Source organism: Triturus cristatus, chromosome 8 (assembly GCF_964204655.1).
Source record: "Triturus cristatus chromosome 8, aTriCri1.1, whole genome shotgun sequence".
Taxonomy (NCBI): domain Eukaryota; kingdom Metazoa; phylum Chordata; class Amphibia; order Caudata; family Salamandridae; genus Triturus; species Triturus cristatus.
This window is the reverse complement of record NC_140591.1, coordinates 8824068-8968246: the sequence shown is the minus strand read 5'-3', so window position 1 is coordinate 8968246 and position 144179 is coordinate 8824068. Positions and strand designations below refer to the sequence as shown.

General features: G+C 51.5%; 1 protein-coding gene across 1 annotated transcript; it reads left to right on the top strand.

Moving 5' to 3' along the window:
• Window positions 1-29351: 29351 nt before the first annotated feature.
• On the top strand, window positions 29352-138013 carry LOC146799825 (uncharacterized). The gene is made up of 2 exons (XM_085624018.1): window positions 29352-29710; window positions 136007-138013. The coding sequence occupies exon 2, from the start codon at window positions 136170-136172 to the stop codon at window positions 137637-137639; it is 1470 nt and encodes a 489-aa protein (XP_085480144.1). The 5' UTR covers window positions 29352-29710; window positions 136007-136169; the 3' UTR covers window positions 137640-138013.
• Window positions 138014-144179: the final 6166 nt, after the last annotated feature.

The following is a 144179-nucleotide window of genomic DNA, read 5'->3' as shown; positions in this document are numbered from 1 at the left end:
ACCATCACACACAGCAGCGCCCCTTCCAAGCAGCTCCGCCATCACAGACACCAGTGCCCCTTCCAAGCAGCTCCACCATCACCGAAGGCACCACTGTCCCCTTCCAAGCAGCTCCACCATCACCGCCATCACTGTCCCCTTCTAGGCATCGCCACCGTCACCGAGGGAACCACTGTAAAGTGCGGGTCATTGCAGATGAATCCAAAGATCAGGAGGACAACGAAGGTGAGTTTCCAAATGAAGATTTGGTTCCCACTCAGCCTTTCACTGGACGCCGCTGCTCTCGCTGAAGTGCAGCTGCCCGATGAGGACTCAGCAGTTGTGGGCTTCGAGGGAGAGCAGAACCTCGAGCGATGCACCCTCAAACAGAAACATGTTTGGAGGTGCGCATGCCGAAGGTTTACAAGATAGAATATAGAACATATGCAGGTAATGTCATGAACACAAAGGAAACACAACATATGGAAAGGATTAGCTCTTTACATCATCTCCCTTTCCATAACATGAAAAAGACGCCCTGAAGTTAAGATGTATAAAAATATTTAAATCTTACAGGAATTGAACAATTACGAGACGATCTATGTGACTCTGAAAGTGTAGTGGAAGGAGGGGTGTGGGCAGCCTGAGCCATGGGGGCTGTTTGTTCGGGACTAGAGGAACTGTCAGAGGAAGTACCTAGGGGGAAATGTGAACAGTCTTAACCATGAGCTGGGGAACGCTTGAAGCAAGACTCCTGTTGGCTTCTTCAGGTAAAGTCTTAACAACAGCTCTTTCCTTCCACCACCCGTTTTTATCCAAGAAAATCCAACCTTTTGAGATTTTGATAATCTGGGTTGGCAAAGAAAATTTTGAGTCGCCTTTCTTGACCTTGATGGGATTTTGGAATAAAACCCAATCTGCAATTTGAAAATCATCTGTACCAGAAAAATAAGAGCCTTTATAATGTTTCTGTTGTACATTCTGTTTTGTAAGAACATTTTTCTTGAGAATGATTTTGTCTTGGCAAGATAAGCAGGAGTTATCATTTTTCTTGAGAAGTTCAATCCAATTATGACAAATGTGACCCTTTGGATCTCTTTTCTTGAGCAGTCTGAAGGGAGAGATGCCTGAGGCAGAATGAGGGCTGACAAGATATCACCATATTCTCTTCCTTAAAAAAGGTTCGACACGAAGATCGCAAGCTAGAGCTGACTGTACACCTTCTTTCAAAAACCTGCTCATTCTCTCAATCAGTCCATTTGAAGAAGGCGAAGATAAAGCAACTCTGAGGTGCTTAATATCACGCGCGTTAAAAGAGTCTTGCGTAGAAGAACAAAAATGTGAGCCATTGTCAGTGACAATTTCTTTGGGTGGCCCCTCCGAGTGAAATCTCTGTTGAGTAAATGTAGGACTGCGGTGGTATTGGGTGAGTTACAGAAATAAAAATCAACCCACTTGGAATGATAGTCAATGAGAGCGATGACGCAGCGTTTATCATTAGAAAGCAAAGTCAATCGCAAGTTTAAAGCGGGCTTCCTCAGGTACGGGCACAGGATGAAGTGGAAGTTTGCTGGTTTTGCAATGCTCATCAGAGAGTAAACGGGTGTCACATGTGTCAATCCATTCTGTGACATCTCTATCTCAACCAGGCCACCAAACATGTTCCTTTAATTTTCTTGAAGTAGCTCCTAGCCCTAAATGTCCTTCATGTGCGCTCTGAAAAAGTTTAATGCGAAGAGACGTAGGAGGAACACATCGATCACCACGCATAATGACATTTTTGACAATTGATAGGTCACCTGACACTTGAGCATAGGACTTCAATGGAGCAGGGAGTGAACGCTCTTTGGGCCGACCAGAAATGATCATGTTTTTGACGGCTTGGAGAATGTGATCATCATGGCGTGCTTGCAGCCAATCAGATTGTGAGAGGGTGGTGGGTGTTAGAGAAGAGTCATTAATGTATGCAACAACACATTCTATTTGATCAAATTTTGAGTCAGGAAGATTGTCCTTTAATGGTAGTCTAGAAAGACAATCTGCTCTGACACTGTGTCCGTTAGAAATATGTCGAATATTAAAAGTGTCTTCATGTAATCTGGAAAGGATACGCACTAATCTTGCGGAACGCTTGCCAGTGCGTTGCCACTGAGAAGATGCAAAAGAGGTTTGTGGTCACTTAACAAGATGAAATGAGAACCCCATATAAAACTTTTACATTTCTCCACGGCCCAAGAACAGGCAAGGGCCTCTCACTCTATAGCACTGTAATTCATCTCAGCACTAGGAAGAGACCTGGAAGCAAATCCTATGGTATGTTCTTTTACAGCAAACCACTGGAAAAGTACTGCACCTAAACCAAATTGACTGGCACCAACTGAAATAGAACATTGAACACCTGGAGCAAAAGAAGACAAAGCAGGAGCTTCAATAACTACTTTTTTGATGAGATTAATCGAAATATCCAGTTCTGAAGACTAGACAAATTTTACATTTAAAAAAAAATTGCGCAAAGATTGAACAATGTGTGAATAACCCTGAATAAATCTTGAATAATACTCAGTCATTCCTAAAAATGATTTTAAAGTGTCTTTATCTTTGGGAATTTGAACATTCGCGATGGCTTGGGTAAGCGAAAATTTAGGTTTGATACCAGTTGAGGAAATGGAGTGTCCTAAATAGTCAGCTTCTGTTTTGAAACATTTACATTTATCTTTGCCTAAAGTGATACCTGCATCTTTGAAACGTGTAAGAACCTCTTTCAAAGCGCTGGGGGTCCGCACCGTACATACGGGGGTGGGGGTACGCTCCGTACATACGGAGGGCTGGGGGTACGGGGTACGCTCCGTACATACGGGGGGCTGGGGGGTACGGGGGTATGCTCCGTACATACGGGGGGCTGGGGGGTACGCTCCGTACATACAGGGGGCTGGGGGGTACGGGGGTACGCTCCGTACATACGGGGGGCTGGGGGGTACGCTCCGTACATACGGGGGGCTGGGGGGTACGGGGGTACGCTCCGTACATACGGGGGGCGGGGGGGAGTACGGCGCGTACCGGGACCCCTAATCAGCTCGCATCGCTGCGTACTTAGCTTTTCCGGCACTTTTTAGGTGCCGTAAAAATTTTCCCATCCGGACTGCAGTCGGTGCGAATCGTAATTGCTGGTACGTAAAAACATGCCTAACTCCGTCCGGACGTCACGTCCGCGGTGTCCCGGATCACATTTGTATGTATTTTTCTGTCGGTTGGTCTTTTTTCCGATTCGTACGGAAATGGTGTTTCCGTACGAATCGTAATTGCATGTTTGTAAAGTTCTACAACCCGGTACGAGTCGGACGGAGAAAAAGCTCCGACCCACGGTTTGTACCGGGTTTTTCCAGGATCGTAATCGGCCCCCTAATGTTTGCTAACAAAAAATCCATACATTTTATAAAAACACTGGCCGCAGAGGCAAGACCAAATGGTAATCTTAAATATTTGAAGGCTCCAAAAGGAGCAATGAAAGTGGTTAGATGAGTAGATTGAGGGGACAGGGGAATGTGATGGTACGCACTGCAAAGGTCGAGTAAGGTGAAGTATGTTGAACCATTAATACCTGTGAGTAAGTCTTGTATCTTAGGGAGGGGATGACATTCAACAAGTATATTCTGATTGAGAGAGCGAAGATCAGCACAGAGGCGGATACTACAATCCTTTTTCCTCACAATCACAATGGGACTAACCCATTGGGATGAATCTGCGGGTTCAATGATACCTTCTGAGACCATTTTGTCTAATAAGGTTTTGAGATCTTCTCTCACGCTCAATGGGGTGGATCTGAGTTTATGTGTAACAGGTATTGCACCGGGTTTGAGTTTGATTAAATGTTCAATTTTTTTTAATTTGTCCTATTTTTGTACTAAAAACTTCAGGAAACTGTGAAATTATGTCATTACTAATTAATCCAAAATCCTCTGAAATAGACGAGATTTCGACGTCATTGAGTTGAACAGGATTCTCAGATCTGGGAATTAATTTTAGACCCATCTTGGCGAGATCTTGCCAACCAATGATGATTTTTCCTTTTATAGCGACATAAACTTCGGTATTGATGCACTTACCAAGACAAGTGATATCAGCAAAAAAGAAACCTAGCATATCTATATCTTTATCTCCATATGCTTTAGGAACAATGTCTAACTTGAGAGATATAGAAGAAGACCAATGGGTTTCAAACAAGGTGTCAGAAATAATAGTCACAGGAGCGCCAGAGTCTGCCATCATGTTAAGTAACTTATCACCAATTAGAACTTCACATGTTGGATCTTTGGCGCGGTCATGGTTAGCCAAATCCTCACAAGAATTAATTGATAAAAGAACCTTATCTGTAAGATTTGTTGGAATCAACTCCACAGTATTAATGTCAAGACTCTGTAACGATGAATCTAGAGAAGAAACATCAAGAGAAGCAACATTAACATCAGGATGTTGATGTCCAGGTGAGGAAATTGAACTAACTTGAACATATCGTTTGTTCCGGCAAACAGAGTTAAAATGTCCCATCTTATTACAATTTGTACATTTCTTACCAAGAGCAAAACAGATGGGACTATTTCCAAGACGTGACCTGGATCCACATCTATAACAAGCTGTGTTAGGTTTCCTTGGAAAAGATTTAGTAAATTTGTTTTTGATAACAATAGCATTAATTGTAGAATCATTTTGTATTAAATTGACAGGTGAAATATTTTCATTTGAAATACATCTTGAAGAGATTATGCTCCTCTCAATATACTTTGTCATGTCTATGACTTCCGATAAGGTAGGATCTCATTCTCTACAACTCAGAATACGTTCTTGAATTCTTTTATGAAAACAATTATAAACGAACTGATCCCAGATGGACATGTCAAGAGAAGCGCCAAAGTTGCAATCTGCTGCTTAATTCCTGAGTGCTGAAATAAATTCCTCAACAGTCTCATTGGGATCTTGTTTCCGTTTCATGAAATTAAAACGTTCTAGCATTACATTTGGTTGTTCCAAAAACTTCTTGTTAAGTCTCTGCACAGCATCCGTGTAAACGTTCCAACCATCACCATTGCCAGGAGGAGGAATTGAGTTTGGTAAGTTATCAAAAACTTGACGACCAGCACTTCCCAAATGACTATATAAAATTGCTAATTTACGTGTCGGTGAGTATTCTACAGCGTCAATGGCAATCAAATAGCTTTCAAAGCTGCGGTCCATATTTTCCAAGATTCATTAGGTTTACCATTAACTGGAAGGAAATGATTTAGAAGTACAATCTGTTGATTTGAGGCCATATTGAGTAATAATGCAGAATGTTTTAAGTAAGTCACTTGAAATTTATATAAAGTTGAAGGTCACTTCCAAAAAATAAAATAATGAATTTTTAGATGCCGCAAAAAGTACTTTTTATAAAAATAAATTCCTTTGATGGTTTAAATTGTTAAAAATTGATGACATACAGGTGAAGAGGCGATGGTGAAGCATAGCTGATTTCTCGATCGTATGTTGAAACAATCGTTTTTTGAGTTGAAAATGAAATAAAGATGGCCGCCGGAGCATGGCAACGTGATGACGTCACTTAAAAGCTGGAGAAAGAACAAGCCTTCTTGTCAAACACGTTGTTAGTACCTTAAAGATGGTGGCTTACGTTGTGTGATGACATCATCACGTTCTTGTCTGAGGAAGAAGACGATTGGATTCCGTTGCAGAAACTGACTTAAAACTCTGAAAATCAGCGATGAACGAAGTAAAGGTTGTGTTCTGTCCTGGAAAGCAGGAAACAGCAGCGTGGGGAAAGGTGATGAATTATAAGCAGAAGCAACAAATTTGAAGAGGATTCGTATGATGCAGAGGAACTCTCGAAAAGGATCCAATGCAGGAATCTCTCCAAAATGGGGAAATGCCGACCCGCTCGTCGCCAAATGTAAAGTGCGGGTAATTGCAGATGAATCCAAAGATCAGGACGAAAAGGAAGGTGAGTTTCCAAATGAAGATTTAGTTCATACTCAGCCTTTCACTGGAGTGCCGCTGCTCTCGTTGAAGTACAGCTGTCGAATGAGGATTCAACAGTTGTTGGCTTCAAATGAGAGCAGAACCTCGAGCGATGCGCCTTCAAACATAAACATGTTTGGAGGTGCGCATGCCGAAGGTTTATAAGATAGAATATAGAACATATGGAGGTAATGTAATGAACACAAAGGAAATACAACATATGTAATGGATTAGCTCTTTACAAACACTCTCCCCTTCTAAGCAGCTCCACCATCACTGACACCACTTTCCCCGTCTAGGCAGCTCTACCATCACCAACGGCAGCACTCTCCCCTTCTAGGCAGCTCCACCATCACCAACACCACTGTCCCCTTCCAAGCAGCTCAACCATCACAGACGGCACCACTGTTCCCTTCTAGATAGCTCCACCATCACCGACACCACTGTCCCCTTCTAGGCAGCTCCACCATCATCGAAGGCACCTCTGTCCCCTTCTAGGCAGTGCTACCTTCACCGACAACACCACTGTCCCCTTCTAGGCAGCTCCACCATCACCCACACCACTGTCCCCTTCTAGGCAGTGCTACCTTCACCGACAACACCACTGTCCCCTTCTAGGCAGCTTCACCTTCACGGATGACACAACTGTCTCCATCTACTCAGCTCCACCTTCACAAACACCACTGTCCTCTTCTAGGCAGCTTCACCTTCACGGATGACACAACTGTCTCCATCTACTCAGCTCCACCTTCACAAACACCACTGTCCTCTTCTAGGCAGCTTCACCTTCACGGACGACACAACTGTCCTCTTGTAGTCAGCTCTACCTTCACAGACACCACTGTCCCCTTCCTCTCAGCTCTACCTTATCTTATCTTGGATGCTGTCTCCAAAAGAGCAGCCCCTCTGACCTTGCTTGTCAGAACAATCAGCTTACTTTATTTTCCACGACTCCTGCTTTTGCCAATGCTTGTTTGCTCCTTTTGAGTCACCGACACCGCCGACAGTGAGAGCCTGCGTGGGACAGCTCGTGAATCGACTCCTGGACGTCGTCGACCTTCAGGGACTACGTGGCTGCAGAGACAAGCTACACTTCTTCACCTGTTTGCACCCGACATCGCCTGGTACCTACCTGGTGCCACGCCGGTCACTGGCTAGTGACTGTGAACACTGTCCCCTCTGCTTTCAGGTCTTCTACAACTCCAATCCACCCTTGGATTCACCGCATCTCTTCTGGACCGACCGCCTGCAGCATCTTTGTCACCAGGCTCCATTGAACAGATAGACGAAACCCGACGCACTTCGAGCCCTATGCACCCGCTTCCTGTGGGTGAGGTAAAGCTGGCACTCCGGTGCCCAAGTGTAGAGAAACATCTCTAGTGTCTGTGTTTTAAGTCTTAAGTTCGTAGTCCATCCAGAAGACCCTTCTAGCAGTAACTTTTGAACTTTTACGCACCCATTGAAAACCTATGGGAGCCCGCGTGTAACTTTCCTCACTGCACACGCGACCCGTGGACCTCCTGGTCACTAACTGAAGTTAGCTCCTTGTAGGCCCAGCAATTCTAGAGGCCCTAGGCCTTTTCCCTTTCCTGTTCGTGGTACTTATACCACTATTTTAGTATATGGTTTGATCGGCAACCAGGGCCTATCCATATAAAGTGCAACTTCTGTATTTTGTAATACTTTCTTGTTTAACGATTTGTGCTCCTGTGCTCATAAAGAGTCTAGGGGATACTTTGAGTAATAAATACATATATATTTTGAATATATATCTGTGTGATGTCCTTTCATTGGTATAAAGGGGGGTTACATATGGTAAAACAGCATGCTTAACACGCTTTAACGAGTTTAGCCTCAAAGACTGCTTAGCCTACGCTACCACTAGGGCAGCTAGTCCGAAAAGGTTGACTTACAACCACACCATAAGGGTTGCTTGGCATGGTACAAGGTGATCACTTTAACTAGTGAACAGCATATACCAGGCCAACTTCTCACACTGAGTGTAAGCAATTTGTGGACATTTTATAGCTATGCATCGCATACCTTTCAACTCCCATGTTGGGTTCCACAGGGCTCTTCACTTAGCCCCTCTTTTTCTAATCTATATGTCACCCCTCTGGCTCGGCTTATTAAATCATTTGGCTTTTCCATGGTGTCGTTCGCCAATGACACGCAGATTATTGTTTATGTCACAAACAATATTCAGGACACAGCTTCTGAGTTCCAAAGCTCAATGCAACAGGTTAGTCAGTGAATGTTGGAGAATTGTCTGAAGTTAAATTCAAGCAAAACCAAAGTCTTGGTCTTCGGAAGTAACACCTCATTGTGGTCCCCTGACTGGTGGCCTCAGGAACTCGGCTCGCTCCCTATTCCAGTGACAAAGGCAAACAACCTGGGATTTGTATGCGACGCAGCTTTGTCTTTTAAACATCAGGTAAATGCCATTACCTCGCCTATGTTTTTTACATTGAAAATTTTAAGGTAAATGTTTCCTTTTATACCTTTGGTCTTCAAAAACCGCTTGTTTCTGCACTCATCTTATCTAAGTTAGACTACTGTAGCGCTCTCTTTGGCGGTCTACCGAAGGGTCCTCTTAACAAACCACAGGTTCTACAGAATCTGGCGGCTCAACTCCTACTAGGGATGTCCAGACATAATTCAGCTAAACACGCTCTTAAATCCTCCCACTGGCTCCCTGTGGAGTAAAGGATCGACTTTAAAGACCTGTGTGTTGCCTTTAAAGCCCTCCACAATCACAGACCAGAATACCTGAAGCACCAGTTCCAATGGTATGTTCCACTAAGAAACCTCTCGTCATTGTCTCTAAAGCTGGTGGAGGTTCCTAGATTTTGGCTTGTAAACTGGAGGGGAAAAAGTTTTGTTACTAACACCTCTAGATTATAGAACTGTCTTCCAACCAATTTAAAATACTCCCCTGACTTGCTCTCTTTTGGGAAGAGCCTTAAGACCTGACTTTTGTTCTGTTAGTCCATCTTCTATAACGCGAGCATTGAGTGCCGCTAGTTTTTGGTGTTCACCCTTGTTTTTTCAGTGCCTAGATGCCTTCGGGTATTAGTTAGTTTGCGATTTTATAAATAAATAAATTCTGTCCCCCTTCTAGTCAGATATACCTTCACTGACAACACCACTGTCCCCTTCTGGTCAGCTCCGCAGTCCTACTTCTTGTCAGCTCTGCCTTATCTGACACCACTGTCCCCCTTCTACTCAGCTCTACCTTCACTGACAACAGCACTGTCAACTTCCAGCCAGCGGATCCCTGACCTAATATTGGAATTAACTATAGTAACCAGAAATATTGTGTCAAAAATATTGATTTAAAAATTGATAGATAGATAGATAGATAGATAGACAATATTTTTGCAAAGATATTTCTGCAAATCTATATTTCAAACTCAATATTTGTCGAAATACCCTAGCCAGCTCCACCTTTTCGGACGACACCATACTCTGCCTTTTAGCCTGCTCCCCCTTCACTGACGGTACCACTATCCCCCTTCTAGTCACCTCTACCTAAACTGACAACACTGTCCCCCTTCTAGTCAATTCTACATTATTTGGACACTACTGTCCCCCATCTCGTCACCTCCACTGTCCCTCTTCTAGTCAACTCTACCTTAGTAGTTACCACTGTCCTGCTTCTAGTCACCCCTAGCTTATTGGACAGCACTGTCCCATGCTCGTCAGCTCTACCTTATTAGACACCATCCACCCCTTCTAGCAGATACTTCTACCACACCATCACAAGCGCGACGCAGCTCCAGCAAGGCTCGGGGTGCCCTATGGCTAACATGCTGGGCCAATCCTTACGCCTGGTTCAAGCAGGCGCAGGGTTTTGACTAACCCTGGGCGTAGTTCGCGATGTAGCACTTTGCGAAGCTACGCAAAGTGCAGTTCGCACTACGCGAGCTACGCGTAGCACTTCGCAAACTGCGTAGTACCTTGTTCGCACGGTGCCAGATGTCGTTTTCAATGATTGCACAGTGCGGACAAGCAACCGGCACTGTGCAATCATTGAAAACGGCATCTTGCACAGTGCGAGCTGTAGTTTTCTGCTGCTCGAGTAGATTTTTACTCGAGCGGCAGCTTTCTCAACGCGAACTGGTAGTTTCTCATCGCAAGCGGTCGCGAGCATACACGACCACTCGCAATGAGAAACCTGACCTCCTCGCGTTGGGAATCTCGCCAGGAGGTTTATTTTCCATGCTCGCAATCGCCAACTTGATGTTGCTGATCGCGAACAAGGAAAAAGTCTCGCCGGGATGTCATTTTGCTTGCTCGCGGTCGCCAACTTGACGTTGAGGATCGTGAGCAAGCAAAAAATGACCGCAGCACTACGCAACACTACACTACGCGTGTTCGCAAAGTGCTACGTGCAGTTCGCGTAGTGCGAAGTAGCGCGAACTTCGCAAACTACGCGAGCGTAGCGTAGTGCTTTGCCCAGGCTTAGTTTTGACGCAGCATGGCCATAAAAGTGACTCAGTGAAATCTTGTAGATTTCACTGCGTCACTTTTACGAGGCGTACCTGCGAGGGAACGCCCACCCTGTGCTGGAACGCCCACATGAAACCTGACGCAGGTTTAATGTGGTGCAGGGGTTTACAACGTGACACATCTCCATAGATGCATCACGTTGTAAATACGGCGCAACATGGCACATGATTTACGCTGCCGCTGCGTCACAGAAGTGACGCAACGGCGGCGTAAATGTGTTGCCCAACAGGGCAGATTTACAAGCCCCTTGAGCCACTTTTGCGCCACTTTTCCCATGTTAAAAGTGATGCAAAAGTGGCGCAAGGGGCTTGTAAATCTGCCCCGTTTACTTTTAGTGTACAGACTGTCTTGATGAAACGGAGCCCCCTGTATCCATGCAGGGCAAAAGGCATTTTAAATAGAATCTGATGGATGTATATAGTTTTTAGGTCTCGCGACCTGCGTAGCACTGTGTAGCACTACGTAGCAGTGCTCGCGCCGGCGAGAGTCCTTTTGTCCGGGGTTCAGAAATGGACCCTGGAATCGCACACGCTTGTGCGTTTGTTTTCTGTTTTGGGGTCTGTAATTGGGCTTTGAGTGCGTGTTTTGTTTCAACAGAGCACGCAATAGGCCAAAGGCGGGCGCATTGCTCTCCCAAAGGAACTTGCTTAACAGCAATATTTGCATTTAACTCGCTTGGCTATCTCCATCAGCGACAGGCATAATTGGAGAAGCTTTGGTAATTTTAATTACTCGTTCATCTGTATGCAGTAAAAAAAAAAAGTCTCGCCATTGAGTAAGTGTACTTGGGCTTTTTTCTTGCAACTCTGCCTAGCGGGGGTTTCTGAACGGAGAGGATTAATCCCTCTGATCGAGACGCATATCACCACGATCATCCCTCCCCCTAGAAACAACACTCCTGATATTCTCAAACGTCCCTGGAGAAACCTGAATTTAGAGCACTTTCACCATCTTTTGATGAAGCACCACCCTCAACCCCCCAAGGAAGTCTCCCTTGGCTATGATAGCTTCTGTAAGTGGTTAGACCACTCACTAGATACTCTTATACCTGCCAGGTGGAGTAAGACCAGATCAAGTCCCTCCAGCCCTTGGTACGACGAATCCCTTAAGATGCTTACATCTTCTTGTAAAAAAGCGGAACGTGCATGGCGCAGAAACTATGATGCTGACCTTAAATCAGCCTATAGGACCTGCACCAGAACGTACCATCGGGCCATATGCACAGCCAGGGCAGCCTTTTACTCTCAGGAGATAAATAATAGTACGAATCCTACCAAGGTTATCTTTAGGGTGTGCAAGGACCTCACTAGTAAAAAGACCGCTACTACTTTTACAGCTTCCATGGCACATTGTGAGGATTTGGCCTCGTTCTTTGTTGAAAAGGTGGAGGCCATCTACAGGTCATTCTCTCAGCCCTCCATCAGTGAGAATACCAGCGCTCCATTGGCTTCCAAACTGTTACTTGCCATTCCAAGTCTCACTCAAGAGGAGTTCAAAGCTTTGACGATTAAAGTCAAATCCGGGTCACCGGATGACCCTATGAGACCCACTCAATTTCGGGAACTCGCCGAGTGTTGCTACCCGGCTATGCATAGTCTAATTGATCTCTCCTTTAGCAACGGCAATGTTCCCACTGCTTGGAAGCAGGCTACCATTATACCAATTCTTAAAAAACCTTCCCTTGACCCTACAAAATCAGAGCACTACCGACCCATCTCCCTTCTCCCTTGGATGGCTAAATTAGCCGAAGCTCACGCGAACCGTATTCTATCTTCTCACCTGCAGGAAGCTAACATACTGGACAATTCCCAGAATGGATTCCGAGCGGGCCACAGCACCGAGACTGCTCTCTTGGTTGTGGTGGAACATATTAGGAAAATGCTGGACCAGGGTCAGACGGCGGCACTAATCCTATTAGATCTTAGTGCCGCCTTTGACACGGTCTCCCATCAGATCCTTTTACAGCGTCTTGTGGAGGCAGGAGTTGGAGAGATGGCACTTGAATGGTTTCGCTCCTTTCTCACGGATCGAACCTTCAAAGTATCTTCACCGCCCTATGTCTCTGCCCCTCGCCCCATTCTCCAGGGTGTCCCGCAGGGTTCGGCTCTCAGCCCTACCCTATTTAATTTGTATGTTCAGCCGCTGGCGGAGGTAGCCCACAGTTTTGGTCTCACCATGGTGTCATACGCCGATGACACGCAGCTGGCGGTGGCACTCAATGGTGATTCCAATATGGATGCCTCTACCTTTCAGTCAGCTCTTAAGGCAGTGGCAGGTTGGATGGCGAAAAATCGACTCCAACTCAATGCCACCAAGACCGAGGTTATCATCTTTGGCAGGGAAAGTGGGCTATGGGGAGACCATTGGTGGCCATCTGAGTTGGGTCCTGTTCCCATTCCTGTAGCTGAAGTCAGAAATCTCGGGGTGTGGCTTGACGACAAACTCTCTTTCACTCCCCACACCAAACGTGTAGCTGGTATCTGTTTCGGTGCCCTGCAGTGCCTTCGGCCCATTTTCAAATTTTTTGATGCGGATACCAGACAGATCATAGTTCAAGCCCTGGTTCTCACCAGATTGGACTATGCCAGCTCTCTGTTCTTGGGCGTGAATCAGGCAGAACTAGCTCGCCTTCAGCGGGTTCAAAATGCGGCGGCCAGGATGCTGGTCGGCCTTCCTAAGTTTGTCTCTGCTCGTCGTACCATCCAAGATCTCCACTGGCTACCAGTAGGTCAAAGAATTAAGTTTAAAGCTCTTTGCTTAACTTTTAAAATTCTTAAGTTAGCCTCCCCTCCTATTCTCACCCAGACAATCCTTCACTATGCCCCTTCCAGAGCCCTCCGATCCGCAGGGTCTAATCTAGCCATTGTTCCACGCTTCAAAAAAGCAAGAATAGGTGGACGTTCTTTTTCGGTGCTGGCGGCAACTCTTTGGAACTCTTTGCCTGCCTCACTTCGTTCCATCCCAGACCTGCTCCCTTTCAGGAAGTCACTAAAAACCTTCCTATTTTCCACTGCTTAGTCTCTTTCCCTTCTGGTTATCTCTGTTGTGTTGTGTTTTATCATCTCCAAAAGCGCCGGGACGCCTCTTGGCTGCGGCATCTGTGCGCTATATAAAATAAAATAACATAACATAACATAACATAACAGATCCATGATAGCCTGAACTTCATAAAACTGAGATCCTGGCTGCCTGCGTGGGCTCCCTCACGAACACACGTGTATTGAAGCCATATTTGTTTGGATTCTTTAAAACAAGGTGTACATTTTTAGGGGGATGTGAAATTCTGGTCACACAGTGTACAGTAGCTCTGTGACCCCCTCCTTTTCTTATTACAGTCTATAAACTTCTATGACACACCGGTCTTCAAGCTTATCCATAGTGACTTTTTTTTTTCCTTCGTCAAATACATTTTTTTTTCTTTTGTGCTAATTTCTGTCCTGTCATCCAGGCTTAATGTCTACGCTGGGAAGTGGTAACTGACTCCTTTGTTACCCTGCCTCTTCTTTCACCACAGAAATGTGTTTTTAAGCAGCAACGGTAACGGTGATCAGTACAAAGGAATGTGATTGATGGATACACAATGGGATTGTTGCTGTGATCGTTTCCTTTACATTGGCTCCACTTGTGCTTCTCAGTTTACACTTGTTTATAAAGTACACTCCAACATGGCATTGACCCCCATAGCATCGTGGTGTAAATATTAAGCCTGGGCAAAGCACTACGCTACACTCGCGTAGTTTGCGAAGTTCGCGCTACTTCGCACTACGCGAATTGCATGTAGCACAGTGCGAACATGCGTAGCGTAGTGTTGCGTAGTGCTGCGGTCATTTTTTGCTTGCTCGCGGTCCTCAACGTCAAGTTGGCGACCGCGAGCAAGCAAAATGACATCCCGGCGAGACTTTTTCCTTGTTCGCGATCAGCAACATCAAGTTGGCGATCGCGAGCATGGAAAATAAACCTCCCGGCGAGATTCCCAACGCGAGGAGGTCAGGTTTCTCATTGCGAGTGGTCGCGACTGCTCGCGATGAGAAACTACCAGTTCGCGTTGAGAAAGCTGCCGCTCGAGTAAAAATCTACTCGAGCCGCAGAAAACTACAGCTCGCACTGTACAAGATGCCATTTTCAATGATTGCACAGTGCCGGTTGCTTGTCCGCACTGTGCAATCATTGAAAACGACATCTGGCACAGTGCGAACAAGGTACTACGCAGTTCGCGAAGTGCTACGCGTAGCTCGCGTAGTGCGAACTGCACTTTGCATAGCTTCGCGAAGTGCTACTTCGCGAGCTACGCCCAGGGTTAGTAAATATTGCTTACTTCATTAGTACGCGTTTTACCTACCTCACACGGTGCTAGTATAAGGACACCGTTTTCGATTGCTTGGCTGTCTTGCACAACCGAATGTATTCTGGGAGTTGCAGTTTTGAAGGGGAACGAACGAAACATTTAGCATAAGACCGCTGATGATCATAGACCCGTGATAGTAAAGCCCAGGGCTAGAAATGGGTTGACACACAGTTTAACAGCTCTTTAAGTTATGCATGGTAAAAAGAAAACAAGAAAACACTGTCTGCTGGGGTCTCGATGTTAGGAGCTAAGGGCATAACTCGTACACGTGGAATGGGGCAATGTAGGACCTGGGGTCTCCAGGCCCTATGGGGCGGTAACGTGACACGAGCGGTCGGGCCACCAAAGGTCTGTGTGTAAAGCAACCATACAACACGCACCTCACATGCGACGAGGAACACACACAATAAGTGACGCCACACTGTAGGAGTTATGTAAATACTCAAGTTTATCCAAGTAGATCACGTTAGATGCAGTTCATGAGGTAGCAGTACATTTCATATGTTGATAATACAATAGCTAGCGATGTACATATCAGTCAGGAGCTATAAAGGCTGTTTCTACCCCATATGCAATTCATGAAATGACAGTACGCCTGGGGCACAACTACCACTCACGTAGCTGCACACGCGCGTTGGGCGCGCTAACCGGTGACGACCTCAGAACTGTGGAAATTTAGCTTGCGAACTGAACATTATCTGCGCCACCTTGTCTCTCCCCAGCGCGACACACAAGAAAGCGCACGGCAGCCATTTTAGGCACCCTGGTCTCTCCCTGCTCATTGCCGATCGCCAGCGCGTCCCCCTGGCGCTGCAAGCATTCCCCCGAGCGCCGGCCACCCCCGCTCTCTCATACACGGGCCATAGACCCTCTCCTTCTGCGCGACCCTGCCATGGAACCACATCCCACGCCTGACCGACATCCCATACATGGTCATGCATCTCTTTGATAACCCCCTTCCTCTGCGCCCCATTGTCCGAACCGATCCCAGGCCATCACCTAGCCCTGCGGATGCAGTTTATTGCCCCTACTGTAAGGGAAACACCCCACATCAAAGGGATTACAGTAGATCAAGGCCCCCCACCCCCTGAGACCCGACCGGTCGCACACACCCCCGGGAATTGGCGGAATGTCCAGCTGTGTGATAGCCATCTCCTACTGTGGGTGGGGTGGGGACTTCCACTGTAGATATGTGTGGGAACGAGCTTGAAGTGGGGATTCTGAGGATGTACTTTCAAGTATCAAAGCGATCTCAAGAATGTGCCATGTATGATAAACCTGCAATAAAGTCATAAACCTGTGTATAAGAGGCCAGGCCTCAGAGATGCAGTTAGAGCACCTCGTGACGATACCTCGCTGTCTGATCTGATGTGTTCCACTCCGACGGAATAAAACTTTGTTTCCTGCCTTCCAGTCTCCGGCGCCTGCCTCTTTATTGGTTTAGCATCGAATGGTATAAGAGGCGATTACCGCCGGGCAATACTTGAAAGGTTATCGACTACGACTGCCGCTACCATTTAACAATTGGCGTCCCAAGCGTGGGGCCCATCAGCGACACGTGGATCCAGTGGGAGAGGTCCCGACGACAGAGTGAACGACTGCAACGATCGGGAGAGCTCCTGCCCGATAGACCCTCGTCTGGCAGCCGATCATCCGAACTTCACTGGTTCCGAGCAGACCTCTCTCGAGTGATCTACGGTCCTGACTGGGAACCATCAGGAGTGCCGCGGCAAATACGGAGAGTAGAGGACGATCGGGCGCTGGAGGCGGAAGACGAGAAACTGTCCACGCGGTCCGGGTAAGGTCGTGAAACACGACAAATTGCGAAACGATTGATTGATTGATTGAAAATACTAGTATTGCTTATTGATTGTTCTCTTTGAGATATTCGCTGTCTACAAACGGGGAGGAGTAGAAATACTCTCTCTCTCCCTTTGCAGATAGTGAAGGGTAGGTAACGCAGACTTTTGTCCCCATTGTAACCCGTCGTGCCTATTTTTATCTCCCCACTGATTGATTGTCCGAATATTGATTGTTTTGAAGGATAGTGCTCTTTGAGATATTCTCTGTTTGCAAATAACGTAGAATAGAAATATTCTGTCTAGTCTTTGCAAATAGTGAAGGGTAGGTAACGCAGACTTTTGTCCCCATTGTAACCCGTCGTGCCTATCTCTTTCTCACCATTGATTGATTGATTGTCCGAAAACTAGTTGTTCGATATTGGTTCTTTGGAGGTATTCTCTGCTTACAAATAACGAGGAATAGAGATATTCTATCTAGTCTCTGCAAGCAGTGAAAAGATAGGTAGTGCTGACTTTTGTCCCCGTTGTAACCCGTCATGCCTATCTTCTCCCCACTGATTGGTAGTTGGTTCTGCCCGGACCGCTTATTAGAGGTGGACCACCCGGCTCCACTGGAGGGCACCCCTAATAAGGACATGTTCACTAAATATGGACTAGTCGCCGTAGCTTATAGCAAGCTATGGCATAAATATACAAAGAAGGACCCCGAGAGTCAGTGGCCACTGATGGGATCCTTCGACGACCATAAAATAGAAATACTAGAAATAGCTCTGCGTAGTAATAAAACGACGCCTACTATGCTTGACAGTATCGGCATGTGGCGCAAAGAAGCAACACAACGGAAAAAGAGGGAAGAAGTAAAAGCAGAAAAGGAATAACGAAAGGCAGCTCACCTTGCCGCTAGAAAGTTAGAAGAAGAAATAAAGGAGAGAAGGGAAGCTAAACTAAGACAGGAGCCTGAAACATCAGGCCAGTACCCTGTTAGGACCCCCTCTATGCTCTACCCTGAGTTGTCTTCTAAGCAACGAACGAATGACGAATTGCTATTAGGTCCCCCGATCATTTACATGCCCCCTCCATACGCACCCTTCCAACCGGTAGTGCAACACCCACAACCCCCAAACACAAGCGAAAGCAGTACAGGGGCCTCGGTCCTCACGGCCTCCGCGCCGGCCGAGCCTCTTGTACTGAACACAACGTTGGCAATAACGTTGGATGACCCTGAGATGAGAAAGAAAGATCCCACCAGAATGAATCGACTAACAAAGGATGAACGAGCAGGAATCGACAAGATAGTAAGGACACTGGTGGAGCGAAAGGAAAGTGAGGAGTATATAACAGACGTGTATAACTCGTATGCCGACAACCGCAGACGACACTTTGTCGTACGACTTTGTTATCACGCCCTGAATACATATGAGGATAGGTACCACGATAAAGGTCCCGAAGGCTTAGCGGCCCTATATAGGAAGGTAGACATTGGGGAAGAAGGAGAGGGCGATGTGACGGACCTCTTCACTTGTACACTCGAGGTCTACCGGCACCTTAACGAGCACAGACAGACAACCAAAGCAGAAACCCCCATAGCGACTAAGCCCCAGGCAGGAAGGGCTGATACCATGATGCCCATCAAAGAGGCCGCCCCCTACTGGGTCCCCCCACGAGGTCAGGGAACACATGACGACATCAACCACCAAGATGCGAAGGGAAGGGTCGTATATAATTGGGTCTACCAGCCATGGGACCGACAAGACATTTTGACCTTTAGAAAAACCCTACCCGACTTAAGAAAGAACCCGACTGCCTTCTACACCGAACTAGGTACAGCCTTAGGTTCAACAATAATGACCTTAGCAGATATCGACTTGTTCTTCGGGTTATGTCTGCCGGCTGATGTGTGGAAGCAAATCCGGAAAGTTGACCACGCTGAGCCGTTCGGATATACTTGGGTACAACTTGATACCATAGACAAACAGCGAGAACCGGGACAGAAACCCCCGAAAGCCATATTGGAGCTCCCAGACAAGATTGTACAGAAGTTGAAGACTCTAATCCCAGAAAGAAAGGTAGACTGGTCGATAGTGACGGCTTGTCGCCAGAAACCCCAGGAGGATGTGTCTGAATACTTCTCTCGATTCGAGACCGTGTTTTCCGATTATAGTGGCCAGGACATGACCACCGCAACCGGACATCACCTCTTTGTCCAGAATTATGTGAAGGGTCTGTCACAAGAAGTCTCCCAGAAGCTACAGACCAGCGAGAGTAGTTGGGCAGCCTCCAAACCCGCAGCAATCCTCCAGATGGCCCAATACTACGAAAACCAAAAGAATGAGAACGATAGGGCGTCAGAGAGGAAGAAAAAGGAACTGAAGGAGAGGGTAATGATAGCACAGTTGCAAGGGGTGACCATAGGAAGGGAACCCCCAAAAGGGAATTACCAACCAACCGCCTCTAGAAAGCTACCCCCTAGAGACCATACACCTGCACCCTACAACGGACGGAGAGACTGAGATGGGAACCAATGTGCGTTCTGTAGAGGGTTCGGACACTGGAAATCCCAGTGCCCGGTCCTTCTGGAAATGAACAAAAATAGGGACCCCAGAGACACAGCATATGACCCCAGAAATAGAGGACAGGGACGAGGGTACACGAACGACGCCATCAACGACAGGCCAGGCAGACCAAACACCTTTGATCGCCCCCGACAAAACCAGTGTCAGCAGTCCGACTACGAAAGCACCCATGACTTCGCATAGGACCGCCAGGGGCAAGGGAGGGATCCAGTCGAACTCCGTGTTGACCAGCAAGGTCCTTACGTCACTGCTAAGGTCTTGGGCACAAAGTCTCCATTCCTGGTAGATACTGGGGCGACACGTAGTGCGTTATCTAAACGACTGATTCCTAGGGCACCCTTGTCTGGCTCACACGTAACCTCAATAGGCTTCGATGGAACGCCTTCCACTAACCCCTTATCAGCACCAATCTCCTTTGACTTAGAAGATAACGCCACTGACACGACCTTTCTGCTCTCCTCCAACACCCCCGATGTTATTATGGGACTCGATTTGCTAAAACATTTCCGAGCTACCATCAGATGTTCCCCAGACGGAGTTCGAGTCATCCTGCACGATAACCCAGATCTGTTCAGACCTTGTCACACACGACGTATGCTCTCTATAACTGATGCTAACCTGTCCCTACTCGACACGTTACCCTCACATCTATGGGCTAAAACCGACTCAGATGTAGGGCCCATGGTGATCGACCCAGTACACATAACCGTCCGACCGGACGCAGTGCTACCAAAGCTTCCACAGTATCGACTATCGCCCGAAGGTGAGAAGGCATTGGTGGAAATCATCCAGTCCCTAGTCAATGCAGGAGTAGTAGAAGAAGTAGTCAGTAATGTTTGCAACAGCCCTATCCTACCCATTGTAAAGAAGCAAGGCGAGGGAGATGAGAAAGCATACCGCTTCATTGTTGACTTACGAGAAGTTAACAAAGTAGTCATACCTCAGTACCCCGTGGTCTCAGACATCACCACCATCCTCACCCTAATTCCGTCCACTGCCACCACCTTTACTGTTATTGATCTCAAGAACGCATTCTTCTCCATCCCCATACACCCAGACAGCCGCTACCTGTTCGGCTTCACTTTGAAAGCCCGGTCGTACAGATTCTGTAGGGCACCCCAAGGCTACACTGAGAGTCCCAGCATTTATAGCCAAGCCCTCAAGAGACAACTAGATACAGTCCAATTACCCGATGGAGTGGTGTTAATACAGTACGTCGACGACATTCTTTTGGCGGCCGACACCACCCCACTTGCTGTCACGGCCACCCTTCACCTCCTCCACTTCCTCGCGGAGAACGGTCACAAGGTCTCCAGGAAGAAGTTACAGTTCTGCCAACCCCAAGTGACATACCTAGGCCACCTCCTATCCAAGGATGGGAGGAAACTTACCCCTGACCGAATTCAGACCATCCTAGAAACCCCTGTTCCCAAAACTCAGAAGCAAGTGCGGTCTCTAGTAGTCCTCACCTCCTTTTGTCGACAATGGTTGCCAAACTTCAGTCTTATTGTAAAACCTCTGCTTTCCCTGTTGGCTAAAGATGTCCCCTTCCCCCTCCCCTGGATACCCGAATGCCAATCCTCCTTCAAAGAATTACGAGACGCCCTCTGCTCGGCCCCAGTCCTAGGAACCCCAGACTACACTAAACCTTTCTCCCTCTACACCCACGAAAGGGAGGGATGCGCGTTGTCTGTCCTAACCAAGTCCATAGGCCCTAAACAACGCCCTTGTGCCTACTTCTCTGCCACTCTTGACCCTGTAGCCAGAGCATTGCCCGCCTGCCTTCGAGCAGTAGCCGCCGCTGCTGTCTCTATCTGGCAAAGTGAGGGGATCGTGCTCTCGAACCCCCTCACTGTATTGGTACCCCATGCGGTTGACACCCTCCTGAACCAGACCAAGACTCAACACCTGACTAGCGCACGACTGACTGGCTATGAACTAACTCTGCTTGCACCCCACATCACATTGAAACGATGCACCACTCTGAATCCAGCCACTCTACTACCTCTCCCTGACACTGACCCCAATGCGCCCCCCATACATGACTGCGTGACTCTCACCGACGAACAGACCAAGAGTAGGGTTGACCTTCGAGATACTGCCTTCCCGGACCCTGACGGAGAACTATGGGTGGATGGCTCATGCATCAAGCTCCCCGATGGCACCACTTCAGCTGCCTATGCAGTCACCACAGCCCGAACAGTTGTTGAGACAGCCCGCATCACACAGCGATCCGCACAGGCGGCTGAACTGATTGCTCTCACACGAGCATGCATCCTGGAAGCAGGGACAACCGCAAACATTTACACAGACAGCCAGTACGCCTTCGGGGTAGTTCACCACTTTGGACTCCTTTGGAAGGAGAGGGGATTCTTGACTTCCCATGGCACACCCATCCTGCATGGAGATCTAGTCTCTGCCCTGACCGAAGCAGTCCTCCTCCCCACACGGCTGGCTGTGATCAAATGCCAGGCACACAAGAAAGTGACAGACATTATAGGACAGGGAAATGCACTAGCTGACATTACTGCCCGAACCACAGCCGAGAATAGGTCCACGACCCGTATGTACGTAACCAGGTCACAAACTGAGAAATGGAAGGATGCTAGGGAAACGATTAGGGACATCCAATTAGCCAGCTCACCACACAAATTAACTGAATGGGCCCGGGTGGGATTGAAGGACGATGACGGTTGCTGGCGAACTAAAGACTCGAACAAATGGTTGCTACCTGACTCATACTTGATCCCCATGCTGACCATGGCACACTCCCCCGCACACATAGGGTCTGCTCCCATGATCGAACTCATCTCCAAAGTCTGGCACAACGACAAAATCTCAGACTCAGCCAAACGTCTGGTCCAACAATGCCTGGTCTGCCTCCAACACAACACTGGGAAAGGAACTGCTGTACCCCGGGGAGGGTTTGGGGTTCCCAATCACCCCTTTGAAGTCCTACAAATGGACTACGTCCAGTTAGAAAGGTGCCAAGGTTTGAAGTACGTACTTGTCGTTGTGTGTGCCTTCAGCAAGTGGGTGGAAGCCTACCCAATCCGCGACAACACCGCTATGACTACCGCAAAAGTACTACTGAAAGAATTCTTCCCCCGGTACGGCCTTTGTCGAATTTTGTGGCGCGACAACGGCCCCCACTTTGTAGCCGAGTTTATCCAACTCATCTTAAAGGGGCTGGGTGTAAAACAGAAATTCCATGCGGTCTTCCATCCCCAATCTGCAGGCTTGGTTGAGCGACATAATGCCACATTGAAGCTTAAGATAGCAAAAATAGTTGCCACCACAGGACTGAAATGGCCAGACGCTCTCCCGCTAGCATTGCTATCAATGCGTTCCACCCCCACCAAACACCACTTAACCCCCTACGAGGCCGTCTTCGGGCGGCCCATGAACCTTTGGACTGCACCGAAACCAACATCCATCCACGACGTCCCGGATGTCCTCATGTCTGACTATTTGTACAACCTAACTAAAACGTTGTCTGTTATCCATCAGCAGGTGCTGCAAGCCATTCCCGACGTTTCCAGAGGCCCCGGGCACGACATCCAACCGGGTGACTTTGTCTTAGTGCGTAACTTCCAGCGCACCAAGAGTCTGGAGCCCCGGTGGACGGGCCCCCTGCAAGTCCTGATCACCACCCGAACAGCTCTTCGAGTGGAGGGGAAGCGCAATTGGCTGCATGCACACCACTGCAAGAAGGTATCATTGACCCTTACGACCACGGACAACATCACCGCCCAAGAGGAACTACTGGACAAAGACCGACCATCCCTGAGCCACTGCCCGGATACAGAGACACTTGAATTAACGAAATATCCCGATCCCACTGTCCCATCCAAAGAAGGGTATAACCTACGACGAAAGGAGGGAACTTCGGCTAAGCAGACCACAAACTAAGTTGAAATCTCAAGAGCGGTTGTCTAGCCACCTCAAAGGCCACCAGGAGAGAAACTAAACAAAGTCTGTGGTTCTGCCCGCTACCAAGTCCCTTGAAGGTGATGGAAGCATCCGACATGAAGATGATGGAAGCAACCGGACGCCCAAAGATCCACTACAAAATCCCAAAGACTGACAAAATGCACAGCTCAAAGACTATTGCACTTTTCATTACCCTTCTCTTTTGCCTTCTCCTCATGGTCACCTTCTGGATCATGGAGGAGAGCGCACCCGCCCATAAGATATTGCTGACCACCGTTCCACCTACCACCATGAAAGAACACCATCTGATCTCACTTTCACCCCAAATCCGAGAAAGGCGTAAGGAGTTCTGGAATAACTCTTTTGTGCAGTTGCTCCACCAACACAATCTTGCCTCCAATGCCACTAATTGCTGGATCTGTGGATTGCTACCACATGCCACCGGACACTCTATCCCTTTCATCCCTTCACCTTTTTCGGTCCATGGTTCCTGCCTCGCCTGGCTAATCCTCCTGCAGGAAAGCTACAAGGACAATGCCACTTCCGACAAAACTGTGTCACACTTCTACCATGGGTTCTGGCTGAACAAAACTGGAAAAACTTCTGCCCCCTTCTGTCCTCTGAGATCAAACACTTCCTTTCACATGGACATCCCTGCCAAAGAACGAGTTGAAATGCAGGTGTTTAACAACCCAGCCAGACCCACCTTCTCTTACCTCCGGAAACGAACGGCCGCCACCCTAACAGTGGCCCTATCCGTCATCAACATCACTGGACTTGTGTGCCTCGAAGGCCTGGGGGCGCAGCTGGTGGGCCACAGCTCCTGCCTCATCACCCGAACATTGGACTCAGTTGATCCACCCTCCTTTGTTGCCTCCCCGAATATGTACTTCGTCTGTGGTACTAAGGCCTACACCTGGCTTCCGAAAGGTTGGGGAGGCACCTGCTACATCGCTTTTGTCCTTCCTCCGACATATGTGGCTCCAGCAAACCATCACCGACAGAAACGTGCCAAAGACATTGCGCAAGCCGACTCCACCGGAGCAAAGTTCATGGACGCAGTAAAAGGTCTTGTTCCACTCTGGGGTCCAATGGCAAACAGCCGTGCCATCCGCCACTTAACCCAGGCAGTCGAAACGGCGATGAACATTACGGCTGGCATCCTCGCCAACAACACCGCCGAGCTTCAGGCCGTCCGCCTGGTGGCTCTTCAGAACCGCCTCGTTCTAGATGTGGTTCTGGCTGATCGTGGAGGAGCATGCCGCATCATTGGGTCCAGCTGTTGTACCTAGGTACCGGATAACTCACCCTCAGTCTACAAAGCAATTGAACACCTCCACAGACTTTCCGCAGAGGTTCATCAGGAGCAAGAAGAATGGTCACTGGGAAGTTGGTTTTGGGACACTATTAGAAGTTGGGGATGGAGGCTGTTTTTATTTATCCTAATACCAATTGTGATACTATGTGGATGTTGCTTGGGGATTCAGTGTCTGCCACCTTTATGTTCGCTTTTTATGAACTGCATCTGCCCTAAGACTTTGAACTTTGAAGCGGAGTGAATGAAAGCTTTGTATGAGGTGGAAGTTCGTAGTATTATGGGGATAGATCCGAACTAAACAAGCTGGCGAGATATGTTAAAAGGGAGGACTGTGGAAATTTAGCTTGCAAACTGAACATTATCTGCGCCACCTTGTTTCTCCCCAGCGCGACACACAGGAAAGCGCACGGCAGCCATTTTAGGCACCCTGGTCTCTCCCTGCTCATTGCCGATCGCCAGCGCGTCCCCCTGGCGCTGCAAGCATCCCCCACGCGCCGGCCACCCCCGCTCTCTCATACACGGGCCATAAACCCTCTCCTTCTGCGCGACCCTGCCTTGGAACCACATCCCACGCCTGACCGGCATCCCATACATGGTCATGCATCTCTTTGATAACCCCCTTCCTCTGCGCCCCATTGTCCGAACCGATCCCAGGCCATCACCTAGCCCTGCGGATGCAGTTTATTGCCCCTACTGTAAGGGAAACACCCCACATCAAAGGGATTACAGTAGATCAAGGCCCCCCACCCCCTGAGACCCGACTGGTCGCACACACCCCCGGGAATTGGCGGAATGTCCAGCTGTGTGATAGCCATCTCCTACTGTGGGTGGGGTGGGGACTTCCACTGTAGATATGTGTGGGAACGAGCTCGAAGTGGGGATTCTGAGGATGTTCTTTCATGTATCAAAGCGATCTCAAAAATGTGCCATGTATGATAACTCTGCAATAAAGTCATAAACCTGTGTATAAGAGGCCAGGCCTTAGAGATGCAGTTAGAGCACCTCGTGACGATACCTCGCTGTCTGATCTGATGTGTTCCACTCCGACGCAATAAAACTTTGTTTCCTGCCTTCCAGTCTCCGGCGCCTGCCTCTTTATTGGTTTAGCATTGAATGGTATAAGAGGCGATTACCGCCGGGCAATACTTGAAAGGTTATCGACTACGACTGCCGCTACCATTTAACAAGAACGGGGCACCTAGCATGGAGAGCTACTCGTGATCTCTGGCACATAGCACTGTAATAGGGAATATAAATAACAGAGTGCTACTCGTAATCAATAGCGTTTAACACTTCAATATGGCACATGGATAATAGCGCGCTACTCGGAGACCAGCGCTGTGAGGATTGCCGAGTAGAGTGGCTGTTTGTTCCGGACTTTCAGTCGGACGTTATTTCAAGTAGTAATTGACCTGCATATTGGACCACATTAGTCGTTTCCAGTCAGCGATAGCGGGGAGGACTTCCTGCTGAAGGAAGGGTCGGCACCCGTTCGGGTACCTGTGGACCCGGATGACCCACACGTAGGAGCGTCCTTTGGACTACCCTACCACTTGTGTGTACATTCTTTGTATTAACCCTGTCCTGAGGAGGCCGAGGAATACATATGGCCGAAACGCAATTGCGTAGACCCGGTTTTGAAGGAGGAGTCCTTGAAAATAAGTACAGTGTGGATATTCACTGTTGAGTGTGCTGAGAAAGTCCGACAATAATTTGTTGAGTCGCAGCGCGCTCTGTGGACTTCCTTCCAGTGGTTCGTCCTGAAATTATTAGGAGGACACTAACAAAAATTATATGTTGGTTTAGGGGTTAACTTTTTTGTGTGTTTTTGTTTGTGACGTTCTGCACATGTCCAATTTATGTATATTTGTGTTGCTGTAATTTTGCTTTGTTGCTTCCATTAAGGTCCGTGGTCATTTCTGTTGCAGGAAAGTCCAAATATTTTGATAAAATCTGTCTAGATTAATAAACTAGATATAGAGTCAATTAGTGTGCTCTTGTCCCAAGTTATTCTCTTATCTTTTCCTTTTGTACCATTTTTGTTGCTTGCTCTCTACTCGGAATCAATAGCACGTAAGACTTTAAAGCAGGGCCTGTAAAAACAAAGCGCCACTCGTATTCAATGACTCTCAGTACTTTGGAACGGAGCATATAACATAAAGCGCCACTCGTAATCAATGACTCTCAGTACTTTGGAACGGAGCATATAACATAAAGCGCCACTCGTAATCAATGACTCTCAGTACTTGTGAGCGGAGCTTCCAGTGGGGAGCGCCACGGGACTTGAGGAGCAAGTCTCTGGGCTCCGGTGCAGTTCGTCGGGCACCGCGCTTCAGTACCGCTCGAGGGGGCACACGGAGAGGATCCCTTGACGGGGTCTCTTCCGTCGCGAAGACGGGGGGGGGAATCCCACAGAGAGGAATCCCGGCTAAGGGAGAGGTGTGGCTCCCAACCCGCAGGGGGCGCACCGGGGGCGATCTCAGCCTCCGGGCTTACCTCGATCTCGGCGTCAGCAGGCGTCCGCTCCCACGATGATGGGGGAACTCGGCCCCGGCCTCGCACACCTCCTCACGCAGCTGCGACGGCAGCGACGGGGCCCGGGCTTCTCCGCGGGCCTCGTGACACGGCAGGGCACTTCTCCAGGCCACGGCGGTGAGCGCGCTGGCTTCGTCGTCACAGGGGGGGCTCAAATTAAGGATGGGGTTCTGTGCTCAGCGGAGCACGCTGCCGGGGGTCCCAGACCAGGGCAGGAAGCGCAGGGGTCACAGCGCTAATACCTGGTCGATCCCCGGTGGTTCTCCAGTCAGCTTTGCATCAGGGTTCAGGGGTCAGTCTGGACACGCAGTCTCAGTGCTTGGTGAATAGGTTTTAGAGTTCAGTCTGGACACGCAGTCTCAGTGCTTGGTGAATAGGTTTTAGAGTTCAGTCTGGACACGCAGTCTCAGTGCTTGGCTTGTAAGTTTCTGTTCTTAGATGTCAGATAAGGTCTTGTTGGCGCAGATGTATCTGGCGCCCTTAAGGGGTTCTGTTACAGGGGGTTAGGAATGGAGAGGGCGACTAGATCCTTCCTATTCAGGCTGGGCAGAGAGTCTCTGGGTCCTCCTACTGCTGGGCAAGATCAGTGGGTTTCACAGGGTCCCTCACTCACTTAAGAGGCAGCACCTAAATCCTGTCACTCTCAGAGGCATAAGTCCCTGGCTAGGCCCTACCGCCTACACTCCTGGTGGATTCTTCCAGCTCTGCTTCACCCCAATGACCAACTCACCACAAAAGTTTCCCTCCCTCTCTTAAGTAGCCCTAGGTCAGGTGACCTCTGGCCAAGGCGGCAAAAGAAAAACCACACCTCCCTTCTAGAAGGTTCCAGCACATTCCAGGAGCTTCCCCACTCTAACTATGGGACAAAAAGGCGGGCTGGAGTCGCAACATTGTTGTGGGGTTCCAGCCAGCTCCTGGCAGCTAGGGTGCTACTATGAAAGACCACTCTGCAGTAGCAGGGGTCTGTGGCAGCCATCTTGGGAGAAGGGAGCACCTGCACCTTAACACTGATTGGCAATGAAAAGGCGCCCGGAGACCTAAGTCCAACACAAAAATGAGGGTGGAAAAAATGAGGCACGATACAAAAATGGAAGGGGAGACCACCCTAGGGCTGACAGGTCCAACAGGCAACATTCTACTTTGCGTTATTGCATATGTCAACGAATGCTGTTATTTTCCCTCTGTGGCCTGCTTATAAATGGACAGTGCCCGTTGTATATTTATTTTAAACCCCGTCTTTTGGTGGCATCGTTGACAACCCCGAGTAGACGTCCCTGAGTGCAGCTGAGGTCACCTAAGGGTTGTGGACCGTGAACAAGATGTTGTGCAGCCCACCACGCGCCATCCGGCGCTTCCATGAGTGCGTCACGTGACCGCGGACGGGCAGCTTTGCTTTCCGATTAGCTTTGCTTTCTAGGATTAGTCTCCAGCAACTATGTATGTTTATAGCCGTTCTTTGCTTTACTTCCCATTTAGGGCGCATTTCTCATCTTTATTTAAAGTGTATATTGCTGCCCGTCCTGCGACTTGGCAACTAACTACATTTTATTCCATATATTTGCTATCATCTCTTTGCATTTCTGTAAATTATAAATAGGTTGCTTTGCTTATAAGAAGTCTATTTATTATTGCAGATAGAAAAGAAACATTACTAACATACTCATTTTCAAAGCCAACAGCTCTAACTTTAATAATGCGAGACCTATTGCATTGCAAATGCTTGTTTCTTTATGCAATCAGTTTTTTGTGCCGCCCTGGGTGTGCTGCAAGGCGCCCCGCACTCTGATTGCTTCGCTTTTCCTTGAGCCTCATTCAGTTCACCTCGCCTCATAATGTGCCGCTCTGATGCCGCATAATTCCAGTCGGTGTCGCAGCAGTCGGTTGCACGTGAATGGTTTATCTTTGTACCACGTGCGCCGGAGCCCTCCGCGTCACTGCATGAATGGTGCCACCCCAGCCGCCCGCCCCAACTGGCCCGCAGATGCCCGCGCGCAGCTCTTTAAAGTCACTGAACCCTGCAGATTACCAGAACTCTTTGCCTCGTAAAAATTCCCCACATCCCAGCTCGGCGCTGGGCCTCCCAGCGCGCTCGTGTCACGGTCATTGGGAGCCACTTTTATTGGATTTGTGTGCGGGAGGGGTGGGGGCTCTTCGGAAAGCTGGGCCCTCCCCCGTGCGAACCTGTCCATCACCAGCTGGGATTAGCGGCGCTCAGGCCGGACCCAGGGGCACGCAGCCCCACCCTGAACCGTGTCACCAGGGCTCAGGGGTAATTATAGCCTCAAAAGAGAGGCAACGGGGGATGTGGACAGCTGGGGGCCCAGAAGAGAGGGCCCCCCCCCACCAGCATGAGGTCCGGGCCTAGCACACCAGGGGCTGTGGACAGATGTGGACCCAGAAGAGAGGGGTCCCCCTCCTGCATGAGGTCTGGCCCTAGCACACATGGGGCTGTGGACAGCAGGGGCCCCAGAAGAGAGGGGTCCCCTCCAGCATGAGGTCTGGCCCTAGCACACGAGGGGCTGTGGACAGCAGGAGCCCCAGAACAAAGGGCCCCCTCCAGCAAGAGGTACAAGCCAACCACACACCAGGGGCTGTGGACAGATGTGGACCCAGAAGAGAGGGCCCCCCCTCCAGCATGAGGTCCGGGCCTCCAACACCAGGGGCTGTGGACAGCAGGGGGCCCAGAACAAAGGGCCCCCTCCAGCAAGAGGTACAAGCCAACCACACACCAGGGCCTGTGGACAGCTGGGGGTCCAGAAGAGAGGGGCCCCCTCCAGCATGAGGTCTGGGCCTCCCACACAAGAGGCTGTGGACAGCAGGGGACCCAGAAGAGAGGGGTCCCAGGGCTTTAAGTGGGATGAAAAAACTAGTGGGGTCTCTCTAAGGGGTGTGATCAATTTAATTAAGGGTGTGGCTTAAAAACATGTGAGCTTAAAAAATTGTGCCTAGCAGAGTGTGCTGCCTGACTTGTATTTTGCAGTTTCTGTCATTGCATCCAGACATATGATACAACAAGTAACACCATACCTAAAACAAGGCAGGACTATTGGCTTTGTCAGTGGTTGTTAGAGCTAAATAAGCGGCAGCTATGGCTTGTATATAATATTGAAAAGGCTTCCACTTAAAGCCCTGGTGACACCACAACGATGCTGCTGCTTCTGAGTTTCAAAAAGAGAAGGGAAATCCAGAGAAGAAATGACTCCCTTTGAAGGGTTTCCCTTCCTCTACAAGGCTCACCTGGGATGACGTCATGTCATGCCGTAACTTTTCCACTAGTGAGAAGCGAGCAGCGCACATCGAGGTGCCGCTGTCACTGCAGTCCGGGAAAAAACGGACCGCCCGTGCCAGGGCACAAAACAGAGCGTTGATAGAGACCCGTTTCCAGACCCCCCTTAAAAAACTGCCGGTGCTCAGCCCCGGTGGGACCCGGCCCACTTAAAGCCCCGAGTGCCCCCCCCCCCCCTCCAGCATGAGGTCCGGGCCTCCCACACCCCTTCTCTTTCTTGAATTCCATCCCATCCTAATCTATCTGCCGCTTCTTTTTCTGAACTGTCCTCTGTTGCCATCAGGGTTAGCAGTAAAGCCTTTTTCCTATTTTCCCTGACATTTCTCACCATCTCTTTAGCTGTCCATCTTGCTTTTCCCTGCATGTCCTCTCTCTGCTCCTATCTCAGTGATCTGTGACCCCCCCTTATGCTCTCCTCTTCTTGATTATTGGCAATAGACCCCCTTCCCCCCTTTTTCGGTCTCAGCTGGACTGGGTATCTTAACTATAAAGGGCTTGACGCCCATCCATTTGTTATCATTCGTTGGCATCATTGTCACTCATCTTTGCTGACGCCTCATTGGCCAGTGCATGCCAGGCATCACTTCTTGTTTCTTCTGTGGAGCATGGACCAATCACGTTCGGTTCCTCTTAGTGTGCACCCACTGCGCGCGCTGTGATCGAGGCGCTATTCATTCTTCACCTCTATCTCTCTCTTGTCAGTGTTGATTCTCCCCCCTCCCCCCTCCCATCCACCCCTTCTCCACTTACTTTACAGAATTCAGCTAGCGTCGCCCCCGCAACCTCGCACCGTGTCTGTCCACACACTTCCTGCCATTCTTACGCCCCTTCACTGATCAGCAAACGTTGCCGTTTCCTTACCGTGTGCAGCTCGTGCGCCCGGCACGTGGCACAGCATAGCTATCATTGAACCTGTGTTCAAACATCCTGCCCCTTTGATGACGTGGCCCGTTTAATCTGTAAACAAAGGAGCTCCTTGTATGTTAATTTCTAAAGCTGCATGAATATTTTGAATCTTTTTCATCAGAACCACACATCTTATCACAAAGTCAAAAAATGCACTGAAAAATATTAACAGATTTGGTTGTCGAGAGCATCACAACAAATGTAACACAAGCATCTGAGCAGCTCTGGTGAACTGTGACTGCGGAAGGACAATTTAGAAAGGAGAGAGAGGGTGACACAGATGTGTGTGCACATCACGCAATGCAACACAATTTCACTCCACTCAACTCCACACAATGCCACATAACTTCACTATGCACCACTGCACTCCACTCCACTCAATGCCACACAATCCATTCCACTCCATGGCACACAATTCCACTCCACTCTATTCCACATACACAACTCCACTCCACTTCATGCCACTCCACTCTGCTCCATGCCACACCTTTCCACTCCACCAAATGTCACACAATTACACTCCATGCCACATACCACACAACTCCAATGCCCTCCACTCCACTCCACACACTGCCATACAATTCCACTCTACTCCATTCCACATAATGTCACACAATTCCACTCCACGCCACACAATGCTACTCAATTCTATACCAGAAAAAATTATTCCACTCCACACCACACAGTACCACATAGTTCTCCTCCACTCCATGCCACATAATGCCACATAACTCCACTCCATCACATATAGATCCACAAAAGTTGACTCCACTCCACCTCTCTCCACTCCACTCCACACAATGCTGCACAATTTTACTTCACGCCACGCCACACAATGCCACACAGTTCCACTGCCCTCCATATACTCAATTCCACTCCACATCATTCCATTGCACACAATTCAACTCTACTCTACTACACAACACAATGCCACTCAATTCCACTCCACTCCATGCCACAAATTGCCACACAATTCCACTCCACACAATGCCACAAAATCCTTCGCACACCACACAATTCCACTACACTCCAAACAATGTTACACAGTCGCACTCCACCACATACCACACAATTCCACTCCACACAATGCCACACAATTCCACATCACCCCACTCCACGCCACATAATGTCACACAGTTTCACTGCACACCACACAATGCACACCATTCCAATTCACTCCATTCTATGCCACACAAAATCCCACTCCACTGCATACCACACAATGCCACACAATTCCACTCCACTCTACACAATCCAGACAATTCAACTACACTTCACACAAAGCAACACAATTCTGCTCCACTCCACGCCAAACAATGCCACACAATTTCACCTTACTGTACACAAGCAAGACATTTCAATTACACTTTACACAATGCAATACAATTCCATCCCACTCTATTCCATACAATGCCACACAATTCCACTCCACTCAATTCCCCACAATAGCACACAATTCCATTCCGTTCTGTGCCATTCAATCTCACTCCATTCCACACAGTGCCACACCATCCCACTCCACTCTACTCAGTGCCACACAAATTCCACTTAACGCCACATATTTCCAGACAATTCCACTCCACCCCAAGCCACACGATGCAACACAATTACACTCCACTCCCCAGAATTACACTCCACTCTATTACACTCCACACAATGCCACAGAATTCCACTTCACACCAAGCCACACAATGCCACATAGTTCAACTCCACTCTATGACACACAATTCCACTTCACTCCACTCAAGTTCACTCCACACAACTCCACGCTACACAATGCTGTTGCACTCCACTCCATGCAATTACACCTCACACCAAAAATGCCACGCAATTCCTATCCACTCCACACAGTGCCACACACTTCCACTCCACTCCATGCCACACAATGCCACATAAATCCACTCCACTCCAAGTAATGTCACACAGTACCAAACACTTCCACTCCACAGCACACTATACTACATGATTCCACTTCACTCCACACAATGCTACACAATTCCACTCCACACAGTACCACACAATTCCATTCAACTCCACACAATACCACATAATTCCACTTCACTCAACACAATGTCACACAATTCCACTTAACTCCACCCACACCATGTCACACAATACCACACAATTCCATTCTACTCAACTACATGCCACTCCAGAACACTCAATGCCACACAATTCCCATCCACTGCACTCCATTCCACACAGTGCCACACAATTTCACTCAACTCAACTATACTCCACCCCACACACAAAGCCCCACAATTAAACTAGAATTCTGGGGAGATGAAGGTCAAACTGCTGTCGGTGCTATACCCGTCGTTTGAACGACAGTTCCTGACTTGTCTTCTCTATTTGAAGTTGTGTTGCTGGACCCTGGACAGCGGTATTCACCGCCTGCCTCGTGGGCAGAAAAGGCCGGTCAGTGTGGGCCTTGGTCAGCCTCTGGCTGCTTTGAAGTTGAATGCTGGGGCAAGTGCCGCATGAGGTGTAACCAGCGATTGCCGGGGTTGTCAAAGTTAGTGATTGCCCCTGTGTGTCTAGACATGTTACTAATTCACTTAGGAGAGAGTGATTTAGTGTAGCTTTCTGATCTCGGCTTACTAAAGTTCATGAAAGAAGATTTATGGTTGATTGCCAAGTCATGGTCATGGGCCCGCATGATTCCAGGCAGAGTTAGCGTTACGTCGGGTTTGGAGGGGCCGCATTGGCACACTGCAGGGGAGCGAGCCAGGCATAGGGCATTGGCACGCTGCAGGGGAGCGAGCCAGGCATAGGGCATTGGCACGCTGCAGTGGAGCGAGCCAGGCATAGGGCATTGGCACACTGCAGTGGAGCGAGCCAGGCATAGGGCATTGGCACGCTGCAGTGGAGCGAGCCAGGCATAGGGCATTGGCACGCTGCAGTGGAGCGAGCCAGGCATAGGGTCAGCTGAGAGATGAGACGCTTCTTGTGCCCTAAGAAGACTATTACAGTCTGAGAGCATCATGAGAAGAGCCTTTCACCAGCTAGACCGGACGGGGTCCATCTGTCCTTTCTGGGCAGTGAATATTACTGGGCGGGCACAAGGAAGCTTTTGGGTAGTTAGACAAAATATGAGTTTTAAATATTGAGTTACAGAAATATTGGAAAAAGAATACTGTGATGAAAAAGCATTGTGATGCAGAAATAGCGTTATCAAGAATATCGTTTTTTTTCAATTAATGATATTGGTGTAAAAAATATCGTTTTTTAATTATCTTTACGTGTTTTAGTTCATATATTCATTTTATGTGTTATTATTATTTGTATGATTGTTAATATTTTTAAATATATTTTGTTAATTTAAATGATTTGTAATTTTTTGCGGGTTGCTAGGTTTGTTGGGTATAGGGGGGAAGTGTGTAAAAGATGAATCAGCAGCGTAAAGCCTGAGGAGAAGGAACTGGGAAAGCTGTAAGGAGGAGTACTGTCCCTGACCTGGGGGATTGGCCTGCAGTGGTTGCCTTGCTGCTAAAGGAGAGGAGAAAGACTACAAAGAAACTTTGCTTCAACTTGTGCTTAAAGATCTCCAAGGGCTTGTGAGTGAGCTTGCCCCCTGAACGAAGTCCCAGGACCAGTGGACTTCATCCGCCTCGCAATCCGCTGCTAGAAACACTGTTTTTAGCATTTTCCAAGGCTGGGAGCTGTGTACTCCTCATACCGCCAATTCGTGTCCAGCAACGCACCGTACCCGCTTGTCTGCCTCAATCAACGTGTACTAAGATCCGTAGATCGCACCGTGACTGGCCGACTTCGCCGCGTACAAACGCTGCGCTTCATCGAGTCATCTTGGTGGGTACGACCCGCAACCTGCCACTGAAGTTCAAGGCTGCCGTTCGCATCGAAAGAGGGAGTACGCACCGTACGTATGCACGTACGCCCTGCATTGCAGCCAAAGACTGAAAGCCACTCCCACCGTACCGCTCGTACGCCACAACGAACAGCAAAGCACCGTACAACGTCTCGTCCCCTCAAGCAACGAGACTCAGGGCCCCAACAAGCCGTAAGCTCGCACCGCGAAAGGAGGACATCGCAGCATCCAACGCATTGCCTTCACAGCAGCGTCCGTGACGAACTCTCCAAAAAGCTAAGGTACTGTGTACGTTTCGCCCAGTAGGGTGTACGCTTCGCACCGGAGCATCCGCAGCACTTATAGACTCATTCTGTAGGCCAGTTCATCCCCGTACGGGCCAAACCAAGAAGAACGAAGCGCACAGAACTTTTAAAGCACGCTGTAACAAAGAACTGTTTATTGCTAATAGTACTGTGGCCCTTTTTATCGTTATTTGGTCTTATGCTAAGCCTGATATAAAATACGTATTTTTGATAATCCCAGTGTGGAGTCCATTTGTGGTGTTGTCACTGAGTTACTGTATGTGGTCACAAATGCTTAACCTATAAAGCTCTGAGATAAGCCTTGTCTGCTCGCGCCAAGCTACCTAGAGGGTGAGCAGGGGTTATTGTAGGAGTATAAACCCTTACCCTGACTAGAGGAGAGAGTACCTACCTGTGCCAACCAGAGATCCTCAATTCTAACAATTTCAAAAACTCAATAACTACGGAAGATTCAATAGAGCTTACCACTTTAATCTCTGGCCAGTGGAAGTACATATCCATACAAACAAGAACATATCAGTCACAAGATTTTATTTTGACCGGCCCCAAAATATCAATGGCCACCTCTGACCAAGGACCATCCGATTCTTCTCTCAGCACCATGGGTTGCGTTCTACATTTCAAAACTTTGTCACAAGCCACACATTTTAGGCAATTTCTAACTTCCCTTTCAATCCAGACATCCATGCCTGGCCACCAGTATGCTTCTCTCAATCTCTCCTTCGTCTTGACAATTCCCATGTGACTGGCATGTGCACATTTCAACAACCTATCCCATAAATTGTGGGATGGAATTAGTCTGCTGCCCCTCAAAAGAATACCGTCCACAAAAGTGAGCTCATCTTTGACCTGCCAATAACCCTTCATTTCTTGATCACATTATTTCTTTTCACACCACCACTCCAAAACAATAGTCATTACCTGGTTTAAATCTTCATCTTTCGCTAAAGTTCCTCTCCATTTATCCTCAGAGACAATACCATCACTAATGAGACATACATCCACACCTTCTTCAAAATCATCACCACCAAAGCAATCACACACTACTGATTCTTCATCAGCACTACCTAACCTAGACAAGCAATCTGCCAGAATATTGTTGGCACCTGGCAAATAGGAGACCACAAAATTAAACTCATGCAAGGCAACAACCCACTTTCGATGTGAGACAAAATCAATTCCTTTTTTTTCAAAGAGTTCCTTCAAAGGTTTATGATCCGTTAAGACCTCAAACATACTTCCCCAAAGAAATTTCAACAACTTGCGGAAGGCCCAATTGATGGCCAGTGCCTCCCTTTCCACAATAGAATAGTTGCATTCCACCCTTCTTAAGGGTCTGTGCATAAATAAGACAACCTTTTCGACTCCTTCTGATTTCTGAAACAAAACCACCCCTAAACCTTTAGAGCTGGCGTCTGTCATGAAGTAAGACTTTTTCTTTGCATCGAAACTGCTGAGATCTTGGGCTTTGCTGAGACACATCTTTAAATGTTGAAATTCGCCATCACAATCCTTAGACCATTCAAACTCACACCCTTTTTTTAAGAGGTCTCTTAAGTGACTAGTCACACTAGCGAAATTGGGGACAAATTTGTGGTAAAATTCCGCCATCTCTAGGAATTTCACAAGTTCTTCTTTGTTTAGAGGAGTCCAGAGTTTACAGATGGTCTCAATCAACGCAGATTTGGGCTTAATACCATTTGCAGACACTTGATGACCCAAATATTCAATTTCAGTTACATCAAATTTAAACTTGTCCGCATGTAGAGTCAAACCAGCATCACACATCTTTCTCAAAACTAAACTCAACCTCTGATCATGCTGTTTGGATTCCACACTGAGCACCAGAACATCATCTTGGTAAATTTTGACTCCTTCAACATACTCGAGAATGTGTTCCATAACTCTCTGGAACACTGAGGCCCCAGAGATGAGGCCATAAGGCATTCTTAAGAATTTAAAGGTGCCAAAGGGCGTAACAAAGGCAGTTAAATCTTGAGAAGATGGTTGTAGTTTTCCCTGATGGTAAGCCAAGAGAGCACAACATTTCACTGATGTTAGGCAGTGGATAGTGATCTACTACCACTGCTTTATTGGGCTCTCTTAGGTCCACACAAAGCCTGGCCTCCCCATTGGCCTTGTGAGCCATAACAATGGGTGAAAGCCATTCTGTTGCCTCAACCTCCTCTATAATACCATTGTCTTTCAGTTTGTCTAGTTCCATTCTCATACTGTCTTTCACTGTAAGTGGAACTCCCCGAACCTTAGCTACTTTCGAATAGAACCAGGTTTAATCTTAATGTGGGGCACGTAGTTTTTGAGACAACCAAGCTTTTTTTTAATACTTCAGGAAACTGACTGACTTAACTAACGGATGGTAGAGATCTGGTTTGATCCTGCATCCTACATGTGGAACCTTGAACTTCCTGTAGAGTTCGGATTTCTTGTAGCTGTTCAGTTTTGCCTCATCCCATTCTACCTTTTCTATTTCAGAGGCTTCAGATGTTGTTTTCTCTATGCTGTTTGGGCCAGGCATTACTCCAAACACAATGGATCTTCTTTCTTGACAAGCAAAAATTAAAGGTCTGTGGCTCAAGCTACTGGACTGTACTCACTGTGCAATGGTTAATAATCACTGCGCAGACACCACAAATGCAAATCCGTAATCCCACCGCTGCCACCAATGTTAGAATCGGGGGTCTCTGGTTGGCGCAGGTCTGCACTTGCGACAAGCAGGGACCCTCTCCTCTAAGTCAGGGCAAAGGATTTCTCTCAGCAGACAACCCCTGCTCACCCTCTAGGTAGTGTGGCACGAGCAGTCAGGCTAATCTCTAGAGCACATATGGTTAAGCACTTGCAATGTCCCACAATAATCACCAACCCACCACACAGAGGCACCAGACTGTATTTGTAAAAATAAAGCTCTTTATATAGATTCTTTAATCAGGCTTCAGTAACAGTCTTTAGACTTTAAACACGGTTCCAGTTACTTGTTATAATGTTCCAATTTGGTCTTAGGAGGCCACAGTTCTTCAGAATTCAAGGCTGGGTGCTGTCTGCACCTATCTGGGGTCTGTGCGCGTCGTAGCGCGCTTTGTACGCGTTGTACCGCTCTTGGTACGCATCGTACCGCTCTCGGTACGCGTCGTCGTACCACTCTTCGCGACGATCCCCACGATAGCTCACGCCTACCGCATGAGCAAACATACGGGGCCGACGATCCTGAAGGCAGTACGGGCCATACGGTTGGCCTACGATGATGCGTACAGTTCTCTGTAATGCACCCGTACGCTGCCTGTATGCTGGGGTCAGAACGCGCACAGTTCTCTACGCTGCAGCCGTACGCTGCAGGTACGCTGATGTTTTCGAAGCGCACAGTACCTTGTTTCTTCTTGGGGGTTCGAGGCGATGCCGCAGTCGTAGAGGGGGCGTCCCACGTCGCGGTGCGGTCCTCCTTCACAGAGGGCAGCGATGCGTTGTGGGGCGCCTCTTGACTCTGACGTCCGTCGCGATGCTGAGGAAGGCGGGGCGGCGGCTTGAGGTGAATCCAGCGGCGGGGCGCTGCCAACAGGGTATCATCCAGGAGAGGCGAACTGAGGTGTGGGCGATCTTTGCGGTGGGCTCTACGGCTCGGGGGCCACAGAGGCTCGTTGCTTGGACCGGACGGTCCTTTCTTGCGGTGCGAGCTCCGGCTCGAGGGGGCAGCAGTTTGCGATGCTCAGGCTAGGCCTTTACGGTGCTCACTGCGGCACAGTCATCCAGGGGTCACGTTGCTCGGCGGGATGAGGGTGCACAGGTTCTCAGAGTGCGGGACAGGTTCCCAGTCGTACTCAGGTCTCTGGAGTCAGTGCTGAAGGGGGAATTCACCAGCAGCAGTTCCCTTCTTCCAGGGAGGGGTAGCGCCCACTGTTCCTGGGGCGCAGTTCAGGAGGCAAGCTCACAAGCAAGCCCTTGGAGATTGTTTTAGATGCACAAGTGAAATAAAAGTCTTGCAGTCTTTTCTTCTTCTCTCCTTCTTGCAGCAAGGCACCCACCACAGGCCAGTCTCTCAGGCTAGAGACAGTACTCCTCCTTGTAGCTTTCCCAGGTCCTTCTCTTCAGGCAGAGTTTCTTCTTGGCGTCAACAGGATCTGATTTCTTAGGAGCAGGGCTCCTTCTTTTATACACAGTTTCTTTTGTTCTTTGTGGCCAGGGGGCCTGTGCCTGGCTCAGTCCGGTTTTGGAGCACTTTGTTGTGGTGACTCTGCTCTTTCCTTTCAGTGCACAGGGCAGAGACATCAGCCGCTCCACAGGGGGCGGAGCCAGCATTGTGGTGGCAGAGCACAACCCTATTCAGAGTCAAGGTGTACTCCTCCCACACATCCAGGTGTAATCTCTCTACCCACCACCTGGCAGCCAGCCTGTCTCCTGGAATTCCCCAGCCCTGCCCCTCACTGAAACTAATGCAAAAGCAACAATTGATGGACAGAATGCAGAACAATGTCATACATTCACCCCAGTACAGAGATCTGGGCCTAAATCCTTCGTTTTTTTGCTCACCATGCCATTCCAGTTTGAACCCAGCCATATGCAAATCAGTCTTGACCCTGTGCCCCATGGGAACAGTCCAGCCCGAACTGCCAAGCCAGGTCCTCCCTGGACTGGAAACAAGCATCCTAGGACCGGTTTCGGGCTTTCAGCCCTCGTCAGCCAGGATAGCTTGATTCCAGTGGCATGGAGAGCACGGGACTCACGTCTGAGCATACCCGTCCCACTCGGGGTGACAAATGCAAAAACAACAATTTTTGCATAGGTTGCTTGATTCCGGTCCAGTGAAGACATGGCTTGGCAGTTCGGGCTGGACTGTTCCCATGAGGCACAGGGTCAAGACTGATTTGCATATGGCCATGTCTAAACTGGGGTGGTGTAGTGGGCAAAAGAAAGATGGATTTAACCCAGATCTCTTGACTGGGGGAGAATGTCTGCATTGTCAGCATTCCGTCCATCAATTGTTTGTTGTAACGCTTCACTGAAACTAGGCAGCACACACACACAGCAGAGGCGGACTGAAATGGTTAGGCAAGTAAATACTAACTTTCTAAAAGTAGTATTTACAAACACAGGATATTAAAATAAACTTTACTAAAAGAAGTATTTTATTATTCTGAGTTCAGGCATACTAAACTTGACTCTCTACCATGCTCTCTGAGTCCGCTGGGATTATAGCGTGTAATAATTCCAGCAGCCCATTCTGGCCTATGGAGAGCAGGTAGCCTTCAATAGTGAAAAACGAAAATGGCTGCAATTCACTATTAGGACATGCCACACATATCAGGGCATGTCCTACCTTATGCTTACAATGCACCCTGCCCTTGGGCCTACCATAGGGGTGACTAATATGTAGTTAAGGGAAGGTTTAGGGACTGGCAAGTAGGTGCACTTGCGCAGTCAGCATGACAGTACCAGACTGCATGCAGGTTCTGCAATGGCAGACCTTAGACACATTTTACAAGGCTGCTTCTGTGGGTGGCACAACCAGTGCTGCAAGCCCACCAGCAGCATTTGTATTTACAAGCCCTGGCACTCCTGGTGCACTTTACTAGGGGCTGATGGTAAACCAAATAAGCCAAACATGGACACCAATCGATGTATACACTTTTCATAGGGAGCACTTGCACTGTGGCACTGATTGGCAGTGGCACAGTGCCCTGAGCAGCTAACACCAACAAAACACTGCCAGGTCTAACAAGGACCATATCGAGGAATACAGAAACACATGCATTCACAGGAACCCCATTCAGGCACGTAGAAACATGTGTGCACAAGGACCACATTCAGGCGTACATAAATATGTGTGCACAAGGAACATATTCAGGCATACATAAACACATGTGCACGAGGACCATGAACACAAGGACCACATCTAGACGTGCAAAAACACGTGTGCACAAGGACAACATACAGGCATGCAGAAACACATGTGCACAAGGACCAGGTCTAGGTATACTCAAACGTTTGTGCACAAGGACAGTATCGAGGCATGCACAGACATGCTTAGTCTCTCGTACACGCATGATCTGCCTCACACGGTCTCTTTCTCACACATACACGCACTGCTATCCAGACGCACAAACATCTTGATACCGACACACATGCACATACTCTCACCCTCTCACACCTAGCCTCCCTCGCACAAACACACAGACAACAAACATGCCCCAGGCACACGCATTCACCCTCGTCACACACAGTCCCTTGTGTGTGCGCACATGCAGACAGAGACAGACACACACAGAAACAGTGACAGAGAAGGCAAGACAGAAAAAAGTAATATAGCTAGCGAGAGTGACAGAAAGAAAACACACAGAGCCTGGGGCGGCCATGTGTACTGCTTGGAGCCGCTGGGCTGCGAGCCGAGGGGGAGGCTGGAAGAGCATCAGAGCCCCCCCCCCCCCTCCCCCCGCCCTCCCCCCCCCCCCCCGCTTTATGAACCTTTCTCCAAAGAGTGCCCCGTCAGCCAAGAGAAACACGACGTGCCAGCCGCCCTCTGCCACCTCCAAGGGAACATATTGACTCAGCTCGGACCCGCCGCATGTCTGGAAGATTCCTCCCGGGCTGGCAGCGTGTTGGGCCTGGCCCTCACCAGCCTCCGTCCATCAGCTGCAGACCACACAGCGCACTACAAGCTGCCGGGACTGGGCGATGGCAAACCAGGCACGGGTGCTGTGCAGGATACGAGCTCTGCTGTCAGCCTTCACCCACAGGCAGGGTCCTGTCCAGAGTGTGAAATGTGCCAGCCATGGGGGCGCGAGATCTAAGGTGCACCCAGGGTGGGGGTGAAGAGAGAGAGCCACGGGTGCTCCAGGTCTAAGGTGCACCCAGGGTGGGGGTGAAGAGTGCCAGCCACGGGTGCTCGAGGTCTAAGGTGCACCCAGGGTGGGGGTCACCCAGGGTGGGGGTGAAGAGTGCCAGCCACGGGTGCTCGAGGTCTAAGGTGCACCCAGGCTGTGGGTGAAGAGTGCCAGCCACGGGTGCTCCAGGTCTAAGGTGCACCCAGGGTGGGGGTGAAAAGAGCCAGCCAAGGGTGCTCCAGGTTTAAGGTGCACCCAGGGTGGGGGTGAAGAGTGCCAGCCACGGGTGCTCCAGGTTTAAGGTGCACCCAGGGTGGGGGTGAAGAGAGCCAGCCACGGGTGCTCCAGGTCTAAGGGACACCCAGGGTGGGGGTGAAAAGAGCCAGCCAAGGGTGCTCCAGGTTTAAGGTGCACCCAGGGTGGGGGTGAAGAGTACCAGCCACGGGTGCTCCAGGTTTAAGGTGCACCCAGGCTGTGGGTGAAGAGTGCCAGCCACGGGTGCTCGAGGTCTAAGGTGCACCTAGGGTGGGGGTGAAGAGTGCCAGCCACGGATGCTCGAGGTCTAAGGTGCACCCAGGGTGGGGGTGAAGAGTGCCAGCCACAGGTGCTCCAGGTTTAAGGTGCACCCAGGGTGGGGGTGAAGAGAGCCAGCCACGGGTGCTCGAGGACTAAGGTGCACCCTGGGTGGGGGTGAAGAGTGCCAGCCATGGGGGCGCGAGGTGTAAGGTGCACCCAGGGTGGGGGTGAAGAGTGCCAGCCACAGGTGCTCCAGGTCTAAGGTGCACCCAGGGTGGGGGATAAGAGTGCCAGCCATGGGGGCACAAGGTCTAAAGTGCACCCAGGGTGGGGGTGAAGAGAGCCAGCCACGGGTGCTCGAGGTCTAAGGTGCACCCAGGGTGGGGGTGAAGAGTGCCAGCCACGGGTGCTCCAGGTCTAAGGTGCACCCAGGGTGGTGGTGAAGAGTGCCAGCCACGGGTGCTCCAGGTCTAAGGTGCACCCTGGGTGGGGGTGAAGAGTGCCAGCCATGGGGGCGCGAGGTGTAAGGTGCACCCAGGGTGGGGGTGAAGAGTGCCAGCCACAGGTGCTCCAGGTCTAAGGTGCACCCAGGGTGGGGGATAAGAGTGCCAGCCATGGGGGCACAAGGTCTAAAGTGCACCCAGGGTGGGGGTGAAGAGAGCCAGCCACGGGTGCTCGAGGTCTAAGGTGCACCCAGGGTGGGGGTGAAGAGTGCCAGCCACGGGTGCTCCAGGTCTAAGGTGTACCCAGGGTGGGGGTGAAGAGAGACAGCCACGGGCGCTCCAGGTCTAAGGGCACCCAGGCTGTGGGTGAAGAGTGCCAGCCACGGGTGCTCGAGGTCTAAGGTGCACCTAGGGTGGGAGTGAAGAGTGCCAGCCACGGGTGCTCGAGGTCTAAGGTGCACCCAGGGTGGGGGTGAAGAGTGCCAGCCACAGGTGCTCCAGGTCTAAGGTGCACCCAGGGTGAGGGTGAAGAGTGCCAGCCACAGGTGCTCCAGGTCTAAGGTGCAACCAGGGTGGGGGTAAAGAGTGCCAACCACGGGTGCTCGAGGTCTAAGGTGCACCTAGGGTGGGAGTGAAGAGTGCCAGCCACGGGTGCTCAAGGTCTAAGGTGCACCCAGGGTGGGGGTGAAGAGTGCCAGCCACGGGTGCTCCAGGTTTAAGGTGCACCCAGGCTGTGGGTGAAGAGTGCCAGCCACGGGTGCTCGAGGTCTAAGGTGCACCCAGGGTGGGGGTGAAGAGTGCCAGCCACGGGTGCTCCAGGTCTAAGGTGCACCCAGAGTGGGGGAGACGAGAGCCAGCCACAGGTGCTCGAGGTCTAAGGTGCACCCAGGGTGGGGGTGAAGGGTGCCAGCCACGGGTGCTCCAGGTCTAAGGTGCACCCAGGGTGGGGGTGAAGAGAGCCAGCCAGGGGTGCTCCAGGTTGTTGGACTTGGCCCTTCTGGCAGGTTCACCCCTGAAACTTTTTGCTTTTTATTGTGACCTGGTGTTAGTGATTTTTGACTTCTGCGCACTTCACCACTGTGTCCCAGGGTAAAGTGCGTGCGTGTAGTGAGGTTGGCCTCCCCTCCCATAGGAATGCATGGGGGAATGTATGTGTCCCTGGTAGTTCCTGATGCGTGGGGAGTGCAGGTGCGAGTTTGGTATGTGCGGACTCGTGTGATGAAATGCTGCGCGATGATGTGTGCGGCGTCAATGTACCTAGTGTGGAAGTGCCACTTCTAGAAAGTTGGCATTTCTGTGTGGAGTGTGAGATGAGTGCCTTGTCTGGCGCTTGGCTGGCTGAGGTCATGTGATGGGCTAGGGAATCCCCAGTCAGGAGGAGTCACCCAGTGGTGAATGGGAAGATCAGCAGCCAGATGGGTGGGAGGAGTACACCTGGGACCTGAATAGGGCTGGGCTTTCCCCACACAATGCTGGCTCCTCCCCCTGTGGTGCAACTGATGACCCTGGCCTGTTCTGTGAATAGGGAGAGGGGCTGAGCAAAACAAAGTACTCAGGAACCAGTTGTGTCTGGTTCGCCCCTTCCCTGCACCTTGAAACAAAGGCAACCTGTGTATAAAAAGGGGCTTTGACCCCATGTAAAATGTTCTCACTTGTTCCTAACTTCGGGGGACACCCTGCCAGGAGGAACCGCCGCGGGACCCAACTGCTGCTTCCTGAGGGTCCCAGCGTGCTGGCCTGCCTGGCTGTGCTATGCTGGGGTCCCCCAGCCCAAGGACTTGCTGGGCTCTGCCCTTTCTCTAGGAGGGTGCTTCAGGGGGTGTTGGTAGCGCAGGGAAGCTGCCTGGGCCCCCCCTGCTCGGCTGCTCGAGCGGGAGCCTACCCCGCTTATTAGGGAATTGATATCCCTAGCGGGTGCCCACCCCGCCAGGGACCTTGCCGTTTTGTTTTATTTGCCTAAGCAGGTGCCTACCCCGCTTTATTTTTTTTTGGAGGGAGCCCACCCCTCATTGCCCCCAAAAACCGAAGGAATCTCTGCCGCAGCCTGAGCTCCAAATACACTGCCGCCGGCCCGGGAACCCCGGGAGCTCCTTGCCACGTCACCCTCAGCGTCATAGGGGAGCCGCGCTGTGATTGGAGAGCGCGCGGGGTGTTGCTTAGCAACAGGGGGCTCGCCGATCTGAGAGGCGGAAGTCCCGGGAGTGCGAGGCCGACGGACCGTCTCCTGCGATCAGCAAACTCCACGAGGACAAAGAAGGCACCGGAGCTCCGGGGTGCCGGGGGAAAGAAGAGAGAGAGTCAGCGCGATGCTGCTGCCCGGCCGAAGTGCGGCCGGCAACGGAGAGAGCTGAGACAACGCGGGAGTCCCAGGTGAGTGGGGCTCCCCGTGGTTGGTGACTCTGCCCCTGGTCTCCACAGCGGCGCCGCAGTTGCGGGCTGCTCCAACGGGGGCATTGCTATTCAAGAGTCCCCCGAGTGGGACTCCAACGTCGGGGGCAGTGTTCTCGAGCCCCCGACGTTGCCTGCAAGAGGGCCGCTCCAACGTTTGAGGGCATTATTAGTCCAGAGCCCATTGAGGTTCCAACATACGGGGGCATTCTTTTGGCGATAAGAGCGGCCCCGGAAGGCAGCGGGCTGCTCCAACGTTGTTCCGGGGGCATATTGGTGTTTTCGAGCCCACGAGGCTCCCACGCTGTTCTGGGCATTCCAGAGCCCAGAGAGGGCTCAAGAGGAACGCCGGTGCCAGGTACCTTCACAGATGCCCAGCACTTAGTGGGCAGCTGCAACGTTTAGGTGGTGCCCTGCACCCTGTGCGTGGCTGCATTCACAGCTAGCCCTGACTCTGCTGGACAAAGGGCGTTTGAGCCCCTGGGAGGCCAGGTTGGCCTAGGGGACAGGTCTAAGTGATCTGTGCGCTATTTGTCAATATTGCCTAATGTGATTTATGCAATGCTTTGTGTATCCCTCTAGATGTATTATTATACCTAGGAGGTTGTGTTACTGTTAGAAGGTGACCTCAGAGGAGCCCGGAGGGGACCCTGACTATCCTGAGACCAACCCTCGAGGTATCGTAGCCGGGCACTGGCGGGAGACTCCTCAGGGGAGGAATCTCGCATCTAGGATCGCACACTTGGCACCACACGACAAAGAGACGCCACACCGTGAGTTCTTACGAACAAATCTTTATCAAATCGGAGTCGTAGGATCTTTATGATCAGCAAGGCAAATATATACAAGTAGAGCACGGGCTCATAGAGTCTCGGTGGGGGGTAGGAGGTAGCGGGACAGTCTTTGGGGATATGGATCAAATGCAGGGGTGTACCCGGCGCACAGCTCACAATCCTCGAGCTGGGGGGTACGCTTGTCGTCGTCGGGGTCCGGCGGGACCAGGAGAGTCTGTGGGAGCCGCGAGTCACTCAGCAGGGCCCAAGCACAAGTTCGGAGGTCTCTTCATCTTTCGGGGAGCCGCGAGTCGCTCAGCAGGGCTCAAGCACAGGTTCGGAGGTCTTACGATCTTCAGAGAGCCGCGAGTCACTCAGCAGGCTCAAGCACAAGTTCGGAGGTCTTACGATCTTCAGGGAGCCGCGAGTCACTCAGCAGGGCTCAAGCACAAGTTCGGAGGTCTTACGATCTTCAGGGAGCCGCGAGTCACTCAGCAGGGCTCAGGTGTGTCCAAAGGCGAATCTGCCGGATAGTCCCAGAGCACCCCTTGTTATAGGTCGACTCCTCTTTGATGTCTGGAGTCTGTGCAGGCAGGGGTCGCTTGTCGGAGTTTCCTGCCATTGTCTTTTGATCCTTTCAGGGCCGGGTTGGGAGGAGTCCCAGACACCCAGCAGGCGTGGAGCCAGCCCTCGGGGAGGCCGGAGGGCCGATCGAAACCCACCTTCCCAGGGGAGCTCAGAGGTGCGATGGAAACTGCTCCTCCCTCTCTCATCCCAATGGGAGCGCGATGTCCTCCAGCCGGAGTGGCACCTCTAGGCCAGGGTCGCGCTGGGGCCGGGCGGCCATCTTGGTGCATGAAGTGGGCACGCGGGCCCGGTGTGGCCGAAAGGAGGAAGGCCACGGACGGGGAAGTCCGGGTCGAGTGTGTGTGTGTTCTGGGGGGAAGGATCGGCTAGGCCATGTGCTCGGGGGCTGCATGAGGTGCATGGGTCAGGATATGTGGTGCGGGGACAGGGATGGCCATGCCACGAGGCCGGGTCTAACACGCGTCCCCCCCAGCTGAAAGCCGGAGAGAACTACCCATCTCCTTGGGGGTTCTCTTCGCTGAGGCGGAAGAACCGAGAGAGGCCATCGGCATTGGCGTGGTCAGTACCAGGGCGATGTTCCACGGTGAAGTCCATCCCCTGGAGGGAGATTGACCACCGCAGTAGTTTGGGGTTTTCTCCTCGCATCTGCATGAGCCATCGCAAGGGGCGATGGTCGGTTTGGACTTTGAAATGGGTGCCGAACAGATAAGGGCGTAACTTCTTGAGGGCCCAGACTACGGCGAACGCCTCGCGCTCGATGGTGCTCCATCTCTGTTCTCTGGGCAACAGCCTTCGGCTGAGGAAGGCTACGGGCTGGTCTAGGCCTTGGTCATTCACCTGGGACAGGACGGCCCCAATCCCATGCTCGGAGGCGTCCGTTTGTACCACAAACTCCTTGGAGTAGTCGGGGGCCTGGAGGACGGGGGCAGTGCACATGGCCGCTTTCAGGGCATCGAACGCCTCTTGGCAGGCAGAGGTCCACTGCACTTTCTTGGGTTGTTTCTTGGACGTGAGTTCTGTGAGGGGACCGACCAGGCTGCCGTACCCTCGGATGAATCTCCGGTAGTAGCCCGTGAGGCCCAGAAAGGCTCGGACCTCTGTTTGGGTAGTGGGTGGTTCCCAGGCTAGGATGGCGTCGATCTTGGGCTGTAGAGGGGCGACCTGGCCGCTTCCGACCTGGTGCCCCAGGTAGACTACCGAACCTTGCCCAATCTGGCACTTGCTGGCTTTCACGGTGAGGCCTGCCTGGCGCAGGGCGGTTAGCACCCTCCGGAGGTGCTGGAGGTGCTCACTCCATTCGGAACTAAAAACTGCGATATCGTCTAGATAGGCAGCGCTGAACTGTTCCAGCCCGGCCAGGACTCTATTTACCAGTCGCTGAAAGGTGGCCGGGGCATTTTTCATCCCGAAGGGCATCACGCAAAAGCGATAGTGCCCATCCGGGGTGGAGAACGCGGACCGCTCCTTGGCTCCTTCTGTGAGCGCAATTTGCCAATAGCCGCAGGTAAGATCGAATGTGCTGAGGAACCGAGCAGCCCCGAGTCGGTCAATGAGCTCGTCGGCTCGGGGAATGGAGTGGGCATCGGCTCGGGTGACTTCATTGAGTCCCCGGTAGTCCACGCAGAAGCGGAGTTCTGGGGCGACACCGGGGGCAGCTGCTTTCGGGACCAGGACCACGGGGCTGGCCCAGGGACTGTCTGAGGGTTCGATCACCCCCAAGGTCAACATTTTCGAGACCTCAGCTTGAATGCAGGACCGGACACGATCAGGGACTCGGTAGGCTCGGTGTTTCACCGGTGGGCTGTCTCCGGTGTCCACGTCATGGACACACCAGTCGGTGACTTGGGGGACCAGAGAGAATAGGTCGGAAAACTGCCCTAGGAGCTGGCGGCAATCCTCACGTTGCTGGGAAGTGAGGGATGGGGAGAGGTTCACTCCCTCTACGGAGCCATCCTTCTCTTTGGTACGCAGGAGATCAGGGAGGGGATCCGACTCCTCTTCGGCCCCGTCATCGGTGGCCAGCAGGAGGCTCAGTTCCGTCCGCACAAAGTGAGGCTTGAGGCGGTTCACGTGAAGGACCCGGAGGGGGTCCCATGGTGACTTGACGTCCACCAAGTACGTGACCTGGCTCTTCCGCTCAATCACTTTGAAGGGCCCGGTCCATTTATCCTGGAGGGCGCAAGGTTTCACGGGGGCCATGACCCATACCTGCTGGCCCGGCTGGAACTCGACCAGAGTGGCATTCTGGTCGTACCAGTGCTTCATCTCTTCCTGGCTCGTCTCCAGGTTGGCCTCGGCCAGCTCTCGGAATCTCCTAGTCTGGTTCCGGAGGGTCAGGATGTATCGGAACACATCTCGTGGGGTGTTTCGGGGCGCCGCCTCCCACCCTTCCTTGACCAGGCTGAGGGCCCCCCGGACGGGGTGCCCATAGAGTAATTCAAACGGGCTGAACCCCAAGGATTTCTGGGGGACTTCCCGGTAGGCGAACAGGAGGCAGGGGAGCAGGACGTCCCACTTACGCCGGAGGGGCTCTTCCAGGCCCGCGATCATTCCCTTCAGAGTCCAGTTGAACCGCTCTACCAGGCCATTTCCTTGGGGGTGGTACGGGGTGGTGAACTTATAGGACACTCCACATTGTTGCCACAGGGACGTCATGTATTTGGAGATTAAGTTTGTACCGCGATCGCTCACGACCTCGCGGGGAAAACCCATACGGGAAAAGATTCCCATCAACGCCCGGCCCACCACGGGGGCTGTGACGGTGCGCAGAGGTATGGCCTCAGGGTATCGGGTGGCATGATCCACCAGGACGAGGATAAAGCGGTGACCTTGGGAGGTTGGGGGTCCAGGGGCCCCACGATGTCGATCCCGACCTGTTCAAAAGGGGTACTAACGACAGGGAAGGGTTGGAGGGGAGCCTTGCGCTTTCCTCCGCTCTTCCCACTAGCCTGGCACGTGGGACAGGACTTGCAGTGGGCTTCTACATCCGCTTTCATTCTGGGCCAATAGAAGTGAGTCACGAGGCGACTGTAGGTTTTGTCCTGGCCCAAGTGGCCTGCAAGGGGGACGTCGTGGGCCAAGCCCAGCAGGAGGCCTCGGAAGCGTAGGGGTACCACCAGCACCCGGGCGGATCCTAGCTCCACCGCCTTCTGCTCGCTATACAAAAGGTCATTCTCCCAATACACCCGGTGCGTTCCAGTTTGGTCGCCCGCGGCCTGGGCCTCTGGTTGTTGCCGGGGCCCGACCAGGGAAGGACAGGTAGCTTGCTCCCGGCAGAACTCCTCTCGGGAGGGGCCCCCCTCGTGGCGCCACTGGGCCAACTCGGGCAGATCGCCTAACTCGGTGACCGGTGCGGAGTCGGAAGGTGGGGGTTCGTCGCTGGCGACCGACCCTCCTTGTGAGGGGATGTGGGGCCCCTCGGCGGGGACCATCCTGTCTTCTGTGGTCGGGGCGTCTTTGACTTCCCCAAGGGGGGGCAGTCGGGCTGCCATAGATCGGGTGGTGGCGCACACCCACTCAGGGAGACCCATCATCCCTAGGTGGGTCTTGCGCTCGACTTGTTTCCAGGGGGAACTTTCCAGGTCGTTCCCCAGGAGACAGTCGACTGGCTGGGAGGTTCTCACTGCAACTTTCAGTTTACCGACCACCCCTCCCCATTCTAAAGGCACCAGGGCTACCTTACACAGACTTTCCGTATTGTCAGCGGAAATTACCGGGCAAAAGACGTTGGGGAGGACCTGGTCTTCGTGGACTAAATGACTGAGGACACCGGTGATGCTGGCCCCGGTGTCACGAAGGGCCTCTACTTGGTGGCCATTGATCGTTACGAGCTGCCCATATTTCTTCGTGTTGGAGGGCAGGAGGCTTCCAGGGACCATTTCTCCATTTCCTAAGGATACTAGGGCCATGGCGGCAGGTTCCCACTCTACGGTCTCCTCAACTTCCTCCCCCAGTGCTACATTGGCTATCTGTCTAGCGGGTGGTGCTGTCGGGGTGATGTGTGGGGCCATGGGGCATTCAGGGTCGTTGGCGTAATGCCCGGGCTTCTGACAACGGAAACAAGTGATGGTCACCCGGTGCCCCGTCTCACGGGTGGGCCGGATACAGCTGGTAGGGGCGCCGGGAAAGGCGGAGGTTGGGTTTTCGGGGGACTGGACTGGGACTCTCTCTGCCCTCCCTGGTTCCCCCCCTCTCTGACGGGGTGGTCCCTGACTGGCTCGGGGGTACTCTCCTACGGGGCCCCGGGAGACCCGGGTGTTGGTCCAGCGATCCGCCTCGACAGCCAGCTTTCTCGGATCCGTGAGCTTGCTGTCGAGCAGATGCTGGCGGAGTTCCACAAAGCAGTTCGCAGCCAGGTGTTCCCACAACATGAGGTTGGTTAGTTCTTCTAGGGTGGTTACCTTGCTGCCCTTGATCCACCCATCGAATGCACGGCTGAAGAAGTTTACATACTCCACCCAGGTGGTGCCCGGGATCTTCCTGCAGTCTCGGAACCGCTGGCGGTACATCTCCGGGGTGAGGCCGTACCTTGTGAGGAGGGCCTCTTTCATGTGGTTGTAGGAGGTCTGCATGGAGGTTGGTAGGTCGAGCAGGGTGTCTCTCCCTTCGCTCAGAAACCGTCCCCACAACCCGGCCCCCCAATCCTTCTGCGGGACCCGGTGGGAGGTCATGGCGACCTCGTATGCCCTGAACCACTGTTGGATGTCATCGTTTTTGTAATATTCTTTGACCACATCCTTGGGAATGTGGACCTTCTGCTCCGCCGGGGAGGCCGCCCCTCGGTTTCCCGGGGGCCGCGCTTCTTCGCTTTTTGCTTTTAGCTCGATTTCCTTCAAGCTGCGTTCGTGCTCCAGTTGAAGTCTCCTTCCTTCGTGTTCCCGTTGGAGTTTCTTCTCTTCTAGTTCTCCTTGTACTCGCATCTGTTCCACTGCTAGCTTTTTCTCGGCTAATTTCAACTCGCCCTCGATTTTAAGTTTGGCCAATTCGAGTTTGTGATGGCGACTTCTCTCTCTGTCTGCGAGTTCCTCCGGGGATAGGCCCCCGTCTGGTACGAAGCTTCGCACCTGGTTGCTGCTGCGTTCTCCTTGGGCGGCTCCAGCTTTGTCGTGGAGCTCCACCGCTCCTTCTGGGCGGGGGGCTCCAGAATCCACCCAAGCTTTCAGTGCCTTCTGCATATCTTCTTTGGTGTTGAGACCAGTGGTAGCGATTTTTAGTTCTTTGCAGAATTGCTTCAGTTCTCTGTGCGTGTACTCTTCCAGTTGTTCCGCCTGGAACGCGGTACTGGTGTCGTTTTCTGTGAGACTCAGGGCGTTTCCTTCTGCCATCTTTGTCGGTAGTGCGTCAGCCGTTCACGGTACGATCTCTAGATTATGGGCCCGAATCCCGTCGCTTGCCACCAATGTTAGAAGGCGGAGCCTGGAGGGGACCCTGACTATCCTGAGACCAACCCTCGAGGTATCGTAGCCGGGCACTGGCGGGAGACTCCTCAGGGGAGGAATCTCGTATCTAGGATTGCACACTTGGCTCCACACGACAAAGAGACGCCACACCGTGAGTTCTTACGAACAAATCTTTATCAAATCGGAGTCGTAGGATCTTTATGATCAGCAAGGCAAATATATACAAGTAGAGCACGGGCTCATAGAGTCTCGGGGGGGGGTAGGAGGTAGCGGGACAGTCTTTGGGGATATGGATCAAATGCAGGGGCGTACCCGGCGCACAGCTCACAATCCTCGAGCTGGGGGGTACGCTTGTCGTTGTCGGGGTCCGGCGGAACCAGGAGAGTCTGTGGGAGCCGCGAGTCACTCAGCAGGGCCCAAGTACAAGTTCGGAGGTCTTACGATCTTTCGGGGAGCCGCGAGTCGCTCAGCAGGGCTCAAGCACAGGTTCGGAGGTCGTACGATCTTCAGGGAGCCGCGAGTCACTCAGCAGGGCTCAAGCACAAGTTCGGTGTCTTACGAGCTTCAGGGAGCCGCGAGTCACTCAGCAGGGCTCAAGCACAAGTTCGGAGGTCTTACGATCTTCAGGGAGCCGCGAGTCACTCAGCAGGGCTCAGGTGTTTCCAAAGGCGAATCTGCCGGATAGTCCCAGAGCACCCCTTGTTATAGGTCGACTCCTCTTTGATGTCCGGAGTCTGTGCAGGCAGGGGTCTTGTCACCTGGGGGTCGCTTGTCGGTGTTTCCTGCCATTGTCTTTTGATCCTTTCAGGGCCGGGTTGGGAGGAGTCCCAGACACCCAGCAGGCGTGGAGCCAGCCCTCGGGGAGGCCGGAGGGCCGATCGAAACCCACCTTCCCAGGGGAGCTCAGAGGTGCGATGGAAACTGCTCCTCCCTCTCTCATCCCAATGGGAGTGCGATGTCCTCCCGCCGGAGTGGCGCCTATAGGCCAGGGTCGCGCTGGGCCGGGCGGCCATCAGGGTGCATGAAGTGGGCACGCGGGCTCGGTGTGGCCGAAAGGAGGAAGGCCACGGACGGGGAAGTCCGGGTCGTGTGTGTGTGTGTCCTGGTGGGTAGGATCGGCTAGGCCGTGTGCTCGGGGGCTGCATGAGGTGCATGGGTCAGGATATGTGGTGCGGGGACAGGGATGGCCATGCCACGAGGCCGGGTCTAACAGTTACCTAGTATAGTGATACTAGTGAGTTCATGGTTCCCTGCGTAATATTTTCCTAAGGTGGTTAGGGTTGCGTAGGTGGTACTTACCTGTTACCAGTGGTTACTGGTTGTGCGCTACATTTTCTAATTGGTGCTACAGTGATTATATGTGCTATGTTCTAAAGTGTTATTCCTACAAAGTGCTAATTCTACAACGTACTAGTTCTAAAAGTGCTTATTCCTGACAGTAGTCCATGAGGCCCTGTCCCATGTAGCTAATTCCCCTGTAAATTCTGCCCGTGCCAGTGGCACATCGTAAAGTGTGTATTTATTATCTAATGTGTTTGGTATAATACAAAGGCTATTTTTATATATAACCTTGTGTGGAGTTTCGTTTGTGGTGGGCCTTGGGTGTTGTTGCTGGGTGCGCGCGCAAACGCTTTACACATTGCCCCCGGGATAAGCCTGACTGCTCGTGCCAAGCTACCAAGGGGGTGAGCAGGGGTTATCTTTGGCGTGTAACTCCCCAGCCCTGACTAGAGTGGTGGTTTCTGCCTGGCTTTGGCGCAAACCCTAGCCAGCCAGAAATCCCATTTCTAACAGCGCTATGTTTACACGCGCCGTTCCTGGTGACCCCAATTGTTAAGATAATGGCATCATCTGATACTAATGTGAGGTTGAGTAATTGACCACTGAATGGTGTGGTGGCTAACATACGATAAAGATGGGTACGACGGGATATAAACAGTTACACCCAACAAGCAGATGATATTGACTTAGTTACGCTGTTCGCTCATTGACATCGATGTATATGTTTTGATATCATGATGTTTGCTCTTTAGATTAACACACCCGCAGCTATCAGGCGGCCAGTAATAGAGTGGACGAGTGCACTCTCACACAACAGATACCCACCAGTTTGAGGGGTAAAGGTATGCAAAAGGCGAGCGACCACGTGGTAAATATTCTTGTTTGTTACAGGCACCAGGTTTTAAAAGCACGATTTAATGCGATGGAGATGGCTGATTATGTGTTGTTGATTGTGTCTCCCTTAGGTGCTGATAAAAAGCAAACTAGTTTAATAAAAGGTGCAGTGTGGCCAGTCGACCCTAGCCCTGATGAAATTGCCGCAAGTTTTCTGAGGCAATGAAACATGTTGGTTTTTAAGTGAGCAAACACACAGCATGGAATAAATATTAGACAGCTAGTGTTGTTTAGCTCGGTTTTAATGTGGATTGACGAGGGTTCTGATCAGTCCCCGTCTCTCCTTTAAGGATTGATATTGTTTTGAGCTCGGATACACATACCGCAGCCTAGCATTCACACGCAGCACTACACGTTGTCTTTACTTTTAGTAGTTTTTAGGTCTCGCGAGCCAAAGGCTCGAAGAGACATTTTATATGTGGGATTTTCAAAGTGCTACCCACATTCTTTTGGCTGGCCTAAACCTTGAGTGCACGAGATCACATGCATGTGCACAGCTGCTCCTCTGCTCATTGCATTCCCCCCTCCCTTCTCACCCAGCCCTTTGATGCTCTGCTCGATTATTTTCACTTTTGCCGCTTTGATGTTTGATTGCAAACGCGATCCCTTCCGCTTGTTTTTTATTCTCTTGTGGTAAATAAAATTCCTTTACCGGGACTGAATTTGATACGGAAACATTATAAAATAGCTCAGTAAAATGAGAGGCAGAATCCGTGATATTAGAGTTTCGGAATGGGCTTTATTCCAGTGATCGATTATAATCGGATGCTCCAAGTTCCATCACCACGGGGGTTCAGGAAGTGAAGTACATACTTTATTGACAAGAAGTAACTTTTATAGTACATACATTACAATGAAGTGAATACAGTAGGCGTAACAATTGATAAGGAAATTGACGTTTTGTCTGCGTAACCGAAAATGGGTGTAATAATGAGTAAAAAGGAACATAATTGGTTATGATGTCATACATAGGTGGATCTATAAGATAATACCTGGCCTAGATGCGCGCGCAGCAGCATGACGTGGAATTGACGTGTAACTAGGGGGTGAAGGGGACTTGACATTTAGCTCTACATGTGGAGACAAAAAGTCTGGGGGGTCAAGTCAACCTAATCCCAAATCATATCTAACATCCTGTGTTTAAAGAACTATGTTATCCACAAAAGAAGGACTCTCGGACAGAATCTATTCTATACTGACTGTGCGTGCGTGTACAAGCGTCTAAGTGTCTACACTGAATGCGAGGGGGGTAGGAATATTCCATGGTAACAGGGCTATGAATTACTTGCATGAGGACAGAGAAGCCGGGCCTTTTGCTCGGTAACTGGAAGAATGTTTACTTAAACTACTAGGCAGGAATGCATCGGCTGAGGGGGAAGCAGATAATTCGAAGGTGAAATACAGTTCTTGGCAGAGAATAGGCTGATGTCAGGCTTCGGGAGCCGCGCAGAGAATGAGACAAAGTTCATGGTCACAGATGCAGGCTCAGACTGGAGCTTTCAGAGGCAGAAGGCAAGAGGAGTTTTGATGACAGAATCAGGGCCTACTTGCCTGGACTGTAAAATGGCATAAGTGAACCATACAAAGCCGGTGGCCTTTCATATTTAGAAATGGGATATCCGGCCTATTCATGGCGGATCTGACAGAGGACATGTTGACGGTGGACGCACATGCATTTGCGTCTTCATAACTGGAACTGGAGGGAACATACATGTACTTGTGACATGCACATAGAACCGTTGGGGTCCAAGATAGGGGACATAACTGACCAGAAAAATCCATATTTCCACATTCCCTCCTTGTCCCCTACTTGCCCTTCAAGAGATATCAATCTTCATCAATCCATTGATCTGTTCATATAGCATCATTTGTTCTTCTTTCTTCTTCCGTGACGAATGAAATCTTGGTGGTGGAATACATGATGTGGCACACAGACCACAGATCGCTGGTCCACATTGTAGACATAGACAGCAACTGAATAGTATGAGAAGGCCAATACCTAGGAAGGATAAAACTCTCCATCCCCAGGCTGATATCATATTCCAAAACCAACTGGACCAAGTCCAAGTGCCTGGGTTCTGGTGTATCTGGCTTACAATCTTATGAAGGCGAGTGATGGCTTTATATACAGATGGCGAATTTTCTGGTATGAATACGCAGCAGCTTGATCCGATGACCCTACAAGCTCCGCCCCTATCAGCCAGGATGACGTCAAGGACAAGACGATTTTGAAGCACAACAATCCGCATAGCAGACTGCTCTTCTGTTAAATTGCCTAAGGCGGAAATAGTCTCATTCACTACTGCTTCAAGGGTTCTAGTTAATCTACGTATCAGCTTACTATTAGTAACGGTACCTATGTAGGGAAAGATGCCTTTATTAAAATCTACATACTTGTCCCATGCTGTCTCAGTGTAATCGACAATGGGGAGATCTCTCCTCTCTCTATTGTGTACTAAATGAATATTTCTGTAATAATCAGGAGGAGCTAGGAAAACAGGTGGCAAAAGGAATGCAATGTAGCAGGTACCATCCCAATCTAGAGGTAAACGCATATATGCAGTCTGACCACATACAAAGTAGGAATGGCGAGAAGCTCTAAATGAAGATTTGCCTTGATCACTGAATTCTACTATAGTAGTGCATTTACTATGGCCCATATGTATGGAACCAACCTTTCTTACACACAATTCACCCTTCGCTGGGAATACTGACATGGTGGGTAAGACTAGTTCAATTTCGGATACGACATTTAGAATCATGAGATTAGGTGTAAAATTACCTAATCCATATACTTCATTTTCTAGATCAGTTCCTGTTCTTTTGGGGCGACCCTCCTTGTCAGGGTAGCAGACCTTGAGTAAAACTAGGTTCAGGTTTCCCCATACCCAATGATCTTGGTAAACTGCTGTGTCTGAGTCTATGGAATTGATTAAACTGAACCATGCTCCACAGGAGCCATTATGTGTAAATGGATGTGGAAAGAAAGGCAGGACTCCTTCATAATTCTGGTAGGGAGGGAGTCGGCCACACACCCAACAATTAGTGGCATTACTAGTCTGATGGGAATGATGTAACATACTAATGAAAGTGTTATTGCGCAGCGCAAGTCTATAAGACAATTCATGCGGAGGTAAGTCACTAAAAGAATGTTCAGCAGCAACATTATAAACATGTCTAGAAATAGGGTAATATATGTGCAACAACATACTTGTAATAATTATTAAAAGACTTAATAAAAACAAAATTAATAATGTCACTATGCAGTGGCTACGCAGTGATTTACAATACGCCTGTCGTTTCATCATTTTCCGGGTATTTTCTCTACTCAGGTCCAAGGGATACATGTCAGAGACAATTCAACCGCTTCACCTTGGAGAGGACTTAAACAATCAAATTGCTCGACTTGTTGGGCCTAAGCTTTAGTTTGTAAAGTTCGGTTTCAGTCTTTTCAACCAAAGGAAGTTTTGAATCAGTCTGTGAGGGAGTGCAGGGCACAATGTCTATATCCGAAGATAGTCCATGAAATTTCTTGATATGACTTGAATGAATCCAGCCCTTGCGGCCCTCGATCTTCACGGCTGTTCTTGTGGTCAGCAGGACCAACTTGGGTGCTTTCCACCTGGGCTCCAGCTGAGTCTTTCGGTCGAAATTCCTCACAAAGACCAGATCACCCGGAACAACGTCATGGGGTTTCACCTCAGTGTTGTCGGGAAAGGCTGCAGCTACCTGTGAACGACAAGATTGTAGTGCAGACATCAAGGAAGCCAAGTAATCTGTCAGCATATTACAGTCAACATCAGTTATTTTACGTGGTATAGGCGTCCCCCACATATTTGGTGGTCTACCGAAGATCACCTCATACGGGGATAGCCCTGTTCGAGAGTGTGCTACCATTCTCATGTAAAAGAGTGCAACGGGTAACGCTACTACCCAGTCGACACCTTTTTCTCTGCATATTTTGGACATTCTGATTTTCAGTATCTGGTTATGTCTTTCTACGAGACCTGCTGCCTCGGGGTGTCGGACACAGTGGAATTTCCACTGATAACCTAACAGAAGTGAAACGTGTTTCATTAATTCGGATGAGAACGGCTGGCCGTTATCTGAGTGAACAACACGTGGTAAACCGTATCGTGGGAAGAATTCTCGAACCAACTGTTTGGCAGTAGTCGGGGCAGTGTAATCTGAAACCGGGTACGCCTCTGTCCAACGGGACAGAGCGCAGACAACTACGAGAACATATTTGAATCCTCGACATCGTTCCATCTGGATGTAATCCATCTGTAGGACTTCAAAAGGGTGATTAGGAGGATGAAATCCACCCTGTTCTACGGGAACGCTTTTTCCTGGGTTAAACTGACAACAGATCATACAGGTACGGACCTTTTGTTTGGCTGCTGCTCGTAAATGTTTATTGAACCAAATGTGTTGAATGCTGTCTAGCATAGCTTTTTCTCCTAGATGTGCTGGACTATGTATAGTGTTAATTATAACTTGGACCATTGAATCAGGAAGGAACCATACAGACTTTTCCTTCATCATCCATCCTTGGTCCGTTTGAATCCCTCCTAATTCAGTCCATTTCTTTATTTCGTCTGGTGTAGCATGTGTCTGTATGTCAATTACGTCAAGAGTAGGATCTTTAACTGTCATACAATGTGTCGGTGTCGGGACTATTGTCTTTGTCATGTCGGGGGTTTGAGTTTGAGCAGTCTGTTTAGCTGTTCTGTCGGCTAGATCATTGCCTTGGGAAATGATATCAGTAACCTTCGTATGAGCCTTACATTTCATAATCGATATTGCAGTGGGTAGATGTATTGCATCTAATAAGGCATGAATGAGGGGTCCGTGCCGAATGTGGGCACCGTGGGAAGTTAAATAACCTCTCTCTCGCCACAGCACGCCGAAGTCATGTACAACTCCGAATGCATAACGTGAATCAGTGTATATGTTGACTTTTTTATTCGTGGCTTGAATACAGGCTTGTGTCAGAGCGATGAGCTCTGCGGCTTGAGCTGACAAAGTATTTATACGATTAGTTTCAATGACTTCAGTATCTGTGGTGACTGCGTAAGCGGCCACTAACTCTCCTGTACTTGTTCTCATACATGAACCATCTACATACAATGTTAGGTCTGGATCTGGCAATGGGACATCGGTTAAGTCTAGTCTGGGTTTTGTCGTTATTGTAATAACTTCAATACAGTCATGAGCTAATGGGTCTGTTCCGGTTACTGGCAAAAGTGTGGCAGGATTCAATGTGTTACAGCGTCTGATTTCTATATGTGGCTGAAACAATGTAAGTTCATATCCTGTAAGTCGCGCTATAGTCAAGTGTTGTGTTTGCGTTCTATTCACAAGAACCTCTACTGCGTGTGGTACTTGAACTGTCAATGGATGCCCTAACACTATAGCATCGCTTTGTCTGATTGCTAAAGCTGTCGCTGCCACTGATTTCAGGCATGCAGGCAAAGCCTGAGCTACGGGATCTAATGTACTAGAAAAATAAGCACATGGTTTGTGTGATCCTGCTTGTTCCTGTGTGAGTACTGACAAGGCAGTACCTTCGCGTTCTGTAACAAAGAGTGTAAACTGTTTTCTGTAACATGGCGTTGCTAAAACAGGTGCTTGACATAAGGCTTTCTTTAGGCTTTCAAAAGCTTGTGTATGTTCTTGAGTCCAAGGGAGAACAGTCGATGTGGCTGCCTCCTGTGTGGTTAACTGAATGAGTGGTTTTGCTAGAAATGCATATTGAGGGATCCACTGCCTGCAATATGACGTGAGGCCTATGAAAGCTCGTACTTCCTTTTGTGTCTTGGGTATTGGCATGTTAGCTATTAACTGAATGCGGTCGGGTGTAAGCTGCCTTCCCTCCTTGGACAGCGAGTGTCCAAGATAAACAACTCGCTGGACACAGAATTGCAGCTTAGAAGGGGACACCTTGTGCCCCTTTTCGGCTAGAAATTGTAAAACTGTCAGTGATGCTTTTTCACATTCCGGTTCGCTTCTCGCGGTGATCAGCAGATCATCGACGTATTGAAGCAGAGCGGTGTTAACTGGCATGTGGATACTGTCTAGTTCTCGTTTCAGTGCTTGGCTATAGATGCTGGGGCTCTCTGTAAATCCTTGAGGTGCGCGTGAGAATTTAAAGCTACGCCCATTTAAACTAAATCCGAACAAATATTGGCTTTCCGGATCTATTGGGACGCTGAAAAAGGCATTCTTGAGATCAATTACAGTAAAGAATGTTGCTTCAGAATCAATAGCTGTCAGTAATGATGAGATATCTGGGACCACAGGAAATTGTGGCACAATGCATTTGTTTAACTCGCGCAGATCAATAACCAATCGATATACTGGCGGGGCCGTGGGATCTGTTCGTTTAAGAATCGGAATTATCGGTGAATTACATACATTGGAGTCTGTTTCTACAACTACTCCTTGGGCAATGAGCTCGTCAATGATTTGTAGTAAAGCCACTACAGCATCTGGTGGTAACTTGTATTGTCGCATTCGTGGTAGCACCACTCCTGCCTTTAATGTGACTCGATATGGTGTAATATTCATGCAACCAACATCAGTAGGGCCTTGTGCCCATAGATGTGTAGGTAAAGTCTGCAGTCGGGGATCCATGTCTCTAGACACATAGTGACCTTTAAAATCACGTAAAAACAACCTTACACCTTCCGGAGAACAACATATTATGGCTCCTAGAGCTTTCAGGGTCTTTATTCCTAACAAGTTTTCTGGGCATGATTTAGTAAGCAATAAATCTGTAGTTCGGGTCAGAGGTCCTATCGTAAGTGGAAGAGGCTGCGATACTTCATTAACAATAGGTTTTCCTGAAAAACCAAGGGAAATATTCTGAGAGCCTGAGAGGGGTGCCCCTGGAACTTCACTACGTTTTATAGTTGTTCGACTTGCCCCTGTATCGAGTAAAAATTTCCTATCTTGGCCTAATAATTCACTATGTATATAAGGTCCTTCTTGATCTACAGGGATCTCGATAAGGGGTAAATCAACTTCCCTCTCTAGGCTAGTTCATGCGTAACGCTGATACTCAGGATATTCATACTGTGCAGTCTGATACATTTGTCGTGTTGTTGTCTGTGTGGCAGCAGCAGGCAACGGTGGTGCAGCTGGCACAAACTGTATTGGCTGTTGTGCGGCTGGCATGGCCTGGGCATGCTGCATAGCTCCTTGTTCATTCTGATCTTGTCTGAGTGGCCGTGATCTTTCTTGTGTTTTACCTATGGCGATATTATGTTTTAAAACTGGACAATCGTGTACGTAATGACCTGGCTTTTTACAATAATTGCATGTCCCTTTTACAGGTCCTGCTGAATCGGAATGTGTCATACTCTTTTTATGTCCTTCAGCTGGAACTGTCTGGGAAACTAGCATTTTCATTTTTGTGTCTTTCATGCGTCTGTGTTCATGTTCTTGTTCTTCTCTAATTCTATTGTGATGGTACTGTAACATTTGTAACATTTGTGATGGAGTGTTACCTTGCCAGGTACTCTCGAATTTTAATACTCTATTCTTCACTGGGGGCAGGGCATTTTCCACTAATTTTGTGACAAACAGATGTGGGTATGATTCGCTACTTGCTTTTATGCCACTATTTATACCAAAACATTTTTCAAATCGGGCATAGTAATCACTAGTGTCTTCATCTTGCTTCTGCTTACAGGCTGAAATCGTTCCCCAATCTTCCTTTTTCGTAGTTAATAAACGTGGCAGTACCTGTACTAATAAACCTGGTAATGCTTTAGTTTTATCCCCAAGTCCTGCTCCTGCAGTTCGGGCCTTTTCTTCCGCTTCTAGCACTGACCATTCTATCTTTTGGTCTCCTACCTCCCACTCTTTTTCCTTGAGTTTTTCATAAATGCCAGCAGGCTTCAACACCTTTAATATTGTCATAATGTCGGGATAGGTATACTCTCCCATGAGTAACATGTCTTTAATTTCTCGGTGAAAACCCGCTGGATCTTTGTCATGACTGGGTACCACTTTCTTCATTTGCAACAATTCTATTTTTGATATGGGCGTATATACAAATACGCGCCTAAACTCGTTGTCCTCGCCTTTTATTGGGTGCACTTCTCGTAAGGGATTCTGTCTATCCATGTGATACGTAGTTCTTTCCTTGACAGGCAATGAAACATGCTCTGAGCATACAAAAAGAATATACTGCTTTCTTGATTCTAGAATTTCTTTAATTAATTTAGTACCTGGACCTCTCCATTTATTCATAAGCAATTCAGTCAGTATGTCAGGTAAGGGACCAGGGTCCGAATGCTGACTCCGATATAGTATAATGAGTTGTTGAATCATATAGATCCCAGCTAACCTCTGTTCATCTGGGGTGAGATTCAAAAATGTGCGTACTACTGTGTCATCACTATATTTTCCGGGACTGTCCACCCAATGGACAGCTGACCTAGCTAAATCTTGTTCATCCATCGAATCGAGAAAATGATAACCCCTTCGTTCTCGGAGTAGCTTGTCGGCGGTTTGGAACGAACGCTCGTTAGACCTTATATTAATTATAGGTATTTGGAAATTCCTGTCATTATCTGGACATATCGGACGTATTGAGTCAGTATGACATCTAGTCTGATTCCTATTACAAGATCTTCCTCTACCTACATAGGCTATGGTGTCCGACTGTCCGGTGGGCAGTCCTGACCCTTCTTCCTCGCTTTGTTCGAACTCGTCTGCCTCTAATCTCTCTTCGTGTAGGCGTTCTGTTTCTTTACGGATCTTTCGGCACATGGCTATTATACAATTTTGCTTATCGTGTCTCCCTTCTGATATATTCTGGCTCCATCTTGTAAGAATTTGCATTGCTTCCGGGTCTACCCCCGGTCGGTCTACATTTCTGATTACACAGTTTATGAGGAAACGTAACAGTTCCCCCTGTATCTCTACTTTCTGGTATTCCATAGCTCTGTTAATACATTCTGGATCTCGCCCTGTTTGGACAAAATGGTATATATTATCTAGATGCGCAGTCATTCCTGGTAACTTCGCTAAATACACTGCGGCTCGTCTGATACGCAATGATGCCAGGATCATTTCGTCCTCTATACCGGGCACCGGGTCATATCTACAATCTACGAGAAGTTCTTTAAGTGCACGGGCACTTACGAATTTGGGTGTACGTGAATGCGCTGACTCTTGAAAAGTAAGTTTATTTATTCTAGGTGGCGTAGAAAAGATATTGGTAGCACCTCCCGTGGCCCCATCTGGGGTGTCGGGTGTGAAAGGATTCGTCGAACGTGACACAGCAACTATAGGTGTGGACACAGCTATAGAAGTACCTGTAGAAACAGATGCAGAAACAGATGTGCTTGCCGGAACTTGTGACTCGATTTGTTGCTGTAGGGATACGGGTGCTGGATCTTGGCGTTGGACCTCCCTGATATGCGGTCTATGTGGGGCGGAATTAGCATACTCGGGAGCTGCGTCATCTAAATATGAGGAAAGAAAAACATCTTCTGCGGTTCTAGGATGCCCCTTAGGATGTACCTTGATTGGGAATAATGGGGGTGGCAAGTCTTTCGGTATCTCTGGAGTGGCCTTAGGTAATCCTTCGGCTAGAAGGGGATACATGCCATTCATAAGGGCATTTCTTTGTCTGTCTACTTGTTCTGATTTCACTCGGATACCGTCCTCAATTAATAGATTTTCTCGAACTTTATTTGAACTTTCTTTACTCTTCTCTTCCTGTCTACGTGCTTTTTCTGTACGTCTATGAGATTCTTTACGCCATAACTCGACGGCGTCTTTCTGTGACTGTCTGACTTTCCTTTTCCATAACTCTTCCTCGACTTTCATGATGCACTCTGCATCCCAGGTCCCCGCTGCGGGCCATTTCTGACTTTCTGGTAATCCCTTGGTGTAGTCTACCCATAAATTAAGAAATAATATAGCGTCTAAGCCATGTTTGTGATACATGAAGTGCCCTGGAGTATCCCTAGGAGGAATAGGGACGGCTTCTTCGAGTACCCCTTTTCTAGTAGTGATCTGTCTCAATTTCGAAAAGAGCGGCATATTGACAACTGATCTGACACTTAATCTTGAACACACTTAATACGAAAGCACAATAATGAACAACCATTCATACCACAATATGCAGGACGTTTAACACATTAAACATAAAACATTAAACATTTTTAACCTTTAAAATAAACAACAATGATGATCGTCTGCATAACTAATCACCAAGCATAACTCTTGACACTAACTAGATACTTCGGAATACTTGATATACTGCTAAACAGTACAGATACACTGCTAAAACAGTGCAGACCGGATTTGTGTACCCAAACCCGTCTTGACCGGCACAACCTATGTGCACGTCAGAAATGCCTCCCCAGTAATGGTACTCACCGGGTAGCTTCGGAAACGGAAGGCCTCGGTAACTTGAACTTGAACCGGACTGGACTCGACTCGTCTCGTCGGAAACTGGGCTTGACTTCGAACTGGTGGGTCTCTATATACCTCGGATCTTGCTCTCTCAGCTCGGCTCTGGTCGGGATACTTCGCACTTCTCACCGCCTCGTCTGGGTGTTGATCGCAGTCTCAGTCGCCCCCGCTTGACCGGAGGGAGATACAGGAAATCCTGCTGGTACGCGTAATTGTCCGTCCCGCTGTGGCAGGAGACCGGGCCTGCAACTCACCGCCGGCGCGTGAGATGAGAAAGTGTCCCTGTTCGGGCGCCATCATGTGGTAAATAAAATTCCTTTACCGGGACTGAATTTGATACGGAAACATTATAAAATAGCTCAGTAAAATGAGAGGCAGAATCCGTGATATTAGAGTTTCGGAATGGGCTTTATTCCAGTGATCGATTATAATCGGATGCTCCAAGTTCCATCACCACGGGGGTTCAGGAAGTGAAGTACATACTTTATTGACAAGAAGTAACTTTTATAGTACATACATTACAATGAAGTGAATACAGTAGGCGTAACAATTGATAAGGAAATTGACGTTTTGTCTGCGTAACCGAAAATGGGTGTAATAATGAGTAAAAAGGAACATAATTGGTTATGATGTCATACATAGGTGGATCTATAAGATAATACCTGGCCTAGATGCGCGCGCAGCAGCATGACGTGGAATTGACGTGTAACTAGGGGGTGAAGGGGACTTGACATTTAGCTCTACATGTGGAGACAAAAAGTCTGGGGGGTCAAGTCAACCTAATCCCAAATCATATCTAACATCCTATGTTTAAAGAACTATGTTATCCACAAAAGAAGGACTCTCGGACAGAATCTATTCTATACTGACGGTGCGTGCGTGTACAAGCGTCTAAGTGTCTACACTGAATGCGAGGGGGGTAGGAATATTACATGGTAACAGGGCTATGAATTACTTGCATGAGGACAGAGAAGCCGGGCCTTTTGCTCGGTAACTGGAAGAATGTTTACTTAAACTACTAGGCAGGAATGCATCGGCTGAGGGGGAAGCAGATAATTCGAAGGTGAAATACAGTTCTTGGCAGAGAATAGGCTGATGTCAGGCTTCGGGAGCCGCGCAGAGAATGAGACAAAGTTCATGGTCACAGATGCAGGCTCAGACTGGAGCTTTCAGAGGCAGAAGGCAAGAGGAGTTTTGATGACAGAATCAGGGCCTACTTGCCTGGACTGTAAAATGGCATAAGTGAACCATACAAAGCCGGTGGCCTTTCATATTTAGAAATGGGATATCCGGCCTATTCATGGCGGATCTGACAGAGGACATGTTGACGGTGGACGCACATGCATTTGCGTCTTCATAACTGGAACTGGAGGGAACATACATGTACTTGTGACATGCACATAGAACCGTTGGGGTCCAAGATAGGGGACATAACTGACCAGAAAAATCCATATTTCCACACTCTGGACAAGCATGGTTCCTTTAAGACGTCCAGATGGCTTTAGGAGGGCGGACTATTTTATGGCTACTCATCATTATTACCTCGAACAAAACAAAAAGAAAACATGCTGCCCCTTAGGTGGGCTTTGTCATTTGTCAGCCTAGCGCCATTTCTGGTAAGGACAAGTTCGGGGCGAGTGGGGTACAGCTGCCTTCTTACTAAAGTTTGTGTCTCCCTAGTGGACACATGCTATGGGAAGGACGCTTTAATTTAAAGATTGCACCTACAAACGCCTACCAATATTGTACCGATTCTCGGAGATGCTTTCACGTAAGAGCAGATTTCCGAGCACGCTGACACCTGATATATGTGAGCAGCCTGTGTTTTTCAACATGTGCACCGGCGGGTTTACAGTACTAACATGCCGCTGCCTCTGCATGGGTGCCGCTGAGTGACACTGCTGTGACCTCTGCTGACGAAGAGTTTGTTGACAGTGACAGTGCATCCTGAAGCACTGATAATAGAAGGGAAAACAAACAACCGAGAGACCCTCTAGCACAGCGTGACCAGGTCACAGCAATAAAAGCCGGCACACCTTGCATTATAAAAAAATGGGGTGCTGCATTCCTGCACTGCCCCAGCTTTTCACTGCCTCTCCTTGTCCGTGTCTTTACGCCGGGCACATAAACAACCAGCCCGCGGGAGTGTCCCCAGACAGCTTGCAGGACACAAATCTCCTATTTCTTTGTTCGTGTGCTTGATTGTCATGTGGCACATTACGTAAACTTTGCACCAGTGCAAAAGAATTGCACATTGATTTTACACGATATTTGTTCCTTGCTTCACTCGGAATTAAACAAAGAGGTTTTCCTGCAATCATGTTTTTGGAAAGATGTTTGCATTGGGCCAAAAATGGAGTAAAGTGTTTTGCTCTATTTTTGTTACTTGTAAGATGGAAATGTGCAAACAGGAGGCTAGCCATCACTGGTGCAGACACAATTTTGACCCAGTCATTTCCAGATAACATAGACTGCAGGGGTGAAATGTAGCCATTTACACTTGCACCTTGTGAGACCGGCCTCGTGGCGTGGGCCCTCCCGACCAGCAAGTTACACGACAACCACGCCAAACCTCGTGGACACGGCCTTCCGGCTCCCGTGGACCAACATCCCGAGGGCCGATTAGATCCCCAACACGCATGCCTGGCCGAGGGAGAGCGAACCCCCCAACCCAGACCAAACAGAGAGGCGCCGACCCGGTCACACCTCTGGTCTCTTCCCCGAGGGAGGTTTCGATCGACCACCAGGCCCCCGGTGAGCGGGCACCTTGCCTGCTGGGCGTCTGGAGTCCCTCCCGGACACACCTGAACAGATCAAAGGGCCGAGCGCGGGGAAACCCCCACACACCGCCCCCAGGCACCAGACCCCTCTCTGCGAGGACTCCGGACTTCAAAGAGGAGGGGAAGTATAACAAGGGGTGCTGAAGGGACGGGAGGTAGAGAAGACCTGGACTGACGAGAGCCTGCGGACTTGGTTGCGGCTCGATCGCTCCCCGAACAGAAGAACGCTACCCGAACCCTGAACCATCTGAGCCCTGCTGACGCTGTCGCGGCTCCCCGAGCTCTGAACCATCTGAGCCCTGCTGACGCTGTCGCGGCTCCCCGAACCCTGAACCATCTGAGCCCTGCTGACGCTGTCGCGGCTCCCCGAGCTCTGAACCATCTGAGTCCTGCTGACGCTGTCGCGGCTCCCCGAACTCTGAACCATCTGAGCCCTGCTGACGCTGTCACGGCTCCCCGAACTCTGAACCATCTGAGCCCTGCTGACGCCGTCGCGGCTCCCTGAACTAAGAACCTCCGGTGCCTGCTGAGTGACTCGCGGCCCGCTCCTCCAAGAGAATCGGCAGAGACCGCCGAGAGAAGCAACGACCCCTCAGCTCGAGGATTGAGAGCTGGGCGCCGGATACCTCGCAGAGACACTGATTGAAAGACTGTCCCGCTACCCCTTACCCCTCATCACAAGATCGCTGCCGCTTGTGGCATTAATTCTGCACCTGCCTGCCGGATCATAAAGATCCCTGATAACCATCGATAAAAGTATATTCTCTTACAACGACTTACTGTGTGGTGTCCCTCTATCCGAAGAAGAGAGTAAGCGCAGCGTGTGCGATCCTAGGTACGAGACCCTTCCAGGAAGGGCCTCCCTGCTCTTGCTCGGCCTAGCTCTGGGAAAGGTGGGCCTCAGGGTGGTCAGGAACGCATTCCGTAGCCTCCCCAGGGGACGCCTTCCAACATTTGGTGGCAGGCGACGGGATCCGAGCCAACGCCTAGAGATCGTACAGTAGACGGGGTACGCACTACCAAGAAGAATGGAAGGAGAAACTTCCCTAGGTGCCGCAGGCACCAACCCAAGCACGGCATTCCAAAAGGACCAGTTAGAATATTATACGCACCGAGAACTGAAACAATTTTGCAAAGACTTTGGAATCGCTACCACCGGACTAAGCATGAAAGAGGACTTCCAGGGGGCATTAAAAACGTGGGTCGAGGCGGAAACTCCCCGGACACAAACGGAAGGAGAGCCTCCCAACGAACCACGAAGCAACCCGGGGAGGAACGGCGCCCCCGAGAGGGGCCTATCCCCAGAGGAACTAGCGGACCGAGAAAGAGATCGCCACCACGAACTAGAACTAGCAAAATTGAAAATCGAAGGAGAGCTAAAACTGGCTGAGAAAAAACTAGCGGTGGAACAGTTACGCCTACAAGGAGAACTAGAGGAAAAGAAACGACAGAGAGAGCACGACGAAAAAAAACTCCAACTAGAGCACGAACATAGCCTAAAAGAAATCGAGCTCAAGGCTAGCAAGGAGGGGGCCCAACCCTCGGGAACACAACCCATCTCCTCCACCGTGGAACCCAAGGTCCACATCCCCAAGGATGTGGTAAAAGAATACTATAAGAACGACGATATTCAGCAATGGTTCAAGGCCTACGAAGTCGCCATGACCTCCCACCGAGTCCCGCAGAAAGACTGGGGGGCTGGGCTGTGGGGCCGGTTCCTGAGCGAGGGAAGAGATACCCTGCTGGATCTGCCCTCCACCGTGATGAACTCCTATAGTCACATGAAAGAGGCTCTAGTAGCCAGATATGGGCTCACCCCTGAAATGTACCGGCAACGGTTTCGAGACTGTAAAAAGATACCCGGTACCACCTGGGTGGAGTACGTGAACTTCTACAGCCGGGCCTTGGACGGGTGGATCAAGGGCAGCAAGGTCTCCACCTTTGAGGAGCTGTTCGACCTAATCGCATGGGAACACTTGTCCGCTAATTGCTTCGTAGAGCTACGCCAGCACCTCCTGGACAGCAAGCTCACAGACCCTCGAAAACTGGCCGTCGAGGCTGACCGATGGGTGAACACCCGGGCCTCCCGGGGCCCCGTGGGAGACTACGGTCGCCACAGTCAGGGACCCCCCCGCCAGAGGGGCGGAGGGAATCAGGGCCGGCAACGGGAGCTCCCGGGGGGACCCCCGCTCAGCCCGCCCAGAGGACCATCTCCGCCTTTTCCAGCTCCACTTCCGGCCAGCACCGGGCCACCAGGGAGACCGGGGCCCCGAGTGAGGATCACCTGTTTTCGCTGCCAACAGACCGGACACTATGCCAGCGACCCTCAGTGTCCCCTGTACCAGCGGTCCACCACAACAACCCCGCCGGCTCGACAGATGGCCTCCGTAGCCCTGGGGGAAGAGATAGAAGACCACGAGGAATGGGAACCAGCCGCCATGGCATTGGTCTCCCTGGGGGACCGGGAGATGGTCCCCGGAACGTCCCTGCCCGCCAATACGAAGAAGTACCGACAGCAGGTGACGGTCAACGGTCACCACATCGAGGGCCTCCGGGACACAGGGGCGAGTGTCACGGCGGTTCATTGTCACCTGATCTCCGAAGATCAGATCCTGCCTGGCGCCTTTTGCCCCGTTATATCCTCAGACAATTCCGAGAGCCTCTGCCGGATGGCCCTAGTCCCCTTCGAATGGGGGGGGAGTCACCGGTAAGTTAAAGGTGGCGGTCCGAACCTCCCAGCCCGTGGACTGCCTCCTGGGCAACGACCTTGAAAACTCCCCGTGGGGACAAGTGGAACGAAGAGCCCACCTCGAGATGATGGGCCTACCCGAATGGGTATACGCCACCACGCGCTCAATGACTCTCAGGCCGCCTCCCTCCGAAGGGGAAGAGGCCCGGCCGCTGGACACCGCCACCACCCCCGAGATCCCGGATACACCACCAGAGGCCAACGACCCCCCTCTGGACGAGCCGACCGCTCCCGACGAAGGGTCAGTGCCTTCCGACCCCGAAACCCTGACCCACCTCGAGGGCTTGCCAGAACTGGCCCAGTGGCCCTGCGAAGGGGGCCCCTCCCGTGAAGAGTTCTGCCAAGAACAATCCACCTGCCTGTCCCTCATCGGACCCCGACAACAGGCCGAGGCCCAAGCAGCAGGCGACCAGACTAGCACCCACTGGATATACTGGGAGGACGGCCTCCTGTACAGCGATCAGAAGTCGGCCGAGTTGGGATCGGCCTGGGTACTGGTGGTACCCCTACGCTTCCGAAGTCTCCTCCTGGGCCTGGCCCATGATGTACCTTTGGCCGGACACTTAGGCCAAGATAAGACCTACCAACGACTCGTCACCCACTTCTATTGGCCCAAGATGCGAGCAAATGTGGAGGCCCACTGCAAGTCCTGCCCCACGTGCCAAGCCAGCGGAAAGAGTGGGGGCAAGCGCAAGGCTCCGCTACAACCCTTCCCCGTCGTCAGTACCCCTTTTGAGCGGGTAGGAATAGACATTGTGGGGCCCCTGGACCCCAAGACCGCCCAGGGCCACCGGTTCATCCTCGTCCTAGTGGATCATGCCACCCGTTACCCCGAAGCCATCCCTCTCCGCACCGTGACGCCCCCCGTGGTAGGCCGGGCCTTGATGGGGATCTTCTCCCGCATGGGGTTCCCCCGCGAAGTCGTGAGTGACCGCGGCACGAACTTTATCTCCCGATATATGAAGTCCCTCTGTCAGCAGTGCGGAGTATCGTACAAATTCACTACCCCGTACCACCCCCAAGGAAACGGACTAGTCGAGCGCTTTAACAAAACGCTGAAAGGGAGGATCATGGGCCTCGAGGAACCCCTACGCCGGAGGTGGGACGTCCTCCTCCCATGTCTCCTGTTCGCATACCGGGAGGTTCCCCAAAAATCCCTGGGATTCAGCCCATTCGAACTACTATATGGGCACCCCATCCGAGGACCCCTGAGCCTGGTCAAGGAGGGGTGGGAAACAACCCCCCGGGGGACCCCCCCCGGATGTGTTCCGATACATCTTGGCGCTCCGCAACCAGACCCGAAAATTCAGAGAACTCGCAGAAGCAAACCTCGAAGCCAGTCAGGAAGAAATGAAGCGCTGGTATGACCAGAATGCCACGCTGGTCGAGTTCCAGCCGGGCCAACAAGTCTGGGTCATGGCCTCGGTGAGACCCTGCGCTCTCCAAGATAAATGGACTGGGCCCTTCAAAGTGGTCGAGAGGAAGAGCCAAGTCACATATCTCATCGATATGCAGTCCCCGAGGAACCCCCTCCGGGTTCTCCACGTGAACCGCCTCAAACCTCACTTTGTACGGACCGAATTAAGTTTACTCCTGGCCACTGACGATGGGGCCGAAGAAGACACTGAGCCCCTCCCAGACCCCCTGGGGGCGAAAGAAACCGATGGATCCGTGGAGGGGGTGAGACTGTCAACCGCCCTCACAGCCCAACAGACCGACGACTGCCGCCGGCTACTAGGGCAGTTTGCGGATCTCTACTCCCTGACCCCCGGGGTCACCAACTGGTGTGTCCACGACGTGAACACCGGGGACAGCCCGCCAGTGAGACATCGGGCCTACCGTGTCCCTGATCGAGTCCGAACCTGCATCCAGACCGAGGTGGCAAAGATGTTAGCCCTCGGGGTGATCGAACCCTCCGACAGCCCCTGGGCCAGCCCGGTAGTCCTGGTTCCGAAAGCAACGACCCCGGGTGTTGCCCCCGAGCTGAGGTTTTGCGTGGACTACCGAGGCCTCAATGCGGTCAACCGAGCGGACGCTCACCCTATCCCCCGTGCCAACGAACTCATTGACCGCCGTGGGGCCGCTCGCTACCTCAGCACCTACGACCTGACCAGTGGGTACTGGCAGATTGCCCTCACCGAGGGAGCCAAGGAGTGCTCCGCCTTCTCCACCCCGGATGGGCACTACCGCTTTAGGGTGATGCCGTTCGGAATGAAAAATGCCCCGGCCACCTCCCAGCGGCTGGTGAACAGGGTCCTGTCTGGACTAGAGGGGTTCAGCGCAGCATACCTCGACGACATAGCGGTCTTCAGCTCCCAATGGGCCGAGCACCTCCAGCACCTCCGTCAAGTCCTGCTGGCTCTGCGCCGGGCCGGCCTCACCATCAAAGCTAGCAAATGTCAAATTGGGCACGGCTCCGTAACCTATCTGGGGCACCAGGTGGGAAGTGGGCAGGTCGCCCCCCTCCAGCCGAAGATCGACGCCATCTTGTCCTGGGAACCCCCTGCAACCCAAACGGAAGTCCGAGCCTTCCTGGGCCTCACCGGCTACTACCGAAGGTTTATTAAGAACTATGGCAGCATCGCAGGCCCTCTCACAGAACTAACCTCCAAGAAACACCCCAAGAAAGTACACTGGACTCCCTCCTGCCAGAAGGCGTTTGACACCCTAAAGGCCGCAATGTGCGCGGCTCCAGTGCTCAAAGCACCCGGATACCTCGCAGAGACACTGATTGAAAGACTGTCCCGCTACCCCTTACCCCTCATCACAAGATCGCTGCCGCTTGTGGCATTAATTCTGCACCTGCCTGCCGGATCATAAAGATCCCTGATAACCATCGATAAAAGTATATTCTCTTACAACGACTTACTGTGTGGTGTCCCTCTATCCGAAGAACAGAGTAAGCGCAGCGTGTGCGATCCTAGGTACGAGACCCTTCCAGGAAGGGCCATCCTGCTCTTGCTCGGCCTAGCTCTGGGAAAGGTGGGCCTCAGGGTGGTCAGGAACGCATTCCGTAGCCTCCCCGGGGGACGCCTTCCAACACACCTGGACACACGCTAACTGTATAATCTGTAATATCGGTGAAAAATTGAAACAGAACCATTAAACCAACATCACTGTAATTCGACCTAGGTTTTACGCCATATATTTTGCTTGTTATTATATGCATATTTCCACCAGGACAAAAAGCAAATGAAATAAATAGAATGTTCTCATTTTTTTGATTTTAAATAAAGAAGAAGATAAATGCATTTTGCTCCCATTTTGAACTGTAAAAGATGAGAAGATGTTTGAGGGAAAAACAGTTTGCATTATCTCAGATTGCATAAACTCCTATTTGTCTTAAGCAAAAAGATTTAATGAAATAACATTTGGAGTCAAATCTGCTTTTCTCCAGTCCCTGCTATACAAGAAGGAAAACGGTGTAAGTTGCTTGCCACACACTGCTGCACGCCGCACAATGCTACACGAAACACTGCTGCACGCCACACACTGCTGCACGCCACACACTGCTGCACGCCGCACACTGCCGCACGCCTCACACTGCTGCACGCCTGTTGGAAAGGCATTCGCCGGAGGGGGGTTCGATACACGTCTTGCCCACCCCTTTGACCCACCTCTCCCAAGTAGGCCGAACCAGGCGCGCACACCCTGAGCTTACACTACGAACAGAGTGACACCACACGTATTCTTTGTAGGACGATAGGTTCTTTTATCGAAGGTTTCAATGGATCTTTATGATCCAAGGTGCAAGTAGTACAGCAGCGGCACAAGATACTACAAATCGGTGGTAGGGGAATGGGGGTAGCGGGACAGTCTTTGAAGGTAGTGTCTCTGCGAAGTACCCTGCGGATAGCTCACAATCCTCGAGCTGGAGGGTGTCGTGTCTCTGGGCGATATCTTGCCAATTCGTCCTCGAGGGGAGCGCCGCGAGTCACTCAGCAGGCACAGAGAGTCGGATTTCGGGAGCCGCGATCTCGTCAGCAGGGCTCAGATGGTTCAATGGCGGGGGGCCGCGAGTCACTCAGCAGGCCCAGGTGGTTCGGAGTTCGGGAGCCGCGATCTCGTCAGCAGGGCTCAGATGGTTCAATGGCTGGGGGCCGCGAGTCACTCAGCAGGCCCAGGTGGTTCAGAGTTCGGGAGCCGCGACAGCGTCAGCAGGCTTCGATGGTTCCAGGTCTTCTCTGCCATTCGTTCCTCCGGCACCCCCTATTATACTCCCCTTGCCCTTTGAAGTCCGGAGTCCTCGCAGAGAGGGGCCTTTTGTGACTGAGGGGGTTCGGCGGGATTTCCTGCCGCTCGTTTCTTTGGTCTTTTCAGGTGGGTCTGGGAGGGGCCCCAGACGCTCGGCAGGCGAGGCGCCTGCTCCCCAGGGGCCTGGTGGCCGATCGAGTCCTCCCGGGGGAAGGCGATCCGAGGTGTGACTGGGCTGGCGCCTCCTGGTCTGGCTCGGGGGTTCCCGCTTCCTCGGTCGGACATGCGTGGTAGGGTGTCGAGTCTGTCGGGGACTCTGGCCGGCCCTCGGGTCTGTGTGGCTGGGGCGGCCGGAGTCGGAGATGCCGTGTCTTGGGGGTGGTTGCAGGTTGGCTGGATGATCGGGAGGGCATACGCCGTGAGGCCGGTCTCACACGCGTCCCCCCAGCTGAAAGGCGTGGAGAACTACCCATCCACTGGGGGGTTCTCCTCGCCAAAGCGGAAGAACCGGGACAGGCCGTCGGCGTTAGCATGATCCGTCCCGGGGCGATGCTCGACAGTGAAGTCCATCCCTTGGAGGGAGATTGACCATCGTAATAGCTTGGGGTTCTCTCCCCTCATCTGCATCAGCCACCGCAAGGGCCGGTGGTCCGTCTGTACTCGGAAGTGGGTTCCGAACAAGTAGGGCCGTAGTTTCTTGAGGGCCCAGACTACGGCGAAGGTCTCTCGTTCTATGGTACTCCAACGCTGTTCTCGAGGCAGCAGCCTTAGGCTGATGAAGGCTATGGGCTGATCTATGCCCTTGTCGTTGAACTGCGAGAGGACGGCCCCGATGCCGTGTTCGGATGCGTCGGTCTGGACCACAAACTCTTGGGAGTAGTCGGGGGCCTTGAGCACTGGGGCGGTGCACATGGCGGTTTTCAAGGCGTCGAACGCCTGTTGGCACGGGAGGGTCCACTGCACCTTCTTCGGGAGCTTTTTGGAGGTCAACTCCGTGAGAGGCCCTGCGAGGCTACCATAGTTTTTAATGAACCGCCGGTAGTATCCTGTGAGGCCCAGGAAGGCCCGGACTTCCGTCTGAGTGGTGGGGGGCTCCCAGGACTTGATGGCGTCGATCTTTGGTTGGAGGGGGGCGACCTGCCCGCTACCCACCTGATGCCCCAGGTAGACCACGGAGCCTTGCCCGAGCTGGCATTTGCTGGCCTTCACTGTTAGGCCGGCTTGGCGCAGGGCCAGCAGTACTTGCCGGAGGTGCTGGAGATGCTCGTGCCATTGAGAGCTGAATACTGCTATGTCGTCAAGGTACGCTGCGCTGAACTCCTCGAGTCTGGCCAGGACCTTGTTTACCAACCGCTGGAAAGTGGCCGGGGCATTTTTCATCCCGAACGGCATGACCCTGAAGCGGTAGTGTCCATCGGGGGTGGAGAAGGCGGAGCGTTCTTTTGCTCCCTCCGTGAGCGCAATCTTCCAGTAACCGCAGGTCAGGTCGAAGGTGCTGAGGAAACGTGCGGCCCCAAGGCGGTCGATGAGCTCGTCGGCGCGGGGAATAGGGTGAGCGTCCGCATTGAGCCCCCGGTAGTCCACACAGAATCTTAGTTCGGGGGCGACCCCAGGGGAAGCCGCTTTCGGGACCAGGACTACCGGGCTGGCCCAGGGGCTGTCGGAGGGTTCGATCACTCCAAGGGTTAACATCTTCTGTACTTCGGTCTTGATGCAGGTGCGGACCCGGTCAGGCACCCGGTAGGCTCGGTGTCTCACAGGTGGGCTGTCGCCGGTGTCCACGTCGTGGACACACCAGTCGGTGACCCTTGGGATGAGGGAGAAGAGGTCTGCGAATTGTCTGAGCAGCTGGCGACAATCGTCGGCCTGTTGGGGAGTGAGGGTGGTTGACAGTTTTACTCCCTCCACGGAACCATCCAGGTCTTTAGCGCACAGGGGGTCGGGCAGGGGTTCAGTGTCTTCTTCCGCCCCATCATCGGTGGCCAGTAGCAAACTCAACTCCGTTCTCACAAAGTGGGGCTTGAGACGATTCACGTGAAGGACCCGGAGGGGGTTCCGTGGGGACTGTACATCGATCAGGTACATGACCTGACTCTTCCGCTCGATCACCTTGAAGGGACCAGTCCATTTGTCCTGTAGGGCGCAGGGTTTCACCGGGGCCATGACCCAAACCTGCTGGCCCGGCTGGAACTCGACCAGAGTTGCGTTCTGGTCATACCAGCGCTTCATTTCTTCTTGGCTGGCCTCAAGGTTAGCCTCTGCGAGTTCTCTGAACTTCCGGGTCTGGTTGCGGAGCGCCAGGATGTAGCGGAACACATCAGGGGGGGTTCCCCGGGGGCTTGTCTCCCAGCCCTCTTTGACCAGGCTCAGGGGCCCCCGGACGGGGTGTCCGTATAGTAGTTCAAATGGGCTGAACCCCAGGGACTTTTGGGGAACTTCCCGGTACGCGAACAGGAGGCAAGGGAGGAGGACGTCCCATCTTCGGCGCAGGGGCTCCTCGAGGCCCAGGATCATCCCCTTCACGGTTCGGTTGAAGCGTTCCACCAGGCCGTTGCCCTGGGGGTGGTAGGGGGTCGTGAACTTATATGTTACTCCGCACTGCTGCCACAGGGACTTCATGTAGCGGGATATGAAGTTAGTGCCGCGATCACTCACAACCTCGCGAGGGAATCCGACACGGGAGAAGATCCCCATGAGAGCCCGGCCCACCACGGGAGCCGTCCCGGTGCGGAGGGTAATGGCCTCGGGGTAGCGGGTGGCATGGTCCACCAGGACGAGGATGAATCGGTGGCCCTGGGCGGTCTTCGGATCCAGGGGTCCCACGATGTCGATGCCGACTCGCTCGAATGGGGTACTCACAACGGGAAAGGGTTGTAATGGAGCTTTGCGCTTTCCGACACTTTTCCCACTGCCCTGGCACGTGAGGCAGGATTTACAGTGGACTTCTACATTTGCTCGCATCTTGGACCAATAGAAGTGGGTAACTAATCGCTGATATGTTTTGTCTTGGCCTAAGTGTCCTGCCAAGGGTACATCGTGGGCCAGGCCCAGGAGGAGGCTTCGGAAGCGCAGGGGTACCACCAGTACTCGGGCTGTGCCTAGCTCGGCTGACTTTTGTTCGCTGTATAGGAGGCCATTGTCCCAATAGACCCAGTGGGTTCCGGTCCGATCACCGGTGGTTTGGGCTTCGGCTTGTTGTCTGAGTCCCACGAGGGAAGGGCAGGTGGCCTGTTCCTGGCAGAACTCTTCACGGGAGGGCCCTCCCTCACAGCGCCACTGGGCCATCTCGGGCAGTTCCCCGAGCTCAGTCAGTGCCTCAGGGGCGGAAGGTTCCGTCCCTTCTCCCGGGTTAGTGTCTTCTCCTCCCTCCGAAGGAGGGTTGTCCGTTTCTGGTAGGGTGTCCCGGTTCTCGGGGACAGTGTTCGGGGGAGGGCCTCACCGCCCTCGGAGAGAGGCAATCGCGCGGTCATGGAGCGCGTGGTGGCGCAGACCCATTCGGGTAGGCCCATCATCTCGAGATGGGCTCTTCGCTCCACTTGCCCCCACGGGGAACTCTCAAGGTCGTTGCTCAGGAGGTAGTCTACGGGCTGTGATGTTCGGACGGCTACCTTCAATTCTCCGGAGACTCCTCCCCACTCGAAAGGCACCAGAGCCATCTGGCAGAGGCTCTCGGAATTGTCGGAGGATATGACCGGACAGAGGGCACCGGGTAGGATCTGGTCTTCAGAGATTAGGCTGCGGTGGACCCCGGTGACACTTGCCCCGGTATCGCGGAGGCCCTCGACTCGGTGGCCGTTGATGGTCACCTGCTGTCGGTACTTCTTCGTGTTGGCGGCAAGGGTGTCCCGGGGACCATTTCTCGATCACCAAGGGAGACCAGGGCCATGGCCGCTGGTTCCCACTCTTCGGAGTCCTCTATCTCTTCCCCTAGGGCCACGGAGGCCATCTGCCGGGCCGGGAGGTTGGTCGTTGCGGCTCGTTGATACTGGGGACACTGGGGGTCATTGGCGTAGTGTCCGGGCTGTTGGCAGCGGAAGCAGGTGATCCTGGTTCGTGGCCCTAGCCGCCCCGGGGCTCCGGTGCTGGCTGGGGACGGGGCTGGACCTGCCGCTGGTGGGCTGCTGGGAGGGCTGTGCGAGGGCCCCCCTGGGAAGTCTCTCGGTCGGCCGTGGTTTCCTCCGCCCCTCTGGCGGGGGGGTCCTTGACTGTGGCGACCGTAGTCTCCCACGGGGCCTCGGGTGGCCCGGGTGTTCACCCAACGGTCAGCCTCGGCGGCCAGCTTTCGAGGGTCGGTGAGTTTACTGTCCAGGAGATGTTGGCGCAGTTCTACAAAGCAATTGGCCGCTAAATGTTCCCAGGCGATCAGATCAAACAGCTCTTCGAAGGTGGAGACCTTTCTGCCCTTGATCCACCCGTCCAAGGCCCGGCTGTAAAAGTTCACGTATTCTACCCATGTGGTGCCCGGTATCTTTTTGCAATCTCGGAACCGTTGCCGGTACATCTCGGGGGTGAGTCCATACCGGCCCATGAGGGCTTCCTTCATGTGGCTGTAGGAGTTCATGACCGTGGAGGGCAGATCCAGCAGGGTATCTCTTCCTTCGCTTAAGAACCGGCCCCATAGGCCAGCCCCCCAATCCTTCTGCGGGACTCGGTGAGAGGTCATGGCGACTTCGTAGGCCTTAAACCACTGCTGGATATCGTCGTTTTTGTAATGCTCCTTTACCACATCCTTGGGGATGTGGACTTTGGCTTCCACGGTGGGAGCGGATGGTAGATTCCCGGAAGGTTGTGACTTTTCGCTTTTAGCCCTCAGCTCGATCTCTTTCAGGCTGCGTTCATGTTCCAGCTGGAGTTTCTTTTCGTCGTGCTCTCTTTGGCGTCTCTTTTCCTCGAGTTCCCCTTGCAGCCGTAACTGCTCGACGGCTAACTTTTTCTCGGCCAGTTTTATTTCTCCCTCGATTTTCAGCTTGGCCAGTTCAAGTTCGTGGTTGCGGCTTCTCTCTCGGTCTGCTAGTTCCTCGGGGGACAGGTTCCCCTCTGGCCCGTTGTTTCTCACCGGGATGCTTTGTGGTTCATGGGCGGAGTCTCCTTCCGTTTGGGTCGGGGGCGCCCCCGTCTCGACCCAGGTCTTCAATACTTTCTGGAAGTCTTCCTTTGTGCTTAATCCGGTGGTAGCGATTCCAAGGTCTTTGCAAAATTGTTTCAATTCTCTATGCGTATAATAGTCCAATTGATCCTCTCGGAACGGTGAGCTGATTTCGGTACCTGCGGCACCCAGGGAGGTTTCTCCTTCCATCTCTGTTTGGTAGTGCGTCAGTCGTTCACTGCACGCTCTCTTTCGGTGTCGGCTCGGATCCCGTCGTCTGCCACCAAATGTTGGAAAGGCGTTCGCCGGAGGGGGGTTCGATACACGTCTTGCCCACCCCTTTGACCCACCTCTCCCAAGTAGGCCGAACCAGGCGCGCACACCCTGAGCTTACACTACGAACAGAGTGACACCACACGTATTCTTTGTAGGACGATAGGTTCTTTTATCGAAGGTTTCAAGGGATCTTTATGATCCAAGGTGCAAGTAGTACAGCAGCGGCCCAAGATACAACAAATCGGTGGTAGGGGAATGGGGGTAGCGGGACAGTCTTTGAAGGTAGTGTCTCTGCGAAGTACCCTGCGGATAGCTCACAATCCTCGAGCTGGAGGGTGTCGTGTCTCTGGGCGATCTCTTGCCAATTCGTCCTCGAGGGGAGCGCCGCGAGTCACTCAGCAGGCACAGATAGTCGGAGTTCGGGAGCCGCGATCTCGTCAGCAGGGCTCAGATGGTTCAATGGCGGGGGGCCGCGAGTCACTCAGCAGGCCCAGGTGGTTCGGAGTTCGGGAGCCGCGATCTCGTCAGCAGGGCTCAGATGGTTCAATGGCTGGGGGCCGCGAGTCACTCAGCAGGTCCAGGTGGTTCGGAGTTCGGGAGCCGCGATCTCGTCAGCAGGGCTCAGATGGTTCAATGGCTGGGGGCGGCGAGTCACTCAGCAGGCCCAGGTGGTTCGGAGTTCGGGAGCCGCGATCTCGTCAGCAGGGCTCAGATGGTTCAATGGCTGGGGGCCGCGAGTCACTCAGCAGGCCCAGGTGGTTCGGAGTTCGGGAGCCGCGACAGCGTCAGCAGGCTTCGATGTTTCCAGGTCTTCTCTGCCATTCGTTCCTCCGGCACCCCCTATTATACTCCCCTTGCCCTTTGAAGTCCGGAGTCCTCGCAGAGAGGGGCCTTTTGTGACTGAGGGGGTTCGGCGGGATTTCCTGCCGCTCGTTTCTTTGGTCTTTTCAGGTGGGTCTGGGAGGGTCCCCAGACGCTCGGCAGGCGAGGCGCCTGCTCCCCAGGGGCCTGGTGGCCGATCGAGTCCTCCCGGGGGAAGGCGATCCGAGGTGTGACTGGGCTGGCGCCTCCTGGTCTGGCTCGGGGGTTCCCGCTCCCTCGGTCGGACATGCGTGGTAGGGTGTCGAGTCTGTCGGGGACTCTGGCCGGCCCTCGGGTCTGTGTGGCTGGGGCGGCCGGAGTCGGAGATGCCGTGTCTTGGGGGTGGTTGCAGGTTGGCTGGATGATCGGGAGGGCATACGCCGTGAGGCCGGTCTAACAACGCCTCACACTGCTGCACGCCTCACACCGCTGCACTCCTCACACTGCTGCAAGCCTCACACTGCTGCACGCCTCACACTGCTGCATGCATGCGCACACTGCTACATGCCGCATACTGCTGCACGCCACACACTGCTGCACGCCACACACTGCTGCATGCCGCTGCACGCCACACACTGCTGCACGCCACACACTCCTGCACGCCACACACTGCTGCATGCCACACACTGCCGCACACTGCTGCACGCCGCACACTGCTGCACGCCTCACACTGCTGCATGCCGCACACTGCTACACGCCGCACACTGCTGCACGCCACACACTGCTGCATGCTACACACTGTTGCATGCTGCTGCACACCACACACTGCTGCACACCACACACTGCTGCACGCCGCACACTGCTGCACGCCTCACACTGCTGCATGCCGCACAGTGCTGCACGCCTCACACTGCTGCATGCCGCACACTGCTACACGCCGCACACTGCTGCACGCCACACACTGCTGCATGCTACACACTGTTGCATGCTGCTGCACGCCACACACTGCTGCACGCCACACACTGCTGCACGCCGCACACTACTGCATGCCGCTGCACGCCGCACACTGCTGCATGCCACACACTGCTGCACGCCGCACATTGCTGCCCGCCGCACACTGCTGCACGAAACACTGCTGCACGCCACACACTGCTGCACGCCACACGCTGCTGCAGGCCACACACTACTGCACCCCACACACTGCTGCACGCTGCTGCATTACTCACTGCTGCATGCTGCACGGCACTGCTGCACGCAGCACACTGCTGCACGCCGCACACTGCTGCATGCCGCTGCATGCCACACACTGCTGCATGCCTCACACTGCTACACGAAACACTGCTGCACGCCACACACTGCTGCATGCCACACACTGCTACACACCGCACACCGCACACTGCTGCACGCCGCACACTGCTGCACGCCGCACACTGCTGCATGCCACACACTGCTGCACGCTGCACACTGCTGCACGCCGCACACTGCTGCCCGCCTCACACTGCTGCATGCCGCACACTGCTGCATGCCGCACACTGCTGCACGCCGCACACTGCTGCACTCCACACACTGCTTTTATGCGAGTTTATGCTACTGACATTGTAAATGACAATGCCTTTTATTTGTTTTAAAACCAAAACATAAATAAAAGGCATTGTAATTTTACAATGCCAATAGCTCAAACTCTTATAAATGCGAGACCTATTGCATTGCAAATGCTTGTTTGACATTGTTTTCTGGGTGGCAGTTGCTAATGATGAGAACGTGAGGTAGCAGGCGAGAACCTGTCTGCGTATCCTCCATGGTGTTACTTCCGTGAGGCACTGCCATCCTCTTTCATTAGATATTGTTTGCACACGGTCTTTCCTTCTTACACACAATAGGTAGAGGGAAAGTGGGGGAGGCCCTTCATACAGACACAAAACGTTTTTTTTTAAAGATTTGAGTGATACCGGACCCTATCTATGGACGGCATAAAAGATGGCCGCCTTATGATCATTTGAAACAAAGTTGTTTTGAATTTGGAAGGGCTACTGATGAAAGTTTCTCACTCGATACATCCATGAGCAGGTCCTCTTTTGTAATTATTTGGGGGTGAAGAGAGCCAGCCACAGGTGCTCGAGGTCTAAGGTGCACCCAGGGTGGGGGTGAACAGTGCCAGCCACGGGTGCTCGAGGTCTAAGGTGCACCCAGGGTGGGGGTGAAGAGTGCCAGCCACGGGTGCTCGAGGTCTAAGGTGCACCCAGGGTGGGGGTGAAGAGTGCCAGCCACGGGTGCTTGAGGTCTAAGGTGCATCAGTGGTCAAAGTGGGCGGGATCGGCAGGGCACGGCGTGCCCCTCCTTCTTAAATTCCAAAGACTCCGTTCCCCTACCTATTTATTTTGAAAATGTGTCGCAGGACGCAAGAAATCGGCATCGCCTATAGATAAAGCTCAGCGTTCCTGGCGTTGGTGACGGGCGGGCGGCAGAGAAGTAGCAGGACTCTGTCTTTTCCTTCTTGCCCAGAGAAGACAAAGACCATGTCCACTTCTGCTCTGCCGCTTTACCTGCCCTCCTCACTCTTTCCTTCTTCCCTCTTGTGAGACCGGCCTCGTGGCGTGGGCCCTCCTGACCAGCAGGTTACTCTGCCACCACGCCGAACCTCGTTGATACAGCCTTCCGGCCACCGTGGGCCAACATCCCGAGGGCCGACCAGATCCCCAACACGCATGCCCGACCGAGGGAGAGCGAAACCCCCCCAAACCAGACCGAGAGGCGCCGACCCTGTCACACCTCTGGTCTCTCCCCCGAGGGAGGTTTCGATCGACCACCAGGCCCCCGGGGAGCAGGCGCCTCGACCGCTGGGTGTCTGGAGTCCCTCCCGGACCCACCTGAACAGATCAAAGGGCCGAGCGACAGGAAACCCCGACACACCGCCCCCCAGGCACCAGACCCCTCTCCGCGAGGACTCCGGACTTCAAAGAGGAGGGGGAGTATAACAAGGGGTGCTGAAGGGACGAGAGCAGAGAAGACCTGGACTGACGAGAGCCCGCTGACCTGGTCGCGGCTCGATCGCTCCCCGAACCGAAGAACGCTACCCGAACTCTGAACCATCTGAGCCCTGCTGACGCTGTCGCGGCTCCCTGAACTCTGAACCATCTGAGCCCTGCTGACGCTGTCGCGGCTCCCCGAACTCTGAACCATCTGAGCCCTGCTGACGCTGTCGCGGCTCCCCGAACGCTGAACCATCTGAGCCCTGCTGACGCCGTCGCGGCTCCCCGAACTCTGAACCCTCTGAGCCCTGCTGACGCCGTCGCGGCTCCCCGAACTACAAACCTCCGATGCCTGCTGAGTGACTCGCGGCCCGCTCCTCCAAGAGAATCGGCAGAGGTTGCCGAGGGAAGCAACAACCCCTCAGCTCGAGGATTGAGAGCTGTGCGCCGGATACCTCGCAGAGACACTGATTCAAAGACTGTCCCGTTACCCCTTTTTCCCTCATCACGAGATCGCTGCCGCTTGTGGCATTAATTCTGCACCTGCCTGCCGGATCATAAAGATCCCTGACAACTACCGATAAAAGCATATTGTCTTACAACGAATTACTGTGTGGTGTCCCTCTATCCGAAGGGAGAGTAAGCGCAGCGTGTGCGATCCTAGGTACGAGACCCTTCCAGGAAGGGCCTCCCCGCTCTTGCTCGGCCTAACTCTGGGTAAGGTGAGCCTCCGGGTGGTCGGGAAAGCATTCCGTAGCCTCCCCGGGGAACGCCTTCCAACACCTCTCTTTCTATCTAGCAGTTCCTCTCTTACTGAAAACCGTGACTTCAAGAAGGGGTTCTCACTCTCTTTCCTCTCCTTTTTTTATTTGCTCCCCTGTGAAATGGATCTAAAAAAGAAAAACACTTTTGCTGAAAGTGTTGTATATTCTGAAATTTGAATTCCAAAGTAAGCATCGGAAATAAAAGTTTAAAATTATGAAAAATAAATAAAGTAAGACAGAGTGGTAGCAAACTGGCCAGACTGGTTTTATTCACACCCAAACACATTAGCACCACTTTACAGTTTGCTAGTGAAGCGCTACTTTTGTTTTCTTGTCTTTGTTTTCCCTGTGCACTGGGGACAAGAGCAGCTGTTCTCCTGTACGAGCCCAGCCCAGGCTTCCACTGTGGCAGAAGCAAGGATAAACCACCCTCCCTGCAGCCACCTCTGCTCTGATGGCTCCAGAGCAGCGCATGCAGACCCCTGTGCACTGGTGACAAGAGCCGCCCAGGCTTCGAACAATGCCTCTCACACACGCGCCCAATGGGTGTTACAGCCTCCTGTCTGCGCCCACTGTGGAAGAACAAAGGGTACACGACCCTCCCTGCAGCCACCTCTGCTCTGATGGCTCCAGAGCAGCGCATGCAGATCCCTGTGCACTGGAGACAAGCCAAGCCCAGGCTTCGAACAATGCCTCTCACACCCGCGCCCGATGGGTGTTACAGCCTCCCGTCTGCGCCCACTGTGGAAGAACAAAGGATACACGACCCTGCAGCCACCTCTGCTCTGATGGCTCCAGAGCAGCGCATGCAGATCCCTGTGCACTGGAGACAAGCCAAGCCCAGGCTTCGAACAATGCCTCTCACACCCGCGCCCGATGGGTGTTACAGCCTCCCGTCTGCACCCACTGTGGAAGAACAAAGGATACACGACCCTGCAGCCACCTCTGCTCTGATGGCTCCAGAGCAGCGCATGCAGATCCCTGTGCACTGGGGACAAGAGCAGCCCAGGCTTCGAACAATGCCTCTCACACCCGCGCCCGATGGGTGTTACAGCCTCCCGTCTGCACCCACTGTGGAAGAACAAAGGATACACGACCCTGCAGCCACCTCTGCTCTGATGGCTCCAGAGCAGCGCATGCAGATCCCTGTGCACTGGGGACAAGAGCAGCCCAGGCTTCGAACAATGCCTCTCACACACGCGCCCAATGGGTGTTACAGCCTCCTGTCTGCGCCCACTGTGGAAGAACAAAGGGTACACGACCCTCCCTGCAGCCACCTCTGCTCTGATGGCTCCAGAGCAGCGCATGCAGATCCCTGTGCACTGGAGACAAGCCAAGCCCAGGCTTCGAACAATGCCTCTCACACCCGCGCCCGATGGGTGTTACAGCCTCCCGTCTGCGCCCACTGTGGAAGAACAAAGGATACACGACCCTGCAGCCACCTCTGCTCTGATGGCTCCAGAGCAGCGCATGCAGATCCCTGTGCACTGGAGACAAGCCAAGCCCAGGCTTCGAACAATGCCTCTCACACCCGCGCCCGATGGGTGTTACAGCCTCCCGTCTGCACCCACTGTGGAAGAACAAAGGATACACGACCCTGCAGCCACCTCTGCTCTGATGGCTCCAGAGCAGCACATGCAGATCCCTGTGCACTGGTGACAAGAGCCGCTGTTCTCTTGTACGAGCCCAGCCCAGGCTTCACTGTGTTTAAGAGCGGAAGGTGCTGCCGAGGTGATCGATAAACGGAGCGACATCCGCCTCAAAGCCGGGCCCTCGTGAGTACCGCTTCTCTCCTTACTCAAGGAAAAGTGTCGGTACTCTGACCTTTCTATAAGAGTGAAAACATTACTTTTAGAAGCTCATTCTCCAGATGCTTTCTAGTTTCCAGCTGTGCCACCAGGAGCCCACCATTCCAGTCCTGTATTCGCAACCAATTGCACGTTGCATGCTGGGATTTGTAGTCCCAAGCACCGGCCCTGACACACCCAGTATACAAAATACCCCACACTAAGGACTGAATAAAAGTACTCGTGGGACCACTTGGCAAGTCTGATGAAACTGCAGGGGGCACAAAGCAGTCCGCGCGCTGCCTCATGGGGCAGGAGCTTCAGCAGCCCTGGAGCCTGGGGCACCAGGGCAGTTACTTCTCGGGTACTCTCAGCCGGCAAAAGGGTCATTTCTAAGGTTTGGCTTTGATATATGCCGCCCGATTTTGATGGTGCCATAAGGCAACGGACTATGATCACCTTAAATGCCGCTCAAGCAGGGGTAGCTGGTGGAAGGGGCAGAAATCCCACCACCCTATACCACCCCACCCCACCCTGCGCCGCTGCCCACCCGGGGTCAGCAGCCTCCCCGGGGGCTGGATATGACTCTATTTAAAGATGAAATCGTGTCTTTTATAAATCATCGACTGACACCCTTTTTTTCCATCTCTCAGGCAGGAGGAGGAATTATGCGGCGCATGTGACAGCTGAGGCCGCCCCTGCCGCCTCCTTGCTTCCCAGAACTCTTTATATAGCGGGGGCGCATCGGGGGCTCTAAGGTTTCATCTGTCCCTGGGCTTGAACCTTGGACCCGCAGGTACACAGTCTGTACTCAACTACCCCCTCTTCGCCCCCCCCCCACAGCTTAGGCAAAATAGCACAGCCTGTACAACACCCCACCCCCCCGGCAAGGACATAGTGGAACAGTCTGTACTCCCCCCCCCCCCCCCCCAGCTATGGAAATAATGCACTCCCCTCCTCCCCCACCTATAGTGGCACAACCTGTACTCAACTGCCCCCCCCCACACTATGGACATAATGGCACAGCCTGCAATCCACCCCCCCCAGCTATGGACATAATGGCACAACCTGCACTCCACGCACCCCCAAGCTATGGACATAGTGGCACAGCCTGTACTCTCCCCCCCAGCTATGGAAATAATGGTGCAGCCTGCACTCCCCTCCTCCCCTCTCCCCCCGCGCCCAGCTATGGACATAGTGGCAGAGTCTGTACTCCACTCCCGCCCCCAGCTATGCTCATAGTGCCACAGCCTATACTCCACCCTCCTCCCTGTAGTGTCGGCGGAGGTACGACGCAGACACGTGTGGAGGTTTACGGTATCTTTATTCCCTGCGACTTAGTTCGCCGCTTGCCTACTTCTAACTGCCCTCCTTGGTCCCGCCCCGTCCACACCTCCTTGTCCGAGGCGGTCCTAGCGCTCTCTGACTCGGCGCCACATTACATCTCCCCCTTTCTTAACAAAATTCAAAACACTCATCATTTTACTGTATATGTATACCCAAATAATGTCACCATAGTTACAGTTCTTCGATCAGGCGACTCGGCCTCCTGATGTGCCTGCGGGGGCGACCGTTGGCTTCAGGACGATCACTGTCTCCTTCATTGGGGGCCGCTCTTGGTGGCAGAGCACTGATCTCAGTTTCACGTGGACTGGTTTCCCCTCTGACGGAAACATCGAGACGCTCTTTGACCTTGGGGCTACACCTCTGAAAGTGCGCCACATTCCTAGTTATTCTCTTATCGTCCGCCTCTGCTAAAGCGACAGTCAGTTTTCCTTTGCTGTTCCTGTTTCACCAAGACCCAGTCACCTTCCTGAATCTCAGATGGGGCAGCTCGCCTGCGATGGTCTGCATATATTTTCATTTTCTCCTTCTTGAGTTGGTCCGTGCGAGAAATGTCATCAGTGTCCGATTCTGGCCATGCTGCCTTGTCAGACCAATCAACCATTGGTATCCGAGTGCGCACGGGCTGGCCCAGCATAAGCGTGGCGGGACATTTGCCCGTCGTGGAGTGAGGCGTGTTCCGATACGCCCGCAGGACTTCATTCAGCACTTTCTGAATGTCTTGTCGTGCCACCTCTGCTTGTTGAATGGCTTTCTTTATAGTGGACATGAATCGCTCGATCATTCCGTTGGCTTGCGGCCACAGAGGGGTGATTTTGCGATGTCTGAAGTTTAGGTGCTTGGCGAAATCCGCAAGGTCCTGACTATTGAACGGGGGCCCATTGTCTGTTTTCACTGTTTTGGGGATGCCCCAGGCAGCAAACACCTCATCCAGCACAGGTATCGTGCTTGAAGCTCTGGTGGATGAGATGATGTGGGCAATAGGGAAACGAGAGTATTCGTCCATTATAGCTAGGATATACTGTCCCGACTTAAATGGTCCAAAGAAGTCTACGGCCACTTGCTGCCACACACCCTCCGGTAATCTGGACATTTGCAGTGGTGCGGGAGGATCCGGTCGGCTGACCAGTTGGCATTGAGGACAGTCTCTCAACGTGTTTTCTACCATTTGATCGAGCCCAGGGAACCACACTCTTTCCCTCAGAGCTCTCTTGGTGGCCACGATGCCACTATGGCCTTCATGGGCTAGATTGACGACTCCCTGGCATAGATATCTGGGAATGACCAGTTGATTGTCCCTTAACAGTAATCCGTTGGGGGCCACTGACAGTTCCTCTTTCACGTGCTTGAAAGCAGCCAGATCATTCTTGTCGACCGCTCTGTTCGGATCGTCAACGTCCAGATGTCTCCACTCATTGTTTTGCATTCTTCGCTTCACTTCCATCAGCGTGGCATCCTCAAGAGTAGCATCTACGATGGCTTCTACCGGGACCGCGGGTGGCCGGGCCTGGTCCACCACAAAGCATATGTACTCTTCTGCCACCGATGATTTGCACTTTGTTGTTACTTTGGGGTGCCGCAACATGTAGTGAGCAGGGTTCTCCGCTTTTCCCGGCTTGTGCACAATCGTATATGTGTACTCTTGTAGGCGCAGGCCCCAGCGTTCTATTCTTGGCGGCATTTTGGCCCGTGGATTGCCAAATATGGTGATGAGAGCTTGATGATCGGTAATTAATGTAAAATGTTTGCCATACACGAAGATGTGAAAGTGTTCACAGGCCCAGACAACAGCTAGGCTTTCTTTTTCAGGTTGCAAGTACGCTTTCTCCGCCTCCGTCAGACTCCTGCTCGCATACGCAATTATATGCCGTTGGTCACCCTCTGATTCGTACTGAGCGAGGATCGCTCCCAGCCCTACGGGACTAGCATCAACCGTAATCTCTGTTTTCTTCTTTTGATCAAAATACGCCATGTTGTCAGCAGAGTCCACGGCCGCTTTGATGTCCTTGAAAGCTCGTTCACACTCTGCGGACCACTGAAATGGGTGACCTTATTTCGTGAGCTGTCTCAGAGGATAGCTGATTGTCGCATAGTTTTGGATATAACGCGCACAGTAACTGGCCATTCCTAAAAAGGACCGAACGTCTCCTACATCTCGGGGGCTGGGAGTGTCATTCAGCGCTGCCACTTTCTCTGGGTCCGGTCTCATTCCCGCTTGGGAGAAGATGTGGCCGAAAAACTTCAATGTAGATTTGTGGAACTCACACTTAGCTTTGTTTAAGGTGAGATTGGCTTCCAGTAATGCATGGCAGACTCGCTCCAGCACAGTGTCATGATCCTGTGTGTTGGACCCATATGCTAGGATATCATCACTGTAATTGAGGGCGTTAGGAATGTGGCTAATGATCTTCCTGATGGCTTCCTGGAAGATTTCAGCCGCGGATGATACACCAAAGCAGAGCCGTTTATAGCGGAAGAGGCCAACATGAGTGGAAAATGTTGTTATGTATCGTGGTTTCTCGTGGAGCTCTAGTTGATGGTACCCTTTATTTAGATCCTGTTTTGGAGAATATCGTGGCTCCATTAAGTGACGCAATCATGTCACTGATATGCAGCCCTGGGTGCCTCTCTCGCTCAATGGCGGTGTTGGGAGCCCTCATGTCGACACACAACCTGACTTTGTCGGGTTCACCCTTCTTTGGTACTACGACCACCGGAGAGACCCATGGTGTAGGTCCCTCTGTTCGTTCAATGATGTCTGCATCGAGCAGATCCTGTAGCTCTTGTTCAACGGCATGTTGAAGATGAAAAGGAATCCGTCGGTAATGTTGCGCTATGGGAGCTACCTGTTCATTGATATGTGGTTGAATTTGACAGCGAGTCATCTTCCCCAGGCCAGTGAACAACTTCGGAAATTTCGGTGTCACATCAAGTTCATCATCCACGTGGTACAGGATGTCCACCAGGCGTAGTCGTTCCGCAGTTGGAAGACTCAGGAGGCAGTCAGCTTCCGGCCCTTCGATGACGTGAATGTGCACGGGAATGGTCCGATCTTTGTATGTAAGCTGCGTTGAGAACTTCCCCAGGCATGGGAGTGGCTTTCTCGACATCCATGTATATACTTTCACATGGGCAGGGCGCAGTGATGGACGAGGCTTGATTCGCTGGTATTTTGCTACTGGCATGTAGTTCAGGGAAGCTCCGCTGTCCATGACGAACTTCGTTTGGTGTTTTCCTACTTGTATGCTGAGCCGGGGATATCTTTTGAGTCGGTCAGGATCCGCTACCATGCAGATGTACTCGTCACTGTCTTGCGAGATGGGCGATAGTGACCTGGAGTCTTGAGATGACGTGTGCCGTGGTCTGTAGCTCTTGCATGATTGACAGCTAGAGTGGGAGGAGCCCGTTGAAGAGTGCCGGCGGTCCTGTACTGCTTTGGCTTGATGTCTCGTGCCAGCCGATCGAGATGTCCTTTCATGATCTCTCGGTGTGCTTTTACTGTGATTTCCGCACACATTCTCAAAGTGATTCTCTCCTCCACACTTACGGCACTCCTGACCCATAGCGGGACACCCATCGGTAAAGTCATAGCCACAGCGATAGCACTTGAGATGTCGATCTCTCCGTCTGTTGTTGCGACTGGAGCTGCGACGTCTCGGACACACTGGCTGTTGTTCCCTCTTGGCTCTTGACGACCTGTGTTTCGCCAGGGAGCATCTACGTCCGGTGTGAGATTGCATTCTGAAAGCTTGCTCACGCTTCTCGCCTCTCCCTGCTTCCATTTTTTTTTTGCATGTTCTTCCGCTTGGTCATGCACACGCGTCATCTCTTCGATCTCATCGAGGGAGTAACTCTTCTTCAGCAATTTCCTCTTCAGCGATTCGGATTGACACCCTTCAATGACCCTCAGGCAGAGGGCATCCTCTGTCGATAAAGAATCAAATTTGCAGTAGCGTGCCAAGCGTCTGAGGCGGGTGATAAATGTGCACATGGGCTCATCCTTTTCTTGAGCAGCAAGATTGAAAGTGTACCTCTCATAATTGATATTCGCCTGTTTCAAGTACCAACTGTTCAAGTGGGCGCAGGAACGACACACCGAGCATTCCCATCTGCCCAGTGGTGGATGGCGTGGACCCAGATGAGCGAACCGGTGACATCGACATGACAGGGACTCAAGCCTGTAGTTACAATTGGCGCGTGAACGTCACCTTGCAGCTTGCTGTCTAGTGAGCCCGTCGCAACTTGATGCCTTCAATGCCTGTTTATATTCTTTTCCACTCTTTTCATCCTTCCTTCGGCGTTGTGGCAGTTACTCACTGCTATTCCACTTCGTTTTATTGAATTCACCAATGCTTGATGATTTTAATACTCTTTTCATTTATCGTTGCCAATGCTTGATGAGTTTCTGGGCTTCCAGTTGCATGCGGCAATGCTTATTGCTAAGTCCCAGCTTCTGCCTGACCTAAAGATGGCCGCCAGGGAGGCCTCGCAGGGGATTGGTGCAGGTGCCTGACTTAAAGATGGCCGCCTCACTCGCACACGCCCCGCACAGCCCCATCACCACACGCAGGCTACAGCTCTCCAGCCAGTCCAGAATGGCTCCACACATGGCACTATCAGGAAGGCACTCACCACGAGTCTTCCAGTTCTGGCAGCACACGACTGGGGTGGGCACCCAGATCGTTATCTCCTCCACCGGAGCACCGGGCTCCCACGCAGTGGCTCCTCCGAAGGGGGGGGGGGCACTGCAGCCGACCCTCCACTCGTCAGCCACTTCGGCACAGGCAGCACGTGACAGGGGTGGGCTCCCAGATCGTCGCTGTGTCGCTCTACGCGCGGGACCACCACGCAGAGTCTCACCCAGAGGGAGGAGCACCTCGGCTGCTATCACGCAGTCCAGCTTCGCCACGTCAGCTTCGGGTCTCACGGACGCTGCCACAGCAGGCAGCTCTTCATAAGCGACCGGGGTGGACACCCGCGTCACGGCCCACACACGCGGACGCGATCGGGGTAGGCTCCCGACTCGCGACTGAACCTCCGACCTGAGCGCTCCACGCGCACACAGCTCTTCCAGGCAGCTGCTCACACCAGGCATGCACCACGTGCTTCGTGGCCACCCTCGTCGCCAGTTGTAGTGTCGGCGGAGGTACGACGCAGATACGTGTGGAGGTTTACGGTATCTTTATTCCCTGCGACTTAGTTCACCGCTTGCCTACTTCTAACTGCCCTCCTTGGTCCCGCCCTGTCCACGCCTCCTTGTCCGAGGCGGTCCTAGCGCTCTCTGACTCGGCGCCACATTACATCCCCCTCCGCCCCACCTCCATAAAAATGGTGGCACAGTCTGTACTAGGCCTCGCAGAGCCTTCCCCACTGAAGGAAGTGACACAAATAGGGTCACCCAGGTCACCTGTGACCACCTCTCGGCCTTCTAAACCAAATGAAGGGTCGGGCAGACAGTAGAGAACACAAACCAAAGTTATTTATTAGTGTCGCGCTGCAGCGACGCCCAGGCTGACCAGCTCCTGAGATGGCTGCAGAGGGACTGACTCTACCCAACATAACATCAGATATTATACATTTCCAATTCCCTAAGAACCCGCCCAGGCTGGAAAATGCAGGTCCAGGCAACAGCGAACAAAGGAGGCACAGAAGGATGAGCTATGGTCCTGGGACCGGGTAAATGCTATCTCCACTTCAAGGTTACTCTGCCCGCTTCCGCACTTATAGAAGATGGGAACAAGCCTATCAAACATCACAGGTATGCCATAATCGAGGGTACATTCATTAGTGCAGCGAAACTCGGCTTTGGAGAAATATCAACTAAGGAGGCATCAAGGCAGTTTTCTGCTGAGGCAAGCGATGTGAGACAGAAACTCAGCTTCGATCATGGAACAAAATGGCGGCTACTAATAAAATGGTGCCATGAATGCTAACTTAATAAGTATGAGCAACAAGACAATTACATATCCAATTCTAACACCGCTGGTACCAGTCTGCCCAGACCTTCTGATTGGTCAGATTCCCCCATTCCATCAAGGGTAGAGGAGCTCCTGGTGATAGGTAACAAGGGACCTGGAGATCCTTACCTCGCAGCGTGAGGTGGAACCCAGGTCTGCCTATCAGGTGCATTTTCACCAGCTGAGCAGGTGGAGACTTCTGACTTCCTGTTGATAACATTTATCATAGTTTATTGGAACACCACTCCTTATCAATATTACTTTGTTACTATTAACGCCACTCCTTATCAATATTACTTTGTTATTAATGCCAGTCTTTATCAATATTACTTTATTATTATCACCAGTCCTAATCAATATTACTTTATTATTAACGCCACTCCTTATCAATATTACTTTGTTACTATTAACGCCACTCCTTATCAATATTACTTTGTTTTTAACGCCAGTCCTTATCAATATTACTTTGTTATTAATGCCCGTCCGTATCAATATTACTTTGTTATTATTGACGCCACTCTTTATCAATATTACTTTATTATTAACACCAGTCCTAATAAATATGACTTTATTATTAACGCCAGACCGTATAAATCTTACTTTATTATTAACGCTAGTCCTTATAAATATTACGTTGTTATTATTAACACCACTCCTTATCACTATTACTTTGTTATTATTAACGCCAGTACTAATCAATATTACTTTATTATTAACACCAGTCCTTATCAATATTACTTTATTATTAAAGCCAGTCCTTATCAATATAACTAGGAGTTATTATCAGGTTATGTTTTTGCTTCTCGCACTGCTTGAAAGCGGTGAGGCAAGGCTCCTCCGCCATGGCGGAGCAGCCGCCACTGCAAGATATAGCAAAACAACTCGTCACAAACGCCAGCAGCGTCTTCCCACTGCGAGGAGCAGTCCCTTCAACGCAGGTGCTCAACACAAACATTTCAGGTAGATTTTTTACCCGAGCGAACCACTCAGGTAATTTCTTGAGCGCCAAACAGCAAATCTGACTGACCACAAGCGTCAGTGTTTTGAATGTGAGCAACTGGAAAATCTACCCAAAATAACATTTTCAAGTTGAAGTTTTGAATTTTACCTGAATTGAATTATACCTGAGCTCAAAAACATCTTTTATAAAAGAAGTCAGTGCCGCGTGGACTGAGGGGGGGCCGCCATCCAGCAGCAACTTCCTCTTCCTGTTCTGAAGACTCCTCGCGCGGCTTTGTTCAGCCCTCGCTCATTTTGGAGGAAACGCACCCCTCTCTTTGTCTGTCATCTTTGCCACATCCAGACATTGGGAATTGTCACTTTTTGGAAAAATCAACTAAGTTTAGTCGAGCTCTTTGGAAAAAGGTTGGTGTTTAGTTGGAGGGCGTGAGCCACTGTTTCTGTTATTTTATCTCTTGCTTTGTGTTTTTGTCGGTGGGCAGGAGCACGTGTGGCATTAACTTTACTTGTACATTTTTGGATGGCGCAGGCCTGGTGGTAAATATACTTTGTCTCCATGTTCCTGTGTGTTTGTGTGATTTGCACACTGATTTGTTTGTAAGTGCGATGGTGGTGTTTGACATTTTGAGGCCTGGTCTGACCTGCACCAGGCCTTGAGCGCATTTTTGATGTATTTTTCACCTGTGTACTCCTGCTGGGATGTGTTTATTTTTAATAAGGTCTCTTGGATGACCTTGCATTAAATGGGAAATGTAGGTGGGTTTTTATCTCCATGTGTGTGTTGGAGGTTAGGGGGAGCTCAGGCCCATGAAACAGACATCTACTTCTTCCCCATGTGCTTACCCACCATTTTGTGAGTTTGTGTATATGTCACACAGTTGATTTATTGTCTTTTACTTTTTTTCTGCAACATGAAAAAGTATTTTGGAGGCAATTGATGTTATCTTTGGCAGTTTGTGGTTGGGTGATCTTTAAAGTCAATGTATTTTTTTTTTCACTGAATATTAATTGGTGGTGTGCAGGGGCAGTGCCACATGTTTGCCCAGACACATTTCGTACAAATTATCCTGCAATTCTACAAGATGTTTTGGGGTGTGGGTGGAGGGGGTGGTGAAGGTTTTGCAGGCAGGAGAGGGCACCTGTGTTCATTTTGAGTGTGTGTGTGTTTGTCACAGGCAGCCATTGGTTCTCAGTACTCCATGCCTCCTTCTTTGTCGGCCATGCAGCGGTTGACATTGTGTGTAGCTAGTGATAGTGTGTGTGTGGGGGGGGGGGGGGGGGGGGAGGCATTTGGTCTTTGTTTTCCATGCCTCTTTCTATGCTGGCCAAGTGACGACCACCATTTTATGAAGCCTGCGAGTGTGTGAGTGCACGCGTTTGGTGTCCATTTTGTCTTTGTTTCCCATGTCTCCTTTTTCAACGGCTATGCAGTGGATGAGCGAGCTAGTAGCTACCGCAAGTTTGTGCAGTCAGTGTGTTCTGTCAAACCTTTTACTCCAGTTTTAAAACAAAATCATTTTTATGGGTGTAAGACCTGGGGTCTCCAGGCCCTATGGGGCGGTAACGTGACACGAGCGGTCGGGCCACCAGAGGACTGTGTGTAAAGCAACCATACAACCCGCACCTCACATGCGACGAGGAACACACACAATAAGTGACGCCACACTGTAGGAGTTATGTAAATACTCAAGTTTATCCAAGTAGATCACGTTAGATGCAGTTCATGAGGTAGCAGTACGTTTCATATGTTGATAATACAATAGCTAGCGATGTACATATCAATCAGGAGCTATAAAGGCTGTTCGTACCACATATGCAATTCATGAAATAACAGTACTGCCTGGGGCACAACTACCACTCACGTAGCTGTACACGCGCGTTGGGTGTGCTAACCGGTGACGACCTCAGAACGGGGCACCTAGCATGGAGAACTACTCGTAATCTCTGGCACATAGCCCTGTAATAGGGAATACAAATAACAGAGCGCTACTCGTAATCAATAGCGTTCAACACTTCAATATGGCACATGAATAATAGCGCGCTACTCGGAATCAATAGCACGTAACACTTCAACCTGGCACATGAATAACAACGCGCTACTCGGAATCAATAGCACGTAACACTTCAACACGGCATATGAATCACAGAGGGCTATTCGGAATCAATCGCACGTAAGACTTTAAAGCAGGGCATGTAAAAACAAAGCGCCACTCGTAATCAAGGACTCTCAGTGCTTTGGAGCGGAGCGTATAACACAAGGCGCCACTCGTACTCAATGACTCTCAGTACTTTGGAGCGGAGCGTATAACACAAGGCGCCACTCGTACTCAATGACTCTCAGTACTTTGGAGCAGAGCATATAACATAAAGCGCCACTCGTACTTGAGGAGCAGTCTCTGGGCTCCGGTGCAGTTCGTCGGGCACCACGCTTCAGTACCGCTCGAGGGGGCACACGGAAAGGATCCCTCGGCGGGGTCTCTTCCGTCGCGAAGTCAGGGGGGGGGAAATCCCACGGAGAGGAAACCCGGCTAAGGGTGCGGTGTGGCTCCCAACCCGCAGGGGGCGCACCAGGGGCGATCTCAGCCTCCGGGCTTACCTCGATCTCGGCGTCAGCAGGCGTCCGCTCCCACGATGATGGGGGAACTCAGCCCCGGCCTCGCACACCTCCTCCCGCAGCTGCGACGGCAGCGACGGGGCCCCGGGCTTCTCCGCGGGCCTCGTGACACGGGCCTCGTGACACGGGCCTCGTGACACGGCAGGGCACTTCTCCAGGCCACGGCGGTGAGCGCGCTGGCTTCGTCGTCACCGGGGGGGGCTCAAATTAAGAATGGGGGTCTGTGCTCAGCGGAGCACGCTGCCGGGGGTCCCAGACCAGGGCAGGGAGTGCAGGGGTCACAGCGCTAATACCTGGTCGATCCCCGGTGGTTCTCCAGTCAGCTTTGCATCAGGGTTCAGGGGTCAGTCTGGACACGCAGTCTCAGTGCTTGGTGGATAGGTTTTAGAGTTCAATCTGGACACGCAGTCTCAGTGCTTGGTGAATAGGTTTTAGAGCTCAGTCTGGACACGCAGTCTCAGTGCTTGGTGAATATGTTTTAGAGTTCAGTCTTGGTTCTCAGCTGTTAGATGAAGTCTTATTGGCGCAGATGTATCTGGCGCCCTTAAGGGGTTCTGTTACAGGGGGTTAGGAATGGAGAGGGCGACTAGATCCTTCCTAGTCAGGCTGGGCAGAGAGTCTCTGAGTCCTCCTACTGCTGGGCAAGATCAGAGGGTTTCACAGGGTCCCTCACTCACTTAAGAGGCAGCACCTAGATCCTGTCACTCTCAGAAGCATAAGTCCCTGGCTAGGCCCTACCGCCTACACTCCTGGTGGATTCTTCCAGCTCTGCTTCACCCCAATGGCCAACTCACTTCAAAAAGTTCCCTCCCTCACTTAAGTAGCCCTAGGTCAGGTGACCTCTGGCCAAGGCGGCAAAAATAAAACCCCACCTCCCTTCTAGAAGGTTCCAGCACATTCCAGGAGCTTCCCCATTCTACCTATGGGACAAAAAAGGCGGGCTGGTGTCGCAACATTGTTGTGGGGTCCCAGCCAGCACCTGGCAGCTAGGGTGCTACTATGAAAGACCACTCTGCAGTAGCAGGGGCCTGTGGCAGCCATCTTGGGAGAAGGGAGCACCTGCACCTTAACACTGTAAAAACGAAAAAATTCAGGGAAAAAGGGCCAAGTCCAACATAACCCCCTTCCAGCCAAAAGCCAGGGTAGACCGATCAATGCCTTGATGGTCTTCCCTGCTTGGGGCGAGAAAAGGTGGACGCAGGCCCGCAACTGCAGATTCTCTTCCACTCTGGAACCCGATGGTTCCCTTTCAATCCTTCCTGGACCAACGAAACCACCCCACTGGGGCTCCCTAGCTAGTTGTGGCCAGGACCGGCCCCTGGGCCATCCAGATGTCTCTGGCCCTCGTGGTCTCGCAGAGTGGGGGGCAGTAGCCCCAGGCCTGTAGTGCCCGATGACCACTCTCCTACTCTTCCTTGCAGTCCTAAACTGCCTCTGGTCCTTCCACCTGGGGTCCGCACCCTCAGGCTGACCAGCCTTCAGGGGTGAGGCTCTCCTCCCCCTAACTCTCCTTCTGGGGTTCCTCACCCTACCCTGCGAGGCACCCTCAGACCACCACTGTCTCCTCAGTACAGGGCCTTGACCCTTCAACTGATTCCTCAACCTAGGGTCTAAACCCTTAGGCTGAGCCGGTGCCCGAGGCGAGACCTTCCTCCCTCTGCACCCCCTCCCAGAGTTCCGCACCCTCCCACCGGGAAGAGTACCCCTGGAAGTTACTTCTGGGGGGACACTGTTAACAGGCGTCCCACCCGCCAGGTCAGGCAACCCCTGAGCCTGGCATCCCAGCCCAGGATCTAAACCCTGCAACTGGGCCAACCCCAGAACCTCAGGAGCGCTGGTTACAGTCGCCCTGGGTCCTCCTGACACTAGGGGTTCCCTTTCCTCGGGCGGCACATCGGGACAGCCTAGGCTCCCAACCTGGGGCTCCCTTGCGGAACTCTCCAGGCCCTGAGACTGCGGTTGGGGCACCTCGGGACACCTCCCTGTCTCACTCCTTCCTATGGATAGGTCGTGAGGCCCTACAACCCTCTCTCCCTGGGACCTAGCTGGGCTATCTGCCACCTCCCCCACCTCGCTGGGCTGGAAGAGCCCTGCACCACCCCCTTCAGGGTCACCCACCAATGCCTCCTCAGACACCCTGGTGATGTCATCCTGGGGTAAATAAAATTCTAGCTCCTGTGGAGCTTTCGGTATGCTGCCACCAGTGTCCTCACTGGACACATTCATCTGGAGGGCACGCAGCTCCAACTCCTTCAGCTGAAGCTCGTGCGCCATCCTCCTCTCCTCCATTGCCCATCTCTTGTTCTCCCTTTCTTGTTCCAATTTGGCCCTTTCCATTTCTTTCTCTTTTTCTAACTTGGCCAGCTCCCACTTTAACTGCCTCTCCTCCCTCCTGTCCTCGTACTCCTCTGGAGACGCGCTCCTTCTAGACCCTGTCTTACTACTGGCCCCAGAACGTCTCCCTGGGGGCACATTTTCAGATACGTCTACGTTTAAGAGGTCGATCACTTCCTGGGCGCTCTCCTCCTGAGGTGCATCTGGCGCCTCCTGTCCCTCATCCCCTCTCCCTTCTGGGTGGGCTTCTACCCATGCCCTAATGGCGGTGCGGAGTTCCGGTCCTTTGGCCTTCCGCATCCCAGGCACCCCCATCCCCTGCCCGAACTCCCTTAGTTGCTTCACACTGTACCCCTCGAGGTCAGCTAACCGGAATTCCATTCTGGCAGGTGGGGACCTAGACACTAAGGAGAAAAATTCCTAGGGTGTAGGCAACAGTTCTCAGCTAACCAGGCTTCTTGCACTCTCAACCTGGACAGTGGAAATAACAATGCAGCAATCAATGGTTTTCAAGCTCTGGAACAAATAGGCGTTTCATTGTGGCGCCCTTCGCCTCACGGAAGGGTGCTGTATGGTCACAGGTCCTAAGGATCCCACCGCTCGCCAACAAATGTAAGACCTGGGGTCTCCAGGCCCTATGGGGCGGTAACGTGACACGAGCGGTCGGGCCACCAGAGGACTGTGTGTAAAGCAACCATACAACCCGCACCTCACATGCGACGAGGAACACACACAATAAGTGACGCCACACTGTAGGAGTTATGTAAATACTCAAGTTTATCGAAGTAGATCACGTTAGATGCAGTTCATGAGGTAGCAGTACATTTCATAAGCTGATAATACAATAGCTAGCGATGTACATATCAGTCAGGAGCTATAAAGGCTGTTCATACCACATATGCAATTCATGAAATAACAGTACTGCCTGGGGCACAACTACCACTCACGTAGCTGTACACGCGCGTTGGGTGCGCTAACCGGTGACGACCTCAGAACGGGGCACCTAGCATGGAGAACTACTCGTAATCTCTGGCACATAGCACTGTAATAGGGAATATAAATAACAGAGCGCTACTCGCAACAGATGACATTTAGCACTTTAACATGGAACGTGAATAACAGAACGCTACTCGTAATCAATAGCATGTAGTACTTCAATGTGGAACATGAATAACAGTACGCTACTCGTAATCAATAGCATGTAGTACTTCAATGTGGAACATGAATAACAGAGCGCTACTCGTAATCAATAGCGTTCAACACTTCAATATGGCACATGAATAATAGCGCGCTACTCGGAATCAATAGCACGTAACACTTCAACCTGGCACATGAATAACAACGCGCTACTCGGAATCAATAGCACGTAACACTTCAACACGGCATATGAATCACAGAGCGCTATTCGGAATCAATCGCACGTAAGACTTTAAAGCAGGGCATGTAAAAACAAAGCCCCACTCGTAATCAAGGACTCTCAGTGCTTTGGAGCGGAGCGTATAACACAAGGCGCCACTCGTACTCAATGACTCTCAGTACTTTGGAGCGGAGCGTATAACACAAGGCGCCACTCGTACTCAATGACTCTCAGTACTTTGGAGCGGAGCATATAACATAAAGCGCCACTCGTACTTGAGGAGCAGTCTCTGGGCTCCGGTGCAGTTCGTCGGGCACCACACTTCAGTACCGCTCGAGGGGGCACACGGAAAGGATCCCTTGGCGGGGTCTCTTCCGTCGCGAAGTCACGGGGGGGAAATCCCACGGAGAGGAAACCCGGCTAAGGGTGCGGTGTGGCTCCCAACCCGCAGGGGGCGCACCAGGGGCGATCTCAGCCTCCGGGCTTACCTCGATCTCAGCGTCAGCAGGCGTCCGCTCCCACGATGATGGGGGAACTCGGCCCCGGCCTCGCACACCTCCTCCCGCAGCTGCGACGGCAGCGACGGGGCCCCGGGCTTCTCCGCGGGCCTCGTGACACGGCAGGGCACTTCTCCAGGCCACGGCGGTGAGCGCGCTGGCTTCGTCGTCACCGGGGGGGCTCAAATTAAGGATGGGGGTCTGTGCTCAGCGGAGCACGCTGCCGGGGGTCCCAGACCAGGGCAGGGAGCGCAGGGGTCACAGCGCTAATACCTGGTCGATCCCCGGTGGTTCTCCAGTCAGCTTTGCATCAGGGTTCAGGGGTCAGTCTGGACACGCAGTCTCAGTGCTTGGTGGATAGGTTTTAGAGTTCAGTCTGGACACACAGTCTCAGTGCTTGGTGAATAGGTTTTAGAGTTCAGTCTTGGTTCTCAGCTGTTAGATGAAGTCTTATTGGCGCAGATGTATCTGGCGCCCTTAAGGGGTTCTGTTACAGGGGGTTAGGAATGGAGAGGGCGACTAGATCCTTCCTAGTCAGGCTGGGCAGAGAGTCTCTGGGTCCTCCTACTGCTGGGCAAGATCAGTGGGTTTCACAGGGTCCCTCACTCACTTAAGAGGCAGCACCTAGATCCTGTCACTCTCAGAGGCATAAGTCCCTGGCTAGGCCCTACCGCCTACACTCCTGGTGGATTCTTCCAGCTCTGCTTCACCCCAATGGCCAACTCACTTCAAAAAGTTCCCTCCCTCACTTAAGTAGCCCTAGGTCAGGTGACCTCTGGCCAAGGCGGCAAAAATAAAACCCCACCTCCATTCTAGAAGGTTCCAGCACATTCCAGGAGCTTCCCCATTCTACCTATGGGACAAAAAAAGGCAGGCTGGTGTTGCAACATTGTTGTGGGGTCCCAGCCAGCTCCTGGCAGCTAGGGTGCTACTATGAAAGACCACTCTGCAGTAGCAGGGGCCTGTGGCAGCCATCTTGGGAGAAGGGAGCACCTGCACCTTAACACTGTAAAAACGAAAAAATTCAGGGAAAAAGGGCCAAGTCCAACAATGGGGAACATTGATAGGAGAGGCCCATGACATTTTTCCTTATGTATTTATTTGTGCTTTTAGCTAATTGAACTACAGTGCTGTTTTTTTATTTTTTTTATTCGGTTTTTTTTGCCTGTTCCTCTCTTGCCTTCCATTGAGTCCCCTTGGGCCCTGGAGAGGCACCAGCACTAATTGTGTTTATTTATTTAAAATGTGCCGCCCCCTTACCTACTTAGAGTCCCCATGGTCCCCGGATGCAAACCAGCAGTGACTTCATTCATTTTTTTTTATTTTTCTCTATCCTCCCCCTGCCTCCCAGAGGGTTCCAAAGGGCCCGCGATGGGCACCAGCAATTACTTTGCTAATTCATAAAACATTCCGTGCACCCCTTGTCTCCCTAGAACCTTGGAAGGACACCAGAAAATGTTTAATTCATGTATTTGCAATTTCCCTATACTCCCACTGCCTCCCATAGGGGTCCCAAGAGCCTTGGATGGACACTTAAAAGGTATTTAATTCATTTATTACATTTTTCCTGCAATCCCTGATTCCCATTGGTCCATGAGTCCTGGAGTGACACAAACAAACCTTTTCCATTTTAATGTCATTATGAGAAACATATTCAGGGTCTGATTCACAAAGGTAACTTACGCTTTTGACAAAATGTACACTTTTGGGCAAGTTTACTGCATTTTGCTATTCACAAGCTGCAAGTGTAAGTTTCTACTAAAAAACAGTAGTAAGTCTAGGACTACACATGACCAACCACTGAGGTACCCTCCCATAGAAAATAGTTGTGGCAGGGGCTTAAAGATAAACCCCACAGGAAATGTTGTTAAATTAAAATAAATGATTTGAAACAGTTAATGGCCCTTCGCTCTACGCAAGATGACTGGGGAATACCACTGGTGACGGTGTACATGCTGTCTCCTTATATGCAGACGACCTACTGATCTATCTTAGGGATGTGGGGCATGTGCATAGAGCGATTGAGGCCAAACTCCTCGAGTTCGCCTCAGTGTCAGGATTGAGGGTGAACGGGGAGAAGTCATGCTTATATCCATTCGCAGACTATCCGACCCACATCTGATCATCAATGACAGGGGAGTTCACTGGCAGACCGAGGCGTTTCGGTATCTGGGGATCCTGATATATACGGATTCACAGGACTTCCTTGAGGGGAACCTGACCCTGGCTGTCACAACGATATGAGCGCAGATGTCTTTCTGGTCTACCTTGCCGCTGGCGCTCATGGGCAGGATCGCGCTGCTAAAGATGGTGATACTGCCGCGCCTCCTTTAATACTTTGCAAATTTGCCATTGCACCTAAGACCGCCGTTTTTCAAAACTCTGGAATCAGACATGCGGCAATTCATAAGGACACGAAGCAGAGTGTCACTAGCTAAAATGTACCCGCCGACCAACCAGGGCGGACTCTCACTGCCCAACATGGAACAATATTACTTAGCTGCACAGCTCCAATGGGAGGCACGCTGGATTGGCGCATGCCAGCTGGTGGACACAGCAACACAGGAGCCTGAGCTCACACACACCCAGATTGTGGCGTTGTTTAATCCGGGCCGGACGGGCAGTGCACCTACACAGCTCCTGGTAGGGGTGGCGTATCAATGTTATCGGTGCAGTCTTTACATTACACGTCACACCGTATGCGCCATCACTCCCGATACTGGGTTCCCCCAGAAGGATCCGGGCAATAACCAGCGCAGAGCTTGCGCACTGGGAAGAAGCCGGGGTGCAGACACTGACTGACCTATAAAACGATGGGCTGCTCCTCCCGTTTGCAGATCTAGCCGAGGATTCGGAATTGCCACAGGGTCAATTCCAACTACATGCCACAAAAGTTAATTCCCTTAGCGCACTGCGGGGCGATATGACGCAGGAACCAGCCACCCATTTAACTATACAATACCTGCATGAGCTGGGCACCGGCAAGCATTTAACCAAGTGGTTTGCGGAATCTCTCCGAACGCACACGCCACCGCAGCTGCTCTCCCTCCAAGCTCAATGGGATGCGGACCTGCAGCGGCCCACCATGGACCGGTACTGGGAAAACATACTCGAGAGCCCATGCGAATACCTCGTAACGCCCGATTCCGGCTCATTCAATATTATATCATTCACAGAACTCATTTGACACCAGAGTGTATAAATAGGTATTTTGGCAACACTGATACCAAATGTGCGAGATGCGACGAAGCGGGCGCATACCTAAAACATATGTTGTGGTCATGCGCTGTCATTCAAACATACTGGGGCGCGGTCACTTGTTGCTTAGCTCAGTGCACGGAACGGGTCTTGGACTGGACGTGGGAGCAGTGCATCTTGGGGCTGTACCCAAGGTCCAAAAGGCACAAAGTGACTTCCAGGTACATAGATCTAGGACTCATAGTCGCCAAACGTCTGCTCACGCTCCGTTGAAAGTCTCCTATCCCCCCGGTAGCAGTAGCCTGGTACCAATCAATGTTATGCTAGGCGCAGGCGGAAGCATGGCTCTTCACCAGGAGGACGCTGAAGGGCTGCATAAGCAGCGGATAGCTGCGGCATGGGACGCGATACTTTCCGATTTTCGCACAGCTTTGCGCGATCGTCCGCATTCATTGCTGGGAACACCCACAAATGTCGACGTACATGCGAGTGAAGATGAGCCGTAGTACAGGGAATGTAGAGTAGCGATCGGCACCTCGCCCAACCGCTTTGCGCAGGTGCATGAATGTCGTTCCTGCCTCCCCTTCCATGCGTATCTTAAGCCCCCGCACAACAGGGTACGCCATCTGTACTATATCTATTATACATTGGAAGGTAAGGGAGTCTAGGTAAACACAACACACAGATGAAAAGGTATGCTAGGTTAGACGCGGAAGCGAGAGGGGAGTCAGTAGTGCGACACACGAAGAAATGTATAATTCTACTGCAAGTGTTCCAGGTGTAGGGTACAATGTTTCATGTTATGTTGTTGAATAAGCAATATGTAAGTTAAAAACAGTACGCTATGATGCTAAACCAATTAATAAAGTGAGTAACTTATGACAGATGTTACTGATCAATGTGTCAAATGACAATAAGTGATCTGTTTCTGTAGAGCTAGGATCTGAACTGTATTAATCACAATGATCAAAAAATGCACTGTAAACTGCAAATTTGTCGGAAAAAAACCAAATAATAACAAAAAGTTAAACAAAATATGATTTACAACAGGTAAAAATATAGATATATATATAAATCAATGTAAACTTGTATAAGAATAGTACATATTTATGATTTTATTATGAACTGTTTTACTAAACTATGTTGAATTAAAAAATATAGTATTACAATATATTTTTTTACAAAATAATTAGATTAATTTAATTTCATTCTAAATATTGCTTTTAATAATTATGTATGCATTAAAACATTCTTTAGGTGGGAATTTCTGTTTTAATTTACACTTCAGAAATATAGGTTTTATTTAATGTAATTTAGTTCCAATAACTGATGGTTTAATTCTAAATTAATTTATTAGTGCTGTAGCAAATTAAAAAATGTATCCTACATTTGAAGTAAGTATTTGAAATGAATTTACAATAATTTTTAACATAAAACTATTTTGAATCTTTGAGCTTGTGCTCAATGGCAACTACGAGTGCTGATAAAATGGCTGCAAAGAAGGAAGTGCCTGCCGAGAAAGAGATCAGTGAGGATGAGAAAAAGACTCTTGCCACCGCCGGCATCAACTCTGGGAGGTGGATCACTCCAGCATCAACAGCCCCGACGCCAAACCCTAAGTCCATGCCTCTCAGCGCTACAGTCCTAGAGAGCAGTAAATCAGAAATGGAACTGTCTCAGCAGCAAACTGAACCATTTCAGGAAAGTCAACAACAGGAGCCATAGCAGCAACAGACCTTCTGGAAGTAGGAGCAGAACAGGAGGCCGAGCTTCCTTCTGAGCAAGGTGTTATTATTATTATTATTGAGTCTTGTATCGCGCGTGGTTACCCTTGGGCATCCCAGCGCTCGTCCAGAGTACACACCAAACCAGCAGAGCACTAAGCAGGGAACAGATGAGTCTTTAAAAGTTTGCGAAATCGCAAGGTGCCAGTTTCGGAGCGAAGGGCATGCGGAAGGGAGTTCCATAATGCTGCCACGTTGACGGAAAATCTTCTACCGCCAGTCCTGGCTTTTTTTACTTTCGCGACTTGCAAGAGATGTTGGTGGTCTGAGCGGAGGGCGCGAGAGGCCTTATAAGGTTGGACCATACTCCGCAGGATAGGGGGCCCTTTTCCCTGCAAGATTTTGTGAGCCATGCAGAGTGCTTTAAACTTCACCCTCTCTCTCACAGGGAGCCAGTGGAGCACCTTCAGCGCAGGTCGGGCTGACTGCCGCCTGGGAAGGTCCGTCAAAAGCCTGGCGGCAGCATTTTGCACTTGTTGCAATTTGTTTAGAGTTGATTCTGGAGCCCCCAGAAACAGCGCATTGCTGTAGTCCAGCCGTGAAATGATGAGACCCTGGATTAGTAACCTCCTAGTGGCCATCGGGAGGAGGGGTAGGATCTTCCGGGCTGACCGGAGCAGGCCGAAACACACGCCTGCGGTCTTTTTTGCGTGTGTCTTGAAGGATAGGTCCTGCTCCAGCCACAACCCCAAGCTCTTAATCTCCTGTTTTGGGGTAGGTGGCGCTCCCAGACAGCTAGGCCAGCTACTAGGGGACAAGGAGGGAGGGGAGTTCCCCAGCATCATCAGTTCGGTTTTTGAACCGTTAAGTTTAAGTGCTGAGTTGCACATCCAGGTGAAGACCCTGGCTAAACATGTGTGAAGCAGGTCGGGTTGGTCCGCCGGCTGGGGAAGCCCAACCACCAACTGGGTATCATCCGCATAGCTGATGATCTTGATACCCAGTGGCAGTACCACACTCTCCAGTGGGGCTGTAGGAAGGTGGATATCTGACTATGGTTACCCCCAAATTTTTGCCTAGTGTCTAGCTGGTTTTTCGACTTAGTTGGCCTGAGATCCTGCTATTCAGGATCTCAGCCTGGCTGTTCTCTCTTTAAAATGGACTCCATGTACCCTAGGTACATGGATCACCCTGTCAGCCCCTGTACCAGTGTACACTAGGTACCCAGGGCATTGGTGTACCCAAGGCCTGCCAAGGGCTGAAGCATGTATTATGCCACCCCAGGCTTGGCCTAACAATTTGACACAACTGGCTGATCACTCAGCTGGGGTAAGTTGGTGTAATCACCTCTTACTTAGGTGTAGTATACCTATACCTAACCTTAAATGGGACACCTGGTAACCTATAAGTCACTCCTATGGCAGGCCTTAACAATCCTGAAGGCAGAGTGCTTGGTTCCATGTGAGATGGTGCTCTGGCATGAGCTGAGCCTGTCTGCAGTGGTCGGAACAACTTCCTTCTACTGTTTCCAGATATTGTCATACCATATACTCTTAAGTGCATTATGAACCTCGCGGTTAAATGCTATCTTTGGTTTGGCTTTATCAAAACATGTCGAGTAAGGTGTCATACGAATTGGAATACTAACCCCTCGCCAATTCTGGCGACGGGGTTAGCATTCCACCCTTCTAGAGGGACACGACATGTACAGTACCTGAAACCCGGGTAAAATCAGACATAGCCTCAGCTCCACAAAATGGATGCTGCCACCACAGACACAAGTCTGCCCTCCTGCTGCTGGGAGTCCTTCCAGCTTGGGAGGTGTGGACAAAGGGTTTCCTGCCAGGGGAGGTGCGTGCACCACCCCAGACAGGATTTTGTGTATTGGTCAGGTAGGGCTTGAAAGAAACCAGACATGCCTGTGGCTCACAAGGAGCCTCGGTGCATATGCCAGTTCAAACCGGTCCTGGGGCACACCAGTCCCGGGCCTGGGGCGAGCTGGACAAAGGATTGGGGGTGCAACCACCCCCCTTCCTGGTCCCACCCATAGGGAGGGACCTAGCAGGTAGTCCGGCCCCTAGAATCCGCTTAAAGGTAGGAGCTGTGTCCTAAGACTTCAGACATCCTGGAATCAACTTAACACTAAGAAGAAGACGGGAACTTCGACGCTCTGCTGCACAGAGGACTGAAGCCAATCTCCCCTGTGGTCAGGGAGTGACCACCTTGCTAACGCAAGCACCATCCAGCGAATCAACGTCTGCTTTGCCGCCGCCTCCCGCCGGAGCCCGAGCCCAGAGACCGACAAGACCTGGACCTCCAGACCTCTCACCGCCCGATCCACAGTCCCTGAAAAGAGGAGACCCGTGGAGGCACCGAGACACGTGGAGCCAGCCATCTTGGAACGACTACGACAAGCTGACAAGCGCAACAACCGAGGCTCCCTCCAAGTTGTGCTTTGGGATCTGAGAAGCCCAACACCCGAGCAGCATCTGCACCAAAGGTGAGCCCTCCAGCATCTCCACGATCTGCGTGGGGCCCTTCTGCATTTTGCCACTCGACGCGCCTAACCGGTTGCTGGCCCGCTGGCTAGTAGCCATCTTGGCGACGAACTTCAAGAAATACACCGCTGGTCTGGTTGCTCCAGACTGGCCCTTGCTCCCCTCCAAAGGAGCAGACCTCCTGACCTTGCTGGTCAGAACCATCAGCTTATTTCATCTCCTACAACAATTGCTTTTGCCAAGGCTTGTTTGCTTCGATCAAGTCGCCGACACCGCCGACAGCGAGAACCTGCGTGGGACAGCTCGTGAACCGACTCCTGGACGTCGTCGACCTCCAGGGACCACGTGGCTGCAGAGACAAGCTACACCTTTCTTCCTGTTTGCACCCGACATTGCCTGGTACCCACCTGGTGCCACGCTGGTCACTGGCTAGTGACTGTGAACACTGTCCCCTCTGCTTACAGGTCTTCAACATCTCCGATCCACTCTGGGATCCACTGCATCTCTCCCGGACCGACCGCCTGCAGCATCTTTGTCTTCAAGCTCCACGGAACAGATAGAAGAAACCCGACGCACTTCGAGGCCTATGCACCCGCTTCCTGGGGGTGAGGTAAAGCTGGCACACCTGTGCCCAAGTGTAGTATTACATCTCTAGTGCCTGTGTTCCAAATCTTGAGTTCCTAGTCCATCCGGAAGATCCTCTTTGCAGTAACTTTGTACTTTTTACGCACCCATTGAAACCTATGGGAGCACGCGTGTGACTATTTGCTCTGCACACGCCACCCGTGGACCTCCTGGTCACTAACTGACGTTAGCTCCTTGTAGGCCCAGCGATTCTAAAGGCCCTAGGCCTTTTCCGTTTTCTGTTCGTGGTACTTATACCACTATTTTAGTATATGGTTCGAGTGGCCACCAGGGCCTATCCATATAAAGTGCAACTTCTGTGTATTCTGTGATAATCTTGTTTGACGATTTGTGCTCCTGTGCTCATAAAGAGACTAGGGGTTACTTTGAGAAATAAATACATATATATTTTGAATATATATCTGTGTGGTGTCCTTTCATTGGTATAAAAGGGGGTTGCATTTGGTAAAACAGCTGGCTTAACACGCTTCACGAGTTTAGCCTCAAAGACTGCTTAGCCTACGCTACCACTAGGGCAGCTAGTCCAAAAAGGTTGACTTACAACCACACCATAAGGGTTGCTTGGCATGGTACAAGGTGATCACTTTAACTAGTGAGCATCATATACCAGGCCAACTTCTCACAGGGGCCATATAGATATTAAATAGTGTGGGGCTCAGCGATGAGCCCTGTGGCACACCACACTGGAAGGGAACCGATGTGTGTTCTTCCCCAGTTGTCTTATTGATCTCCAGCAAGGAAAAGAAAGAGCCCTCCCCCATATTCTCCAAGCCCCTTTCTGACGATGTCCAAGCCGGCCGGGTCCAAGACTTACCATGAGAGGCAAGGGAAGAGGAAGGTTGCCCAAAGCCTTGAGGAAGTGGATAATGATGTTAGTTTGGAAATTTGCCCAGAGGAAGTACACCTCACCGCCGTTCAACCTGCTCAGAGGCTTGTGCTTCCACCAACACTGCCTGCTTCTATATTTGCAAGACCGCAGAAACCTGCAGCCACCATTACCACCCCTACAACAGTTACGGCACAGCAAACTAGAAAAGCATGTACCTTCACCTCTAGTTCTTTAGGCTTCGGAATAATACAAAAACTGTCTTTCCCAGTTCGGGACTTTTTTATGCTTAGCCCACATGATGAGTACATCCCAGAATGCTTCATTTGCAGCAAGAAAATTTGGTGTGGTTAGCCAGGGGTCAAATCAAGGGCCACTCACCTGAATCTCAGGACTTCTGCAGAAGCAAAGATGTTCCAGCCACCGCTTCCCCTTGAGGCTAATACTTAGTATCAGAAGAACCAGCTGACAACAATGACTTGCCGAGAGAGAGAGAGAGAGAGAGAGAGAGAGAGAGAGAGAGAGAGAGAGAGAGAGAGAGAGAGAGAGAGAGAGAGAGAGAGAGAGAGAGAGAGAGAGAGAGAGAGAGAGAGAGAGAGAGAGAGAGAGAGAGAGAGAGAGAGAGAGAGAGAATATGATGGTTCTGACGTACCTCGAGATCCCGTGGAAGAAATGCCAGGTGTGTGTTGATCCTTTTGAGTAGAACCCTTCAAGTCCGTACATAAATGCTTTACATTCAGCTTGAGCAGGCTTGTCTTGCTTCCCCTTCTGTTATTTGAGGCTTACCTCTACAATATGAAAACCAACTTGTCGAGACCACCATCAAGTTTAGCCTTCTATTCACTGTAATCAATCAATAAATCAATCAATTATTTGTAGAGCGCACTAATCACCCGTGAGGGTCTCAAGGCACTGAGGGGGAGGGGGAGGAGTGCAGCTACTGCTCGAACAGCCAGATCTTGAGAAGTCTCCTGAAGGCCAGCAGGTCCTGGGTCTGTCGCAGATGGGCGGGGAGGGTGTTCCAAGTCTTGGCGGCGAGATAGGAAAAAGATCTGCCGCCGGTGGTTGTCCTGTGGATGCATGGAACGGAGGCGAAGGCGAGGACAGCGGAGTGAAGCTGGCGGTTCGGGCTGTAGAAGGTGAGTCGTTTGTTGAGGTACGCTGGGCCGGCATTGTGGAGTGCTTTGTCAGCGTGGGTGAGGAGCTTGAAGGTGATCCTCTTGTTGACTGGGACCAAGTGCAGGTTTCTCATGTGTGCTGTGATGTGAGTGTGGCGGGGGATGTCGAGGATGAGGCATACGGAGGCGTTCTGTATGCGTTGTAGTCTTTTCTGGAGTTTGGCCGTGGTTCCTGTGTAGAGGGTGTTGCCATAGTCCAGTCTGCTGCTGACGAGGGCCTGAGTGACCGTCCTTCTGGTTTCGGTGGGGATCCATCTGTAGATCTTGCGAAGCAGGCGAAGGGTGTTGAAGCAGGAGGAGGCGGCGGCATTGACTTGCTGGGTCATTGAGAGCGATGAGTCCAGGATGAACCCCAGGTTGCGTGCGTGGTTGGTGGTCTGCGATGCGGTTCCCAGAGCGGCCGGCCACCAAGAGTCATCCCAGGCAGAGGGGGTGCAGCCAAGGGTGAGGACCTCTATCTTGTCTGAGTTGAGTTTCAAGCAACTGTTCTTCATCCAGTCTACGACGGCCTTCATTCCTTCGTGGAAGTTGGTTTTGATGGTGGAGGGGTCCTTGGTGAGTGAGAGAATCAGCTGTGGGTCGTCGGCATAGGAGATGATGTTGAGGTTGTGTGAGCAGACCATGTTGGCGAGCGGTGCCATGTAGACGTTGAAGAGGGTTGCGCTGAGGGATGATCCTTGGGGCACGACGCAGGAGATCTTGGTGGCTTCAGATCTTAATGGGGGAGGCGGACCCTCTGGGTTGTGTCACTGAGCAAGGATGTGATCCAGTCCAGGGCGTCTTGAGGGATGGAGCCTTGAGGGGCGGAGCATTGAGGCACAGAGCCCTGAGGGACGAAGCCTTGAGGGACGAAGCCTTGAGGGACGAAGCCTTGAGGGACGGAGCCTTGAAGGACAGAGCCTTGAGGGACGGAGTGCTGAGGGACGGAGCCTTGAGGGATGGAGCGCTGAGGGAGTGCCTTGAGGGATGGAGCCTCAAAGGAGGGACAGAGTTTTGAGGGACGGAGCCTTGAAGGCCAGGGCCTTGACGGGGGGACAGAGTCTTGAGGGCCAGAGCCTTGAGGGGCAGAGCCTTCAGGGATGGAGCCTTGAGGGAGGGACAGGGCCTTCAGGGATAATGTCTTGAGAGACGGAGCCTTGAGGGACGGAGCCTTGATGGGCAGTGCCTTGACAGGCAGTGCCTTAAGGGACTGAGCTTTGAGGGATGGACCTTTGAGGGATAAAACCTGGAGGAATGGAGCTTTGAGGGACGGAGTCTTGAGGGGTAGTGCCTTAAGATACAGAGCTTCGAGGGACGGAGCTTTGAGGAACAAAGCCTTGAGGGATGGAACTATGAGGGACAGAGCCTTGAGTAATGGAGCCTTGAGGGACAGAGCCTTGAGGGATGGAGCCTTGAGGGACAAAGCCTTGAGGGAAGGAGATTTGAGGGACAGAGCCTTGAGGGACAGAGCCTTGAGGGACGGAGCTTTGAGGGACGGAGCCTTGAGGGACGGAGCTTTGAGGGACAGAGCCTTAAGGGATGGAGCTTTGAGGGACAGAGCCTTGAAGGATGGAACCTTGAGGGGCAGAGCCTTGAGGGTGGGATGAGGCTTGTGGGACAGAGTCTTGAGAGACAGCATTGAGGGACGGAGCCTTAAGGGACGGACCCTTGAGGGACAGAGCTTTGAGGGATAGAGGGAAAAGCCTTGAAGGAGGGATGGAGCCTGGAGAGGCGGAGTCTTGAAGGACAGAGCTTTGAGGGAGGGACAGTCTTGAGGGGCGGAGTCTTGAGGGACAGAGACAGCCTTGAGGGAGTCTTAAGGGATGGAGTCTTGAGGGACAGAGCTTTAAGGGGTGGGGCCTTGAGGGGTGGCGCTTTGAGAAACGGACCCTTGAGGTACGGAGCCTTGAGGGAGGGATGGAGCCTTGAGAGGTGGAGTCGAGTGATGAAGACAGCATTGAGGAAGGGAGGGATTTTAAGGGATGGAGCCTTGAGGGACGGGGCCTTGAGCGAGGGACAGCCTTGAGGGACGGAGCCTTGAGGGACAGAGCCTTGAGGGACAGAGCTTTGATGGACTGAGCCTTAAGGTACGGAGCCTTGACAGAGCTTTGAGTGACGGAGCCTTGAGGGACAGAGCCTTGATGAAGGGGTGGAGCCTTGAGGGACGGAGACAGCCTGGAGGGAGGGAGGGAGTCTTGAGCAGTGCTTAATTTTGGCCGGTGGTTTCCAGTGTTCAGCACCGGCACTTAATCATTGACACCGGCGCCTTTCATGAGCACCAGTTAAGGTCACATTTATTTACGGGAAGCTTAAGTGATTTGCCCAGAATCACAGGATTTGAGCCGATGCTGAGACTGGAACTGGGTTCCCCAGGCTCAAAAGTCGGCAGCTCTGCCATTATTCCACATCCTCTCTCCACTTTCATTGTTGGTAGTTGGTTCTGTTTTAGGCAGCTCTAACAGGAGAAATGGGCTGGTGGAAGCTGCCTCTTGACGAGAGCCCCGGCAGTTATTCTTTTTACAAATTAATCACTGGTTTTGATGGTTGGAGCCTTGAGGAAGGGAGGGTGTCTTGAGGGACGGAGCCTGGAGGGTGGGAGGGAGTCTTGAGGGACGGAGCCTTGAGGGTGGAAGGGAGTCTTGAGCGGTGGAGTTTTGAAGGATAGAGCCTTGAGGGAACGAGGGAGTCTTGAGGGATGGAGCCTTGAGGGAGGGAGGGAGTCTTGAGCGGTGGAGTTTTGAAGGATAGAGCCTTGAGGGAAGGAGGGAGTCTTGAGGGACGGAGCCTTGAGGGAGGGAGGGAGTCTTGAGGGACGGAGCCTTGAAGGAAGGAGGGAGTCTTGAGGGATGGAGCCTTGAGGGAGGGAGGGAGTCTTGAGGGATGGAGTTTTGAGGCAGGGACAGCCTTGAGGGACGGAGCCTTGTGGGACGGAGTCTTGAGGGACAGACCTTTGAAGGAGAAGCCTTGCAGGACCAACCTTTAGGGACGGAGTCTTGAGGGACGGAGCCTTGAGGGACGGAGCCTTGAGGGACGGAGCCTTGAGGGACCAGCCTGAGGGACAGTGCCTTGAGGGACAGAGCCATGACGGACAGAGCCTTGAGGGACCGGCATTGAGGGACAGAGCTTTGAGAGACAGAGCCTAGAGAGACAGAGCCTAGAGGGACAGAGCCTTGAAAGAGAATCCTTGAGGGACCGGCCTTGAGGGATGGAGTCTTGAGGGGCAGAGCCTTGAGGGACCAGCCTTGAGGGATGGATCCGTTAGGGACGGAGCCTTGAAGGAGAAGCCTTGAGGAACTAGCCTTGAAGAACAGAGCCTTGAGGGAGGATGGAGCCTGGAGGGGCAGAGTCTTGAGGGTTGGAGCCTTGAGGGAGGGACAGCCTTGAGGGACAGAGCCTTGAGAGACGGAGCCTTGAAGGAGAAGCCTTGAAGGACCGGCCTTGAGGGACGGAGCATTGAGGAACAGAGCCTTGAATGACGGATGGAACCTGGAGGGGCAGAGTCTTGAGGGTCAGAGCCTTGAGGGAGGGACATCCTTGAGGGAGGAAGGGAGGGAGTCTTGAGGGACGGAACATTAAGGGAGGGACAGTCTTGAGGAACGGAGCCTTGAGGGATGGAGCCTTGAAGGTGGATCCTTGAGGGTTGGAGCCTTGAGGGACAGAGCTTTGAGGGACAGAGCTTTGAGTAAAGGATGGAATTTTGTAGGATGGAGCCTCGAGGGTCAGAGCCTTGAGGGACGAAGCTTTGAGGGATGGAGCCTTGAGGTACAGTGCCTTGACAGAGCTATGAGTGATGGAGCCTTGAGGGACAGAGCCTTGAGGAAGGGGTGGAGCCTTGAGGGAAGGAGACAGCCTTGAGGGAGGGAGGGAGTCTTGAGCAGTGCTTAATTTGGGCCGGTGGTTTCCGGTGCTCAGCACCGGCACTTAATCATCAACACTGGCACCTTTCATGAACATCAGTTAAGGGCACATTTATTTTCTGGGAGATTAAGTGATTTGCCCAGAATGACAGGATTTGAGCCGATGCTGAGACTCGAACCTGGTTCCCCAGCTCAGAGGTCGGCAGCTCTGGCCATTATTCCACATCCTCTCTCCACTTTCATTGTTGGTAGTTGGTTCTGTTTTAGGCAGCTGTAACAGGAGAAATGGGCTGGTGGAAGCTGCCTCCTGACGAGAGCCCCGGCAGTTATTCTTTTTACAATTTAATCACTGACTTTGATGGTTGGAGCCTTGAGGAAGGGAGGGTGTCTTGAGGGACGGAGCCTGGAGGGTGGGAGGGAGTCTTGAGGGACGGAGCCTTGAGGGTGGGAGGGAGTCTTGAGCGGCGGAGTTTTGAAGGATAGAGCCTTAAGGGAAGGAGGGAGTCTTGAGGGATGGAGCCTTGAGGGAGGGAGGGAGTCTTGAGGGACAGCCTTGAGGGATGGAGCCTTGTGGGACGGAGTCTTGAGGGACAGAGCCTTGAGGGATGGAGCCCTGAGGGACAGAGCCTTGAGGGACAGAGCCTTGAGGGACAGAGCCTTGAGGGACAGAGCCTTGAGGGACAGAGCCTTGAGGGACGGAGCCTTGAGGGATGGAGCCCTGAGGGACAGAGCCTTGAGGGACGGAGCCTTGAGGGATGGAGCCTTGAGGGACGAAACCCTGAGGGACCAAGCTGTGAGGGACCAAGCCTTGAGGGAGGGAGCCTTGAGGCACAGCGTCTTGAGGGACCAAGCCGTGAGGGACGGAGCCTTGAGGGACCGGCCTTGAAGGTACGGAGCCTAGCCTTGAGAGACAGAGCCTTGAGGGACAGATGCAAAAGCAACAGTTGATGGACAGAATGCAGAACAGTGTCATACATTCACCCCAGTACAGAGATTTGGGCCTAAATCAATAGTTTTTTTGCTCACCATGCCGTTCCAGTTTGAACCCAGCCATATGCAAATTAGTCTTGACCCTGTGCCTCATGGGAACAGTCCAGCCCGATCTGCCAAGCCAGGTCCTCCCTGGACTGGAAACAATCATCCTAGGACCGGTTTCGGGGTTTCACCTCTCTTCAGCCAGGATAGCTTGATTCCAGTGGCATGGAGAGCACGGGAATTGTGTGTCTTTTGCTATCTTGCCCTGAGTGCACCAGATATGCCCAGACGTAGCAGAAGTGAGGGACCCAGCACATCAGTCCAAACTTTTTCTTCGCAGGGCAGGGAGCGTTCCAGGACTGCGGACTTGGTAGGGCGGGTGCGGCCCAACTACACTGAGGTGAAGGGAGGGTGGAGCCTGGCGTGGCACATTCCGTACCGTCAGGGTATCCCGTCGCAGCCAGCTCACGAAGGTCCGGCGCGACCTCGCTGGCCCCAACGACAAGCAGGACACGTTGGTCAGTATGGCCAGTGGAAAGAGATTTTCAGAAGGGTCCACGCTTGGGGGAGTATCGGCTCCCCCGCCAGGAGCGCTTACAGGGGCCGTTAGGGCCGGTACAGGTTATGATGGGTCTGGTAAGGATTTTGCTTCGGATCCATTACAAATGGAGGAGCCAATTGTGCTTGACTATGATGAGGATTGCCCCGAGGAAGGGGAACTGCAAGATAATGAGGATGGGGGGGTGCCTTCTCATGTGTCTCCTAGTGTTTTGCAGGCACCGGAGGCGGTGCAGCCCAGGAGGGCAGTGGCGGTGGGATCCAAAAGAGAGCACGGCCCCTTGGTGAGGGCTGCTCGGACGGTGGACCACGCGAAGCAAGTGGCATGGCGGCGGCGACCGGCCGGGCAGCCTTGTTAGAGCCAGGTGAGATTGGTGAACCACGGGCCAAACCAAAAATGGTGTCTCGGGGGACGGGGGAGAAAGGGAGGGGGAGCATTAGAGGGGAGGCTACACAGGGGAAAATACGTTAAAGATCAGGGGTAGGAATGGGAGATGTGGGGGGAAAGCAGGGCTCTAAGGTGGAGAGCGGGACGAATACTGAGGCAACCGGTGCAGGTAAAGAGCCTGCAGAGAGTAAGGAGCTAAAAATGTACAAACTACCCTTGGGTGCCCATTTAATGTTAGCGACCAAGGAACGCATTTTGAAGGGGGAATATGTTGAATTACTGAAGCTCCTTCATAGGGAGGTGAGGTCAAAAGAGGGTTCCAAAGAGGAGGAGTTAGCTAAGCGGTCTAAGGTGCCTTTGACAATTGAAAACTGGACGGCGGCATTCTTAATCTATGCCAGCGTTTACTGCGAAAAGTTTCCGGAGCGCTGCGTTGCCATTTTTAAATATATGGATGTAATTCGAAAGGCCCAGATTACGGGCAGTGGTTACGCATGGGTACAATATGATGAGGAATTCAGGGCCTGGATTGCTTGGGACCCGGAGGCGAAGTGGGGTGAGTTGGACACTGATTTATGGCAGCACACGATGGGAGCAGCGACTGGGGGTAAGACCATATTTACAGCTAGTGGGTTACCATTGGTATACCGGCCCTTTCAGGGTAAACCCACCCAGGGAGGGGTGGGGAGCACAACAGCTACACAAACTGGGACCGGGGCGTGCTGGGATTTTAATAAAGGCCTGTGCACAAGGGAGTATTGAGGGTTCCGACACAAGTGTTCTAAGTGCGGAAAGAGACATCCCCTCGTCAACTGTTGGGGAGTTAAATCGCAGGGAAGCCAACTTTGGCAGCAGACAGGTGCCAACACCCCTGGCCCCTCTCAGCAATTCCAGAGTGTTAGGGGAGGTAAGGGACCTCAAGGGACTGGGCCCAAAGGCTCCTACGCCAGTGAGGCTAGTGAAGCTGGTGGAAGGTTTGCGGGGGTACTGGGATTTGGGGGCAAAACAGGTGCTTTTGGAAGGGTTTCAAGGGGGGGTTTCATTTGGGATACAGGGGGCCACGGCAGAGGCGGTGGGCAGAAAATTTGAAATCAGCAGCGGAACACAGGTCAGTTGTGCAAGATAAACTGAACAAAGAGGTGCGAGAAGGGAGAATGGCGGGCCCATTTGATGATTGGCCACTAGAGAACTTGATTATTTCACCGATCGGGGTGGTTCCCAAAAAAGAAGTAGGTCAGTACAGGTTGATTCAGCCCCTATCATGGCCAGAGGGTTCTTCGGTTAATGATTTTATTGATGAGGAGGCGGCCTCGGTTTCATATTCCTCAGTTGACGTTGACATGTCACTAGTCGTGACCGCGGGCGCAACTGCAGAGATGGCAAAATGCGATATAAAATCTGCATTTCAGTTGCTTCCAGTCCATCCAGATGATTGGAATCTTCTGGGGATCCATTTCGAAGGTAAATGGTACGTGGACAAAGCATTACCGATGCGTTGTTCAATGTCTTGTGCTTTGTTTGAGTGTTTTAGCACCTTCTTGCAGTGGTATTTTACACAGCACACGGGCCACAAGTTGGTGACACACTACTTGGATGACTTCTTTTTTGTCGGTTCCCCGGGCTCCATGGAGTGCAAGGTAGCCCTGGACACTTTCCATGAGCTCATGGAATATTTGGGGGTGCCGTTGGCACCGGAGAAAACAATGGGACCATGCACGACCATGTTGTTTCTGGGAATCGAAATTGATTCAGTGGCAATGAAGGCTCGCTTGCCAGTTGATAAGAAAATGAAAATGTTGAAATTATTGGACAGAATGCTATCAAAACAGAAAGTGACGGTGAAGGATATTCAGGTCTTGCTAGGCCGTCTTAATTTTGCCTGCAGGGTGGTCAGGGCGGGGAGGACCTTTTGTAGGCGTTTGGTGCGGGCACTGGCAGGACATCATTTGCCTTACCGCCATGTCCGCTTGTCGGCTGGGGTGAAAGAGGATTTGCGTATGTGGTCAGTTTTCCTACACTCGTTTAATACAGTCCCATTGGCCAGGGAGGATGACGTTCAGTGGGATGTCCATATTTTGTCGGATGCAGCAGGCAGTGACGGTTTTGGCCTATACTGGCAGGGCAGGTGGTGTGCTGAGAAGTGGCCTCCGCAATGGAGGGACGGGGGGAGGAGCAAAGCCTTTTTGGAGCTGTTTCCAGTACTGGTGGCACTGACACTGTGGGGTGAAGAGCTGGCACATAAGAAGGTTTTGTTCCGAATTGACAACATGGCAGTGGTAGAGATTATCAATAGGCAGTCGGAGAGAGATGAACAGATTCTGAAGTTGCTGCGGGTTTTTGTGCTAGGCTGCCTTAGATATGACATTGTTTTCAGGGCATTGCACATCCCTGGTGTGGACAATGACATTGCCGATGCTTTGTCTCGTTCGCAGTGGGAGAGATTCCATGGGCTGGCCAAGGAGGCGGACAGGACACCGACCACAATGCCAGAGTGTCTTTGGTATGTAGGCAATGTAGGGTTATACAATTGGTGGTAGGTTCTTTGTCAGCCGATACTCGAGCGGCATATGCGCTGGCTTGGAGGGACTTCTTAGCATCAGGGGCCTGTAGGCAGGAGGAGTTATGGAGGCGGTCGGAGGATGTGATCCAATTTATCTTAGACCTCATTGAGAAGGGTCTTTCCAGAGTCACCATCGCCGGGAAATTGGCGGGCATTTCTTTCATGGGGAAACTCCCGTGGGGGAAGTAGGGAGGAGGATGTTGGAGGATTGGGCTAAGGAGCAGGGAGGGAAGCGTTTTTCTCATAGCCCCCTGTCATGGCAGACTTTGGCGCGTTTGTTGGAAGTGTTACCGGTCGTTTGTAGGGATGGATTTGAGGCATGTTTGTTTTCTACCCTTATGGTGTGGATGTTTTTGGGGGCTTTTAGAGTCTCTGAGCTCTTAGGTACCAAGTTGAAAAAGGGGGTGCCAGTTGGCATGAGGTATTTTTCTCGGAGAGGAGGATTCATATATGGCTGGCCAGCTCAAAAACAGATCAGAGAAGCCTAGGGAAAAGAGTTTGGCTAGAGGCTGCTTCCCCTGTCTCTACCTGCCCGCTGCATTGGGCCCAGCGTTGGAGGTTTTTGTCTGGAGGTGAGGTGGGCGAGTTGGTATTCCGACACGTCAATGGGGCCCGGGTATCGGAGTATCAGTTGCGCATGGTGTTGCGCAAGACTTTGCTGAGTATTGGGTTGGACGGGGCACAGTGTGGGACTCATTCTTTCAAGATCGGGGCGGCAACGGAAGCATACAACCGGGGCTGGTCTAGGTGGGATATAATGTGGCTGGGGCGCTGGTCATCAAACTGTTTCCAACGCTACGTGAGAAGGAATGCGGAGGAGGCACATGCGTCATCCTCCTTGTCATCAGGCTCATATTATCTTTCTCGTTACAGGCTCAGTAGCTGGTCCCCGCTCGACGGAATTGACCATCTGGATAGTTGGGCATTCATTCATCAAATGGGCACAGGTCCAGGTGTGCCGTTGTTATTTTGAGGCAATGTTGGGTTTCAATGAACGTTTGTTTAAAATTGTGTAGAAGGGAAAGGGGGGGGGAGCTTTGGAGGGAATTAATACCCTCTCTGAATAAGTGGATAGTTGGGGGCCAATGCCCGGATGTTTTGGTAATTCATTTGGGCGAGAATGATCGTTCTGGGGTTGAGGGAGTAGTGTTGTTGAGGGCAATGAAGAGGGACTTGTCACTATTGAAGGAGCAGTGGTCCGGCTGCCAGGTTTTGTGGACAGAGCTGGTGCCGCACAGAATTTTCAGGGGGGCCCTGAACCCTAGGGCTATTGACAGGGCGCGTAAGAGGGTAAATCTAGAGATTTCCAGATTTTGTAGGAGTTTAGGTTTTGGGAGAGTGACACACAAAGACATTCGCTTTGAGGCAGTGGAGTTTTTCAGGGATGATGGGGTCCACTTATCCAGAATTGGTATGGACCTTTATTTCCTGCAGATTAGAGAAGTTTTGTCTAGGTGGTTGAATGTACAGGAGCATTCCGTGGAGGTCTAAAACATTTCTGACAGACTGTGGGGGGGCAGAAAGGGGGGGTGGTCTTCTCCCCCCCCCTGCTTTCTGGGTGGCGTGGGTTATTGGAAGTTTGCCAGGGTTGGCAGAGTTTTGAACTTGGGTCATCGACAGGGAAAGGGTAGGTAGGTTAATTGTTGGGGTGGTTGCACAGGTTGGGTCATCGACAGTTGTAAAGGGATAGGCAGGGGAGGCTGTGTAACAGATGGTTTGAATTCATAGGCTTATACGTTGATGCATTGATTCGTATTGTTTGTAATTTTGTAATGTAGTAATGTACGGGTGGGGGCGGGTTCAAGAAAAATTTAGGGGCGGGGGGACGGGGTTAGGTAAGCGGTTTGATTAGTGAGGTTTCGTTTTGTAAGGCGTTGGCCGAGGTTTTAGAACCGTTATGTGCACCTGTTTCAATAAAGCGGCCTTTTACACACAAAAGCTGGTTGTGGTCTGCCTCCCCCCACCCCCCCTCCCAAGATGCAGTGTTTGTGAATGTGCAGCACCTCCCCCTGCCCCCCCACCCAAAAAAAGAAACGTGCAGGTGGTATCTGAGCATTTTCATGCCAGGTACCCCTTTGCACTCAGTCGGTCACAATGACGCGGTCTATGATGGCGAAAGGGCAGGTCTTGTGACGTTTAATTACGATACCGTTTTTAATTGCACTTTCTCTGAAGTTCACCTTCTCACTCAGGCCCTGGCACCGAAGGTGGGCCAGGGTTCTACTGCTTGAAACGTTCACTCCTGTGAACAGAACTCAGGGGTCGCGCCTCCATAGTCCGTTTTCTCACACACAGGATCCCCTTTCCTCGCTGCTTCCGGTTTGTTTTCGCTAATGTCCTTTTGTGTCACTTCCAACTCTTTCACAGTTCCTTGGTTCTCCTTCTTAGTTTCTCTCAATGTAGTCCCACTTACCACCTTTCTGTGTCACCTGTTGTCTCCGATGCTGTCCACTGATCACACTCTCCGGGGTCACCCCAGGTCCCCGGTCACACTTCCACCCAGCCCTGGGTCTCTCTTTTATAGCACGTTGCATACTGGGACTTGTAGGTCGTACAGTGGTTAAAACTACCAATCCCAGAATGCAAAGAGCTGGGCGCCACTGTTGTGAATGTCAAACTCTAACTCTGGTCATTCTCCCTATGAAGTAGCAACAGTTGGAAACAAAAGCTGGCAAGCCAAGAAGGAACACTGGCAGGGCTTTCTGAGAGCCGGGCTCTCGCCTCAAATGGGGAAGAGAGACCGCAACTTCCGGAGGGGTGTGGGAGGGGGGGCACAGAGGGTGCTGAGGGTGGGAGGGGGCCAGTTTGGTTTTAAGTGTGACTATGAGACAGGCTTGGCCATCGTTGCCAGACTCGCGTTTTCAAAAACTCAAAATAAAAATGCGTACTTCGATATACAAATTGGCTTTCAGTCTGGAATCTTCTTCTATTGGTCTGTTCAAGTGTCACTCACATTTAGTTTCCTCCCACGACAGCCGACAGTAGGCCAGTGGGGCCGCCCACTTGAGGCTGTGGCTCTCTCTCTTGGTGTGTCTGTCTCGAGCAATGTGTCCTAAACTGAGGGTCACGACCCGCTGGTGGGTCCCAAACTCACTTTTGGTGGATTGTAAAAGTCAGAGCAATAAGTAAAGATGCCTTTAAATTCAAAGTTTAACTTGTCACATTTGCCAGTGATTCAAAGACAGAGGCTGCTTTATTCTTTTAACATGGGGATTGGTGTTTACTTCTCATTCTCTGTTTCCAAAGTGAGAGGAGTCTTTAAAGGGAATTACGTGACAATGCGGGATGTTATTGGTTACAAAACACAACAAAATGTAAATACAGCTAAATTAACTGCGTGCATCCAGCAGTTAGGAATCCATAATTATTTTATAATTCTTGAATGTGATAGATTTTAATATGATCCACGTGAATCAAGACACTTACTTACTGAAGCACAAATTATAAATCTTCACAGAACCCGGATTTACACACATTATGATTTGTGTACTATATGGTTTTATCTGTAAATGTTTATGTCTGTGCAAATTTAATGGCCCTTTGAATGGAAAATGTGCTTTCTACAAATGCCAGTGCGCTGCCACACAATGCTTTAGTTACATTAAAAAAATCGCCCGCCTCATGCGCACTAAAGGCAGGAGGGTCACGAAAGTTTGTTCTAAAAGTAGTTGTGGATCTAAAACATTTAGAAGCCTCCGTCTAGAAGGTTCTTAACTCAGTGCCAGGACTGCTTTCATTTTTGCATAATGTGTCAATATTCACGCACTTTAAAAAAAAATATGCAGACCACCTTTAAATGGCAATATTTTTGCTTTTTATAAATGTAAGAATTTTTAATTTCATTGCATATGTATGTAAAGAAAACAAGTAAATAAAAAAGTGTAGGTCTGCCGAGGCCCGACCTACTGGCTTAGCCAACAGGTGTTTCAATTGGGACAGAAAGAATGAACCACGTGTGCTTCCCGCCCTCGTGGGTCCTTCGCCCCTGCGAGTTTCCCCCCACCCCCACCCCATAGTTCCTCTGCCCCTGCTTGGCTGTGAAATTCCTGGGATGAATATTTTTCTGCCATGTAACAAAAACATTAAATTATATACGGGTAAAATGTGAACAGTGGTTGTTTTTCCACTGAGAGCCTCTTTGATATCATTGACAACTCAAGCTTCACTCTCATCTGTTTACAGCCATCTCCACTCTCATCTATTTGTTTACAGCCATCTCCACTCTCCTCTGTTTACAGCCACCTACACTCTTGTCTGTCTGTTTACAGCCATCTCCATTCTTGTATGTTTACAGCCATCCCCACTCTCATCTGTTTATTTACAGACATCTCCACTCTCTTCTGTTTGTTTACACCCATCTCCACTCTCTTCTGTTTGTTTACAGCCATCTCCACTCTTGTATGTTTACAGCCATCCCCACTCTCATCTGTTTATTTACAGCCATCTCCACTCCTGTCTGTTTGTTTACAGCCATCTCCACTCTCCTCTGTTGACAGCCATCCCCACTCTTGTCTGTTTGTTTACAACCATCTCCACTCTCGTCTTTGTTTACAGCCATCTCCACTCTTGACCAGGTTACTTACCAGTAATCTTCAGTACTCCGAGTATAGTCTTCCTCGCCACATGAGTAACAAAGTGAGCTTCAGCTCCACACCAGAACCCTCCAAAGCAAAAGTTAGCCTCCCATGCCTCCCATCCCCACCCAACATGGCCGACCCCTATCACCCTTGACCTCTATAAGAGGAGGGCCGTCCCAACCCTCAGCCTAAGAACTACCAAGCATAAACACGGAGCCGATAGCAACACAGGGAGGGACGGGAACTCATGTGGCGTGATAGACTATACTCGGAATAATGAAGATTACCGGTGAGTAACTAGGCCCTTGTTCTACACGCGAATAGCTGATCCTCTCCATGTTTTCCTTTGCATTCTGGTACTTGTAGTCCCGATTTCGTAATTCAATAAACAGGACTACAAGTCCCAGAATCCACAGCGAGAGCCTGGAGCGGAGGAGTCACTTACACATGGAGCCGGGATACTTGAGAGAGCCTGGAAGGCATGTTTCACAGCCCTTCCAGCTGCTCCTGGACTGCTGTAATCCGAATTTCTGTTGGACACAGATGAGCGCGCATGAGATCATGTCTTGGAACGGGACCAGAGGAGGAGTGTTTCCCAATCCACCGTTTCATGTGTGCGCTAAACAAATCACTAAACTAAACCAGAACCAGCCCATGTATAGAGTAAAGCGCTCCCAGATGCAGCTCATGCGAGGATAGCGCCCCAGAGGAGCCGGCTTGTCTCTGTACCTCACCCTGGAGCAGGCTGCTGTCCGGAGGGGTCACCCCAGGACAGCAGATGGGCCCTGGGTGGACTGCTGCTATGGATACCGCTGGGGGGAAATATGAAATGCATCCTGACAACTGATACAGCACAAAAACTGCAACTGATGCCCCCTGGGCCGCCGTACAGCACGCGCCTGGTATGGGATACAGGCCTGGCGCCCTCCTGGCCCTGGTGGGAGGGGGGACTGGTGCTCTCCTGGCCCTGGTGGGAGGGGGTACTGGTGCCCTCCTGGCCCTGATGGAGGGGAAGGGGTGGTGCCCTCCTGGCCCTGGTGGGGAGGGGGATTAGTGCCCTCCTGGCCCTGATAAGGGGGGAACTGGTTTCCTGCTTGCCCTGGTTGGGGGGGACTTGTGCCCTCTTGGCCCTGGTGGTGAGAAGGGGGGACTGGTGCCCTCCTGGCCCTGGTGGGGAGGGGGACCGGTGCCCTCCTGGCCTTGGTGGGGAGAGGGGGAACTGGTGCCCTCCTGGCCCTGGTGAGGGAGGGACTGGTGCCCTCCTGGCCCTGGTGAGGGGGGGACTGGTGCCCTCCTGGCCCTGGTGGAGGTGTGGGGGGTGCCCTACAGGCCCTGGTGGGGAGCGGGGCAGGGGGGATGGCTGGTGCCCTCCTAGCCCTGGTGGGGATGGGGGGACTGGTGCCCTCCTGGCCCTGGTGGGGGGTGGGGTAGTGTCCTCTTGGCTCTGGTGGGTAGGGGGGGCTGGTGCCCTCCTGTCCTGGTGGGGAGGGGGAGGGCTGGTGTCCTCCTGACCCTGGTAGGAGGGGGGACTGGTGCCCTCCTGGGCCTGGTGGGGAGGTGGTGGTGCCCTCCTGGCCCTGGTGGGGAGGGTGGGGATGGTGCCCTCCTGGCTCTGGTGGGGAGGGTTGGTGCCCTCCTGGCCCTGGTGGAAGGAGGAACTGGTGTCCTCCTACCCTGGTGGTAAGGGAGGGGTGGTGCCCTCCTGGCCCTGGTGGGAGGGTAGGGCTGGTGCCCTCCTGGCCCTGGTGGGGGGGTACTGGTGCGCTCTTGGCTGTGGGGAGAGGAGGGCATTTGGTGGAGGGGGCAAGAAGGGGAGGTGCGGCCTAATGCCCTCCTACCCCCCTGGCTGTGGTGGAGAGGGGATTGTGGGGGTACCGATTGGGAAGGAGATAGGCGACCACGTGCGCTCCTTGTTCCAAAGCAAGCCACACAGGAGATAGTAGGGATCGACAGGATGGCAGGGGTGACTCTGTTCACTGCTGCCCCGGCTGTAAACAGGATGGCATGTGCTATTTCCACATTTGGGGAGAATGTTGGAACACCCCTCTCTTGGGAAGAATGTTGGTACATTCTTCTCTTGGGGAGCATGTTAGTATGCCTCTCTCTTGGGGAGAAGGTTAGTACATCCTTCTCTTTCTGAGAATGTTGATACATCCCTCTCTTGGGGAAAATGTTGGTACACCCCTCTCTTGGGGAGAACGTTGATACATCCCTCTCTTAGGGATAATGATGGTACACCCCTTTCTTTTGGAGAATGCAGGTACATCACTGTCTTGGGGAGAATGTTGGTACATTCTTCTCTTTCAGAGGATGTTAATACATCCCTCTCTTGGGGAGAATGTTGGTACACCCCTCTCTTTGGGAGAATGTTGGTACACCCCTCTCTTGGGGAGAATGTTGGTACACCCCTCTCTTGGGAGAACGTTGATACATCCCTCTTGTTGGGAGAATATTGGTACACCCCTCTCTTGGGGAGTACATTGATGCATCCCTCTCTTGGGTTGAATGTTGGTACGCCCCTCTCTTGGGGAGAATGTTGGTACATCCCTCTCTGGGGAGCATGTTGGTATGCCCCTCTTTTGGGGAGAATGTTGATACATCCCTCGCTTGGGGAGAATGTTGGTACATCCCTCTCTTGGGGAGAATGATGGTACACCCCTCTCTTTCGGAGAATGTTGGTACATCCTTGTCTTTCATAGAATGTCTGTACACCCCTCTCTTTGGAAGAACGTTGATACATCCCTCTCTTGGGGAGAATGTCGGTACATCCCTCTCTTGGGGAGAATGTTGATACATCCCTCTCTTGGGGAGAATGTTGGTACGCCCCTCTCTTGGGGAGAATATTGGTACCCCCTCACTTTTGCAGAATGTTGGTACATTCCTCTCTTGGGGAGAATGTTGGTACACCCCACTCTTGGAAAGAATGTCAGTGCACTCCTCTCTTGGGGAGATGTTGGTACACCCCTCTCTTGGGAGAACGTTGATACATCCCTCTTGTTGGGAGAATATTGGTACACCCCTCTCTTGGGGAGTACATTGATGCATCCCTCTCTTGGGTTGAATGTTGGTACGCCCCTCTCTTGGGGAGAATGTTGGTACATCCCTCTCTGGGGAGCATGTTGGTATGCCCCTCTTTTGGGGAGAATGTTGATACATCCCTCGCTTGGGGAGAATGTTGGTACATCCCTCTCTTGGGGAGAATGATGGTACACCCCTCTCTTTCGGAGAATGTTGGCACATCCTTGTCTTTCATAGAATGTCTGTACACCCCTCTCTTTGGAAGAACGTTGATACATCCCTCTCTTGGGGAGAATGTCGGTACATCCCTCTCTTGGGGAGAATGTTGATACATCCCTCTCTTGGGGAGAATGTTGGTACGCCCCTCTCTTGGGGAGAATATTGGTACCCCCTCACTTTTGCAGAATGTTGGTACATTCCTCTCTTGGGGAGAATGTTGGTACACCCCACTCTTGGAAAGAATGTCAGTGCACTCCTCTCTTGGGGAGATGTTGGTACACCCCTCTCTTGGGGAGAATGTTGGTACACCCCTCTCTTTGGGAGAATGTTGATACATCCCTCTCTTTGGGAGAATGTTGGCACACCCCTCTCTTTGGGAGAATTTTGGTACATCCCTCTTGGGGAGAATGTTGGTACACCACTCTCTTGGGGAAAATGTCGGTACACCCCTCTCTTGGGGAGAATGTTGATACATCCTTCTCTTTCGGAGAATGTTGGCACATCCCTCTCTTGGGCAGAATGTTGGTACACCCCTCTCTGTGTGAGAATGTTGATACATCCCTCTCTTGAGAAGAATGTTGGTATATCCCTCTCTTGAGCAGAATGTTGGTACATCTCTCTCTTGGGGAAAATGTCGGTACACCCCTCTCTTGGGGAAAATGTTGATACATCCTTCTCTTTCGGAAAATGTTGGCACATCCCTCTCTTGGGGAGAATGATGGTAAACCCCTCTCTGTGGGAGAACGTTGATACATCCCTCTCTTGGGAGAATGTTGGTACGCCCCTCTCTTGGGGAACATATTGATAAATCCCTCTCTTGGGGAGAATGTTGGTATATAACTCTCTTGGGGAGAATGTTGGTACGCTCCTCTCTTGGGAAGAATGTCGATAGACCCCTCTCTTGGGGAGATGTTGGTACACTCCTCTCTTAGGGAGAATGTTGGTACACCCCTCTCTATCGTAAAATGTTGGTACACCTTCTCTTGGGGAGAATGTTGGTACACCCCTCTCTTGAGGAGAATGTTGGTACATCCCTCTCTTGGGAGAATGTTGGTACGCCCCTCTCTTGGGGAACATATTGATAAATCCCTCTCTTGGGGAGAATGTTGGTATATAACTCTCTTGGGGAGAATGTTGGTACGCTCCTCTCTTGGGAAGAATGTCGATAGACCCCTCTCTTGGGGAGATGTTGGTACACTCCTCTCTTAGGGAGAATGTTGGTACACCCCTCTCTATCGTAAAATGTTGGTACACCTTCTTTTGGGGAGAATGTTGGTACACCCCTCTCTTGAGGAGAATGTTGGTACATTCCTCTCTTGTGGAGAATGTTGGTACACCCATCTCTTGGGAAGAAGGTACACTCCTCTCTTGGGGAGAATGTTGTTACACCCCTCTCTTGGGAAGATGTCGGTACACCCCTCTCTTGGGGAGATGTTGGTACACCCCTCTCTTGGGGAGAATGTTGGTACACCCCTCTCAGAGAGTGTTGGAACACCCCTCTTGATCGTAGAATGTTGGTACACCTCTCTCTTGGGGAGAATGTTGGTACACCCCTCTCTTGTGGAGAATGTTGGCACACCCCTCTCTTTTAGGGAGAATGTTGGTACATCCCTCGCTTGGGAAGAAGGTACACTCCTCTCTTGGGGAGAAGGTGGTACACCCCTCTCTTGGGGAGAATGTTGGTACACCCCTCTCTTGGGGAGTTGTCAGTACACCCCTCTCTTGGGGAGATGTTGGTACAGCCCTCTCTTGGAAAAAATGTTGGTACACCCCTCTCTTTCAGAGAGTGTTGGTACACCCCTCTCTTGGGGAGAATGTTGGGACGCCCCTCTCTTGGGGAGAATGTTGGTACACCCCTCTCTTGGGGAGAATGTTGGTACACCCCTCTCTATCGGAGAATGTTGGAACACACCTCTCTTGGGGAGAATGTTGGTACACCCCTCTCTTTTGGAGAATGTTGGTACACCCCTCTCTTGGGGAGAATGTTGGTACACCCCTCTCTTTTGGAGAATGTTGGTACACCCCTCTCTTGGGGAGAATGTTGGTACACCCCTCTCTATCGGAGAATGTTGGTACATCCCTCTCTTGGGAAGAAGGTACACTCCTCTCTTGGGGAGAAGGTTGGTACACCCCTCTCTTGGGGAGAATGTTGGTACACCCCTCTCTTGGGGAGTTGTCGGTACACCCCTCTCTTGGGGAGATGTTGGTACAGCCCTCTCTTGGGGAAAATGTTGGTACACCCCTCTCTTTCAGAGAGTGTTGGTACACCCCTCTCTTGGGGAGAATGTTGGTACGCCCCTCTCTTGGGGAGAATGTTGGTACACCCCTCTCTTGGGGAGAATGTTGGTACACCCCTCTCTATCGGAGAATGTTGGAACACACCTCTCTTGGGAGAATGTTGGTACACCCCTCTCTATCGGAGAATGTTGGTACACCCCTATCTTGGGGAGGTTGTTGGTCCACCCCTCTCTTTTGGAGAATGTTGGTACACCCCTCTCTTGGGGAGAATGTTGGTACACCCCTCTCTTGGGGAGAATGTTGGTACACCCCTCTCTATCGGAGAATGTTGTTACACCCCTCTTTTGGGGAGAATGTTGGTACACCCCTCTCTTAGTTAGAATGCTAGCATTCACAAGACAATCTACCATGCTTTGCATTGTGTCTGATAGCTTCATGTGTATTTATTTGGAAGGGCGTCTCCATTCTTTTCTTTCACAAGCTGTAGACGTTCGACCTCTGCTGAGGACTGATACCTGCTAAACTGCCCCTGGCCCGTGTGATGGGCTCCAAAGCAGAGTTGATTTCTGCCCCAGTGTAGCTCCTGGTGAAGTGAGATTCACCAGACGGGTGTCAGGCCACCACATTATTCTACGGATACAGAGGTGCTCAGTTATAACCTTAAGCGCAGTACGACAGCCAAATCTACTCTCAGTAAAAAGCCTCTGGTGACTTTGACTCCATTTATTTCTGGCTGAGTTGGTTCTATGGAATCTATGAATTTGGGCAAAGTCAGGAAATGCCACCAATGCCTGGTTGCGCCCCCAGAAGAACCTTGTTATATTGCCCCATAGGACCCCTGAACATTATGAGAATACCGGGCAGGCGCATTGGGTAATCTGCTGCGAGCTCAGGACGGAAGGATTCCAAGGCTGTGCCGTCCAGAGTGGTGCCAGCAGAACTACCCTCAACAGCTGCCTGCACACCTGTTCCACACACCTGGGCATCATGATGAAAGATGGAGAGCATAGTGACTGAGACTGGACCAATTGCAAAGAAAAGCATCTGTTGATAAAGCTTTAGATCCAGCATCCAACTGAAATATCTCCGACCCGAAGCCATTAGTCTGGAGGCAAACAGGTCAACGTAGACCCCAACCATGCTTGGAGTATTGAACATCTGCCCACTCAGACACCCGTCGCTGGTACTGGAGAGGCTTCTCGAATACCAGTCTGCTACCAAACTGAATGGCCCTGGAAGACATTCTTCTTTTAGAGATAACACCTGGCTGTGAAAAAACTCCTAGGGTGCCACGGCCAGCTCTGATAGAGGTCTGGGCCTTGCACCCTCCAATCCGTTTAGACAGCTGACTGCTCTCAGATTGTCCATATGTAGGTTGACTGAACACTTTACCGTGCCTTTTAACAGACTCTGAACTACAAAAGAGCCTGCAAGAAGCTCTGAACAATTGTACCGACTGACAACTCCCGCCTGGACCATATTCCTCCAGCCGAGAAGGTGCCCCACTTGGCTCATCAACCCCGGAGACTTGCATCTGATTCTAATAGCAGATCTAGGGAAAGGTTGGAAGAAGGTGGGAAGGATCCATGTGCCTAGATGTCATTGCCATAAGTTTATTTCCTCTTTTGCCTCCATGTCTAAGAGAACCATCTCTGAGAATTCTATACCCCTCTGTAAATGTCTGATCTTTAGCTGCTGGACAGCCCTGTAACAAAGGTGCCCTGGACAGATCAGTGACACAAAAGGGCGGCGGGAGTCCAAGGGAAGCTTAGAGACCAGTGGTCACTGCACCGCCAGTTGGTTTTCGCTGACACGGCGGCATGTGCCGGTTGGAGCCATTCTTCCGGATAGCATGACGCGACCATTGCGCATTGCCGCTCTCTCAATAGATTTGTATGCACCATCATGATTGGGAGACGCAGCCCCTGATGGGGGTATATTATATCCAGGTGATTCTGAATGACAATGCTCCAGACATGTTGTCTCATATATAGAGGTGCGTTTTGTGACAATTTAACTAACCAAGCAAACCATTACCTTGCATTAGGATTACATCTTCAGACAAGGCGTATTGCCCATAACACACTATGAACGCATCCCACTACTAAAAGTATACTAATTGGCACTTCTGTGCCCTGTTTGATACTGTGAACAGTTTTCTCTAATTTGCATGCACGATGGGAGTTGTGTCTGACTTAATATTGCTATATTGTTCTGACACTTTTAAACATCCTTATTTCAGAGCGGTGCCTCTTCCCTGAGCTGTTGCCAGGCTGAGGTGACGCCTCTTATCCGTAAACAATGGGTAAGACAATGTTTGACCTTTCCTTAATAATTTCACTATGGCAGCAGGCCAGTGATGAGGAAATTGACTCACACGCTCTACAAATGTTCTTATACATGCATTTGATTTCTCCTGTTGCTTCTGTTTCCTACAGGTAAAACCAGCAAATCGAGTTGACCAAAAGTGGGATTACTGGTTTTGTATTTATTACCTGTCACTTTCTCACTTAGTTCATCGCAGTAGCACTTTGTTTATAGGTCATGATGAAGGCCGTGACACCTTTGTGGGTCGATTAGGCCGAAACATGTAGACCTGGCTCATCTGTCACATGCAGTTACAATCTTTCCCATACTGCAGGTGCACTGTTTTTAACCCAGACACTAGGAACGAGCCAATAAAGTTTTTTTCGCTCCTAGTAGTTAGTTTTAGCATCACTTACCTCACGTTTTGAAATTTATTTTGAATGCACTGCGCCCATTACCCAACCAGTTTAGTGCTTCACATCTCTAGGATTTAATCTCCATCCTATCTCACTCCTCCCCTACCTGGCCAAAGTAGCAGAAAAGGTGGCAAATCTTCAACTTATGGCATTTGTGGAGAAAGCCAACCTGCTCCATCCAACTCAGTTTGGCTTTCGTGCACGCCACTCCACGGAGTCTGCGCTGCTCATGGCCACTGAGACCATCAGGCAAGGGGTAGATGAGGGGCATACTATGGCCCTCATTCTACTTGACCTAAGTGCAGCCTTTGACACTGTAGCACATTTCACATTGCTACAGTGTCTCAACAAAGGTGGAGTCACTGGGTCAGCGCTGAGGTGGATCCAATCTTTCCTGACCGATAGGGGTTTTCAGGTCAGACAGGGAGAACACTACTCTCGTGTGTTCAATCTTGATCAAGCGGTTCCCCAGGGCTCCGCCCTGAGCCCCACCCTGTTTAACCTATATGCCTCCCCTGTGGCCACCATTGTGGAAAGTCATGGCATCCAACTAGTGTCATATGCCGATGACACACAGCTGGTCATCTCGCTGTCACGGGCACCTGATGTTGCGGCATCCAGCTTCAGTGCTTGCATGCAGGAGCTTGCATCCTGGATGTCTAACAACTGCCTGAAGCTGAATGGGTCCAAAACTGAAGTGCTCGTGGTGGGAGGTGGTCCGAACGTGTGGTCCTCGGCATGGTGGCCAGCATGCCTGGGCTCCACTCCAGTGCCTTGTCAACAGGCCAGAAATCTTGGGGTGATGTTTGACTCCGACCTGTCATTTGCTCCCCAGATTAATCGGGTTGTCGGAATGTGCTTCGGTATACTCAAGAGTCTAAGGAAGATCCTGGACCTACTTCCAGTTAGTGCCAGGCAGACTCTGGTGCATGCCTTGGTCACATCTAGACTCGATTACTCTAACCTCCTCTATCTGGGAATAACAGCTAGAAGCCTCAATCGTCTCCAGGTACTTCAAAATGCCACAGCCCGGCTGGTGCTGAGGCTTCCTAGGAGAACGGCCTCTAAAGCTGCTTTGAAGTCCTTACACTGGCTTCCGATCAGAGTAAGGATTACCTTCAAAGCACTATGCATGTGTCACCGCATTATCGGGGGCAGGGCGCCCGTTCCCCTACACAGCCTCATCACCCCCTACAGACTGGAACGGATGCTCAGATCCTCTGGCACCGGACTGGTAGTCGTCGCCAAAATTCATAAAGCTCGAATGGGGGGCAGATCTTTCAGGCTTCTTGCAGCCAAGAGCTGGAATATGCTTCCGATGGAGCTGTGCCTCGAACCTTCTGAGGCCAAGTTCCGCAGAGCTCTAAAAACTCACCTTTTTGCTCAGTACTGATGTAACCTCCCTGTTCTGGCCACTTCTTACTTCTCACTCAGCGCGGGGACACGCCGGGGCGCGTAACCATGCGCTTTACAAAATTCCATAATAAAATAATAATAATTTAATATATCCTTCTCAGAGTAGGAATTTAAAACTTCCCTGAGCTCCTCCCTCACAGTGTCTCCTATCCGACAAGAGGAGAAACCCGGGTGATGAAGCATGCCACCTTGGTGGGTGATGGGATTTCGTCCTAATTTAAGGACTCCCCCACTAGTAACAGGGTATCATCGCTTTTGTCTCTCTTAGCGCTATTCTGGCACTTTAGACCCGAGGATTTCGTGTGTTTTTTCAGCCCTGGAAAGAACTCCTGAATCAAGGGTGAAAAAAGGCTCACCAGCCTCACCAACTGTCGGAGTTAAACCTGCCGCTGAGACAATATCAGTTCAACTCTTTATTACCTTTATCTTTGCCTCTGGGAGTATCTTTGTCTGAGTCTAATAAGAGCACAAAACACTCCATCCTTTTTTACGGTTCCAAATCTGATTTCTCCACATTTACGATAAAACCTGTAGACTGGATTCATTTTATGGCCATCTGTACTTGCTTGAGCAAGAGATTCTTTTCCTGGTCTAGGAATATCATGTTATCCATTACCACCAACATCCTCAGCCCTGGGGACCATGGAGCTGCCACAACTGGTTTTATCAGCTTGGTAAAGGACCAAGGAGCAGAGGGAGAACAAATGGAAGAGATTTGATCCTGCACGCTTGCCGTAGCCGAAAGAACTGCAGATATATCCTGAGACCATGATACATCAGTGCATTCAAATCAACCCCAACACTGGCTACAGCCACCGTCTGAGGAACCAGGCCTCGAGGCTGTGGACCTCGAGAGGCAGAGTCTAAGAGGTAGGCTCTTTAAGCCCAAACAGCCCTTCCTCACTTGTTGAGCGAGCGTTAGGCATTTAAATAGAAGACTCTGGTTTCCGAAGCTGAAAAAACAAACTTGCACTTAGTGTAAGGAATTGACTCCCTCTAAACATGTGGCCCTCAAGGCAAACAATCAGTAAAACAAAGCAATGCTATAAACAGCTTCTTAACACATTTTAAATATTTATTAAACAAATTACAGTGTGCAAGCACTACAGAACACAGTACATAGGTGCAACACATACTTAACTCAGGCAGCAAGAAAAGAGGCATGTTGGTTGGACTGCCCCTATTTATAGAGGTTCGGTGTATTTTCTTGATGTTGGTACTTCCTGCCCAGGAGAGCAGGATCATGGGAAATGTAGTGCTTTGAAGGTGCCATTCAATAAAGGCCCTCTGTCTTCTCTCACAGACAGCATAGCCCACCTTCCCCACCCCACAGCATGTGTCAGCTACCCCGTCGACAGTGCCTCCTAACAGGTAGGTAGCCATCTCACTGGGGAGGGGATTGTTGAGCCCTGACAGCAAGACCAAAACTCTCACAAGGCCCTATGTTTTCCCTCACAGACAGCATGGAGTCAAATGACCCCCACATCCCGCACTTGGTAGCCAACTCTGCAACCCCCCATAAGTTGTAGGCAGTGCACATACAGCTAACACCATCGAGAGGCCACATGATTGACAGTGTCAGTGATGAAGTCACATGTAACTGCAAAGCAACATACAAGAACGCGATCACAAAGAGCCAATGTGCAAGTCCCATTACCTGAAAGCAGAAAGACTCGGGTCAACACTACACATGCACGGAAACTCTGTCCAACCTCACAGACCACAGGAGGTAAGTACAGAAGCAAAACACAAATCATGAAGTTGCGGCATCGTAGTCAGATACTCATAGAAAAGACACAAATGTCCAAGCATGACCTGAATCGCATGAGCAACAAGTTGGTACCAGAGGACATGTCCTTGGAAATACAATATCTATACATATGATTTTGTTTCTTAAAGCCATGACACATCGTTAATGATCAATGCATGTACCTCTACATCACGTTCGACTGCTGACAAACTGTGATGAATGCATAGTGATGCCAAGGTAAAAAGTAAGGTCATCTCAAATGAAATGTGCTAAACATGAACATCAAAGTTGTGCTGTGTACTGAACATGCTGACAATATAACCTCTCTTCAACAGATGACTCGCCAGCAACAGCAGGCGACGATGACATGGACAAGCCAAGCCGGTCTCCACCCCAGGAAGGTGAACCCTCAGATGCAGACTCCCTGGTCTTTTCGGATGAGGAGGACCGACCTGACCCTTCTGGCGTGCCCAGGACAGCACTGTCCCCACCACCACCATGACTCCTACAACAGCTGCAGCAACGACCTGTGTGGCAGCCACCTCCACCATCACCACCGCTGCCTCTAGCACTGTCCCCACCACCACCATGACTCCTACAACAGCTGCACTGCCAACGCAGACCCCTGCAGCAATGACCTGTGTGGCAGCCACCTCCACCATCACCAACGCTGCCTCCAGCACTGTCCCTACTACCACCACCACCACGACTCTCACAACAGCTGCACTGCCAATGCGGACTCCTGCAGCAATGACCTGTGTGGCAGCCACCTCCACCATCACCACCGCTGCCTCTAGCACTGTCCCCACCACCACCACGACTCCTACAACAGCTGCAGCAACGACCTGTGTGGCAGCCACCTCCACCATCACCACCGCTGCCTCTAGCACTGTCCCTACTACCACCACCACCACGACTCTCACAACAGCTGCACTGCCAATGCAGACTCCTGCAGCAATGACCTGTGTGGCAGCCACCTCCACCATCCCCACCGCTGCCTCTAGCACTGTCCCTACTACCACCACCACCACGACTCTCACAACAGCTGCACTGCCAATGCGGACTCCTGCAGCAATGACCTGTGTGGCAGCCACCTCCACCATCACCAACGCTGCCTCCAGCACTGTCCCTACTACCACCACCACCACGACTCCTACAACAGCTGCACTGCCAACGCAGACCCCTGCAGCAACGACCTGTGTGGCAGCCACCTCCACCATCACCAACGCTGCCTCTAGCACTGTCCCTACTACCACCACCACCACGACTCTCACAACAGCTGCACTGCCAACGCAGACCCCTGCAGCAATGACCTGTGTGGCAGCCACCTCCACCATCACCACCGCTGCCTCTAGCACTGTCCCTACTACCACCACCACCACGACTCTCACAACAGCTGCACTGCCAACGCAGACCCCTGCAGCAATGACCTGTGTGGCAGCCACCTCCACCATCCCCACCGCTGCCTCCAGCACTGTCCCTACTACCACCACCACCACGACTCCTACAACAGCTGCACTGCCAATGCGGACTCCTGCAGCAATGACCTGTGTGGCAGCCACCTCCACCATCACCAACGCTGCCACTAGCACTGTCCCTGTGCCAGCAGTTGCGAATACCACCAGGCAGACCGGGGATGCTGGTACCGGTGTGCAGTGGCAGCACCTGGCACTGCCACATGTCCGTGGCAGCAGAGCAGGTGTGAGGCCAACTGAGGGACAGCCACAGGAGGACAATGAGACTGAGGCCCTGGACACTGTGCTAACTGTCCTCGGTGCATGCCAGCAGAACCAGGGACAGATGGGGCAGGTCCTTGAAGAACTGCGGGAGCTCCGCCGGCTGCAGAGCTCCATGGACACTCGCTTGGGACATCATGTGGAGTACATGGGCCAGCTTGTGGGTGTCCTGAGGGACATGCTTGCGGCTCAAACACTGCCAACCCTCACTCCCCCACGGCCACCAGGATGATAGTCACAACACCTCAGCAGCGGCCACCGGGAGGGGTGAGTCACATCACAGCGAATCCTCAGACACCTCCGAGCATGCAGCAGATTCCCCCCAGGACAAACAGCATAGCGGGCATCCCAAAAAGACCCCGGGAGGATCACGTGGCACAGCACCGTGCCGTACCAGTTCTCGGAGTAAGCGCTGATGTCACCACTGTAACACCGAGCATTGACTTTGTTGTAAATACAAAACCACATTGCCACAAAGATGGGAGTGTTCGGTTGGACTTTGGAACTCTACCATTGTGTCTTCTACCCTAACTATCCGTGTACCATCACTTTCTACTTCACCCCTAACCTGTGACTCATTGCAAAATAAACTCAACTCACAACAGTATGCCTTGGTGTCAAGAGCATTCCCATCACAGTAAGTAGCATGTTGACTCACATTGCAATGTATCCGAATATGTAAAAGCGAAAATCCATTTAGAGAGTGAAGGAACCTGGAAAGACACAAGGATATACCAGTGCATTGATATATTATGGAATAACCGCAAACGCACACCACTAGGCAACACTGTACAATATGCATTACAGACAACACCGGCCAACACCATCAACATGGACAGCAGGGGGACTGGAGCACACAAAAGAACCTCCCAACACAGTTTAGCCCTTAGCATCCTGGCAAATGCAGCTAAGTTGAAATGCTTACTTTTGTTACCGTTGTCGTGTGTCCCCAAGGTTGGTGCAGGTCAGTGCTGTGAATCTCTAGACACATGTGTGTCGTGTTACCCTCCTACATCAGTAGGGGTAAGATATATGGTGATCAGTGTCTGCTGAGGAAGCTGGCACAATCGACTCGGGTCTCTGTACCTCTCCCTGCCCAACTCAGGTGAAACACCTCAGTCACATGACAAGTAAGCATTATGACTGAACTGCATTTACCAGAATGCCGAGGTGTGAACTGTGCTGGGAGGTGAAGCAGTGTGCTCCCATCCCCCTGATGACATAATCATGGACATGAGGGAAGTTGTCACAGATCACACAGCGCAGAATATTGAAATCCTTGGCAGTGTGCCCACAAGAGCCAGCATCACAACACATCCTGTCATGTGGACGATGGTGACATTGTCGCATTCACACACTAAAGTACTGTTGCCCAGGGATTTTCATGTGACATGTGCGATCTATGCATGTTCACCCACATGAACACAAGTCCCTGACAACATAACCACGCTAAATCTGTTTTACAACCGAAGTTATCTCCTCCTGAATGAGCACAACTGCAGCGGTCACAGGGCAGGCATCGCGTGCATAGGAACTGTTGCACGCCGCGTTCCTTGCAGTAGCAATGTTCTACTTACTCCCCCATATGTGATTGTGGATAGTCATTTGTGGCCTCACAATCCCACAGTGAAAGCAGGCTTCAATAAGTGTGCAGGCACAATGGACATCTGTTTCAACAAGTAGTTGCTCACACATCACCCCTGAGACCTTCGAATTCCAGGTGCCTTGACCATCCCATGCGAATCAGTCACTGCTAAACACGGCACTCCACCTTTTCTCCAGGGGACTGACACAGAAATCATCGAAAGCCTCTGATACTGAAGGCCGTTGCACACTTTTTTTCAAACTTGTGGGCTCTGGCCTTGTCCCTTCATTTCATGCTATTTTTGGAGTGGTACCGGGTGTCATTCCTCCAATTTTCAGACTGGATTTAGCGGTTTGATATCACTACTTGTGGCTGTACAGCTGAGTGCCGGTTCTAGGAGTGCTCGCACGCCATGTCTGCCCGTCCTGGGGTCCAGGCGAACCCCAGTCAGTTGTAACTGTACTGTGACCGCAAGCAGCTTCTCTTTGGATGTGTCCCATTAGCTGTGCTATGCATCAGTTATAGGCTAACCTTCCGCTATGCCTATTTCACCTGCATGCAACCTGTGTTCTATCGTCGCCGATGCCCCATTCCACTGGGCCATGGATGTCTGCCTTTCCAACACATCCCTTGCTGCCCTGGATCATGAGCTGTGGGTGAGTCCTTTGTTGGTCCATGACCAGCACTGCTTCGGTGATACACGTTTATGGGATGCCTTTCAATGAGTCAGACAGGCTGCTAGCTGCGCCTGTGCGTTTGGGCAGTGGCTCCTGTGCCAAACCTACATCGACCCTCTCCCAGGTTGCCGTGGGAGGCTCCTTTCATCCTTGTGGTGCGAGGAGCACATCTGTTCCTTCATTCTGCTGGATTGGATGGCGGTCCTTTTTGTTGAAGATGATTTGGATCGTCATTTGGAACTGATTGCCTTCGAAGCTGCCTGTGCCTTCTTGGATTCGTAACTACTTAACTGCAACAGGAACGGTTGGTGACTAATTCAATATCCTTTTACCCTCTGCAAGTACATTAGTATTTGTCTGTCACATGAGAAGTGTTCTCAGAGCTTGTTCTCTGCGTGGTCCAGGAGTACTGCCTGAACATTCTGTCCGTGGTCGGAGGACATTGTCTGTTGTCATTCTGCTCTGGTCAGGCCGCAGCACCCCGACTCAACAAAGTGTCACAGCTGCTAGAGGACACGGGGGCCTTTAGGATGTCATGGGGAGGCGCGATGGTTGCCCCACACTTGGAGAGTGATCTATCCAGTGATGAGAGCGACCCAGCACATGTGATGTACATTTCACCATGTATTGGCTGAGTAATGGGGTCTGCTGACAAAGCCCACAGGCCTGGGACATCTCATACAACTCCTCCCAGCAAGGGGTGGGGGGAGATGCTCGTGGGTCTTCGTCGAGAGGATCATTGATATGGCATCTTGCTTCATGTGACATGGATGTGTCACTATGGTATATTTTTGTACTCATGCATTCTCAACTTGTTGTGGCACGTATGTTGCATATTTTGACACTGTAGTAAAAGAATGCACATTTTAAAGCGTTTCCAGTCTTCAACTTATCTACTTGTGTACAGGCGCTTGAATACCTCTGAGTGAGTAGGAGAGCTACTGAGGCAGTATAGCAACTGTGTCCTGTCTTCGGGGTTCTTCGGGGTGCTCAGTCCCTGAATGCCCTAGTTCTCTAATCCTGCGCATAGTCTTGTATGTGTGCAAAATCCCTGCAACAATTCTCAAAGTTTGTGAGACAACAGCAAGGCACGCAGACACAGTCATAGTCGCTCATTGTTAACTTACACTCAACGGAAGTAGTTGACGATGAGCTGTTGACGCTGGTCAAGGCCTTCTTCCTCACCACTGTCATCGTCACTGGGCATGTGTGGGTTGTGAGCGGGGGTATGATGCTGATCCGCAAGATGAAGCAGTCATGTGCTGACCCAGGATACATGTGTGAGATGATCTGATCTGCCTGGCATACCACTTGCACGTTGAAGGAGTGGTAGTGTTTGCGGTTCCTATAGATGTGTTCTCTTGCCTGTGGTGGAACGAGGGCAATGTGGGTACCACCAACGCCTCCCACAACATTTGGAATGCCTCCCAGGTCATAGAACTCCCCCCTTCACAGCTGCCAATCCATCCATCCATGGGAAGTGCACGTCTCTGCCCTTGTACGGCATCAATGCTGACAGGCCGTCACGCAACACCATGCTGAACATGGGCTGTGACATCCCACAGGCGCTGGCCACAGTGTGCTGGAAAGACTTAGTGCCGAAGAAATGCAGTGCAGCCATCACCTTCACTGCAGCAGACGATGCAGCCGGATCTGTTCTGTTGGGCTTCTCATGGGGCTCCAACTGAGCACATAGGTTTTGTAGTGTGTGGCGATCCTCCATTGTTGCCTGGTCGGGGACAGGTTGAAAGATGGGGGGCTCCTCCTACGTATTCTGTCAGGGTACACATGCATGAGCTGAGTTGGAGATGAGATGTGGTGAACAGTTTACCCAGACACTCACACAAACTCAACATTGACAGGACTCATGTTCACGTGGAATGCACAAGTGACCTGCAGTCAGACGTTGTTTGTCTTCACTCACTCGACATTCTGACTCCTGCAACATCCAAATAAGTCGATGTGTGTGGCACATAGTACACTGCTACATCAAGGATGAGCTGCCCCGTGGTTAGATAACACAGCACTTGTGTTTCCCAGCATCAGTGCTGAGTTGCATGTAGCTGCTGTCACTGCACGACCGCAAACTTTAACCCTACGATACACAACAACACTACGGAATGAGTGCAGTGAGTGTCATCTGGACAACTCAACATGGATTACAGCACGGTGGACAGACACATGTGGACATTATGGGATCAGTCCTGCTTAAACGTGTGATGATTTTGCATGACAGGCAAATGCACATGGATTGTGTATACATGCCCACATGGTTGACAATGACAGTTGATGTCTGTCAGAGCTATGTTTGTTTGTTCCACATGTGCACTCCTATGACGTGTGTGAGAATATGTACAGGCAAAGGCAGATAGGCAGACTGCATGCCACCCCAGTACATATGTTGGGGATGCTAAGGATTACAAGTATGTCTGATTTGCAGACAATTGACACCTCTGATTGTCTGCCTACATCACTGGCCCTTCACAAGACGAAGCCCTGGCCAAGAGACGCCAGTCAGATGTCAAGGGATATACAAGCGATGTTCATAGGTTGGATGTTTCATTACACAACATTGGTACAGTGCGAGAGACTTTCGTCCTTTTTGACTCCTCCCCTCATTTCAGCCCATGCTGGCCACGAGGCCTGACTATGTAATGTCACTCTCCTTTTCTTGAACATACCATGTGTGTGGAGACTTAACTCAAAGGTCACACTCTCTCATACCTTCACAGTGTAGTGACCAGCTGGTCACTGTTCTAGTTGTTCTGATGTACCAGCCACTCCCAGAGGGCTGCCTTACCCCCCACCCCATACCCCCCACCCCACAGCCACCCAGCACAGGCGTCACTGGACATGTGACCCTGCCAACAAACGGAGCGGGACACACATGCCCTGGGCCAGTTCTCCTGTACATGTACGGTGTCTGTGTGGTTACTACCTATGCATGGGGCCTCGTGCCCAACAACATTACACATGAGGTGCACCAATCACTTTAGGCAAATGAGTTGTGATGTGTGATGTAATTCGCAGGGCGCCAATGCAAATGCAGAATGTGTTCGCATGCGAGGTAGATGGCATCCACAGCGATGACACGCATTGGCCCCAATTGAATGATGCAGGGCTGCAGTCGCAGCTTCCAGGCCTCTGCGGTGTGGCAACCACTATGCAAATGAGCCATCAGCAAATGGGAGCCTTCTGCGTACATTTCTTGACATTGCAGTGTGCGCGCTCTGCAACTGCAGGGTTCGTCATTGGCCTCAAATGCCTTCTGGGGCACCGAGGGTCACTCATGGGGATTGGGTGGGCCTCGCACTTTGCATTTGACAGGTTGCCACATTCATCGTGGTATTGCCACGCTTGCTTGGAGTTGTAGTTGTTCAGGGGTTGCATGTGTGAATATGTTTGGTACGTACCTCTACTGTTGGGCGCAGCGGCGTCTTGTCTGCCAGAGGTGCAGTAGGTAGATCAGCGGGAAGGCCAGTAGCGCAGTATCCATGGTGGCTCCGGTGGTTTAGATGGGTTCTGTATCGGCTCTTCCTCTCCGTTGTTGTGTTTCCACCATCCACAACGTGGTGGTTTTTACCCGGCGGTGGGAAGGGCTATTTGCAACATGAAAATGGCCTCTGTTGGACCATTGTATCTGGTGGTCGCAATGACCGCATCCAGAGTGGGGAAATGAACGTTTTCCGCCACCGCCACCAGTGCGGATGGGCTTCCGTCCGCCATCGTAATGGGCCCCTTAGACTTCTATGGCTTCTCACATATCCCCAGCCTTGGTAGTGTCATAGACTTCTACGGCTTCTACCACTTCGTCAGCCTTAGTAGTGTCACTGACTTCTATGGCTTCACACATATCCCCAGCCTTCGTAGTGTCATAGACTTCTACGGCTTCTACCACTTCGCCAGCCTTAGTAGTGTCATTGACTTCTATGGCTCCTACCACAGCAGTAGTGTCATGGACTGTATGCCTCCTCCCCATCCTTAGCAGTGTCATAGACGTACATCACTTCTCAGATATCACTCGCTTTAATAGTCCCACAGATTTTCAAGACAACACACACATTGCTAGTTTCAACAGACGTACGCTTCAGTGGCTTCTCAGTTGTGATGAATCCATGGCCTCAATAATCTCAGAGTTCAACAATGTCTAATTCTTCGGATACATCAGTAGCCTCCTAAACGCCCACAGTGTCTCACTCAGCCGTCTCATAGACTTCAAGGGTATCTCACCCATCAACAGTGCCAGTAATCTCACAGGCCTTCATGGTGCCCCACTCCTTGCCAACGTCAATAGTCTTATAAACATTAATGGACCCGCACTAATCACACATTTAAATAGCCTCATGGACTCCATGGTGTATCATTCTTCACTTTTATACTCTATCCGTAATGTAGACAACCATGGCCACATTCCTCATAAGCCCCGGCATCTCCTCAATTTCCATGGTGTCTCATTCATCACTCATATACTGTTTTGGTTGCATAGACTACCACGGTCTCCTTCCTCGTA

Excerpts from the sequence above, each read along its gene's own strand:
- LOC146799825 (XM_085624018.1), top strand. The coding sequence starts at position 136,170 with ATGACTCCTACAACAGCTGCAGCAACGACCTGTGTGGCAGCCACCTCC.